This window comes from Peromyscus eremicus, chromosome 3, assembly GCF_949786415.1.
Source record: "Peromyscus eremicus chromosome 3, PerEre_H2_v1, whole genome shotgun sequence".
Lineage (NCBI taxonomy): Eukaryota > Metazoa > Chordata > Mammalia > Rodentia > Cricetidae > Peromyscus > Peromyscus eremicus.
In genome coordinates, this window is record NC_081418.1 from 11,904,002 (window position 1) to 12,035,018 (window position 131,017).

Here is a 131,017-nt window from a genome sequence, read left to right on the forward strand (position 1 = left end):
TTGTCCTATAACTGATGTTCTGTGTAAAGACAAAGGATCTCTAACCCTCAGAGCACTTGATATTTACCAGACACTGCTCACAATGCATTGACTAAGCAAGAGCAATGGACACTGGCCAACTTTCCTAGTATTTGCAGTTTGGCTTAATGTCATAGCAAGTGATTTAATTCATATATTGTCATTATTTTTCATTGCTAATCATGAGAAAGTTCATGGACAGTAGTTAGTCACATAGTAAAGTGACACCTTAACCACAAGATTTCGCATGGTGTGAGCTAGATGTGCCACAATGTGAGCTGCTTCCCTAGAATACAGATTTGATGAAGGCAGAAATATTCTCTCTCTTGAGTGGAACCACGTTCTCTGTGTCTAAAATAGTGTTCACCACAAAGTAGGTTCTCAGGAATATCTTCTGAATAAAATGAGTAAACGTATCACAAATGTGCCAACTCCTGAAAGTGGGGAAGCATTTGTTTCTTCTCTTCTGCTGCACATTCAGCGAAGAAAACTGGATGCACACTGACTGAAAGAAATGAGCATTAATCCACAATACATCTTTAAATGCTAGAAAGCTTTGCCATAGCTGAATTCAAAGCATAATCCCTACTCCTGGGGTTTTATTATTAAGTTTGGACCTGAGTTCTTGCCTTCGATCTGCTATATCATATCATTAGCAACTCAAGCTCAAATTTCCATCTACTGGTAAAGCTGCTGCTCTAGAAAGAAAATCTCGCTGAACGATAGAGACACCTGCTGGTTAAATAATATGCTTTAAAATGTTGCATCTATATCAAAAAGAATTGAGCAGCAGACTTAGAATAACACTAAATGTGACAGTGTTAAAACTGACCTCCTTCCCCTGAAGAATAATAAATGCCAGCAGCTCTTTTCTTTCTTAATTGCTCATGAAGTGATACTCTGAAAAAAGACTGCATGCTCCTGCAGACAGAAGCCACTGCAAAAGAATGTTTGGCCTCTAATTCTTTTGGTTGAAGTAAATTGATGATTTTTTGGTATCAGTGAACATTTAAAAATCTGCAAAGCTGAGATATTGTGCCATATGCTGGCAAATTAAAGCTCTGACACGGTAGAGGTGGGCGATGGATCATCTTGGCTTTGTCTGGGCATGTGTTCAGCTCTAGTCTTAGGCGGGAATACTGTTCAAAGTCTTTAAAAAGAAGGAAGGTCTGCAACATCTAATAACATGAATAAACTTTCCAGATGTGATGCAAAATGAAATGTCAGTCACAGAAACAAACACATTATTCTACTTAAATGAGTTATCTAAAATAGCCAAATTTGTAGAATCAAAGATTCATGAAATCAAAGAGAAGAATGGTGGTGAGCAGGGAATGAGGGGAGCAGGAAATGGGAATTATTTATTAATGGGTATAAAATCCCAAGAGAGATGACTAAGCTCCAGAGACTTTCTGTACAAGGTTTGTACACACATCATATATACATAAGCTTCACACACTTAGAATTTAGTAAGGGAAATAACTATTGAAAAGTCAATTAGCAGAGCTGGAGAGATGGCTCAGAGATGGCTCAGCAGTTAAGAGAACTGGCTGCTCTTCCAGAGGACCCAGGTTCAGTTCCCAGCAACCCAACAACCATCTCTAGTGGGATCTGATGCCTTCTTCTGACATAAAGCTGTACATGCAGATAGAGCACTCATACATAAAATCAATAAATAAATCTTAAAAGTTAGTTAACATCTGAACATGACTTAGTCTACCACTTGTCTGAGCTGTGTTCTTGCTATTTTATGCTATATAGGTCAGTCACTTCCTACAAATATGTTCTTTATTGCATTCATCTGGACAAACACCTTCACCTCCCAAACCCTGCTATGACATTTGTGCTCGCTTTTCTAGGCTCTGCTTAAATACTTTCTCAGCAAGGCCTGCTGTGAGTTCTCTGTGTAAAGTCCACTTTCATAGCATCCCTGCTCTGATCCTCACTGGACAGAAGTGTGTGAAATCTCAGACCTCCATTCCCCTGACAACAACTAGAATTTTCTTTTGCTGATATTCCAATCAGTCTTAGCAATGGCCTACTGTAAAAGAAAAGGAACCGACAAGGGTACAGAAAGGTGATGTCCGGGTTGAAGGATTAAGTTGTGTAGAAATGAGACACAGACAGGAAGTGGACTTTGAGAAAAGGAGTTCTGAGCTGAAATTACAGCCTTCAGGGAGAATATAAGATACGGTTGGAACAGGAGTGAGGTGTGAACTGAATAGAACAGATCCCTCACTCCTCCACTAGCATTAGGGTCCCTATCGGCTCTCCCAAAGTTTTAGAAAGCCAAGGCTATATTAACAGGATTCATACACTGCATGGAGAGAAAAATTACATAGTATTTTTCTTTTACTTTGAAAAAATGTCTTTTTTCTGAAGCATACCAACTACTTCCATGTTTGGGCACAGAATCAACACCTTAGTATTTTAAATACTTTTATGTGAATACATTAACTTTTCAAAAAAGGAAATTAATTTTAGCTGAGCATGAGGATGCATGCCTGTAATACTACCAATCAGAGGACTGGGGCAAAAGGATTATGAGTTTAAGTGCAGCCGAGGGTCCGCAGCAAGATCCTGACTCAAAATAATAAAGGGTGGTGGGAGATAATGAAGGGAAAGGGAAATAAAGAGGGAGGGAAGAAATTTCACTACTACTGAATCTATGATGAAGTTTGTGAGTCTGATAAAAACATAGAGCCTAACACAGGAAACCACAGCTAGCAATACAGCAAATACCATTAATGTAATGTAGATGTTTTTAGGCCATAACTTCTCTTAGAGAAGATATTTCTCAAGTGTATTTTTCTACAAGATATTTAAATCCCAATTACTTAAATTCAAGTGTATTTAAATGTTCGTGCACAATCTAAGTACACACTGACTAAGATGAGAAGTAGGTGTAACTACAGACAGATATTCCGGGATTCAAATCACATTCCAGACAATCTTTATAATAATTATTCAGGTTAAGGGTGTAGAGGTGTCACTGCGATATTAGATTTACATTTTAAATATCAATATTATGACTTCTTTGTTTTTGTCATGCTTCCTTAGTCAAAACTTCCAATTCAAGGCGCTTGGTAAAAAGTAGAATTTGCCTTCCCAACAGCAGGTGATAGAAATACCAATCTTCCCTCAGCTTTCTGTCTTCCATATTCTTTATCTACTTTATCTAATGGTAATGAATAAGACCCCTATCAGAAGGATCCTATTCATAGGCCCGTAAGAAAATAATACCACACAAAGAAACAAAAATAAGCTAAAACCTACAAGCTTTGCTAGATTTTCTCACTCAGTGTTTTAGTGTTAGATAATGTCCTTTTGTATGATCACACCTACACAAGATGTCTATGCTTCAACCACACATTTGCAGCATGGCCTCCATAAAGTCACAGAGCTTCTGTATAGCTGAACATGTGTACAGCCTTGGAATGTGGCACATCTAAGGATGGCATGGAAGCTCTGCACCCCCTCCTCCATAATTCTCCCTCCGTATCTTATGTGTCAACAGAGTGCAAGCTAAGATTCTGTGGAGGAGAATGAGCTGCAAGTCTGCAATGTAAATGTTGACTACTTTATGGCTTAATGAAGAGAATCATACACACACACATTTTTGAAAACTGTTGTTAGGAACCACATTCTCATAAATGTGTCAATTATTCTTTAGATGTAATTATTATTTCATGAGAATTGCTTTGGGTCATTTTATTGTTTTTCTAGTTCAGGGATTTCTTAGTTTCTATTTTTAAAGCTTACTAATCATGTCAGGCTTCCTAAGTAAGGTATGCTATCTACATTGTTCTAGACAGAAGATTTTATCTCCAAAATTCCAAAGTAAATGAAACCTAGAGATTAATATTATTAAACAATACAGACAGTATTTACTCTCAAGTCTGACTCAATAATCACTATGATATAAAAATTACTTATATACTCATAAAAGTTGAAAATGAAAGAATTCCGGTATGACAACCACAGACCAGTGATAAAAATATTAACATATTAATGTACTGCTTCAAACTGATTTCTGAAAACAACCCCACACATCAACCTTCCAGTTAACTAAAGAATCTGAAAATTGGATGTGTGTGTGTGTGTATGTGTGTAAATCATGATGAAACTCCTGCCAAAGTATATTTTGGAGCTACAGCAGGGTGATTCAAAGCACAGGCTCCAGACCTAAGGCTACAATTTTGATTCCACCACTTGCTTGTGTGACTTGGACACATTCTATAACTTCACTTTGGTCCCTGGGTAAAATGTGATTCACTTGTAGTAACTACAATGAAGTATTTGGCATCTGTGAACATTAAATGAGTTTAATGCATAGAAATGACACACAGAGAATGACTTATATTATTCAAATCCAGGGGGTTATTTAGCCCTTTCTTACCTTTTTTTTTTTTTTTTTTTTTTCTTTTTGTTAACAAAGACTCTTTTTTACATTCACCACAAAATTGAGCAGGAAGTACAGAGAATTCCTACATACCTCATGGCTTCTCTCTCTCTCTCTCTCTCTCTCTCTCTCACACACACACACACACACACACACACACACACGAGTGAGCATTTGCTATAATGGATGGGCCTACATTGACACACCATTAACACAGAAAGTACATGGTTTATGTTAGAATTAATTGGGACTATTATATTTATCGACCTGTGGGTTTTGCTACAACTATAAAGGCACATTTCTTTCAGTCCCACAAAAAGTCTTTGATGCTATTGGAACCCCCCTGCACGATAGTCTTTCCCCCACCCCCACCCCTGGTAACACTAATCTTACTGTCTCCAACGTTTTGCCCTTTACAGAATATCACTGTGGTGGATGAATGAGAGTGGGCCCTATAGGCTCACATATTTGAATGCCTGGTCCCCAGTTGGTGAATTATTTGGAAAGGGTTAGGTGTGGCCTTATTAGAGATGGTGTGTCACTGGGGGCAGGCTTTAAGTTTCAAAAGCCCATGACATAACTAATTGGCCCTCTGCCTTCAACTTGCAGTTAGGATGTAAGTTCTGAGCTATTGCTCCAAGTGCCATGCCTGCCTGCCTGCTGCCATGTTCCCCTCCATGATATGGATTCATCCTTTAAAACTGTAAGCAAGCCTCCAATTAAACACTTTTTTTTTTTATAAAAGTTGTCTTGGCCATGGTGTCTCTTCATAGCAATAGAAAAGTAAAACAATCACAATGGCATAGTTTTATCATGCATAGTTTTTTGGATGGTTTTCTTCATGAATTAATATATATTTTGATTCTTTCCTACTTTAGCACCAAACATAATTCCATTCATTATGAGGCTGGGCAGTAGTGGTGCATGCCTTAATCTCAGCACTTGTGAGGTAGAGGCAGGTGGCTATCTGTGGGTTCGAGGCCAGCCTGGTCTACAAAGCAAGTTCCAGGACAGCCAGAGCTACACAAAGAAACTGTGTCTCAAAAAATGAAAAAAACAACAAAAATTCCATTGTATGAACACGCCTCGTTATTTAGCCACTCACCTCAGCATTCCTCCACCTTTGAGGCGTGACCCTATTTTGGGGAGGTCACATATCAGATTTCCTGCATATTAGATTATTCATAATTACAGTTATGAAGTAGCAAAGAAATTATTTTATGATTGGGGGTCACCACGACATGAGGAACTGTATTAAAGGGTCGCAGCATCAGGAAGGTTGAGAACTACTGATTTAGTTGCTGAAACACATCTTGGTTGAATTCTAGGTTTTTTTTGTTTTTTTTGTTTTTGTTTTTTTTCGAGATAGGGTTTCTCTGTGTAGCTTTGCGCCTTTCCTGGATCTCGCTCTGTAGACCAGGCTGGCCTTGAACTCACAGATATCCGCCTGCCTCTGCCTCCCGAGTGCTGGGATTAAAGGCATGCGCCACCACCACCCGGCGAATTCTAGGTTTTGTCAACTGTGAATAAAGCTGCTGTAAATATAGAATACATGTTTTGTGTGTACTTAAGTTTACAATTCATTTGGGCAGAGAACAGGAAAGGTTGCTTTTATCATATGAGAAGAATGTTATTTTGTTTAAAAAAAAAAAAAGTGCTAACCTGTCTCCAAAGAGGCTATACCACTTTGTATTACCAACAGCAGTGAGTGAGCTTCTGTTTTTCCACAGCCTTGATGGTAGTTGCTGTTGTGTTTTTGCTTTGGGCCTTGCTAATAGGTGTGTAGTGGTTATCCCACTACTTTTTTTATTCTCTTTAATTTTGTGAAATGTGCGAGAAAATAATGCTTCCTAATGGTAAAAACTACATACATTTAACTAAAAACCTAAGGATATACTGTATTTCCTAATCAAATGACAATTTTTCAGTGTGGTTTATTAGAGGAAATCACTAAATTTTAGTAATCTCATCAGTAACTTCCAACTCATTGTTACAAGTTTCCCCAAAGTCCTTCAATGTGAGAATATTGGTGAAAGCCAATGGTTTTTCCTACTTATGAGAATTTCATGTATTTTTATATATCTTGTCATTTTTCTTGTCCCCCAACTCCTCCCAGATCCTTTACTTTCCTTACCCACCAATCTCATGTTCTTTCTTTCCCTTAAAAAGAAAAAACCCACTAAAAAACATAGAGCCCAAATTGTGCTGGCCATCTACTCTTGTGAACCAGGCCTGCCGTAGAGTATGGCTGATACAGCCAATTTCATGTCCCTAAAGGAACTGATTTTCCCTTTCCCAAGAGATATCACTTGCAAACAGCTTCTCGATTAGAGGTGGGACTTTGTGTCCACTTACCCTCCTTCTTGCTTCGACTTTTAAAAGACCAACTTTAAATTTTCTATCACCAATAGTGAAAAGAAGGCTGAGCATAATATATCTTCATTTTATAAATAAGTTAAATGCTATTGAAATCATAAAAGAACACCAATAGGAACCCTATTGCTTAGAACCTTATTTTTGTTTGTTTTGAGATGGGTTCTATGTAGCCCATGCTGCCTTGAAATTACAGGTGTAGGCCGGGTGGTGGTGGCGCACGCCTTTAATCCCAGCACTCGGGAGGCAGAGCCAGGCGGATCTCTGTGAGTTCGAGGCCAGCCTGGACTACCAAGTGAGTCCCAGGAAAGGCGCAAAGCTACACAGAGAAACCCTGTCTCGAAAAACCAAAAAAAAAAAAAAAAAGAAAAAAAAAAAAAGAAATTACAGGTGTAGGCCACTGTGCCCAGTTTGGGGTGCTTTAAATACAGCAAAAAGCAGCATCTTTGATGTTCTCATCAGAGTCTGCACTTTTTGCAGCAGAGAGAGGTTATGACAGGGAACCAAGACTGATCAGTGTGCAGTTATGTGACTGTGGAGTCCCAGCACCAAATGGGACATTTATAACGAAATCCCTACACCAAGGCTAATGAAGATGGCAGCAGAAAAACAGGAGCCAGGGGAAAGGGAAGATGGATGTCAAATACCCATCACTCAGCAGCACACCACTGCTCCAGTCATTCCAGCATGGTTCCACCTCCAGTTATGGAGTAACAGGCAGTCAAGGCTGCTGAGGGAGAGTCCGTTTCCTTCCTGAAGTGACTGGCTTGGTTTCCCATGTTCAAGAGCTCAGCCTTACACTCAAGGGCATTTGGGTCCCATACGTACTCAGTAGCACACACAATAGAAGAGCAGGGCATGAATTTGATTTGAGCGGGGGATGTCAGGGAGAACGGAGGTGTTGGAGAGGGTAGGGAAGAGTGAATACGATCAAAAATGCATTTACTCATGTATGAAATTCTCGAAACCAAACAAGCAACTCCCTTAAAGCATCTGATTCTTAGACTGGCATGGGGAGAGGGCTTATAGTTTGTTCATCTCTAAGGCTCCAGCTATTAGAGCCGCAGTCGGCATAGAACACCAGCACTGCACTTGAAATGCATCAAGAACCGTGGTTTCCTAGAAGCGAGATCACACTCACGGAGGTCACCTTCCACCAACCATTACACCACACGCCCAGACATCAAGAAGCAGGGAGACAACCCTGCTTTCTTCCGTATTCTAAGGCCCCTTCAAGCCGGTGCACACCGCTCCCTCCTCTCCACTTCGGATCCTCTGGGAACTATGGGATCCCGCCGTTGGGGCCGGAGACAGACGGTGCTGAGACCTGCCGAGGAAAGGCCTTCCTGGACAGCACCAGCACCAGCTGGGTGGCGAGCGTCAGACTCTACGGCTCGCCAAGAGAATGGCGTCTGACCCCGCAGCAACCCACCCTCCAGGGGAACCTACCAGCGCGCCGACGCGGGCGGAAGTGACGTCGCGTGCGGCGCGCAGGGCCGCCCCCCGGGAGAGGCGGGCCGGAGTGGGGGGAGTTGCTGGGAGGCCGGGGGCGGGGCGCGGCCGCGGCTCCGTTTCCGGTGGCTGGTTGCGCTCGCTCACCCCAGCTGCAGCCACTCTCTCTCCCGTGGCTGCTTCCTCCATCCTGGTATTTTTTGGAGCCTCCATCCTGGTTCTTCCAAAGTGCCCGGACCCAAAACAGGAAGTAAGTGCGATGGAACCTTCAGGTCCGGGCCTCTGCCGCAGCCGCTCCGCCCAGTGCGGCCCGGCCGGCCCCTCCGCAGGCCTCGGCTGCCGCCGGCCGGGTGCTGCGGGCGCGGTCGGAGCTCGGCCTTCGCCCAGCCGCCGCGGCGGGCCCCGGACGCTGCTTCCGCGACCTCCGTGGCCGGCCCGTGCGGGCGCCGGCGGCTGGAACGGCCGAGCGGGCGCCGAGGCGCAGCGGCGAGCCGGCGGGGGCGGAAAATGGCGGCGGGCTGGAGGAACTAAATGGCGCCGGGACCCCTGGGGGTGGGCCCGAGCCGCGGAGGACGGCGCCGGGGGCCCGCGGGGGTCTGCGTGCAGGGCGGCGGAGCTTGCAGCCTTGCTCTGCTGGGTCCGCCGTCGCGTAGGCCCCCTGGGCGTGGGTGGGGTTGGCCGTGGGGCCGGGGGTCGCCCAAGCCCACCCATTTCCCTTTTGCTTGATTAGCCTGCGTGCACCTCGCCGGTGGTAGGGTTCGGTTGTCCACAGCCAGGCAGTGGTGGCTGTTGGCCGGACCTTCTCTTGAAAGACCGCGGGGACGTGGCCTGGGGTCCGGGGAGAATCCTAGCCCTGCCAGGTAGTAATTGACCAGATCGTGCCGAGCAAACGTTAGTTGTAAACCCTGTTTGGTCCTCTAGCAAGAACTTTTTTTTTTCCTTGAGACTCTCCTTAGCGTTTCACTCCGAGAGAAGTGGTCAAGTGCCGTCCTGTGCTGTTGAATGATACAGCATATGTTTTCATAGTAAAAAACGCGGTGTAGCCAAGGAAAGGGTGATACCCGTGAAAAGTACACTTCTCCCTTTCCCAGGCTGAATTTTCGTGATTGCTTTTCTCAGATCTTCTGACAGCAAGACTTCCTATTGGGACATCCTAGAAAGAAAAAAGCATTTCATTTCAGTACTGTTTCTAATATTTCATGTATTAAGCTAGATATAATGCAATTTGAGACTTTTATTAATTAGACCTAATTTTTATTTTGTAAATAACTTGTGGCTTTTAGGCTGAAAATCGAGAAAGAAAAGATTTGTTTTTGTTTTTGTTTTTGGAGACAGGGTTTCTCTGTGTCTCTCTGGCTGTCCTGGAACTCACTCTGTAGACCAGGCTGGCCTCGAACTCACAGAGATCCACCTACCTCTGCCTCCCCAGTGCAGGGATTAAAGTCGTGCGCCACCACCACCCAGCAAAAGAACCTTTGATTATGTTGAAAGTTTTACAAATATAAAGGCAATTTTCCTTAAGAATTTTCTTTTTCTTGTACTTCACATTTCTTTAAGCTAGTTTCAAATGACTACTTATTTTAACCTTTAAAACTACAACTGTAATAACAAACCAAAGTCTTATTAGCCTTTTATTGTGATGAAGTAGTGATAAAATTGTATATTTGGCTAAAGTTAGAAAAATTTTTAATTACATTTCAAAAATTGTTATGCTGAGTGTGCCAAGCTGGTCAGAGGCTAACGGTTGTCTCCCCACCCCAGTCAGAAAATACAAATAATGGCTTGATCCCATATGGAAAAAATTATTTGTTACTGTTAAGAGGGTATTTATTTTATGATGATTTTACCCATCACTTTATCTCTTTTCTACCACCAAACAAGCTAATGTTTCTTCCTTATTTTATTTTTATTTATTATGTATAAGCAAGTATGACTGCAGGCCAGAAGAAGGCACCAGATCTCATTACAGATGGTTGTGAGCCTCCATGTGGTTGCTGAGAATTGAACTCAGGACCTCGGGAAGAGCAGTCAGTGTTCTTAACCTCTGAGCCATCTCTCCGGCCCCTTCTTCCTTATTTTAGTTGATAGTCTTATCCCAGACTATTGGGGTAGAAACCTACCCGCTCGGAATGTTCTGTTGGCTGCCCCATTGAGCTAAACAGTGATCCACCTGCCGCTGTTGTCTTCAGCGTTTATCCAGAAAGTTCTGGGCATCGCATGCTTCTTAAGAATTTAAGTCTTTAGCATTTTGACCTTTTTCTCTGAGTATTCAGGTTTTAGTATTTTGAGGGACAAAATCAAAGTTTTGGACTTAATAGTTTCAGCTTGCACATAGAATGTATCCAGGAAATAGTTACCAGTGTCCTGTGACCTTTCCTTTTTTTAAAGTTGTGCTTGTTTGTGCCATCTGTGTCTTTCCCTAGCAAAGGGCTTTGCTTTGTGTTTATTAAAGTGTAGCTGAAGTTTTCTCCAGTCCTGCCTGGCCCACGGTCAGGACAAATCTCTCTCACCCGCCAGTCCTGCAGCCACTCAGACCCAACCAAGTAAACACAGAGACTTATACTACTTACAAACTGTATGGCCGCAGCAGGCTTCTTGTTATCTAGTTCTTATATCTTAAATTAACCCATTTCTATTAGTCTATAAGTTGGCTCATGGCTTATGGGTACCTTACATCTCGCTTTTCATGGCGGAGGCCTCTCTGACTCAGCCTTCCACTTCCCAGAATTCTCCTCTCTTCCTTATCCCACCTATACTTCCTGCCTGGCTACTGGCCAATCAGTGTTTTACTTATACAGAGCGATATCCACAGCATTAAAGAGCACAGAAAACGTGGAATAGGAGAAAAATGAAGGATATCGTTTTATAGGAATGTGTTATCAAACTCTACATTTAGCATTAACATCTGTGGTGAATATGTTCTATTTAGGGTTGCTTTCAAACTGTTGATTGCTTTCAAAAGATTCTTATCACAACATACACACAGATTATTCTGGGTCAGGAGCATGGACAAGTATATAATTTAAGATTAAAATTAGGCAATTAGGTTATAAACTCTCATAAAGGCAGATTAAACAGGTCATGTGAGCACACAGTAGGACAGCAGACTAAGTGCATAGTCTTAAATGATCTCAAGGCATATTACTATCTTGGCTGCAAGGTCCTGCAAAAGTTTAGTCTCTTCAGAGATTGGATATTTTCGGAGAGCTCCACAGGTTTTGTCATAGTCTGTCAGTGCAGTGGCTTAAATTAACAGCTCTGAGGATACGTGCCTAATGAGAAACAGGCATCCCTGAGTATGGACAACCTCTCTGGAGATGTTAGACTAAGGAGAGAGCCTGGTGGTTTTGAAAGTATTGAAGAACTGGGAGACTTACTTTAAACTTTCATCTATCTGTAGCAAACACATCGAAACTTTAGATAAGCATCGAGGTTAGGGAGGGTTCAGTGGTGACCACCTCAGCCATCCACCCAACAGATCAACATCTACTCTATGCAACTGGACTTTACATAGAGCTTTGTAGCGGCTGTCTGCTTAATACTGCCTTCTTAAGCCAGAGTCTCAGTTTATTGATAGATTACATTCTCTTTCTGCCATGAATTTTAGAACTTTCTCTGCTTGAAAAGATTAAGAATTTACACACTTAAATGCTATCGGTTTCAACAAAGATTGTATGTAAACTAAGAGCCAAATGTTTGCTGAACGAAGTATGAGGCATGTAGAGTTGGTTGGCTTTTGTGTCATTTCTCCATTTATCTTAATGGTTTTGTGAAGAGAATTCTTGTAATAAAAATGAATAAAAATCACAGTTTGTTTGCTTTGATACCATGAAGGTAAATTGGTTCAATTTCAATAAAAGAAGGAATCTATTTATTGCATTTGTGTTTTCAAGTTTGTGGGAAGATAGCCTACTCCATGATTAAATTCCAGAAAGAAGTTGTCAAGAACAAGTATATTGGATGGGTCCTATATGAACTTTTTACGTCCTGTCTTCTAAAGGATCATTTTGGCTCTATATACAGTCAGGTCATTCCTTCCAGCCCTGGTGTTTAGCGTTGACCCTTCCCTAACTGTAAGGTGTTTCATGCAAAAGAAATTGTGTTAGATTTATTTACTGCCTGGTATGTTTTAGTATTTGGTAAGGAAATGTGATTTTTCAATAAACCAGCATAAAGAACATGGTGATAATTTGTATTTAAAAAATCAGATGATGTTTTACAAAAAATGCTGTTTTGAAATGATGGTATCTTATAGTGTAACCAAACACATAAGCTCTTACAAACATCATTTAATTAGATAGGCAATACAATTTTATTGCCAGGCCAGGTATGAAATCTTGTACCTCCAAATGACCCATATTACCATATAATTCACTTTAATCAATTACAGCATCATTGATAATTGAAGCAACATTTAAAGCAATTGAAGCATTACATTAAACTCCATTGACAAATTTATTGACACTTTATGTTGTATAGTATTTGTTTACCATCTTTTTTGTTGTCGTTTTGTTTTTCGAAAACAGGGTTCCTCTGTGTAACCATCCTGGCTGTCCTGGAACTCCCTCTGTTGACCAGGCTGGCTTCAAATTCTCAGAGGTCCTTCTGCTTCTGCCTCAAGTGCTGGCATTAAAGGCATACACCACCACCATCTGGCTGTTTACCATTTTCTAGTGAAGCCATTAATCATGTACATTAATTCAGTATCCTTTATCTTAACCTACTTCTCAAACTTTCCCATAAGGTATACAAGAGGATTCCCATGGGTCCAGAGATAATAGATCTTTTGCTCTGCCTGGATATGAGTCCTGGGTAGGCAAAGAGACTCTTCCAGTGCCAGCAGTGCTGGGTCCTGGAGTACCCATGACCTAGGATCTGGGCTGACAGACCACCTGTATAACAGTTAAGAACCCTGAGCAAAATAGGTCTATTGCCCCAGGTTTTCATTTTAATGGAAGACTAATAGCTCTACTAGGCCCTCAGGTTAGAGGTTAACTGCTACTGGCATTGACTGTCAGTGACTGTCAGTGGTCCCAGAACTTGGCAGCTTTTGTAATCTGTGGGTTTGGGCAATCTTGAACAGCAGTTGTAGGTATTGCTCTTAATCTTGGAGGTTTCTTACAAGGATGCTGAGACCCTTAACTCTACAGCAGCAAAGATGAATGGGATTTTCATCCTGTTGACAGTGACTAGTGTTAACAGTTCTCAATGCCCAGAGAATTTGAGACCCTTGGTAGCTTCCTGGGACTCTCTTCACCTCTTCATGGCCCTTGGTGGCTTTCATCTCTGCTCCCTGTCATTTCTTCCCTTCAGGTCCCCTTACTACTGCCACTGTCACTGCTTCCACTTCTTGAACTATTCCTTTTTTTGTGTAACCAACTAAGCTTGTTCTAATTAACATAAAAGGTAAGAAGATGATACTGGAGAAGCCTTTTTGGGACCTAATGATGCATGCAGGTGATAGCAAAGGAATATGTCTCCCAGCTGGCTCACAAATGTGGTGGGAGTGTCTCCTTCACAGCAGTCCATACAAATGAGGAAATGTTTATGCTAGTCAGGGCAGAGCCCCTTATGCAAATGAGGAGCTTTGCTTATAACAATCACAGACCTTAAGCTGGACCACCAGGGGAGGTGTTCCCCTTTTGACCTAGATAGGAGCAGCTGTGGGGTCATGAGGAGTTCATCAAAGCTTGTTTTGGCAAAAAGTCTGGAGGTTGTACTTCAAGCAGGTTGGATTCTGTAAAGCTTTCTCAAAGCACCTGTCAGTAGACTGTTCAAAGCAGTTGGTGGCATAACTCGCTCAGCTGGCTATGTTGTTGGTAGTCCTTTGCTCAGAGTAGTGGGGCACTAGGGGAAGGGTCTAACATTTGTCTAATTAGAGTCAAATTGTTCCAACTCCCTACATCTTAGATTAGTTGAAGGAAAAACACGGTAAAAAATGCTCACAGCATAGACTTACCCTTAAAATTAATGGTGTTTCACGATGCTTAACTCTTAACCCAGTGCTCCAAGAAGAGGTGGGGCTGTCTGATCTGCCTGAGAACCATTTGCAAAGCATTCTCCATCAAGTGCAAAGTATTTGCATCTGAAAGTCAGTATTCCTGAAGATGTTGCTCTGTAGGCTTGTATGTTTTCTGACATTCCTGTGTGTGCCCATGTATAGAATTTAGGAATTTATTATCTGCCAAGACTTTGCTGCTTGGCAGAGTTTCATTATTTTTGAAAAATAGCATATTAAATATGTTTTTAAGTTGTACATTAGTAGGAAATTTCCTTTTAAATATTGCCTAAGATTTTGTGTGTGTGCTTGTGTGTATGTTAGGATAAAGGAGGTTTGTGAATAATAATAACCTCAGACCCTCCCCCCCCCAACACTTCTGGTTAGACAGGTATTATATACTTATTAAAATGGTAGGAAGTAATTAGTATTATTGGGGGAGGGAAGATGTGTACATTTGGGCATGGTGGCACATGCTGTTGATCCTAGCACTTTTAAGTTGGGAGAATCGTAAGGTCAGGGCCAGCCTGGACTATACAGTGAGACTTTATCTCACAAAGAAATCCTAATATAAAAACAAAAAAGTATGCTGATACAGTGCCAAAGGGAGTGGTACTGTAAGGAGGTGTGGCCTTGTTGGAGGAAATGTGTCACTTTGGGGACTGGCTTTGAGTTCTCTTTTGCTCAAGCTTCTCTCAGTGTGACTGTCAGTCAACTTCCTGTTGCCTGTAAGACTCTGTTATTCCTCCAGCGCTACATCTGCCAGCATGCCACCATGCTCCCCGCCATGATGATAATGGACTGAATCTCTGAAACTCTAAGCAAGCCACCTCAATTAAATATTTTTCTTATAGGAGTTGCTGTGGTTGTGGTGTCTTTTCACAGCAATAGAAACCAAAGTAAGACACTGATTGTGTGTGTGTGTGTGTGTGTGTGTGTGTGTGTGTGTGTGTGTGTACACACATATATATAAAACTAAAAATGTGGAAGATAATCATTAAAATGTTAAAGAGAAATGGATGATTGTTAGTACTATATTAAGTCAGGAAATCTCAAAAATTAAATATGTCCTTGCTGCTTTAAGTTTTATCTCTCTGTAGTATACTCTATTTTAAGAGTATCCTCACTATTGAGTTTTCCTAAGCCTTATAACTGCATCCTATCTTCCAGTTTCGAGCCTATGTTGCCTCCAACTTCTCATGATTACCACCAGTAGTGTCTGTGCTTAGGCAGAGTTGACCTCTAAATTAGGAAGAAATGAAATTTTTTTTTAAGATTCTTGGCATTTAACTGTCCCAAAATTCAGGGTAATAACAAGACCAATGGACATGTGAACCTAAGACCTTTACATCAATACTGAAATGAAGAGGAACATAAAAGACTTATTTCTTTATTGAATTCTGTGTTAAGTAACAAATATTACTTGGTTGTACTTATCTTTTTGTTCCACCAGGTTATTGTATTCTAATAAGTAGGGTCACCTTGGGTCAGCATGGTGACACAAACATGTTGTGCCGGTACTAGGACGGCAGAGTCAGGAGGGCAATGAATATAATGGAGCCTGGGCTTCCTTATGAGACCCTGTTACATGTCTCCCTCCCCTGATCATCTCTATTAGGAACTATAAGTGAAAAGTTTATCTTTCAAATGTGAGCATATGTAAGAATGATTATAAACGCTTTATACCATTTACAGGTTCTTTTTCTTGAATTCATTAAGGTATTTGTTGTTTCAAGGTAATTCATCAAATCATGTGACTATACTTGAATACCAGTTCGCCGGTTAAAATGTTATTATCTTTCCTTCATTGTGTTTTCTCATTTGTAATTAGTGTAAAAGTGATACCACCAATGATTTGGGGGAGAGGGAGTCAAAACAGATTGATGATGGTGTATATGTGCTCTAAAAAGTTCCAGGTAGCATTGGAGTGTAAAAGGGTTCCAGTGTTAAGCATGATTTTTGTGTCTAATGAATTCAAATAAAAGCACTAAATTATTACTTGGTTTGATTTATTCATCAACATTTCTCTGTGTAAAGTCAGAAATACTCTCCTAACACTGTCATGAAGCACCCTTCTTTCTTCCATTCTCTTTACCCTCAAAGTGTGTCTGTCTTCTGTATTTTGGATTCTGTTTGCCACCTGCTCCCAGTCCACTGAAATTGCTTCTCTTGAGGTCATGAGTGTTCTCCATATTGCCAGATCAAATAAGTACTTCTCTGTCATCTTACTGACAGATAATCATTTTAATGCCCATCGAATACTTCTTAGTTTTCCTTCTGCGTCACCAACTAGTCTTCAGTCTCCTCTGCTTGTCTTCTTCTTTGCTTTCTTTTAAAGATTGATTTTTATTTTACTTTATGAGTGTTTTTCCCGGCGTGTATGTCTGTATACCACTAGGCCAGAACAGTGCTGGACCCTGGAACTGATTACAGATGGTTGTAAGCTTCCTTGTGATTGGTGGGAACTGAACCCGGGTCCTCTGGAAGAGCATCAGATGCTCTTCACCTGAGCCAGCCTCTTGTCTTCCTCTTGACTTCCATAGTAAGAGTGTTCTTGAACTAGGATCTAAGCTGTCTTCTCCAATTTCTAGGTGTCTTTAAAAACAACTTACATACCATACTAACTCAGAATTTTTACAGGTAGTATTTATGCTTGTTGAGCACAATATATTCAACTCTCCACTTGGTACCTTCATTTAAATATCCTATATCTTACATTTAGATATCATTAGTACTAATTAATAAAAATGGTCTGTGATAAAATACCCCTTCTTAAATTGAAGCCAGAAGCCCAGGAATCTTATCATGGGGTCTGCTTTCTTAGTCTCATTCTCTTTAGTCATAAAGCCTAGTTGGCTCTGCTCCCAAAGCATAGGTATTCTCTGGCCATCGTCTCTCCTTGAGTGTTGTGATTTTTTCCAAACCACAGTCACCTCCTAAACCCGTCTTTCTAACTTACACCCTTCTCTGTTCTCCATACTGAGTGATCTGTTAAAAGTGTAATTATCCCCAGAAATGTTGCTGACCTGGTAATAGAAAGGTTGGTTGGTTGGTTCCACAGATTCCTAGATAGAGTTGTTGACCCTTCCTCTTAATGTGGTTTCTGATTGCATAGATAATGTAAGTAATTTTTAATGTTTTAAGATAAAATAGGGTATTTTAGAGGTGCTAATAAATCATTAGAAAAGAACATGTTAACTGGAAATGTTAATTTTTCATGTGAGGTGAGTGCACAGTGGTCCCAAGGTCTACCATAATGACTTGTATATACCTACGTCTGTTTTCGGAGGACATATGACTGCTTGAGGAGTGACAGCTTAGGCTGAGAAACTTCGTGTGAGCTCTAAGTAGATGAAGAGTAGGTGTTTCTGTCTTTTGCATATTGTACTTAACTATACTAGTTTTGAGGCTGACTTCCATAAAATGCACTCAGAAGAAAGTTGTGCTTCTTCTTGTTCTTTTGGGTGAAACATCAGAGATGTGAGGCCAGAGTGCAACAGCATTATTTCCAGGACTCAAGTACTACTTACTAAGTCTTATGTAATGCTGTTAACTGTTTTAGAGTGCTGCAGATGCGCAGGCATGGAGGAGAAACAGTCTGGATAACATGAGAGTGATGCTGCTGGCCAGAGCACAGAGACGTGATTCTCTGGGAAGGGCTGTAGCTAATCCATCCGTGGTCTAGGTAAGCCTGCCTTTACTTCAAAAACCTACCTACTGGTTAGTCATACTACATCATGATTTCCGTTCATCTTTATCTTGAAAATGACGTTCTTTTGTATAGGAAACCTATACTACTCATTGGATCTTTACCATGTAAATATTAATATAGTTGTCTCTTTTGCCAAATACTTGTGTAAATTGTAAACAGTGTGTAATGAACTAATACCTATGTCAAATACTGAGTAATTAATTAAATATTCATCAAGACTTTTGTCTGTATTAATTGGTAAAAGGTATGTGGAAAAAAAACTGTTGAGACAAGAACTATAAGATTCTAAAGATGTCAACCAGGCCATGTAGTCCAGTATATTTATCCAGCCCCAAGATATAGACTGTTTTCTAAGACTCCAATCCTTCAGTCTGAGAACTAATATGATGTTACATATAAAACAGCAAGTTAGGGTACTCCAAACACACACACACACACACACACACACACACACACACACACACACACACACACATGCTGGGGGCAGGGGTGGCTCCTTCGATTCCAGCACTTGGCAGGCAGAGTCAGGCAGATCTCTGTGAGCCTGATCTATAGAGCAAATTCCAGGACAGCCAGGGCTGTTAAACAGAGAAACCCTGTCTCAAAAAACAGAACAAAAATAAAATTAAAAAAGTAGGCTCCAATCCCAATACTACTGCAGAAGTTTGGTTGGTGTTCTCATTTTTCAGGTAACAGAGCTTAAATACTCATAATAAGTGCTTTAGAATAATAATTGTTAGATCCAGATGGAAGTTTTGCTTAATTAGCTAAAGATACCAGCCTTGGAGTCTACTTCAGTGGCAGACCATTGGCTGAGTATAAATAGCTACCTTTGAAAATACTGAAACAGCCGGGCGGTGGTGGTGCACGCCTTTAATTCCCGCACTGGGGAGGCAGGGCCAGGCAGATCTCTGTGAGTTCAAGGCCAGCCTGGTCTGGTCTACAGAGTGAGTTCCAGGAAAGGAGCAAAGCTACACAGAAAAACCCTGTCTTGAAAAACCAAAAAAAAAAAAAAAAAGAAGAAGAAGAAGAAGAAGAAGAAAATATTAAAACATAACTAAAAATTGCTAAGAGTTTTGCTGATAAACAACTTAAACATTTTTTTTTTTTTGGCTGTAACTGTAAAAACAAAGAAAGGGTATTGCTATAACAAAATACCTTACAAAACCAATTTAAAGAGTTATTTGCCTCAAGTTTGAGGGTGCAGTCCATCACAGCAAAGAAGACCTGGGAGCAGGAGTATGGACAGCTGGTCACATGCATCCACACTATGTCCGCAGTCGAAGAAGCAGAGAAACATGAGTACTGCTCTTCAGCACCCTTTCTCTCTTTATTTAGTCTAATGGGATTATGTCATTCACATTTAAAGTTGAGTTTCCTCAGCTCAACCTAATCTAGAAAATTCCTTACAGTCATGCCTAGAGGTTTTTTCCCATGGTGATTCTAAACCTCAAGTTGACAATTAAGATTAATCATCACAAAAAAAAAAAAAAAATTAATCATCACAGAAAGTTACTATTGTAAGAAAGTTGTTTGAGTTAATCAGGGTTGGTCAGATTCTTACCGGTTATTGAATCTAATTCTAAATAGTGGGCAGAAACTATGAAAGATGGTTTCTGAGATCTGAACTCCCTTTACAGTTTCATGTAAAGATTGTAAGCAGATACCTAGGTCAATTTCATGTACTGTCTGGAAAGAATTTTTTAAGTCCTTAAGTCGTCTCTTCTCACACAGATTTGAGTATGAGCACAGTTGAAGAGGATTCTGACACAGTAACAGTAGAAACTGTGAACTCTGTGACGTTTACTCAGGACACAGACGGGAACCTCATTCTTCATTGCCCTCAGAATGGTAGGACAGTTGCTGACTATAATTGAAACTGGGGATGTCTCAATTCCATTTTGTCTGTCACCCACATGCATAGTTCAAGCTAGTGTAGTCGAAAAAGTAATAATACCTTTGGATTATAGATTAATTTTAATTTATATGTTATGTTTTAAAATACCTTAGTATTTTTAAGTTAACTGAATTTTAGTCTAGTAACCATTTTATGTGGGATGTAAGTCTGAAGATGGTGAAATGGCTATAATACATTTTTATATTATTTGTCCCCAGAGGTGTATTTGACACAATCGAACATTTAGAAGTAGTTCTGCCCGTGATTGATGCTGATATAGGAAACAGGATTTTATGTAACTGATTAAGATTTAATATAATCCATCTGGTAAATTAAAATCCAAAAGTCTGTGAAGCTTGTGATTTCGTGTGTGTGTGTGTGTGTGTGTGTGTGTGTGTGTGTGTGTGTATTCATTCTTTCCTAACTACTTTCTGTCTTATTACTCTGTATTCCCTGGATTATGTCAATCAGTCGTTTTAGCTGGTGTCTACCTATTACAATGGCTCATATTTCTGTCTTTATTACTAATTTTACATGCTCCAAACAGGTCTTTCCACATACTTCCCAAACTGCACTTTACTTTTTACTTATAGTCTGTGGTCATAGTTAAGAATAAATTCCTGTTAGGTATAAATCATGACTTCACACTAGTGGTATGCTGTTTTAAAACTCCATTTACCCCTGTGTCGGGTCCCACTTTGTCAGATCACATTGTCTTTCTCATCTGGGTAACTCCGGCTTCTTATCCAGTTTTCCCATTTCTTCATGCCGTTTTGAAAGCTCACCATGATTTTTTGAGAACATATTTTGGGCACTTTTGGTACTTTATTTCCTTCTTCCTAGCCTTTTCTCCTGCCACAGTTGTTACAGTTCATGTGTTTAGGTTCTAATAGTTGACAGTTGTTTTCTTTTCATAATAGTTTTTTTTCTCCCTTCATTTCTACTCCACATGTTGCTGTTACTGCCAGGAGAAACAAACATGTTTCCCTGCTTTCCTTATGTTTTGTTTTTCAGGTTCACGACCCCTTCTCGGGAAACCACCTTCACCTTCACTTTACTCTTGAGTGTCTCCTCTGTGCTCTCATACAGCCTCTCCCTTCCACTCCACAGCTCTGAGTGCACCGTTCTGAAATTGTTCATTTACTTGTTACTACACCGTAACTTCTTGAGCGGGTGTCCTTCCTTCATGGGGGTGTCCTTCCTTCATGGGGGTGTCCTTCATGGGGTGTCCTTCCTTCATGGAGTGTCCTTCCTTCATAGGGTATCCTTCCTTTGTGGGGTGTCCTTCCTTCATAGGGTATTCTTCCTTCGTGGGGTGTCCTTCCTTCATGGGGATGTCCTTCCTTCATGGGGTGTCCTTCCTTCATGGGTATGTCCTTCCTTCATGGGGGTGTCCTTCCTTCATAGGGTATCCTTCCTTTGTGGGGTGTCCTTCCTTCATAGGGCATTCTTCCTTCATGGGGTATCCTTCATTGTCCTGTTCCAAGCACTTAGAACAGACTATAGACATTTAGTAAATATTTGAATGAATCCAATAACCAGCCCTTCTCTTTGTGAAATCTTTGGAAAACCAAGTTAGTTAGAAGGTGGCATTTATCTATCATAGTTCCTTTTATAAGAACAGGGTCTGGGTACTACTGTCAGCAAGGAGAAAGCAGTGATCTTTGAGTCCTTGTGTAGCTCGGTGAATTTAAGTGAGCAAGTGGGTGGAAGGATGGTTTTAATAGATAAGAAAATTGCTGCAGAGATTGCTATACTAGATAGAGATTTTGTATTTTCGTTATTGATTTGAGGTTTTTGAGCATTGTGTTTGGTTTATTTTTCCCTTCCACTAGACCCTGATGAAATAGACTCAGAAGACAGTACTGAACCTCCGCATAAGAGGCTCTGTTTGTCCTCGGAGGATGACCAGAGCATTGGCGACTCTGCTCCTTGCATATCAGTTGTCGCACTCCCACGTAAGTCTGTTCAGAACTGAGTTCCCTTCTGAATCGGATTTTATGTTGTACGAGTCAGTTGGCATTTCTAGGGAGAGTTGAACTCTACTTAGTTAAAATCTGTTTTTAAACAAATGCATAATGAGTGTTTATTGTATGCCAAGCATAACAGTAAATTGTCAGGTTTATAATGAGCTTTTTCAAGGAATATTTTACTGATTATTCTGTCTTATATATACTGAGGGTCTCCTTGTTTTTTAAATTAATGTGAATATGTGTGTATGCCTGCTTTGTTCAAGAGTATAAGGTTTTTAAACTACATTCTTCCCCAGCCCAGCATGCTGTGCAGTAGGTACTATTACCATTCATAAATGGAAATGATGAAAATGAAGCTCACAGAGACAGTACATTCAGATATTTGCAGATAGTCTAGTTCCTCCAGCACCTGCTTTAGCCCTCATACTGATCTGCATGGAAGTTAGGTAGGTACCTAGTTTACGTGATCCTACTATGGTTTAGATTCTAACAACCTTTAGAGTAGGCCAGATTCCAGAGAAGATAGAGTATTTCAGACAGAATGCCATTGGCAGAGGCATACCAGCACAGCAGTAGATCATGTTTCTGATTTGCTTAGTAAAGAATATGCAATCTTGTTCCTATAAAGCCAGAGTATCTGTGGTAGTAGAAGTGAGCCACATGGCTGTTGATGGTGCTTTCAACACAAATTGCTATTTTTGAGAATTCTGATTTTACACTTAAGCATCAAGTAAAATCATATCTTTATCTAGTCAGTAAAATTAAGACTAGGTTTTTAGCATGGAAAATTGTTTCTTAGCAAGTAATGTGCCCAAAGCTAATTGCTTCTCAAATTGAACAGAAAAGAAACCATTTTATTTCAGTTTACTATACATTTAAAAAACTGTTAAGGCTAGTATTGTTTTCAAGTATAACATATTTGTGCCTAAAATTTTGAACTAAATGAAGTTTCTTCCTGTTGATTCACATTTTTAAATATCTCCTACTATGTCTTGTTGTTGGTTATTTTTTACTTTATTTTTTTATTCTTTGGCTCTTTTGGGGGCCCACCACCCAGCTCCCAAATAAATCACACATGGAGGTGTATTCTTAATTATAAATGCCCAGCCTTAGCTTGACTTGTTTCTTGCCAGCTTTCCTTAACTTAAATTATCCAATCTGTCTTTTGCCTCTGGGCTTTTTCTTTTTCTTACTTCTGTATATCTTACTTTCACTCTTACTCTGTGGCTGGCTGTGTTGCTGGGTGGCTGACCCTATTGTCCTCTTCCTGTTCTCTTGCTCTTTCTTTTTTTTCTCCCAGAGTTCTTCTATTTATTCTCTCTGCCTGTCAGCCCCACCTTGCTTTTGGCCATTCAGCCCCTTATTAGACCAATCAGGTGGTTTAGACAGGTAAGGTAACACAGCTTCATGTAGTTAAACAAATGCAACATAAAAAAAATGCAACACAATGGTCGAGAGACAGCCCGAACTGACCTACTCTGGTGATGGGATGGCCAAACACCCTAATTGTTGTGCTAGAAACACCATCCAACGACTGAGGGATCTGGATGCAGAGATCCATGGCTAGGCCCCGGGTGGAGCTCTGGGAGTCCAATTAGCGAGAAAGAGGAGGGTTTATATGAGCGAGAATTGTTGAGACCAAGGTTGGATAAAGCACAGGGACAAATAGCCAAACGAATGGAAACATGAACTATGAACCAGTGGCTGAGGGGTGCCCAACTGGATCAGGCCCTCTGAATGGGTGAGACAGTTGATTGGCTTGATCTGTTTGGGAGGCATCCAGGCAGTGGGACCGGGTCCTGTGCTCATTGCATGAGTTGGCTGTTTGAAACCTGGGGCCTATGCAGGATCGCTTGGCTCGGCCTGGGAGGAGGGGACTGGACCTGCCTGGACTGAGTCTACCAGGTTGATCTCAGTCCACGGGAGAGGCTTTGCCCTGGAGGAGGTGGGAATGGGGGGTGGGCGGGAGCAGGGAGAACAAGGGAATCCGTGGCTGGTATGTAGAACTGAATTGTATTGCAAAATAAAAAAAAAAAAAGCAACACATCCTTGTATCATTAAACAAATGTTCCACAGCATAAACAAATGTAACACACCTTAAAATAATATTCTACAACAGTGTTTTTGTCACTCAGTTTTAAAACTTAGTTGGCCTATCTATACATATATAATCCTATGTGGATATTTTATAAGCCAGAGTTTTTGAACAATCTTTTGTGTTAAATTATACTAGTCAGTTCATTATTTAAAATGCTTTGTTAATAATCATAGGTTTACTCTGTACTTGGCACTTTGTTCCATTTTTGTGACATTAAGTCCTTGTTCATCACCAAATAAACATGAGATGTTGACACTAGCGTGCATGTAATACTCAATTTGCTCATTACATACAGAACATAATTGGTATTCTAATAGAAGGCTGAATTTAATAAGCTAGGCTCTGAGTATATGTTCCCCGCATGTGTCAAAATTATTCATAAAATCAATTTAGTAAGGTTTTTCTTTAAAAGAAAAATAATAAAAGCTAAAGTAAAGGCACAAAGTGCCTTTGGCCCTTCATCCCCTCAGCCCTTGGCTCCAAAGAGTAGATAAGCTACCTGTCCTAAGAAGCTGAGGCACAAAAGCAGCCAGCTGGTCCTAGCCACTTCCCAGGAAGCAAGCAGGTCACCCTGCAGCTTTGTGAACGTAACTGTGTAGTTTGTACACACTGATGGGCAATCTCTTCCTTGAGCCCTCCAGGACAGCCTCATCTCCAATTGTCTTCTGACATCAAGGAGCACTCTGCCATGGTAACCAAGTGTATGTTGGGCCTAGGGGAGTAGACATGTTTCTACGTGGCCTTTACAAGTTAGCGGGTGCTTTCCCTCCATAACCACTCTGGCTATATCTTGCCTAGAAGAAACCATAGTGGCTTCATCCTAGTTGACTGCATCAACTCACAAAAACTGACAGTGAGCATGTGGTTCCTAAATCCACTGGCAAACTACTACCAAATAACAGTGCTACATCTTAGCATCTAGGTTAATCCCACTCATACCCTGTGGTCTAGGCCACCAAGTCACCCATAGGTATTACAAATATTGGTTACAGCTGAAGAAGTTAAATAAACATTTAACTACTGCATCTCCTTGGAACCAAAGCCCAAGTAGTCTACCCAACCAGTGCCTTAAGGCACATCTCCAGGAAAAAAATTCTTCTATTGCCTATAAAACTGGTAGAAGCAACTTAATGTACAGGTTTACATATTTAATGTATATAGGGACAAAGACACGAAAAATAAGGTAACATGTTACTGCCAAAAGAACATAGCTAAAAACAGCAAGTTCAAAGGAAAAAAATAAACAAATTGCCTTTTTAATAGTTTAAATAATTGTAATTCAGTAAAGCATAAGAGACTAAAATTAAGGAAATATCTTTTGTTCTAAATAAAAAAATTCAGCAAGGATATATTATAAAAATATGCAAACTTTGGAGCTAAAGAATGTAGTAAGTGAAATTTTAAAATATAATGAAGCTTTAACCTACTAAATCAAGCAGAGGAAGAACCTTCTGAGTCCAAATTTCTGAGCTTGAAGTTATAGTAGCTGTTTAGAAATATCTTAGATTAAAAGAAGAAAACATCTGCAAGACTTGTGGTTAAGCAAATGATTCCATTGTTAGTATTTGTAATAGAGGGGAAGTGAGCATGTAAAATGAATTTGGCAGAATAGCAGTTGAACATTTTTCAAGTCTTCAATTAATATATACATCCAGGTCCAAGAACCTCAGAGACCCCTGATAGATTCAGTCAAGAAAGGTCCTCTGAGAGGCATATTATAGTCACACTAACAAAGGCTCAAGACAAGAGTGCCAACATACTTGAAATCTTCTCTGAACTAACTGCAAACTTCTCAGCAGAACTCTTACAAAGACTGGAAAAAGAATGAGACATATTCAAATTAATACAAATAAATAAACAAATAAATAAATAAATGCAGGTGCTCAGTAACAATATAAATATGTTATTCAACAAAGTACTAGCATTCAAAAATGAAAAATGCCTTTCCAAGACAAGCTAAACCAGACAATCTACTTCTGTCAGGCCACACCAGCTTTACTGAGCGACTCCTTTACTATAATCAAAAGGACATTTCTCAAAAAAAAAAAAAGTTTAAAACTTGGACATGTAAGATACACAAAAAAGAGACTAATTAAATCTTTTTGGTGTTTCAAGACAGGGTTTCTCTGTGTAGCTTTGTGCCTTTCCTGGAACCTCACTCTGTAGCCCAGGATCTCGAACACACAGAGATCCACCTGGCTCTGCCTCCCGAGTGCTGGGATTAAAGGGGTGCACCATCACCACCCGGCTAAATCTTACCAGTACAGAAAAACAGCTATCCAAGAGGAAAAAGGAGAACTGGTATATACTAAGCAAACTCCAAATTTAACAAAATGAAAAGAATATAAATTATCAATACTAATACTAACTATAAATGGATTTAAAGGCAAAAATCTTAAGATGTTAGCTTACTTGTTGGGACACAGAGCAGACCAAAAATCAAGGAATGAAAATTATCAGGAAGTTATTATTTAAAGGTAAAATGGATCATTTATTTATTTGTAGATAAAAGAAACAAAGGTCACCATAATGATAAAAGGATCACTTGAACAAGGTGAAATAGTAGTAGAGCATTTGTTACATGAACCAAATGTTGGTGTAAATAAGAAACATTTACTGCATAAACTAATGGTTGACAGTTTCCATTTCTCAGTTTCCCATTTTGATCTCTGGACAAATCAGACAGAAAATCAACAAAAAAAAACATTGGCATTAAACTTTACTATAAACCAAATGGCTGTAATAGACTTTCACATATCATTTCATCCAGTAGTGAACTGCATACTCTCTTCAGTACAAGGAACATTCTTCAGGATAGACCATGCATGCATCAGGCCATAAAATACATTCCAACATATTTTAAAATAAGTCATCAGACCACCGTGTGAATGGAGTTAGAAATCAACAGGGGGACTTTAGAAATCAAACAGCATGCCATTGAGTGAATAATGGGTCAACAAATCCAAAGGAACAATCTAAAACATTTCTAGAAAACACATGAAGATAGGAACCTGGCATATCCAGGCCCAAGGGATAAGCAATGTTAAGAGAGAAGTTAATAGCAGTAAGTGCCTACACTTAAGGGAAGAAAACAAGTACCAAATCAGATAGAAACAAACTAGATCCTAAAAAGCCAATTATAAAAGCTCACTTGAATTGTGTGTGTGTGTGTGTGTGTGTATTGAATTGATAAATCATTAGATTAATATAAGAAGAGGCTCAAAATCAAAGACCAAAATGAGAAATTTAATTGATACAACAGAAATACACAGAACTAGAGATACCTATATTTTTTAACAACTCTATACCAATAAATGGGAAAACCTCCAAGTGAATAAGTTTTATGAACATATACCAAAGTTGAAACATGAAGACAGAAAATTTGAGCAGATCAATAATGGGTAATGAGTTAGATCATCTCAGGCCAAGTAAAATGGCTGTACTGAAAGTGTTAACCAAAGTACAGAAAAAGAAAGATGCTCTCACACTTGGTGGAACCTGAAGTACAGCCATCCTGGAAAGCAGCATGAAGGTGGCTCCTGGAGTAGAGTTGATGGGGAGTCGGTCAGGAGATGCCTTCATTCCACATGCCCATGACGATAGCACTGCTCACAGTAGCCAGGATGTGGAGTCAACCTGGGTGTCCACCCACAGATGAAGAAAATGTGCTACATGGGCATTGTGGAATATTAGTTTGGACTAAAAGTATAAAGTGCTGCATTTAAAACAAAAGCATGTCTTAGGTGAAGTCAACCAGTCACAGGAAGCTGAAGAGATTGATTTCTTGGAGGGAGGGAGTCAGACAGTGGTTGCTGGAGTTGGGAAGGGTGGGAGTAGAGGAGGAGGCTGAGTAAAAGGTACCAGGATGCAATTAACGTGGGAGGGGGTAGACTGTAGTGTTCTGATAAAGTAGAAGACTGCTGTTCCCTGTGCAGGGAAGTGGATACTTAGAGACAAGTAGACTAGGGTTAGAACATGGAATGCTACATCTCAAACTAAACAGCATTATCTGTTAGACTTCATGCAAGTTGATTGGTATTAAGATTTGTATTTAACGAGAAATGCAGGTTTTACATACTTTTTGAAGCAGATGCTGAAATCATCTCATTTTAGTCATTCTGGCTCACTGCTTTCTTTGCAGTCGCCTGCCAGTGCATTTATGCCATTTCTCACTCCTGGTCATGGTTGTTACCTGTGGTTTGGTGATTCTTTTGAGACCCCAGTCACTCACTCTTTGTTTTTCATTTGCTGCCCTTTACCACTCTCGAGTCACTTGTTGCTGGTGTGCATTTGTGACGTCTCAAACCTGTCCCCTCCTTAGTCCTCTGTGGTGCTCCAGTGATCCTTTCCAGCTCTGGACCCACTGACGGAGCCACTTTCTCATTGTTCTCCTGCGCTGTCCTTCCTCTTCTCCTCACCCAGTGGTCGTTTTGTGATTAATCATTATATTCACTGTCTAGCAGTTACCTTCAGGTGCCTTTCCCTTCTTTTCTCTCATTGTTCTTTGGTTAAACTCTAACCCTATCTAAACTGGGTTTTTGCCTGTTTATGTTTAACACAGCTATGGAATGGTCTTAGAGAAAGGCAGGATGAACAAGCTGACTTGGCTTTAGCCCTCACAAGTGAGATATATGTGATCAGGACATGTCACACCAATCTTACTCATACTCTTTCATCCACTCTGAGATCAGTGTTTCATGTCCCGAAATCTGAGACCTCTACCTTTCTTATTCAGAGGACAGCCTTCTCTGTTTCAGAGAAAATTGAATGAGGAAATATACTGTACACTCCATTACCACATCTGTCTTCACCTGTGTCTGTGTCTTCACCCTGGCTAGCTAAGGCTTTTCCATATACCAACTCTGTCTTTGCACACTCAAAGATTCAGTTCTTGGGTCTGTTTTCTGAATCACTAGTGACTCATTCTCTACCTGGATGACTCCTGTTAGTGTTAAACACACGTTTAGGTCTCCAGAGATCTTTTGTTAAATCTAGAATCCCTTCTTTCTCTCCCTCGCTCTGACTTTGTCTTATCTGTCAAAAGCCTTTGTCTCTGGCTTCTAGAAACACCTTTCTCTGGTGTTCTTTTTCCATGTCCATTTTTTTGTTTGACTTGTGCACATCACACCAACCTCTAAATATGGAATGTGCCAAAACTCAGCCTTGGGTCTTCGACTGCTTCTTCGTTCTTCCTTATTACCTAGGTGATCTTAAGTTGTGCTTTTTCTCTCTGCTGATGGTGGCCCCCACTTACTGTAGCCAGACTTATCTTAGACGTGCCTATTACAGTAAAGTCACCTTCAGGGTTTTCCTGAATTTGATGTTTGGTAAATATCTCAGTCATGTATTTAAAACTGACTTCCTGAAAATTCATGAATGCTTAATAGTAGTCTGTTCTTATTGCTTAGACTTAAAAAAGAAGGGGGAAAAAGCACCTCATCTAGTTTGTCTTCAAATCATATTGGCTCCATCAACAACATTTATTCAGAATTTGAACTACTTATACTTCTGCTTAGTCCAAGCCTCTCTTACATTACAGCGTTAGCCTCTTACTGATTTCACTCTAGCCCTTCAGATTGTTTTCCTCACAGCAACTACAGCAGTCCTGTTAAAATGATAGTGTTTGTATCATCTCTCTGCATAGAATCATTCTGTGGTTTCTGGTCTCAGAGTTGAAGTTGTCATCTTTGCTGTTGCCTACAAGGTCTCATACATTCTCCTCCTGTACTTACTTTATCTGCTGTAGCAACAATGGATTTGATTATACTTGTGCCATTATAAGCATGCCATATTGCAAAGCCTTTGTGCTTTTCATTCCTTAAAATGTCTCCTGCAAGACACCTCCAAGACTAGCTTTCTTACTTTTCCCAGGTCTTATCACTCCAGCTCTTACCTAAAATTTCAGACATACTACTTCACTCCACCTCATTCCCTTTCCTGCTTTATTTTGTTCTTGGCTTATAAGTATCACCCAATATAGTATCTTGTTCATTATTAGAATATAAGCCCCCATGAAAGGACCTTCCTACCTGGCATTCATGTCTCTTGAGCAAATTAATGTGCAGTATATTGTTAAGAAGCATGTTAGGAAATTAGATGATCACATTTTCCCCATGAATTTTGTTAGGGTAATTATTATTGTGAAGGTAAATCATTGTTTTCTTGAAGTTTCAGAAAATGATCAGAGCTTTGAGGTGACCATGACGGCAACCACAGAAGTGGCAGATGATGAACTTTCTGAGGGAACTGTGACACAAATTCAGGTATAGTACATCTTTTAAACTGGCTTTAGTGAGGAACATGGTTATTACATGCAGCTTAAGTAAAAAATGATATTTTGGGCTGGAGAGATGGCTCAGTGGTTAAGAGCACCAACTGTTCCTCCAGAGGTCCTGAGTTCAATTCCCAGCAACCACATGGTGGCTAAACCACTTGTAATGTGATCTGGTGCCCTCTTCTGGCCTGTAGGGACACATGCAGGAAGAATACTGTATACATAATAAATAAATAAATCTTAAAAAAAAATGATATTTTACTTAAAAGACCCTATTGAGTACATTGTATTTAACCAAAGCAGTGAAAGACTTCTACAACGAAAGACTTCAGATGTGGGAAAAGGAAATCACAAAAGAAACTAGACAGTAGAAATAGTCCATGTTCCTGGATTGGCAAAATTAATACTGTGAAAGTGGCTATACTACCAGAATCAATTCATAGAATTAATGCAATACTTATTCAACTTCTGATGTCATATTTCACAGGGTTATTAAAAAAAACAGCAATACAAGAATTCATATGGAACTCCAGATGTCATGAATAGACTGACAATCCTAAGGAGTGAGAACATTACTCGAGTCATTACAATAGCAGACCTCAAATTACTCTATGCAGCCATAATCATAAAGACAGCCTGGTGCTGACATGAGAATAGACAGGTAGACCAGTGGAATAGAATAGAGGACCTAGAAAAATAGCAAAGCTATGCCCACTTAATTTTTAACAAGGATGCGAAAAGCATACTTTGGAAAAAAGATAACCTACTCAACAATGATGCTGGTAAACCTCTGCCTGCAAAAGAATGAAATTCTATTCTTATCTTTCACCTTGTACAAAAATATATTCAAAAAAGACCTGAGACATCTAGAAAAAGAAAACATAAGGGATGGAGAAATGGCTCAGAGGTTAAGGGCACTGGCTGCTCTTCCAGAAGACCCGGGTTCAATTCCCAGCACCCACATGGCAGCTCATAACTGTCTGTAACTCCAGTTCCAGGGCATCTGACACCCTCACACCAATGCACATAAAATAAAGTTAAATAAATAATTTTTTAAAAAAGAAAGAAAAAGAAAACATAGTAGATACTCTTGAAGATACTGTGGTAATCAGGAATTTTTGACTAGAACACCATTAGCACAGGAACTAGCCCAAAGCATCAACAGAAAATAAACAGAGACTACATGAACTACAATCATCGGAGCAAACAGCCCACAGAATGGTAGGAAGTTGGCGTATACCCAGAGAACTCCATTCCAAACCATAGAGACACTTGCACCCCATATTTATTGCTGCTTTACTCACTATAACAAAGAATTAGAAAATGCCGGGCGGTGGTGGCGCACGCCTTTAATCCCAGCACTCGGGAGGCAGAGCCAGGCGGATCTCTGTGAGTTCGAGGCCAGCCTGGACTACCAAGTGAGTTCCAGGAGAGGCGCAAAGCTACACAGAGAAACCCTGTCTCGAAAAAAAAAAAAAAAAAAAAAAAAAAAAAAACCAAAGAATTAGAATCAACCTAGTTGTCTGTAGCTAGAGTTTTCCTGCCTGGCCCACAGTCAGGACAAATCTCTCACCTGCCTGTCCCACAGCCACTCAGACCCAACCAAGTAAACACAGAGACTTATATTGCTTACAAACTGTATGGCCGTGGCAGGCTTCTTGCTAACTGTTCTTATAGCTTAAATTAGTCCATTTCTATAAATCTATACCTTGCCACGTGGCTCGTGGCTTACCGGCATCTTCACATGCTGTTTCTCATCATGGCAGCTGGCAGTGTCTCTCTCTCTCAGCCTTCCACTTCCCAGCTTTATTCTCCTCCTTGTCCCGCCTATACTTCCTGCCTGGCCACTGGCCAATCAGTGATTTATTTATTAACCAATCAGCAACACTTTTTTGCCATACAGAACATCCCACAGCAGTTGTCCATAAACATTCCAAATTTAAAGACTACATAATCTCACTTTCTGTTCATTCAACACAATAAAAATAACTTTTTATGCAATTGGATTTGCATATTGGAAAGGTTTTTGATTTTTGGTTGGTTGGTTGGTTTTTGGTTTTTTTGTTTTGTTTGGGGTTTTTTTTTTTTTTTGGTTTTGGTTTTTTGGTTTTGGTATTTATTTATTTATTTTTGAGCCAGGTTTTCTTTGTGTGACCATGGCTGTCCTGGAACTAGCTTTGTAGACCAAGCTAGCCTCAAACTCACAAAGAATTTATTAAAAAAGAAATAGCACACTGAGTAAATCCTGGGTTGTTTTAAAATTTCTGTATAAAATAGTGTAAACAGGGCAAAATGTAATAGAGCTTACTGTACACACATTGAGTATATGTTAGTAACCTTCAGTCTCTTCCTGTACTTAATAAATGTTGTTATTGACAGTATTGAAATTTATTGTTACCACTTATTTATTCATTTGATAGTCATTTAGAATGACTTAATAATTTTAACTCTTTATTAAGAAAGTTTGAGCCATACTGTATTAACTGCCCAAGAAAGCAGTTAATCCATATAGCAGACATTTTTCTGAAATGCATAGACTGGGTTCTGCTGTACAGTTAAGTTTTTAGAGGGGGGCGATTTAACTGTTTTGTGGAAACAATGAATTTAAATGATTAAATGTAAGAGTTTTAGTTTTGTGTTCTTTTCTGAGATAGGGTAACACTCCATAGCCTAGGCTGACCTCAAACTAGGAGAAGCTCTCTTCCCTCAGTCTTTCACATACTGGAATAACAGGCATAACCAATTATTAAAACTGGGCACTATATGTGTTTGGGTCTTTTGGTAGGTCTTTCATTAATGTATGATATGTATGTCAAATCCTAATGAATTGTGATTGCCTTAGATGACATCTCATCTGTCTCAGTTCTTGGCTTTATGAAAATTTCGCTTGTTTTTAAAAAGTCTAAATGTATGACACACGTTTGAGCTGTTAAGACTTTTTATACTTGTTCCAGTAGTTTCTCAAGTGTGTGTATGTTTACATATTTATTTGTATGTGTATCCATGTGTGCACATGTACATGAAGCATTACTGTAATTATCCTTTATCAATAAAAATTCAGGAGTCAGATATTGGGGTAAGAGCATACATGAAAGATGAGAGAAGCCAAGTCTTCCCTACCTGCTCCATTCCTTCTTCCTAACAGAAAGCCAAATCCCTTTCTGCCCTGCCTTACTACTTCCTGTCCTATCTGTCCTCAGTCTTCCAAAACCTACGCGGTCAATTTTGGTTAGCTAGTGGCTAACTCCGCCTTCTCACTCCAAGCAAGCTTTATTAGAACATGATCAAAATACCACACAACATTTCCCCCTTTTTGTCTGAAAAAAAAGAATAAAAAGAATGGAAGATTTTAAATAACATAGTAAACCCATATACAATACATACAATAACTATATACAGATATATACAGGTAAGGATTATATTTAATATGTCCAGTCCATTTGCACTTCACAAATTCAGAGAAAATACTCCATTATCTATCCTATCTTGGTGAGTTCATAGTGTTGTACCAAATTCACTTTTCATCCTAACTTGTATTACCAACCCAAAACTATCTTTTTATGTCTCTCAACCTTACATACTTTATACCTCTTTTGTGAGTTTCTTTTCTGAGTCTAGTAACAAGGAAAGCTATAACTATCTGGTATCCAATTCCATCGCACACCTGAGAATGATATAATATTACCTGAGTAAAAAAGAAGTGCAGAGTAAACAACTTCAAAACTAAGAAATAACAGAGACAGTTAGCTACCTGGACAGTCACCCAAGGTTCCTCTGCAACATTGTGGCATCCATCTTTGGTCTGTGAGTTAGAATATCTGACAGACTTTTCTGTGAAGCAGGAATTTTGAACGACTGTCCTGCCTTGTTTTGGCAAAATTCTGCAGACACTTTTGTGTCCTGTTTGTCCAATTTGGACAGCATACTGTCAGCAGTCAAGGCAAGGTCACTTTCTTGCCCAGTGGCTATTTTTTGCAACAAAGAAAGTAAACTTTGTATGGAGTTTCTTTGATGCCCATCAATCTTCTCTGAAGTAAGATTGGTGCTGCCAGGAGCAGTATGTTTCATTGTCATAAAAAAAAAAAAAAAACCCTTATGTTACTAAAACATCTTAAATGCTATATTCTTTAGATCTCTGAAGTGTTTGAAGACCACCTGTCTATCTAAAATATATCTGTGTTTGATGTGGAAAACATATCTAACATGACGACCAGTTTGATTGTAGTAAGTGACTAACTACTAACCTTCATTTTTTTATTATCCTAAATAGTTTGTAATAATAATTTTCAAGGACTAGAAATTTACGTTACATTGTTAAATAAGCTATATAGGTCAATACCTTAAACGAGTAGAAACATAGGTACAGTAGATTCTAACAAAAATAACCTTAAATTTGGATCAGTATACAAAGATATCTTAAACAAGAGTAGAAACATATATCCAGTATAACAAAAATAATCTCAAATTTGTATCAATATATAAAAATTCATACCAGTGTAAAATATTTAAGAGTAGTAGTTGCTTTTTTGGTTTAAAAGTAGATTCAGTAATCTACCCTTTAATCCTGTTTGTATATCCCCCCTTTTTCTTTTTAAAGCAAGATCCCTGAATCTAATCTCCTCTGTTCAGCTTTTTCCCTCACCATTATCAATAATAACTTGTAACCAACACCCCCCCCCCAAATGATAGCAAATATCCATAACCCACAAAATGACCAAATCCGCCCACCCCACCTCTTAGGAATGTGGGCATCATGTTCTTAAAATTACTTCCTGGTGTCTGGGGCTGATGGCATCTTTAGTGGACCCTGAAAAAAAAAAAACATGGGATAATTGTCAAGTCCTGGGAAAGCTGGCTATATCATTTGTTGTCCAGTCTTTGTGTAATGGGAAAGTGCAGGGCTTATTTCATCTGGGCTAGAATACTCTGTGAGGCTAGACCACCTCAGTTAGCTGCCTTGAAATTGTTCTCAGCAGTTTGTAGTTCAAAGCTGATCTTTGGGTGGTGTTTGTCATCTTAGTGGTATTACCACAATCCAGGTGGAATCATCGTTGTAGGGTCCCATTTGGAGACTTCAAAGGTTACTGTTAGGCATGGTCATGTTTCACGGCAGAAAATTTAAACATTTTAAAAGTCATGTGCAGCAGATCTCAATGAGACCACAATTTGTTATGTACATCCCGAGTACAAAACTTAATTCCTAGACTCAAACCTGAAACCATGTACATGAAGCTAGATGAAGCCTTTTTCATAGAATTAGTTAGTACTCTATATAATCATTAATATCATGACAAAAAGTTTGAATATATTAATCTTATAAATTTTGAGATTTTTATACCTTAAGAAACGTTTTGAAGAGTCAGAATAAAACCAAAGAATTATGATATTAGTGACAATAGAATAGTGCCTTAATTTTGGATTTTCTTTTAACAAGCATGCTTGGGTTTAGAGAAGGAGAGAGCCGCTCTCTAACTCCAAAGCCAGATTTAATTTTTAATTGAACTGGGACTACAAAAAGACCATTGCTTTATGTGTCTGTAGAGAACTGCAAAAACAAGCATTTGGGAAGATTTATGAAATTTTATCCTGTTGGAAATGTGATCTACTAGTAGGCCAATTTACTCTTTCTCCTGGGATGTTTTCTCTGGATGATTCGTTCCTTTTTTTCAGATGTCTCATTTGTCCAGTGGTCTTCAGATTCCTTAGTTGGATGCCTTCATTCTCTTGGAAAAACAAGCCCCATCCCTAACTTTTGGGAGCTTCCCTTTTTGCAATTCTAGCTGATCAGATGAAAAGCATTTGTTAGTCTTATAAATTAGTTTAGATTGAACAGTCATACTGTTCGATAAACTATTGCCTCTTCTAATCCAGAGCTCTCTCCTGTTCAAATCTAATCTTTATCCGTTTTGATGGTATCCATAGTGTTTCTTCTGTGGAAACAAAAGCGAAACTTCTTCCCCAGTGTAACACATACCCTGGCTTCCATTCTGAGGTCAACACATCTTTAAAGCATACAGGCTGATTTAATTCAGTAGTAGTTTTTGGTTTTTTTTTTTTTTTTTCTATTATCCAGTGTCTCTCCACAGCTGTTGTTCCTTTCTCATTAGCATCTAAAAACTTTCGTTAATAAAACATTGTGCAACCTATTTCTGGGGGTCTTGGTTATATGTTTATGAAGCATAACTTTTAGAGTACGATTAGATCTTTTTGTGACTGCTTGCCCTGTAGGATTGTGCAGTATACCTATAATATGCTTTATGTTGTGACATGTAAAACCTGATTCATTTTACAAGAGACATGTTGGAGCATTGTCAGTTATAATTTTTATAGGTATACCCATGGTGATCATAACTTCTAATAAATGTGTAATTATAGAATCATCCTTTTTAGAACTCAAAGCATTTGTCCATTGAAATCCTGAATATGTATCTATAGTATGGTGTACATATTTTAATTTTCCAAACTCTAAAATGGAATACATCCATTTGTCAAATTTTATTTCTTTGAGTACCCTTTGGGTTACTTTCTGCAGGTAGTGGAGTTTGGTTATGCAGAGAAAAAGTAGGACTTTTTTTTGTTTGTTTGTTTGGTGGTTTTTTGTTTTGTTTTGTTTCATATATATATATATATATATATAAAAATTTTTTTTTTTTTTTTTGGTTTTTCGAGACAAGGTTTCTCTGTGTAGCTTTGCGCCTCTCCTGGAACTCACTTAGTAGCCCAGGCTGGCCTCGAACTCACAGAGATTCGCCTGGCTCTGCCTCCCGAGTGCTGGGATTAAAGGCGTGCGCCACCACTGCCCGGCTATAACAATTTTTTTAACTTGTTGCCAAGTGATGGAAAAATCTTTTTTCAGACCCTGGTTATTAGCATGGTGCTTCTTATGAAATTCTGAGGCTTTTTGCACATTTTCTAATAGCTGATCAATTTCATCATTATCTTGTGTTAGAGGGCCTGGTAGACATGTATGGGATATAATATGTGTTTTATACAAGAAATGATTTCTATTTTTGATTGCTTTTTGTAATTGAATAAATAACAAAGTTAATTCTGAATCATCTGGAATAAGGTCAGCAGTCCAATATGTAAAAACAACTCTTTCTGCATATTGAGAGTCAGTAACTATATTAAAAGGTTCTGGAAAATCTAACAATACCATGAGAACAGCATATAATTCAAACTTTTGAACAGAAAGATAAGGGCTTTGAGTCACTTTACTTAAATTTCCTGAATTATAACCTGCCTTTTCTGATTTGTTTGTATTAGTATAGAATGTAAGGGCTCCAGAAATTGATGTTCCCTGTATAGTGTGAGAAAGGAACCAATTATTTCTCTTTATAAACTGAAGTCTCTGGCTTTTGAGATGTTTGTTGTTAGTCTCTCCCAAAAATTACTGTAAGCTCTTTGCCAATGTTCATTTTCTGTCCATAATGAGGAAATTTCAGCATTAGTAAAAGGTACCACAAGTTCTGCTGGTTCTATTCCTGCTAATTGACAAAGTCTTAGTTTTCCTTTTAGAATCAATTCAGAAACCTTTTCTACATAGTTCTTCAATTTTTTACTCTCTGTGGTCAGAATATCCATTCTAAAATATTATCTTCTCTCTGCATAAGAATTCCTATGAAAGAATGAGTAGAATGTAAAATAATCAGAATGCAGTCAAGCTGTGGATCCAAATGAGCTATGCATCCTGAAATTTCTTTTCTAACAAAGCCAATTCTCTCTCAGCCTCATTTGATAATTTTCTTGGACTTTTAAGTCCTTATCACTTTGTAAGGTTTAAAATAAATTACTTAGTTCTTGAGTAGTTAATCTAATGGTGGGCCATAGATAGTATCTCCCAGCAATTTTTGAAAATCATTAAGAGTATATAATTGATCTTTCCTGATTTATACTTTCTGTGGTTGAATTTTTTGTAAACCTATCTTACATCCTAAATAATTAATAGAGTCTCCTCTGTATTTTTTCAGGAATCTGTGTCTGTTCTTTATAATACCTTTTAATATTTCTCTCAGAAGCATTGTTTTGTCATTTGTTTTTGAGATTGGCGGAGTATTTTCCATTACAGGAACAAATTACATCCCCATAAATTCATTGCGGTATTAGCCATATGTGGTTTTAATTAATTAAAATTTAACTTTTTTTCTGTCCTTTTGGCCCTATACACTTTACCCATTTTGCACTTTGTATTACCTTTGTAGTTGGAAGATTTCCTATGTCCCACCTGGTTCGCAGCTGCTCAGACCCAAGTAAAAACACAGAGGTTTATATTAATTAAAACTGCTCAGTCGTTAGCTCAAGCTTATGACTGACTAGCTCTTATACTTAAACGCGGCCCATTTCTGTTAATCTGTATGTTGCCATGTGTTCTGTGACTTTATCTGTGTGCAATTACATGCTGCTCTCTGGACGGCAGGCTGGCATCTCCTGACTCAGCTGGTGTCTCCTCCGCCTTCTTCCTGTCTCTTTCTTGAATTTCCCGCCTGCCTCTAGGCTGCCTTGCCATAGGCCAAACGGCTTTATTTATCAACCAATCAGAGCAACACATTCATAGCGTCAGAAAGACATTCCCCCATCAATTCCCCTTTTCTGTCTAAACAAAAGGAAGGTTTTAACTTTAACCTACTAAAATTACATATAACAAAACAGTTATCAAAGAAGAATTACAGTTATAATATCTACTCTTTTTGTATTTTGTAAAGTTAAAGAAAAAATTTTCTAACCTGTATTTGTGAGTATAAGGTTTCATATCTAATTTATCTTTTATCATAACCAAGGAAAATTTATAACTAGTCTTTAACTATATCAAAAACCTCAGAAGGATATAATATTACCTAAGTAAACAGAGCATTGTAAGCAACTTCCAAAAATCTAGAATGACAGAGACAGCTGCCTGCCTGGACAGTCATCCAAAGTTCCTCTGTAACATTGGAGCATCCATCTTCAGCCCACAGGCCTAGAGTCTCTCAGTCGTTTCTACCTGTGTCCTGTAGAATGTCTGGCAGTTTCTTCTGTGAAGCAGGAACCTAAAGGACCATCTTGCCTTGCAAATTTCAGTGGTCATCTTCCAGTGGGTCCTGTATGTCCAGTTTATGCAACATATTATCAAGCAGACCAGGCAAGAACAGTTTCTTGCCCAAATGGCTATTTTTGCCAAGAAGATAAACTCCATATGGAGTGTCTTCAACGCCCATCTTTCTCTCTGAAGTAAATCAGCAGACATGTCTCACTGTCTAGAAAGTCGTCTTAAGATTTTAAAACATTTAAATGCCTAATTCTGTAGGTCTTTGAAGTGTTTGAAGATTACCTACCTAGTTGAATTATGTCTATGTATACCTAGAAAAATCATGAAGACTAATTATTAATCTGTATTTCTTATTCATTACAATTTAAATGAGTTACATAAACATAATACCTTAAACGAGAGTAGAAATATATATATAGTATAACAAAATCAACTCTAAATTTGTATCAATAAACTAAAATATATACCAATGTAAAACATTTTAAACAAGTTGCTCTTTAAAAGGTTCAACAATCCACCCTTTTATCCTATCATATCTATATCCTATATTTCCATATCATATTGCCCTTTCTTCTTTTAGAAAGATATTGACTATGACCAATAACAGTTTGTAACCAACAACCTATACAAAGACAAATATCCATAATCCATTTTTGGGGAATATGGGTGTAGTGTTCTAGGCTACTTCCTGCTGATAAAGGGCGCTGTATTCTCATGGGGATCCTGAGAAAATTAAGAACTATGGTCAAGTCCTGACTGGAAGAGTCTGTGATGTATTTTTTGAGCCAGTTGCCTTGAAGCTGTTTGGATGTTGGATCATCTGAGTCTCTCAGGGAGTCTTCCTTGTTCAAACCATATTAGCCTGGAAGCAATCCCTAGGTTCTCATCTTCTGTGGAAACAAAAGCAGAACCTCTTTTCTAAAGCAACGTATCCTTAGACATTAATTTAGAAATCAAGATACTTTTAAAATACACATATTCATTTAACTCAGCAGCTTTTATCATCAAATGTCTCTCTGCAGTTAAAAATCCCAAAGACAATATAATCCAGACTCTCTGTGTGATATCCATCATTATGTGGCTTATTCTTTATATTACTTTTACTGTCTCTTTAAAGACTTTATTTTTTAAAACTACTTCTTTATATAATTGTTTATATTTATTTTCTTCTCTCTTCCAAGCCTGTGTACATTTTTACACACTCTATAAACCACCTAAAGTCTTATTCCATCTGAATCTGCCTTATTGTGAATCTGTTGCTTTAAACTGCAGTGGTTAGTACTGAAGTGGCAGCTTTGGCTGCTGACTCCACCCATCTCAGCTTTTCAACATGGTGGAGATAATTCATCGCCAGCTCTGGGAGCCATGCTGTCTGCTGACTCTGGGAGGCAGTGGGTCTATGCTGCTGTCAAAGCAGTGTGTAGCCCAGAAACTTTTTTTTTTTTTTGGTGTGTACTCGCAAAGGCTAAATCCACCATGCAGCGTAATGTGTGGCTTGGAGACACCCCTGTGTACTATGGCAGGGATCCACCATGCTGCAGGTTAAGCCTGCACGCCATGAACCCGCCATAGAGTGGCTTAAGCCCACAGGCTGCTACTGGCCTGAGAGAGACAACTAGGAAGCTGCTTTTAACTCTGTTTTAGAATTTTTTTTTTTTCTAAAGCTTTCTCAGGTTTTAGGTAGAAACTCTTGCCCCACATTTTGGCACCATTTGTAGTCGGAAGATTTCCTGTGACCCCCGCCCTGGTCTGCAGCCACTCAGACCCAAGTAAACACACAGAGGTTTATATTAATTAAAACTGCTCAGCCATTAGCTCAGGCTTATGACTGACTAGCTCTTACACTTAAACTCAGCCCATTTCTGTTAATCTATATGTTGCCATGTGTTCTGTGGCTTTACCTGTGTGCCGTTACATGCTGCTCCCTGGATGACAGGCTGGAGTCTCCTCCGCCTTCTTCCTGTCTCTTTCTTGAATTTCCCACCTGCCTCTAGGCTGCCTTGCCATAGGCCAAACGGCTTTATTTATCAACCAATCAGAGCAACACATATTCGCAGCATACAGAAAAACATTTCCCCATCATACCTTAGATAAAGTTCCAATTCCAAGAAGCTGAACTTTTTCCTCCTGAAGAGGCCAGTCTGGATGCCAAGATTTTGATGAAATTATTACATGTGCACCTGTGTCTACCAAACCCTCAATTCTAATGCCATTTATATGTATTTTTAGCTTTAGTCTCTGATCACATATAGCGGTTTGCCCTAATACTTTTTTTCTGGTCTCTCCTGAACTTTTTGTTGTATCTATAGAAGTTGTTCTGTCTTTGGTCACATCCAGAGCAGTGTGGTTTTCAACAACAGGAACTAAGTCATTTTCACACCACATAGAAATCTCTAAGACATATACCAGGAACTGCACATTATTTAATTCATCATAATTACAGATCATAATGCACTTCAGGTGTTGTTTTTCAGTAATTATAACATTTTTATTTACTAAAGCAATTAAACAATTAAAGTTCATGTTGCTATTTTTATGTATGGTACCATGTGAAACATTTTCCTCTATGAGGAGGGACCAAACAAAATTTACATTAGTATCTAGATTCACTCCTCTTCCCGTGGGCGGCACAAACTCTGCAGGCTCTCAGGAAATGTTTTCTTTCCACACACTGGAATAACATGGGTTCATGCTGCTTCATATCCCCTGATAACCCTTTGGGTGGTTCTTTATGAGGTGCTCTCCTTGCAGCCCCAGGGGAAGGGCTGGATGGATTTGTCTCTGGTTCTGGAGACCCTTCATTATTGTCCTCTGTTACTCAGTCTCTCACAGCCGGTAGCAGAAACTGTTCTTTTTTCATTTTTGCTTGTGAACTGAAGACGTGCACTGTAAATCAACTGAAAAGCTGTGGGGCGTTTACCCACCACCCTCACAGTTCCTCAGAGTTTTCTTGAGTGTGAGCAGCAGGAAATATTACATAGAAGGATTTATTTCGGAGAATCTTGCAGAGATAAACAGATAGAAAATAAAGGATAGCCTCGAGAGGGCCTGGAACCTTTTCCAACGGCCCCGACTGTCTCTGCCTCAGGGTTTTTATAGAGATGCCAAGGGGTGGAGCAAAAGACCTCCTCCCCCAGCACAGCCAAGTGCAGACCATCTCAGACACCTGCACTCAGGCCCGTGGTCCTAATCATCCTCTATGCGGACCTGCTGGGTAAAGCCACGAGGAACCCGAGAACAGGCTCCCACAAAAAGCCCACGGTTTATAAGGGACAGCACCACGTTTTTTGTCCATTTCATTGTTTTCCTTAGAATGGAACAACACGACAGGAACTGATCCGCACTGTCAATGCCTTTCATGTGGGCGTTGTGTTCCTTGATGCGGGTAGGGTTACAATATTCTCTCCTGTTTTTTTGTTTGTTTGTTTGTTTGTTTTGTTTTGTTTTGTTTTTCCTGTTGTCAAGACAGAAGTGTCATGCATTGTTGATATCATTGGGACAACCATTTGACTTTCCATGCTAGGAGAAGACTATATTTTCCTTCCTTCATTCTTGATGTTTTCATTTTCAAATTTAGCAGTTAACCTCTAATCTTCCCTAACAATCCCACAGACTCTAGTTTTGTTCTGTATCAGCAATTTAGCAGTAGATGGAACATTGTAATAATTATCCTGGTAAACACGGTGCTGTGTGACAAGATAGGGTTCAAGGACTAAAAGAACAGTCTCTTGCAGTTTTTTTCCGTCAGCAGTGTATATTTCCATGTTACAGATATAGTCAGTGTCATTCTCACACACCATCTGAACAAGTAAACTGTATTTTGTTATTTTTGCTGGGTTGTACATGCAAAATTTTAAACATCCTGCCCATGCTATCAGAATGATATCCCTTGTTCAAAGACAGCTGTTGCTTTGGTTTGTATATTGTTCAAAATTTATGCTGGAAATAACTCAACATAGATTGGATCTCAAAGTCTCCCCAAGTGACTATCCATTTTGGCATTATCATTGAAATGCCAGAATGTCATTGTGCAAATCTGTGGTAATTCATTGTAGAAATATAGGGGTACATATCAAAGGATCTGTTGATCAATAAGTTATCTTTTCTTATTTGACCCTTCAGAATAATTAGGCCAAGGGATTTCTTGATGTCCTTCTTTGTAACCAGAGACCACTTTAGTGTTCTAGACGGTGTTTTGTGTTTCATTGAGTTTGATCATGATGGTTGGACAGCTCTTTGCACATCTCAAACAATTCATCACCAAAAGAGAGATAAGTCACAGAAGGTAGAGAGTCACACAGAGACAGAAATGTAATGACCCCCCGCTTGTAAGCAAGGTAGTGTGTCAATTTCAGACCAACAGTTATCAGTGGCGTCCTCAGTGTCGGAACCACTTGAAAGGTCCACTACCTTGCACTTCCTTATAGGCCTAATAATGTTACTGTTAGTAGAATTGTCTCAAGAATCATAAAAACAGTCATCCACATCTTAGATCTCACTAGGAATATCTGATAAATTATCATTAAATACTTCTGAGAGTGTATCAGTTTCATTGGTTTCCCTCCTTTTTCTGAGCAAGGGCATTTCTAAAAGCACCAGTTTGTTGACACTTTCAGGGAACAGATCAAACAGATGTCCCACAATTCAGTTCCTCTTCAGATTAGAAGTACAGTTTCTGTTTATAAAACAGTCTACTCATTCTTGGAACTTACCTCCAGGCAGTGACTTAGCATAGTAGTTTATTCAGGCCAGAGACTAAACTGAATAGCATTTAATCACATGACTCTCCTTATGCTGATGTGCCTATGACAGCCTTATCCATGATGTGGTAGCACTATTACCAAGTCTGTCTCTTTACAGTTTCGTTCCCTTTATGCCCAGGGACAAGTCTGTTGTGGGTAGCTTTGTTCCTGCCTACTTAGTTTGAATATACTAAAGCTGTAGCCAGTGATGAGTGCATAAAGACCTCTGTAGGTGCAGTGATAACTGTTAAAATTCTGCCCTTACTCTAGCTACACATGCACACACAGTTCAGGGTCTTGCGTCTTACATCATCTTACATCATCAGTGTGCGCTGGCGACTTTGTGCGTGTGGCATGGTCACACATTCAGCACATTTGTGGTGTAGCTCCATACCAGGAGCCCTTAAAAACCGGATGCAGACCCCATGCTCACTGTGTTCTCTCCACTCTGCTCTCCCTCCCCGCCCCCACCAGGCCTGGTCCCCTCCCGCCCCCCAAATAAAGTTCTGAATACTGATGCTGGGTTCTGTCGTGACCATGACCTTTCCACGCAGTAACCAGCGCTGCAACCAGTGCCGTTTATCTTTCAATAACTAATACTATCTTAGTTCTTGGAGAGGAGCATACACTATTAAAGCTATGAATCATCTTCACAGGCTAATACAAAATTACCAGTTAAGTAAAGCAGACAGGGTTTTGCAGTAATTTAGTCTAATAATCTTTTATAAAGAAACTATTAGGTAAGAGGAAATCACCCCTGAGGACATTAGCCAGACATAACACCCAAGGACGGGAGACTGCTTTTTTCTATCTGAAGCTGATATCAGCTGGATGGAAAAGTTCATTTTACATACAAAATACACAAATGATTTTGGAATATAATTTTTTGTTTGTTAGGTTGATTGTTTTTCTTTTGAGACAGGGTCTCATTGTGCAACTCTTCTCTGTAGATAAGGCTGGCCTTGAGCTCACAGAGATGTGCCTTGCCTATGCCTCCTGAGTGCTGGGATTAAAGGTGTGTGCAACTGCACCCATCTTGGAATATCCTATTTCCATTTTCTGAAACAGAATCTCACTATAGAACCCAGGCTGGCAAACTCAAAATCCTCCTGCTTCAGCCTCCCAAATGCCAGGATTATAGGTATGTGCCACAACACCCAACTTCCTATAATGATTTAAGTAATGCAGTATTGGCCCAAATTATAAAAAGCTGAAGCCAGTATACAGAGTGAATTATTATGTTAGAATTTTATGATTTCTAGCATCAACAAATGTGAATGAGCTTGGGCATTAAATCAAACTGTTACCTTCTCCCCCACCCCCTTTTCTCTCTATCTTTTTTTTTTCTTTTCTTTTTAAAGATTTTACAGAATGATCAACTAGATGAAATATCTCCATTGGGTACTGAGGAAGTTTCAGCAGTTAGCCAAGCATGGTTTACAACTAAAGAAGATAAGGATTCTCTCACTAACAAAGGTAAAATAAGCTGAATTTTGGGTCCCAATACCAGAAGCCATGGGGCTAGAAAGGCTTGTCATCAAGATTCTGAATTGAGACTTCCTTGGTGGAACTAAGTAATGTATTTGAACTTGCTAATGGACTTAAATTTCACCATGAATGAATCCATAATGCCATCTATTTTACAATAACTATTACCTTTCTATTTCTCATAGGGACTAAGTTTTGTCCTGTTATTTTTGAGCAGATACACTGTGGTGGCATTTAAGAGGCCGTTCAGTTATTGCCTGTAAGAGGAGAAAATGAGTCTCACTGTGTTTGAGATTCTCTTAGAAGCACAGTGGGATGCACTGGCAGTGCTGTGCTACTCAGCAGCATAGCTGAGGAAGCTCTTATCAAACACCAGAGAACTGGGGGTGCATCCATACTACAGCAGGGAAAAGAAGCTGCCATACAGTGAATACTCTTATTCGCTTGGTATCTGGTTTATTATGTTTACTTAGCCATAGAATCTCTAGTACTTATTCTTTTGCCTATAAAATTAATTTTTTTCATGAAAGAAACTTCCAAAATCTTTTGAGTATGCTTTAACTCTCCTTACTTTTGTCTCAGCAATTTTATAATTCCAAAAGAAAAGTAGTACTTTAAAAATTGCTTTCATAATCTTTATTGAGTAAGGTCACAATAGTTACTGCACTCGAACATTTCAGAGGAATGAAAAACGCGATTAGCCCAATTCTATTCTCAGCGACAACTTTATCACAAAGGAAATCTGTTGTACTTTATTCCTCTCAAATGGTAGTATTTTATGTAGTAGTTCTTGTATTTATATTACACTCATATTTCTTTTAAAGGCCATAAATGGAAGCAGGGGATGTGGTCCAAGGAAGAAATCGATATTTTGATGAACAACATTGAGCGCTATCTGAAGGTACCCCATGATACAGTTTTCACGATTCAGTGATTTGTTTACTGATGAGTGCAGGAATATACAGGTAGTAGTCTGGGTAGTTACTATGAGTGTTTCACTAATTTTTATAACAGAAGATTGGTGCCTTAATAATTTCAAGATCTGTGATTATAGTATTATATTTTTAAAACAGATTGTGAATTTTAACCAAGTTGCTTTAGTTACTAGCTGAAGTTAGGACAAAAATCTTCCTTGTTTCTTGACTTCCTAAGCCTGTCCTTACCTTTTCAGGTAGCCTGTGAGTTTAGCTTGTCCATGCCCTGAGGTTTTCATCTTCCTTCAACTTAAATCATACTAGTTCGCGTAACAACAACAACAACAACTTTAAGTTCATTTGCTTAGGCTGTCATCTTGCAATCTTTGTCATCTTTACTAAATGCCCATTGAGTGTAGGTTTTTTGAGGAGTCACTGGAGACAAGAGTCCTCTCAATAGATACTGTCTGGGAAAAAAGAAAGCAGTGAGGATTATGCAAAGTTTCTGTCGTGCAAATGGTGTGCATAAGTTACACCTTAAGAATTCAGGGAAGAATTGTTTATTCTCAGGATTGGAACGATTAAGCAAAAAAAAAGAATTTGATTTGTGTTTTGAGGCAGGATCTTCCTTTGTAGCCTTGGTTGGCCTGAAACTGACTGTGTAGACCTAGCTGGCTTTGAACTTGGGCAGTCCTCCTCCTCTAGCCTTTATGGTACTGTGACTACAGGCAGTTTTTTATGAACCAAGGTATGAGCTGAGTCTTGAAAGGGTATGAACTATTGGGCCAAATATAGTATGCGTTGTGCATAAATGCTGAGTGGCAATACCCAACATGGTGCATTAACCCTTTAACTGGAAACGAGATAACTAGCGTTGGGACAACTGGGATAAAGTCCAGGTGAAATAAGTAGAACTTTATTGTACAGAAAATAGGAAATAATAACACTTTGATAGTTCAGTTAGATGGTAAGTTGGTAGTGAAGACCTATACTCTTCTCACAGAATCCTCTCCAGAGCCTTGCTGCCTACCTTTGAGGTGAAGTAAAATTCAAATGTTTGAAGTGTAGATTGTTAGCGTTGCTTGGATAGCAGGGTATGCACTCTTTGTTTAGCTATTAGCATTGTTTGACATATATAAATACATTGTCTCCTACCACATTTATAGTCCTAAGCTGAATTTTAACTGCAGTCTTCCGAAAGTAAGCTTTGTAAACTGTAAGCTTAAAAAAAAGACCTTCCATTCTTTATTATAAGTTCTCTACAGATGATGAAAGAAAATGCTGTTACCAAGTCTATTTTGAAGAAACAACAAGTCCATAAATGTTGAGAGTGAAGTTGTCTGCTGGTCACATACACTGAGAAGCTGAGGGTGTTGTACACAGTGATTAAATGCTTACCTGGTGGGAGGTGGCACGGGCGGTCAGAAAATACTAAAAGTTTAGATACAGCTGTAAAAGATGGTAAGAAACACCAGATTCAGGAAATTAAGAAGATGGCATCTTGCCTAGCAGATTTGAGCAGATGATCTCCTGGATCCTTCCATTTTAGTGGTCCTGACTAAGATTTGAGAACTGCAAAAGGGCACAGCAGACTAGGTGGGAATGGCAGGAACTCAAACTGGCAGGGGAAAAAAGCAAAGGAAACAGGCAAGCTCTGAGTCCTGCTTAAGGAAAAGTTGGAATTACTTAAAGTTTTGGTTTTAGGGCATTTGGAGACTAATGGTAGGATTGACAGGAATAGGCAGTGTGGAAAGATACGTCAGTCTTGGGAAGGGAAAAAGATAATTTATTGTTTTTAACCCTTGATCTTACTGTGTAATACTCTTAGAAAAATGCTGAGAAGCCCTTTTAAACAGCATTCTCATTGGTGAAGTGTCAGATACTTCATATATTGGGCAAAATGACAACAACTGCCACAAGCAAAAATGAGAAGGGCAAACATTCATGATCCATGTTGTCCCACAGTGCCAAGCATCGAAGTGCTTGGCATTTAGCTTGGATTTACCTAGGTTTAATTGCCTGCAGTTCTGAAACTCTATGAATGAATGTTAGAAAAGAGTCTCAACTTTTTGGAAGATACATACCACTGTAATTTTACTTGGTTTTGACACTTATATAAAAAGATGGTATTTCATAAATTGTTTCTCTTGGTCAGTGTTGTGATTTTTGCTATTGACTTGTTTTGCTGTATTTTACTGTATAAATGTATTTCAGGTTGCTCATTACACAGGAATTGCTTACTTTCATTCTTTTTAGGTTTATGCTGTTGATTTTCAAGTAAAATAATTTTCGATGCTTATTGACCATTGTATTTCTTTTTAAATTCCTCTTTGTATTTTCTACACACTTTGATATAGGTTTTGCTTTTGTTTTCTGCTAGATGTTCATAATATTTGTTGTATATAAAGCGTTTATAGGTCATTCATTACAAAAACCTTGTCAAGATTTAGGGCCTGCCTTTTTCTTTTCTTTGAATAACATTTAATGAACAAGCATTCTTAATTTCAATATCTTTTTTTTTTCATTTTTTAACTTGATTTTGCATCTCATAGGTATGAACCTATTCTTATTTATTGTCCTGTTTACATTTTATGATTTTGCATTTAATATCCGCCCCCCAACTAATATGAAGTAGGGCTTCGGTTCTTTTTATGTATGGATGACAATTGTCCCAGCATTTTGTACGATGTGAAATTCTTTTTCCCAAGTTCCTTCTAGCTTATCTTTTTATTACCTTACCTGTGCCAGTTTAACACTAGCTTGAACAGTCTAATACCTGGCAGGAAAAGACCCTTTGTGAATATCTTGGCTGTTTTTAGCCCTCTTCTCTTAAAAATTAGTTTGTAGAGAATGAAATCCTGATAGATTTTTTTTTTTTTTTTTGAATTACACTGACTCTCTTTGTATAAGAGTTACAATATTTTTTTAAAATTCTGTATTTTCCATAGATGACTTTCATAAGCTTTGTATAGAAATGCAAATGTCTATTTATTGATTGGGTATTTAGCAACTTGATACAATAGTTGCTTGCTTGTTTGTTTTTCTCAAAAACCTTTTGGCTATCTATATACATGACATTCTCTACAAATAATTCTATTCAAGTATGTGTTTCTGATACGTTCTTTTATCAGGTCTGCAGCTAACCCTCTTTCAGTACGAGTTTTATCATTTAGGAGTATTTTCTCCCTACTTTGAAATGTGACATGTTTTTGTAAATGTGCTGGTATCAGTCCTCAGTGATGATGGTTCTGAAACTCACAGCAGCCTCTGCCAGGTGGGATGGCAGCAGTCAGTATACAAACTTTCCTGTACATCTCTGGGCTCTGCACTAAAATAGTGGGGTTCAGGGCCTCTCCTAATGAGTAAGCTTTAAGCCCTGCCCCAGTTGAAATATTCCTTGTTGAGTTTTGTTATTGAGGTTATGTTAGCCTCAGAAATTATCACCAGTTATTTTCTCTTAACTATTTGGAAGTGTTTATTCATAATATCACTTGGATCTGGCACTTTCATTATGGTAAGATTAATAGTAACAGATTTTTTTTTAAATTTTCTGGTTTATGTCTCTTTGATTTTCTATCTTTTACAGAATCCATTTTGGTAAGTTGACTATTTTTAGGAGTTTGGTCGTTCTGTGTAAATTCAGACTTATAAATGGCTCATAATGCTCATTGGTTGTTCACTCTCTACTTAGGCCACATTTCCATCATCTCTAGTATTTGTGCCGCTTATTTTTGCCAGAAATGTATCATTTCAAAATTTATTCTTAAGTCATCTTTTTAAAGAACCAGTTTTTAAACTTAACCTTTCAGTTTGATTGCTGGTGATTAATTTTGCTCTTTTGATTTTCTTGTACTTGTTTCAAGTTTATTTTTAATTTTTTTATAAATTTTAAATGAAATGTAAACAGAAATTTATGAATTTAAGCCAAAATTGGAGTTGTTTGAATTAGATAGTTTATTTTTGGTGCCCTTAAGAATCACTTGAATAACTATTGCAACATTTTTAAGTTTACTTAAAGTTTAGACTTACTGGCAGTAGAGTCTTTCTGAATGTCATTGCTGACCTTTAACATTAAAACTAGTTTAAGAGCATAGTATATCCACATGCATTGTATCAGAAATCCCTAAATCAAAGAAATGTAACCCATTTAGGCACGCGGAATAAAAGATGCTACAGAAATCATCTTTGAGATGTCAAAAGACGAAAGAAAAGATTTCTACAGGACTATAGCGTGGGGGCTGAACCGACCTTTGTTTGCAGTTTATAGAAGAGTGCTGCGCATGTATGATGACAGGAACCATGTGGGGAAGTATGGAAACTTGTGATGCTGCATGTTTTCATGTAACTGGGGAAAGAGTCGAGGAACTGCCATGTTTTACAGTTAATTCCTAAAGCAGAGGCAGCTGTGAATCATTGATAATTTTATCCTGAAAGTGTTAGTATATGGTGGAACCTCATAATAAGGACTTTTTTAGAAGTTAGAAATCTGAACTATCTTATTTAGACTAACTTGATTGAATTTACCATGTCAGCGTTTGCTTTGTAGAAATTAAAAATTAGGGTGGTTAAAGATGTAGGGAGTATTAAAAGAACGCCAGATTCAATGATAGTATTTGTTTCCTGTTTGTTTTGGGAATATAGTATACAAGGTTAGTGACTTCATGTATTTTTAAATAAAACTGGAATTGAGAATAGCTTAGGTAGCAATGATGAATGGATTTCTGCTAAAGGTAGCATTTATGGAAAGTCATCAAAATTGTTCAGTGGAATGATTCTGTGGTATTGCTGATGCTTTTGTCACTGGGATTTTTAGGTAGCATTAGTATGACCTGATAGACACTATTGAGCTTCTGATGCTGGTTTTCCTGTCAGCAGACTACCAGTGAGAACACATTTGAAACCTGAAAGGAGTCCACTTCACATTTTATGAAGCTGGACAAAAAGAGTGCTTTCAGAAACCTTCCATGCGGTAGAATTGGTTACAGAGTATACAACCTCATAGAGTTCTCAGATAAATGTATAAAAAGAACATTGCATGGGCTGTGGAAATAAAGAAAAAGATTGTTAGAATTTCTATGCCTAGCTAGAGAAAAATAAGAATTTTTTCTCTTTGCTATGTACTTGTTGTCCATAAGTCTATTGGAGCAGTTATAATTTGAGAATCCCTAGACCTAACTTTGAAATAAAGGAACACGTAGATAAGATGAGGCAGGTAGATATTTTAAATGTTGGATTTCCATAGGGAAAATGATACAGTATATATGTGTGTTACAGCAAAAAGTAATTACTGGGTTTTTTTTTTTTTTTTAAAGAACGTAGCAGCATTTATTTTAACTTTTAAGAACTCACTTTAAAACATTTTACAAATACTATCCATATGCTATGTAGCTTAATGTTCAGGTCTCTAAGTAAAACTGGTTTTTGGTAATGTTTTTAGTGTTCTGTATTTAATTGATTTCTTTTCCATTGTTCTGAATTTCTAGATACACTCCCGAAGAAATTGAGAAGCTCAAGGAGTAAGTTTTCAGTTTTGATTTCATTGATTGTAATTATTGGCTTTTTAACTCTTTAAATCTGAAATTTTGAGCTTTTTTTCCAACTGGTATTATTTCATCTAGCTGTCAAAGCCGTGAATTTTTGTTAGAAGTTACATATTAGCTATGCCCACAGTAGACAAATGACTCTCCTGTTGTTGGTCACCAGGTGCTTCCTGAGACCACTAATAGGGATTCCAAAAGAAATTAAATGATGTTTTCAGTGGCCTGGACGATAAATTTTGGCACTTTATTGCCAGGGTCAAAGGCTTGATATCAAACTGACCTGGTGACTGTTGCCTTCACTGTCCAGGCTGCCTCTGCCTGGTGGTAAGGGTTTTTGGATCTGCAGAGGCATGTGTTGCTTCATTGCCCTGAGGCTGTAGAGGGCAGTGTGATGGACTCTTTATAAAGATCTGTTGGACAGTTTAGATGTCAGAAAAAGAGCTTGTCAGGAATACGCTCGGAAGGAAAAGCTCTGGGGCTTGCCTGGGAATTGTGTCAATGACCTGAGGGGAAATTGGGTCTTTTTTTGAACACATATCCAAGTTATCTATTTCTTCTCTGACCCAGGAAAAGGGCCATTGCTGCCTGTTTTTTTTTCACCCACAGACAACTGTGGACCCCAATAAAAGGCCACACTTTCAAACTTTGGCTCTCAAAAGTATTGCTGCCCACAACTTCCAAACCAGTCAAAAGGGAAGAAGAAGAATGAAGAATAAATGATGAAATTAAGAGGGAGAAAACAGTTGAACCAAATGCTGATGGGCAGACTCTTGTTCTAGGCTCCGGATAAAGCATGGCAATGACTGGGCAACGATAGGGGCGGCCCTAGGAAGAAGTGCCTCTTCTGTCAAAGACCGCTGCCGGCTGATGAAGGACACCTGCAACACAGGTACTGGAGTGCTGGGCTGCGTGGGCCGGCCTGCTCGGTAGTGACACTTCGTTTTCAGACAGTTTCAGTCTAGCATGCTGCAGATTTATATCAGTTCCAAGCTGCTCCACTTGGAAAAAGCATTGCCTTTTAAGACACACAGAAGTAATTTTGATGTAAGCCCATCTAACTGAACTTAGAACAACAGCCTATGTTTGTGACAACTTCAGGTGCAGGGACTTCCCAAAGCAGGAAGAACCTGTGCATGTTTCAGAGGTTGGGATATATTTTTGTGGATCTCCAACTTGAATTACATTTTTCTATAAATAAATTTATGATTATTAGTATTTCGGTGCCTTGGCCAGACTGTATATACTTTTTTTTTTTTTTTTTTTGGTTTTTCGAGACAGGGTTTCTCTGTGTAGCTTTGCGCCTTTCCTGGGACTCACTTGGTAGCCCAGGCTGGCCTCGAACTCACAGAGATCCGCCTGGCTCTGCCTCCCGAGTGCTGGGATTAAAGGCGTGCGCCACCACTGCCCGGCCAGACTGTATATACTTTTAATATATACAAATGTACTGATGATAAGTATCAGGCCGGTTTGTGATAAACAGTAGTACAAAGAAATTCCTTGCTGTCGTCTCAACTTTCTGAGCCTTAATTTCTCTGTAAAACAGGTTAAAGCAGACACTCTTCATAGGTCTCCTTTGGGCTTAATGTTCCTGAAGAATCCATAATCCAGTTTCAGTCTTTTAATTACAAAAAAAAAAATTCTCATGTTAGCTTCAGATTCTAAACAGTCTTTTTCTTTACCCCTTTACCTAAATAAAGTGACATCAAGAATATGTCCTCTACCTCCCGGATGTCGTTGTCACCAGTAAGACAGCAAGAACATGAATTTCACCAACTGTCATTCATTCTTTGGTGTGACTAGCTTAAGGAATGAAGCAGAAGCTCCAGAGACTGTGCACCTCTGTGGGCACAGAACTCGTTTGTTAGCACAGTTGGGGACACACCATTCTCTGCGAGTGGGCCTGCCAGCTTCCCTCTGGTTTTACAGCATGGTCCCTTCCTCCCTCCACGCTGTGCTGGAAGAGCAGAAGTTCCTCCTAGTTCATTAGTGTTATCTAGACAAACACTCAGGAAATACTTGTTCATGAATGAGGTCCTGGAACAACAATTTTTTTTTTAATTTTTCTAGAAAATTTTAGTAATAGCTAAAAAGTAAAGAATTTTTTTTAAGTTCCTTTCTTTCTGTTTTTCTGCTCAAACTTCATTACATAAAAAGACAAGAGAAACTTTAGATGTTAAGCTTAGGGATTTGGAAAGGATGGAATTAAAATGTATGAATTCAGTGTTATGACTAATGCATCGTCAGTGGCTTGGGGTGGGCTGTACAAACGATGGTATGAACCCATGGTCACTGAAGTAGTTCAGCGCACAGATGGTATTGCACATATTCTTTATCATTTACTAAGAACAGCCTCACATTCACCCCATTGTTACTGGCGAGTGGTGAAAAGCATTCATTTTTCTCTCCTTGGAGCTATCAGTGAAGCTCTTCCTGCTTTATTATTTCTATATAAAGAACTTGATATAATTTGAGGACTCATAATTCTTCGTTGTTTGAGGTACTATTTCTGTCCTTTCAAAGCCAGTAAAATACAATTCTAGTGAGTACATGCGGGTTCCAGACTGAGTGCTGTTGCAAAATAAACTGATAACCAAATGACTCAGACTTTGCCTTTGCACTTGAACATAGAGGGCTCTGTCCTGTAGTGGTTGAGAAGGTAACAGTGTAGTCTGGGTGATTTCCTTCTCAGGGAAATGGACAGAGGAAGAGGAAAAGAGACTTGCAGAGGTGGTCCATGAATTAACGAGCACGGAGCCAGGGGACATCGTCACACAGGGCGTGTCTTGGGCAGCTGTCGCTGAAAGAGTGGGTACCCGCTCGGAAAAGCAGTGCCGTTCTAAATGGCTCAACTACCTGAACTGGAAACAGAGTGGGGGTACTGAATGGACCAAGGAAGATGAAATCAATCTCATCTTAAGGTTTGTGTCCCAAATCTTTTAACAACAAAAGCCTGCTCCTTTCTGTAGATGTCTTGATAGGCTTTCTTCTTGATTTCCTTGAAAGCCTAATGGAAAATGGAGAGCCATGTTCAAGACCCTGAGTACTTTGTACTGAGCTTTTTTGTTCGTTCCTTTATGGTTGATTTAGTGCCCGAACAAAATGCCAGAATGAAGATGCAGAGGAGACTCAGGCAGTGGCGGTGGGACTTCTCGATTGTCCCCCAGTGTGCCTCAGCCCTCCCTGGGGGAGCACAGTAGAGAGGGCTCTGCAGTTCCTCTGAGCTTCAGTGCTTGGCCTGGGCTAGCAGTCACACACACTGTCAAGTTAGATCAAAGGAGGGCCTTCTGCCTCGCACAGATTGAGAAGACAGCTTTAAGATACATGGAGTCGGGGGAATTTGGTCTTCTCTTTGTTTTAACCGTGAAAACTAATGAACAAAACAAAATTACAGTAGTTATAACTACTCCATGCTAAACATCAAAAGTCATTGTGACAGTTAAAGCTAGGAAATACAGACTTTCTCTCTTTTTTTGGTTTTTTTGAGACAGGGTTTCTTTGTGTAGTTTTGGTGTCTGTCCTGGATCTCGCTATGTAGACCAGGCTAGCCTCGAACTCACAGAGATCCACCTGGCTCTGCCTCCCGAGTGCTGGGATTAAAGCCACACACCACCACCGCCCAGCTTGAAATACAGACTTTTAAAACCTCAGATTTAGTTGCACTGTTATTGATTTTTGTTGTTTTCATTTTGTTTTGTAAGTTTTTTGTCAACTAAATCATTTTTACATATGGGGAATTTCTAAGCATGTTTAGTTTCTTTATAAATGGAAAAGTTCAGAGCCAAGAAATAACTTACTAAAAATACAAACTACAGCTGGGAGGTGGTGGCGTATACTTTTGAGCCCAATCCCAGCACTCTGGAGGCAGAGGCAGGTAGATCTCTGTAAATTCAAGACAGCCTGGTCTACATACAGAGTAAGTTCCAGGACAGCCAGGGCTACACAGAGAAACAAACTATAAAACATTGCAGTACTGTACAACTGAACCTGTTCTTCATCCAGTTGTAATTTCTAGCCTGCTCCCTTTCCTTCACGGTGCTACATCTGCTTTCCCCCATTTACAGTTCCGAACTGTGGTTGCACTTGAGCATTTCTTAGCTCCTACTTATTTGTACTGCTTAAGTCCTTTTTCTTTGACAGTGGCACCTCAGTGTCCTAACCTACCATTCCCTTTAATGCTGGTCCTATCCCCTGTAGTCAGAAGAGGACTTACAAACCAATTTAGGATCTAATAGATTTATTTTGTGATCTGTAGGATAGCAGAGCTTGATGTAGCCGATGAAAATGACATAAACTGGGATCTGTTAGCTGAGGGATGGAGCAGTGTTCGCTCACCACAGTGGCTTCGAAGTAAATGGTGGACCATCAAAAGGCAAATTGCAAACCATAAGGATGTTTCGTTTCCTGGTAACGTACTACTTGCTTACAGTATTACTCCTAAAAAGTTAGTGGTTAGAGGTTCTTTGCCTCAAGTAAAGGCAGTTATGGCAGATTTTCATTTAAACTGCCCTGTTTCTTTCGGTAGTTGTCTTTTCTGCCCTACAGAAGAGTCCATGTGATTTGTACACTTACACATGTTCTTATTCTTCCACATAACTCTAAAGAAGAAATACATTTTACATGGTTTCATTTAGTACAAACCTTCTTCAAAAATCAGTTGTGTAATTTTAAATACCTTAGCTAAGTTTGTTATTTGAAGAAAAGTCTGGTGCCCTATTCTGTGGAAAATAGGCTCCCTAGGTTTCCAGGGATCGTAAAGTGGATTTACGTAAAGATCTGTCATTCCATTGTCTTTTCGGGTGCTAGGCCTAAGTTACAGAGTCTCTCTGCTTTAGGTTACCACACTCATTTCTCCTCTCTTGGCACTCCAACTTGCAGTTTTCAAAGCAGAATTCAGTGCTGAGGGACTTGACTTGAATTCCCAGTTACAGAAAATCAGTATCGATTATCATGGAAGAGCAAAAGCTGGACATCGTGGTTCACACCTGTAATTCCAGTACTTAGAAAAGCAAAGGCAGGCAGATCACTACAGACTGAGACACTGTCCCCCCCCCCCCTCGCACCCACCAAAAAGAGCAAAATCTAGAGTAAGCAGCCCCATGAAAGACCTTGAGTACATATTAGCATTTGGCAGTCAAGTGCAGCCCTTGGGTCATTGGTGGAAGAATGTGTGTGCATTGTTCATTAAAAAAAACAAAAACAATGTGTTAACATCACCAGTAGTCTTCCTAAATAGTTCTGCCAGAAGCCCTAGGACACAGGAGATGTTTTCTTTCCATGTCCTTAACAGTGTCCGCCTGTTTCCATTTTGTTATAATTCTGATGGCAAGAACAATATTTTTTTAGTAAGTTTGAACGTCTGGGCAGGCATGGTGGCACGTGTCTCCAAGTCCAGGCTGCTTGAGGGCGAAGTTACAGGATCACTAGGACCAACAATTGGAGACCAACCTGGGCAACATAGCAAGACCACTCCCATCTCCAAAAAAATTTTTTTAATCCTTTTTTAATCTCTCATGATGGATGTTTCCAAAGATTTAAAGACAGGTTATAATTTGAATTTTTTATTATTTTGACAGTTCTCACGTGCAGTATACAACTATTTACTCCAAATACTTTCCCTCCTTGCCCTCCTCCCACCCTGCTCCCTTGTTGCTTAGATGGTGGTCTGTCGGAGAGTCAATGTTCTTTTTGTCTACCCATCTCCCTTCAGTCTTAATAAAAGGTCTTAAACAGTTACATGAGAACCAAAAAAACAACCCAGTGCTTTTGGAGACTAAATCAGGATCTGGAGTTCCAAACAGTAATTGCAATTCCAGTGTCCAGCATGTTCAGATCAGAGTCGCCCGCTTGGAAGATAATACAGCCATCTCTCCAAGCCCCATGGCAGCGATGCAGATTCCAGTCCAGATCACCCATGTCTGTAAGTGTTGGCACCTCGAGACTCCTTGCCATTGGGCCTTAGGATCAAATTAAGGCTCCAGTGCCTTTAGTCTTCTAGAGTGTTGATGGAAATTGATGAATTGGGAGATCTAAGGAATTTTATGTTTGACTCAGTTAACATTTGCACAAGAATGAATGTAACAGGAGGAACTTCAACCACCTAACAGTTTAAGTACTTCTAAATCATCTTTCTAGATTTTATAATTAAGGATAAGGATTTTTATAGAATTAATCAAATAGACATCTAAATCACTGATTAGTAGGAAATTTCCTAAAAAATTACTTGCCAAGCAGAGAAATAGTGTTCAGTGTGACAGGTCATTTATAATTTCTCCAGAATGCAGACAACATAGGGTTGGATCTGAGGTAGTAGATTTTAAAAATGGGATCTTTATAAAGATTGAAAAAAATGTAAGATAGGAAAGGGCCAGTTTGCTACAGGGAAGTATTTTTAGTCTCTCAATTATCTTTGCCTGTCACAGTTTTATGCTTAGAAGAGTTCAGTGACCCAGCAATATAGAGAGAAAAGATTTTTCATTTCAGCTCCATGTTTGCCTTCCTCCCCCCTTTCTGACATTTCTTTGATTATGGTGACAGAAAAGAAATGAGTTCCAATCCTTGGAACCATCTTTATTTACCATTAACCCCTCCCCCCCCCCTTTTTTTTGGTGGTGGTGGTGGTCCTACATGATGCTGTTTGCCTATGAAAAGATTATTGCCCACAAGTATACACTTTGTTGTTCACACCCAGGCATTTGTTATTTATTGTATTTTGAATAAGTCTTTGCAGTATACCCTCCTATTACAGTATGCTCCGTGTTTCTTGACCTCATCTACAAGATGCTAATAGTGCTTTCTGTCATTAGGACAAACACGCACGCGCGCACACACGCACACACACGATGCCCTTGTTGAGAAACACTGGGCACCTGTTGATACTGTGAGCACCATGTATCTGTATATGCAATGACTATCAAAGGTAACTTTGAGGGGGGTTGCACTTGCCTTGCATGGGTGAAGCCCTGGGTTTGATTACCTGCAGCACAAAACAAAGTTGCTCTGGAAACATTTAAACTAATGACCTGCCTTAGGTCAAAATACTCCTTTATTTGGCCCTCCATGTTTTTTATTTTATAGTTTAAGAATTACAAAGTAGCAGAAGTTCCTAATCCAAATAGACGAGCTATTATTGAGTATAAATTGTGCATGGAGAGTGTTAGCCACCATTAGGAGGACATTACCCATTAGGAAGACAGCAGATATTTTATAAATGAAACCTTAATACTCATTCATACCATCTCTTTTTAATAGCTTTTTAAGAGTATTTTATTACTTCCAGCAAGATAAGTGAGTATAGTTAAGAGTTCTGTATCCCATCCATTATTGTTAGCATTATGACCTTGATTTTGCTTGTTAGACCCCATCAAATATGGTCTTCTGAAAAAAATTACTATCATATCTTTTTTTTGGTTTTAAAGTTGCTTTTGCTCCTCATAACAACTCTATATAGGAAGGACAGATAAAATCTCTGAATGTTGATTTGGGTTAAATCACTTTCCAGTGGCCGTGGAAGAGGCAGTGTTACTAGAACTAAAGCTAATGTTAGAGACTGCCAGTCCACATTTATAGTGCTTACTAAAATGTCCAGAAATTTTTGTTATTCTAAGTTCCTTTCTTTTTCTCTTTCCATATTAGCCTTGGTGTATTCTTCTTGCTTCCTAACACTTGAAACACTTTCAGATACACACCAAGAGTTATTAGCAAACCTCTTATGTGATTCTGATAGTATCTTTGGCTTTATGAGCCTTGTGATGTCACTATTGCTTTCTATGAAGTGTGAAAGCAACCATATTTAAAAAGAAAAAAACGTGGGTGGGCATGACTGTGTAGTAAAACTGGCAGTAGGCTGAAGTTAGCTGTTGTATATGTCTGATCTTTGTGCCATCCTAGATAAGTCCATTTTATAAATTATCAATATGAGATTTCCTTCCTGACAGCTGATTCCATTGGAGAAACTTGACAAAGCATTTTATTATTGTCCTTGTTCTTACTACAGCTTCAACAGACTCCCCTGCTGCTTCTGTTGACTCAGAAACAATAACACTAAACAGTGGAACACTACAGACATTTGAGATTCTTCCAGTGAGTAATACTTCAGATAATAGTTATTGGCTGTTTTTATGCAAAAGAAAGAGAAGGTATCTTTCATAGATGTATTATGTAAGTAGGTGAAATTAGAATTCTGAGGCCAACGTGATAGACTGGACATAAATTGGACTTCACTTTGATGTTGTCCTTCTGCTCTTATGTCCATGTGTACATCGACGAATGCACTTTTACATCTGAAAACGACAGTGATGATGAGTCACTTCATGAGCTGTTGGTAATATTTATTGAATATGTTGAGTAAGCTGTTATGCTACTCACTGGATAAAATGTTTAGTTCCAGTCCTTAATGGTTACAGTTTGGCAAAATCTTTTATCTCTAAAAATGTTAAACAGTTATCAGGAGCCAGGGAGATGGCTCGTAGGAAAAGTGTTTATTTTGTAAACACAAGACCTTGGATTCCCAGTACCATTGTAAAAAAAAAAAAAAAAAAAAAAAAAAAAAATCTGGCTATGGCAGCATACAGGTACTTGTAATTCCACCATTGGGGGTTTAATGGCCAGCCAGTCTAGTGAGCTCTGTTTCAGTGAGAGACTAGTTGAAGAGATATTGAGGAAGACACCTATGTCGACCTCTAGCCTATGCATGCACTTGCACACAGGTGCACCCACCACACATTAACAATGACCAAATTCTAACTGCACATTTATCTTAAAAAAAGAAAATATTAGTTGACACAGAATTCACACCTGAATGCTCAATTTTGGATTTTCGGCTAGCAATGTGATTACTGTGCTGGGTGGTATACAATTGCTAGGTAAACAAGCACTCATCCACAGTGTACCAACTTGCTCTTCAGTGAGTCAGAGATACTAAAAATACATTTTTGGCTTAACAGTGGACTTAACCTACATGTAGTTCCGTAAGTGAAAGAAAATCTCTTGTGGTTCTCACTTACTTGAAATTCCCCCAAATAAATATCTGGATATGATCCAAGTAAATTTTGGTTGCCTCTAGCTGGGGGAAAATGGGTCATGACTTAAATGTAGAGAGTTTCTTTTAGAGGCAATGAAAATTCAAGAAGTCAAGGTCCCAGTTTGTGTCCTCCTTCCTAAAACAAGCCCAGAGTTAGTTCCTATTTTATTAAGAAAATATAAACACTATTCGTGTTACTTCAGGGTTTATTTATTTTGAAGAATTACATATTAGTACAATAATTTAGTCAACACCCTTTAGCTAAATCCCTTGAAGATCACCAGAGGACCTAAAGATTCTGTTTCTGTTTCTATCTTTGGACTTGAGAGACTATAGTAATCTCACAGTAGGAATGCACAGTGTATTTAACCCTGGTCATAACAGAACTTTATTTTATGCTTGTTTATTTTTATTTGAGAAAGGCGTATTGGGGTAGTGTTAAGGCTTTTTCCTTAGGAGGTCACAACAAAATGTTTGAAGAGCCTGAGACTGGAGACAGTGCTCAGCACTATGAGCACTGCCTGCTCTTCCAAGGACCCACGTTCAGTTCCCAGCACCCACATGCTAGCTCACCACCATCTGTAACTTCAGTACCAGGGGATTTAGCACCCTTCTGACCTCTGTGGGCACCAGGCTCATATTGAGTGCACCAACAGCAGGCAAATCACTCAAATACATAATTTTCTTAAATATATAGAGACTTAAGTTTATTAAAACACTTGAAATGCATGTTTGTATACAGTATTGGCACTGATTCCTAGCTATCTGTGATAAGTACTTGTAACCCTTAGAAAAATGATTGCTTTTCACTTTTGGGGAAAGCAGAGAAAAACTGAGTTCCCAGTGGTGGTAGGCACTTCAGTAATCATTTCTAATTCTACCAGCCCTTTCTGTGAAACATAAGTATTATCTCCTTGTTAGCAATAAGAAAAAACGTGTATTCAGGGCTCCAGGACACAGGAAAGGAACTTTGGCCAAGATAATTATACTGAAAAACAGACTCTCCAGCTTACCTAGCCCTCCCTAAAGTACAAAATACTTACTCTACAGCTTGTTAGGATAACCCTGACTGATGAACACTATCACTATAAAACCTCAAAAGATAAATGTATTGCTAGTTAACACCCTTTTCAAATGGCATCTTCATTTTCCTTAATGCAGGAGTATTCCTAAATCACTTCATTAGAAATGTTTCAAGTAAATAAACACTGCCAATGTGACTTCTCGAAAACTTGTTGTTGTTATTAATGCATCTTGTTATGGGGTATGTGGTACACGCCTTAATGCTGACGGAGGTCAAAGGGTAACTTGTAGGAGTTTGTTCTCTTGCACTTAGTGAGTCCTGGGATCAAACTCAGGTTCGGTAGCAAGTGCTTTAACCCACTGAGACATCTTGCTGGTTTATTTACCACAGAGAAAAGTTTGAAGAGGTGATTGAGAATTGGGTTCCCGCATTGCCCGTGGTGGCTCATGAACCTACCGTGTTGATGCTTAGTTGAGACCAGAACTAGAAATGTATGGAGCAAAAGATATAATAAATGCTGTATTCATTACATCTCAGATATTGAAACAGTATACATAATGAAGAGTATTCCCTTTGCCATTTGTACCTTCATGATTGGCAAGTACATCGCTAGCTACTAAATTCTAATCAGTTTCCTTAAATGCAGATGTAGACGTCATCCATAGGCTTTTGTACCTGTGTTGAGCCTCTTTTTCTTCTTTAGTCTTTCCATTTACAGCCCACTGGTACTCCAGGCACCTACCTTCTTCAAACAAGCTCAAGTCAAGGCCTTCCCCTAACTCTGACCACAAGTCCCACAGTAACCCTGGCAGCTGCTGCTCCTGCTTCTCCTGAACAGATCATTGTTCATGCTTTATCCGTATGTTGTATAATTATACTTCATTTTTGAGTGTCTGTTATGGGTCAGGATTAATTGATAGAAATGTAAAGTAGTTTGGGTTGGGTATCAGAGTACTACTTGTATCATTTGTCCCCAGTGTGGTATTCTGCACTTAATTCTTCATTGGGTATAGCTCTAATCTCCACTACTGCCTTTTTATTAGATGGATATCCATTCAAATAGGGAATTTACAAGAGGAAGGGACTCCCTGGGAAGTAACGCAGATTCTACAAAAGTGATGATAAAAGTGGTTGGAGAGGTGAAAGATACGGGAAGGGAAACTGCTAGTTCTTTGTCATTGATAGTTCCTTACTATTTTATAGCCAGAACATCTGTTGAACACAGGTGACAATGTCACAGTGCAGTGTCACACACCAAGAGTCATTATTCAGACTGTTGCTACAGAAGACATCGCTTCTTCAGTATCCCAAGCAGAACTCACAGTTGATAGTGATCTTCATTCATCTGATTTTCCTGAGCCTCCAGATGCACTAGAAGCCGACACTTTCCCAGATGAAATTCCTCAGCCTAAGATGACTATACAACCATCATTTAATACTCATGTGTCTAAATTCAGCGACCAAAATAGCACAGAACTGATGAATAGTGTTATGGTCAGAACAGAGGAAGAAATCACTGACACCGACCTTAAGCAGGAAGAACCACCATCTGACTTAGCCAGTGCTTATGTTACTGAGGTAAGCTGTGTAGGAGACTGCAGCCTATGGGTTTTACCTTGGGCTTCACAGGTACTTTAAGGAGAGAGACTTTCTAGAGCAGTGGTTCTCAACCTTCCAAATGCTGTGCCCCTTTAATAGTTCCCCCCCCCCATGTTGTGGTGACCCTAACCATACAGTTCTTTCATTGCTACTTCATAACTGTAATTTTGCTACTGTTATGATTGAAATGTAGTATCTGATATGTGACCCCACAGGGTTCGCAACCACCCAGTTTGAGAACCACTGCTCTAGTACCCTTTTTTCTTTAGACTGACAAAGTTGTAAGTGGGGCCTGGAGAGATGGCTCAGTGGTTAAGAGCACTGCCTGCTCTTCCAGAGGACCTAGGTTCAATTCCCAGTGCCCACATGGCAGCTCACAACTGTAACTCCAGTTTCGGGGGATCCAGCACACAGACATGCACACAGGGAAAACTAGTGTACCTAAAATACAAATAAATTATTTAAAAAGTTAGTGGACCAGCTCTTGTTGCTGGATATACCTGAGCATAGTTCCTCACTGAAGTATCCCCTCTCCACAGGCAACAGATTGAGAGGCATTTGTTAGCATCCACTTCCTGGAGCACCTTTGGGTGGTGTGGGTAATCATAGATTCCAGATATATCCCACAGTGCAACATAATTGTTTTTTCTATATACAAATGACATAGGACAATTTGTTGGGTTTAAGTTCCTTTTTATCAATATTCATTATATTACATTATGAGATAATTGAGGTTCATAGACGCCCATCTTTTTAAGGTCTTAGCCTTTATGTTCTAATTTTAAAATGGAGGATATTTAAGAGCTAAGTGCTAACAGACCTGGACGTACTTGAGGAATGTAAGTCTATCTTTTTTTTGTTTCCTTTTTTAAATATTATTTAGGACTTAGAGTCTCCCACCATAGTACACCAAGTTCATCAAACAATTGATGATGAAACAATACTTATCGTTCCTTCACCACATGGCTTTATCCAAGCAGCTGATGTTATAGACACTGACTCTGTCTTGCCTTTGACAACACTAACAGGTACTGTACTGAGACTGAATCATGAGCCTGGTAAACTGTAAGGGGTAAAATCAGGCAGTTTTATCATGTTGATCTTCTCTTGATCTATTGGTTCTCTTGTTGGCTAACTCCTACATGTTGGTAAAATACTTGGACTGGATAATAAGTAAAATACATTTGATACTAACTTTATTTAAACTTAACTCATTACAGATCCCATATTCCAACATCATCAGGAAGAATCAAATATAATTGGATCATCTTTAGGCAGTCCTGTTTCTGAAGACTCAAAGGATGTGGAGGACTTGGTAAACTGTCACTAGATTGTTAGAAACAGGTACTTCAAGTAAAGAAGCCACATTGTTAATTACTTTATCTCCAAAGAAAGGAGCAATCCCAAGCGTTTTGGTTTGCCATTCCTCTGGCTTGTACGTAGCTACTGTGCAGAAGCCATGCACATTGTTGCTGCTGTTCCTTTTTCCTCCTTTTAACTATATCATCTGAGGTCCAATTTATGACAGTGTGTTATGGAGTATAGACGTGTTCATTGCCCAGACCTGTTAAGTTTTATGTCAAGAGGGAGTTGCATTCACTGCAGCTACTTAAGTCACCAAAGCTTAACTGCCCTGGTTTTCAGCAAGCATTAACACTCACCTCTGCAGTTAGACAGTGTACTCTGTCCTGACTCGAGTTGGCCTGAGTATAGCTCAGGTTATATTAGCAACATAGTCCAACTTAGCAGTGACCTTCAGAAAGACTGACATGGCCAGCATTGAGATCCAAGAACATGGGGGGTGGTTGTGAGGGTTACTCTGGTTACCCCATTGCTGGCAGTGGGGGCTGACTGAGGCGGAGTAGAGGAAAAGAAGAGAAGAAGAGGAGAAGAAGAAGAGTCAAGAAATTCACTACAGGTCTTTAGTCTTTAATTCTTAAAGGGAATGTGGGTAAAATAACAAAACCCACCATAGCAAAGCAGTTATGACCCCTTATCAGAGACAGCCAGGACTTTACAGTTAGCACTTTGAAGTAATTCAGTGAGGGCAAGTGACACTGCCTGTGTCTGATAACCATGACTTTTTATTACATGTTTTACTATATACATTGCCCAGAAAATAATTGAGGGGTATTAGAGTATGCTGTTCACTTAGTGCATTACCTGTTGGGGGTACAGTATAGCTTCTCCCTCAGGCACTTTTAAAAAACAAAATTTGCTTCTGTATCAAAAGAAAACAAATCAAGAATCATTCCTAAGGGTAAAGCCAAAACAAGCCTATAGGGCTTTAATGATATGATCCTTATAGAAAAGTCAGAAGAAAAAAAAAAGAAACTTGTATAAATTATTTTATTTATTATTGTAATTAGATCTTCACAATCAAAGTTGTCTTTTCACCATCTGTGTTTTATTAATGTGAAACTGTAGTAATAAGCAAAAGTTGGTTGCCTAGGGAACAATAATTGTATATCCAGTTTAACAGAAATAAAAGAGTATTTGTCTTAAAATGCAAGATTTGAGCCATGCAATTAAATTGTAAAAAACGAAATTAATTTCAAAAGTGAAAATACTTTGCCATTTGAGGCTGGAATGTTTCAGCTTCTTAAAGGAAAGCAGAGATCTATGATATAGCTCCCTTGCAAGAGGGAATTCAGAGTTACAATTAACATGAAAATCATGTACCAGACTTCTGTAGAGGATTCTTCAGCACACTTTTTTCCAGCACTTAAGTCACATAATGTCCTGGTAAGTGTTTCTTCTTGGCAGCTTCACCTTCCCACATCATGGAAGTACAAGTTTGCACATATACATAACATGATGATAGAAAATAAGATATAGTAAATTAGATTTCTAAATTTCGGTTCTAAGTCTCCTTGTCGATACCAGTAGATCTAAAAGAAGAATCAAATAAAATTTAAGTAATGACCAACTGTTACAATGTAAAATACAACTAATTCTTTTTATGTGGATATCATAGTATTTATTGTTCTAAGATAGTCTTCAGTTAATCATCATTCCTTAGGCCAATGCAGCCATAATTCTTTATGATTCAAGTAGTACTACATGTGTTTCCATGGTCCAAGATCATATATATATTCCTGTTTTTGTGATGTATTTGGTTCTGTGATCATAGTAGTATACCAATCAAGCTAGATAAGAACATATATCTCAATATATCTTTAATATATTTTAATTAGTAGAAAGGAGGGCACTTAGATTTATGTGACTGATTCAGATATAAGAGAGCTTACTACTTGTAAATAATTTAATATCTCAACCTTGGTGACTCAGGGCTGCAGAACATAGGAGACAAGAAAACTTTCAAGTAGATTCAACTTAGGACTAGTTCTAACTAAGTGTTATGGCTTAAAACCTATATGGGTTTAGAACAATTTAAAGATTTACTTTTAAAAAAAAAAAACCTTAATGCTTTTTTAAAAATGGTGTTGGAGGTCAGACCCAGGGCTCCTTGCATGTTAAGAGAATCTTTCCCACAGAAACACAACCTCTCCCCAAGGCTTTACTACTGTTTGAATTGAAGGGCAAAACCAAGAGATAACTTCTAAATAACTGAGAGCCAGGCATCTTTTAGGGGTGGGTGTTTTAGCACATAAAAGGGTCTGTATTTATAGCCATCTTGTGACAGGCAGAACTATGACTTGATAGCCATGTTTCCTGTAATTGTCTCTCTGAGACAACACAGATCCAAGTGGACCCATACTAATTACAAGTAATCCAGGGTGCTCCTGGAAGACTGTTGAGCTCTGTGTATAGTCACTGTGTGCTTTTTCATCATTTGAAGTATTGTGGCAATTCTTAACTTTCATGTCTACCCATCAAGGAAGTAGGTTTTCTTCAGGCTTTTGAACTTTGGGATTGAGGAAAAAGGGGAATTTTGATTATCCTTGGATGAGGGATAAAAAGGAACTAGAAATTTAAGCACTACCATATTCAGCCCTTACAAAGATTCAGGTTCTATAGTACTCACAAGTATGCAGGCAGTAATACTACTCAAAGAGATGCAGACAGCAAAAAACACATTCAGTGGTTTGGGAGGTAGATGAGGGAAAACAAAAGCACTGATGAGTGTCACCTGTGTGGAGAGACATGGAAGGAAGGCCTTAAGAGTAATTCCAAGGTGTAGTTAGACTGCAGCTGAGCAAGGTAATACGTTTTGCATCATAAAATCACGTTGAGTTATTTAATACTTCTTTCTGACTTTTCCAGCAAGTACAAAAGAAGGCAAAACCAGTCTCAAAAAGAAACCTCTTCATTAACAAAGGTTAGCAATCATTTAAATCCCATTCCTAAGATTAGTACCTACTAGAAAAAGACCTGATTATCTTGGTATTGCAAATATTCCTACCAAAAGTGAATAGTGCTCACTTTGGTAGAACAGACACTAAAATTAGAGCAGTACACAGATTAGATTGGCCCCTGCACAAGGGTGAGGTGAAATTCCCGAAGCATTCCATTTTTGTGAAAGCTCTCCCACAATGGTGTGGCGCACACTCATGCACAGACCCTTACTGTCTCTGTCTTTGTTTGCACACTCATGCACAGACCCTTACTGTCTTTGTCTTGTTTTCAACACTGTCAAGATGCTACGGGGAATTAAATTACAAAGTTAGAAGAAAAAACTGAATATACACAAATCTGGTTTGGCCTAGTTTATAAAAAATACTAAAAGATAGGTTTCTAATCCTCATTTTGTTTCTACCTTGTATAAAAAGCTATGGAAAAGCTAAGGTTTGTTCTCTTAGCAAATTTAGTCTTGGTTATCAGACTTTACAAACTACAGCTTTTTACTTTGACAGACATATACAGAATGTATATCACACATATTCTGATGCACTATACAGAATTAAAAAATATACCATATACTGTCTGAATCTTTTAAAACCTGGCCAGAGTAAATTCAAGACATTAAAAGAAATGGGAGAGGTGACAGTCAATGATTAGTGCCACCATCATTTGTACAGATTGACCAGGCAGGTAATCATGGCCAACTCAGTTGACTGATTTACTCTTTTGAACTTGGCCATGACTGGAATATCTATATGTTCACGCCCTCTTTAAAAGTCTTTTGTTTTAGGAGGATTGATAGTAAAGTTCTCAACTGGCCAAGAGTATAAATGCAAAAAAAAATAAAATAAATACTTACTAGAATCAACAAGGTGGTTAAGCCGCCAACAACTAAATTGATGATTCGGTCCTGAAAGAGATAAGAGTTTGTAAGGCGGATGACTTGGATTCAGGGCTGCCAGAGCAGAAGCTGGAATCTTACAGACTGAAGAGACCTGGCCCTTTGACACCTTCCAAAGAAAGCTGCTATAAAAATGTAAACGAGGGGAATTCTGGGAAATGAGGCCATCTGAGGAGTGCCTGGGCACCAGACTGATGGAGACGGATACAGGTGACCAAAGAGGTGGCTGTCTCCCGGAAATACTCGGTACTGTTAGAGAGGACCAGAGTGTTACGTTGGAAACAAAGGCTATCTATCTAGTCCAGTTGATTGTTTTTCTCCAACTTAGTAAGACTTGAGTAATTTAAACAAAGAATTCTTTGAAGAGCCAAGGCCCTATCCATTATGTTTTCTTGTGGTTTTCAGCCTAACCTAAATCTAAAGCAGAGGGAATCTACATTTTACAGGTTAAGGTAAACTTGGGCCCAGTGTGTTTTAAACTACTTGCCAAAAATTGGAGCTAGCTCCAAAACCAAGTGTAACTATGTTATGAAGTAATGAGGTTGGTAAGTTCTTTATAGAATTATAGAACAAGGGTTAGAGTCGTCACTCAGTAGTACAGCACTTGCCTGGCATGCACAGGCCCAGGCTTGACTCCCCAACACTCCCATCCCAAGAGAAAAGGAACTATGTACAACAAGGTTGGGTTTAAAACAGTACTGTAGGGCCACTGAGAACAACTTATTTGTGAGAAACCAAAGCCGAGTCATGAATTTGCATTTGTGGAGCAGGTGCTACTGGGATTGAACCTTGCACGTGATGCTGGGCAGGCTCCATACCACTTAGGCCCTTGAAAGATTGTTTTAGTATCAACAGAAAGGGGGAAACAGCAACAAACTAAAACCTCTTCCAAATTCTCTACTTTTGAAAACTACAAATTAAAGTGGTAGGCAAAGCCAGGAGTGTAGAAAGGCCAGGTTTGGTGTGTGCCTGACTTATGCCAGGATAAACAACAACTCTTCCAGCTGAAGGCAGTGATCAAAGGTTAGAAGGGAAAACTAAACTAAACCACAACCACACCCTAACTGCATCAAGAACTCATGAGATCTTAGCACTACAGCCCACCAGAGTCCACCAGAAATTAAGACCGTTTCTTAGGAAAGAGACCTGGGTGCAATTCATCAATCACTTAACTTCTTCCGCATATGGCCAGTGTATGTGTGTTTTAGCAAAGTGCACGGGATAACATCTGTACAAGTACGAAAGTTTCAGCTGTCTGTCTGCTCTTAGAGATTTGCAGACATCTACTGTGGGTCTCCATACCCTAACAGCTGTCACCAACAGAAGTGTATAATAACCAAGGCGAGTCACAGTTTCTAAATGTCACAGCAGCTTGTCTGCCAAAATCAGGAGTAACAGGGGCGGGGGGAGGGGGGGAGGGCACAAAACAATGGAGAGCAACTGACCAGACTTTAACATAGCTTCTAAAACTAGGTCTGAGGGGTCTGGGGAGGTGGCTTAGTAAAGTGCCTGCCACACAAGCCAAAGGACCGGGATTTGGCTCAAACCCCAGCAGCATTCACATAAAAAGCTGGACATGGGGCCTGGAGAGATGAGTGCACAAGTCCCTGTACTCCAGCTCCAGGGGACTTGACACCCTCTTCTGGCCTCTGGTCACTCACATGCACAGCATACACTTTTTTTTTTTTTTAAGAATGAAAGCTGGACACAGCAGCAGCATACATCTGTAAGTCAGTGGATGGAGTGTAGAGACAAAGTGGGTCTGTAGAGCTCAATGGCCAGCTAGAGTAGCTGAATTAAGAGACCTTATCTCAAAAAATGTATAGAATGATAAAGGAAAAAAATCAAACATCAACCTCTGGTGGCCTCCAATGTGTGCATACCTATGTATACCACACATACATCTAGGGATGAAACTGCAGTATGATTTGCACATGGGAAAAAAAGGCTCAAGAAAATCAAAACATCCAAGGTGTCCTATAATTCTACCGTAAAGAAACAAGACTATCAGAAGAAACTGTCAGGCTTATTTTCCTCCCCAAAAAAATGTTTAACGTTCCATGCTGGACAGCATATCCTAAGAGCCACTACTGCTGTCAACAAGGCTGTCAAGTGACAGATGGCACCTCACAAAGCCTATTAGTAGCATGCCCCGTCAGCCTATTAAGAACAGCGTAACTGCTATGATCATTATAATGAAAATAGACCTAAGTAAATTTTCCCTGCCTGGCTTCTAGATAGTCACTCAATTTCAGGTATCTTCCTGAATTAACAGTAGTTCTCTCAGTTGTTCCTAAGATGAGATGAACTATTGGGGATGTGGCAGAAATGCCTAACAGTGTTTTCTTTCTCCCAGTCAGTGCCTTGCCTTCGGGTCTCCTGCTATAGACAACTGTAAATCCTGGTGAGAACCACCACTGAGTTAATTTGTAACTTCACTTAAAATGCTGTAACCAAAGCCTAGCTACTCCAATATGGACTATGGGCCAGTTGCCTTAGCCTCACCTAAGAGCCCGTTTAAATGCAAGATCAAATCTTGCTTTGGATATGCTGAGTTAAAAAATATTTTTAACAAGATCTGGTATGAGCCTTGAGCAAACCATTTTGAGAGTTCAAAGCTTAGGACGAATCCTTTGCTTGGGACAAAAGATTGTATTTCAGGGTTTGGCGGGTTCTTCTAGGTCCAATCTCCAAAGAACAGAATGATTCAATCACTAGTTAAGGCATCAAAGGGCATTTAAAGGAAGAATGTGCTCCACAACTGAGCTAAATTGTATATGGAGATGATGTGGCATTTTAACTTTGTCATTTATAAGAGAAACTGGAACTCAAGTTTTTCTGTGTCTGCAGCTGGTGTTTATTTTTCCCAGAAATTACCATTCTCCATACCCCCGTTTTATTTTTATCCTAGTTTTTAGCTTACTCTGCCACTGTCTAGCTATGTAACCCCAAATGGAGATCCCTTAAACCCTATTTTGTTTGATAGACTAAAATAAGCAAAGTAATAGTTTCAATAATTTACAGTTCTGAATCCACTTCAGACTACACTGGGTCAAAGTAGGCCTTGTCACCTTCTAACTAAAAAGTCCCCACCCAATCTTGCCTGGTCAGTCATCATCCAGTGCACTGATGGAAAGGGTACAGGCCCTCAGACTGGCCCTCGGGTAGTGATGGCTTTCGTAGGATATTGGCAGTAACATCCCAAGTGACCGGCAGCCAGCAGCTGTCGACTACTCTTGGGAAATACCCTGTTGCCGTAGAGTTTAGAATACTAACCAGCACTGTGTTCAGTCTTCCATTTCCATGGCAAATTACGTGTAAATTTACCTCCTCCTAAAGCAGGCTTTGTGCTAAACAAAACCCAAGTAACAATAAAAAGATGAAGACATGAATTCTAAAGGGGCTTGGAGAACGTTAAGTAGGAAGAGGCATGAGAATTTAGGGGGAAATTGCCTATGAAATGGTTTCTGATTTAAATTATAAGTCTAGTACAATAATCTTCCTCAATGGGACTTTGCTTTCCATGGCTTCAGTTACCTGTGGTTAACAATCCAAAAATACCAAAAGGGAAATTGCAAAAATTAACAATTTATGTTTTAAACTGTATATTCTGAGCAGCATGATAAAATCATGTTGTGTAGTCCCATCCTACCATACACACACACACACACACACACCATCATCATCATCGTTTGCACAGTACTGAGACTACATAATATCCATGCCATCTGTCTCACATAACCAACTCAAGCTGTCAGACTTCACCTTCATTTGCGTTATGCTTTTACTTAATAGAGGCTGGCAATTTAGATATGCCAAAGAAAAGTCAGAATATGACCTTTAAGTGAGATGGTAGAACTGGGGGGAAGGGTTGCTGTAATTAACATACAGTACAAACATTGTCTGTATGAAGTTCTGCAAAAGGGAAAGATTGTGTTCACTTTACTGTTGCACTTCAAAAGCTAAGTTATAGCCACAGTATATGGTTAGTACTTAGCTAAGAGAAAGGCTCTTAAGTTATACTGCCCATGATTCCAGGCATCTTGAAGACAAGGGACACTTTTATGAGGTTCATGGCAGCTCAGGGTTTTAATTTTCACTAGTCAAAGTATCCATCATGCTGGATCATCAAGTGAGGCAAACTTCTGGCCCTAGGCAAAATTTGTTGCATGATATAAACACATGAATATAGGAAGTGCTGTATTTCATAAACAATCAGTTCTTATTTGGTCCATAAAATAAGCTAAAGACATGACAGGTACTTTCCCAAATGAGTGAACTGTAACTTGGGAGGTGAAATGGTTGAGATGCCGCTCCCAATTTGGCTACCCTCCCTCAGAGCTAAACTCCAAACATTTCCACTATAAACCTTTCTCGATATCATCCCTCAGGAGAGAGATTCCTACTTCAAGACCCCAAAGACAACCCAGATTTTACACTTACTACATTGTAAGATACAATACCTGTGTGCTTCCCGGAGACTGTCAGTTAACAGTGGGAAAAGTGGCCTCTCCTTCAGCATTTTCCTTAATGCCTTGCACCAGTAGAGGGTACTCATCTCTCACCTGGGGCCTGACCTGTCAGAACCTAATGTAGCCTTGTGGGATGGACATGTGGCAGACCAGCAGAAGACGTGGCTTGGTCTTGTACCTCAGGCTCAACATCCTCTCAAGTGCTTCCTGGGATATGCTATTGTTGATTTCAAGGAAACAACAATAATAAACTTTGGGAATTACCAGGGTCCACATCTTCCTAGCTTTATTACAAGGTCAGCTTCTGCTAGAGCAGGAAAAGGCAGTGATTACCACTCCCAGGGAGGAAACAACAGGAAAGGAGAAAAGAAAAACCCAAGAATGCTGCACATTCTCCTCCACACTCCTGGAGAAGGTGGGGGCAGGGCTGGAGGTTGCCCTGAAGAGTTACACCCCTCCCCGGGTGTGTCTCCACACTGCACACTTAAATGTTTCTTTTTCTACTCCAAAACCATGACATAAGAACAAACGTCACTGTCAACTACTTAAAGCTCTCCAGAGATGCTGCTCATCTCCAAACCTTGGCGGGACAGCTCACACCCCTGTGTACTAATCCTAGACTCCTAAGCCAAGACTTCACCAGGCTGGACATTGGTTTTCTGGGCCAGCATACGACAACTTTCAGTCATAGCAACTTCTTCCCTTCATTTTAACTACTTGCTATGCCAAAGCCTCCTTCCACCAGTCTCTCCCCCACCTTCTGCCCCCAAAACTGAACCACATTCACTAGCCAGAACATAACCAATCTACTACACCAAAGCTGTGACTTGAGGACCTCTCTTGCAGATAACTGGGCTTAGCAATTTCAAAAATGCACAGAACACTCCCTGGAGGATAAATCTTTGGGAAGCCTGGGCCATGTGATCCAAACCCCCAAAACCCCCAACAACTACTGGGCACTGCCACTAAGCCTTGCTCTGGATCTGTCTAAACTATCTTAGAACTTGAGTCATCTCTTCCTCCACATGTCAAAGTTGGGGATGGTAAAGCCAAAGCTTTTTTACTCTCATTGAGCCACTTCATATAATGGAAGTCCAGCCCAATGGTACACTTTCTAAGTTTGTACCATGGCACACATGCCCTCACCTTCCCAGAAGAGCACCTTTTTCTAAATCAAGGCAAAACCAAGCCATGTGCCTCTGGGGGCTGCCAATGCTCAGAGTGACTTCATTGTACCTCATCATATTCCTCTGCCAACCACAATACCCAGAATGTATAAAGACGATTACATGGTAAAGGCAGAAACTAGGTTTACTAGTTCCGTGTTGTCTATCCTCGGCTAGTCCTACACTGTGCTTCCCAGTCTTTTGAGTTACCTGCTTCTGACCTCTCCAGAAAGAGGCTGGAAGCTCTCTCCCACCTCAGGTTCTCAGTCCTATTCTTGAACCCATTGTATCAGTCATCCCCACAAAACAAAATGCTAGGAGAAAAAGGAGTGCCCATTCCCCCAATCTGGGCGGGGGGAGGAACAAGAGGAAGAGAGGAGAGCTATCGTCTTTTGGAAGGTATGGGTGCCCTCCTGCATGGGATCAGCACCCCTCAAAGCCTCTTGCAGGCCCAGTCATTCCACTATGTTGAGAACACAGCATTACTCCCCTCTAGGGGGCAGCAACAAGTCACCACCTTGAAAGCAGCCCCTGCCTGACACCAATATTGGGGACGTTTTTGTCTTGGAACATTGAGAAGATAAATTCTGTCCTTTGCAAATTACACACCAAGTGGCATTTTGTTCTAGGGGTGTACTTAAGAACAAAAAGACCAGGTAGAGCCTAATAAGCCATGGTAAGAGAAGAAAAAGAACATTCTATCTTCCCTCCAGCACTTACCATCTATGAGAAAGACCTATGACCTAGCACATTTCCTGGGATGTAGCTGTGAACTTCACTGATTTGCACTGGACTCCTCTTCTTGAGATCTGCTCTCACCATGCCCAGTTACAATTCTACTCATGCTTCTAGGTCAAGACTCAGAAGTCTGACCTGACATCTTTGAGAACTCCAGCTATGAAAGGAAACATTCTGACATCTATCCATGCTTAGCTTCCTAACCCACACTTTCATCAAGATCTCTGAATACTGGGTATACTTTCCAGTAAGGAAGCAAAGCAGTGTGTGAGTATGCAAAGCCCTCTAGCAGAACTTCCCACCGTTTACCTAGAGTGAGGGAGTCAGGCCTGAGCCACATCCTTCTTTCACATTTCCCAAACAATGATTTTAAGGCTAAGTTAGAGATGGACTTTCAGAAATTACTTGTTCTTCTTCCAATCGCAGAGGTAAACTTCATGTCATTCAAGCTCTAGAAATGGCTTGGGTAAGATAGCCCTAAAGGGAAAAAAATCCCTAAGAAGATAGGAAATGTGGGGAGGTTTCTGTTGTAAGAAACCTCGTGCCCTGTCCGTGTTTCTTCTGAGTTGGACGGCCCTGCCTAAATGGGGTCTTCCCCTTATATGGTCACCAGAGACAACTAGAGGGGCAAATGACATCCACAGGAGTGGGAAATGAGACTTCTTGCCTCACTGGCTAACTAGAGAAGAGTGAACTCTGCCCATTGGTATAACCTTTCTGAGACTTCCCAAAGAAACCATGAACTCTGAACAGAACCATTACCAGGGGAGATGTAGGCAAGGGGTTTCAAGAATGCAGGTGGCCACTCCTTCAATCCCAGCACTCAGGAGGCAGAGGCAGGCTGATTTCTCTGAGTTTGAGGCCAGCCTGGGCTACATAGTTCAACCACAACCAAGGCTATGTAGACCCTGTCTCAAAAGAATAAAATAAAAAATAAAAATACATCCACACTGACAGCTTTACACATTTTGCACTGCTATACATGAATATGAATACAAAATTCCCTCTTCATTTTGATCAAGAAAAAGTTAATTCAAAGACATTTGTTAATGTCCTCTTATTTCATCATATTCACATTTTGAAGCATCTTCAAGTTATAAATATTTTTGTACATTCATCCTACCAGATTCTCCTCACAGATACCTGGAATAGATTATGTTCATTGAAGTACCATTTATGGAAATCAAAGTAAAAATAGAGCACAAACACCGTCTTTATGTTTAAGGGGAGAAAAACAGCTAGAGTTGGTACCTACAGAAGCACACTAATGATGTGCACCCAAGCTTCAGAATGGCAGACTACAAAAATACTGACTTACAGACCTTCTCTTCAGCCACGTACCAACCAGTAGGCTTGGGTAAGTCACTTAACATTTAAGATGTAGTCTTCCAATTGTGTACAACTTGTTAGGTTACTATAAGGATTAGGAAATAAAAGTCCTTACAACAGAACAGTTGTCATTCAATGGTAAATGGTGGCCTATTCAGGTGGCCATGTCCAATGCAAAGTCTTTAATGGTTGACTAGACCCCTCAGAGCTTAGTGGGAGCCGAAATGACTCCTCCATGCTTAGCCCCAATTTTTAAAGCAGCCAGTAACTTTAAATTCATTTCACTTCCCATAAGGACACTCAAGTTTATCAAATATCTGAGCTCAGAAAATATTGTTACCATATCTATGCATGACCTGCATCTGACCATAAGAAAAGTAATTATTCAGTTCATGAGAAGCAAGCAATTACCACACCTGAGCAAAAGTCCAGTCTTCCCAGAGAATAGTAAATCATTAAAGCCTCTAGGAGGCCAAACTTGGTTTCTTTCTTACACAACACTGTATTATTCACCCATTTACTACCGGCCTCTGCTATATATATACCTCAACAGGAAGAAAAACAGTAATTGAACTGCCCGAGAGTTTAAAACACCACTTCCTGTTTGGGCAGCCAGTGAATCTAAGTTTCTGAACAGAAGCCTTTGCATTTTGTTGTTTTAGAACCTCCCAAGACTACAGGTTATTTTAGGGTGATGCTAGTCCCTCACATCACTTAAAACTTAATATACTTAAAGTCCATACACAGCCCCTTCACTTAGGGACCATACTCTATAAGAAGCCACGTCTACCCCAGTTCCTCACAGTACACAGACCAGTGCCAGAGTGCCCCTCTAACAGCCAGTTGTTGGAGAGAGACAAGGACAGAAGCAGGGCTGTCAGCTTCCAACGCAGAAAATAAGACAGACTGAACAGGATTCATGTCTGGGGGCAGAGGCAGCACTACAGTAAGATCACAAAAACTGAGAGGCAGTTAGATGCAAGGCCAAAAACAGCACTTGCCGCTCAAGCCTGACATCCTGAGTTCAATCCCCAGAAGAGGGAGAAAAAGGAGGCAGTTCGAAAGATCAGAGGAGAAATGTGACCTTGGATGGAGCTGGCACAGAGCAAGGTACAACCAGTGCATCCCAAGCCTCTCTGGATGTCTTCTGCAGAGCTTTCCAAAGATGTGATGCCTGGCGGAGGCCCAACCCCAGAGACCCCAAGTCCACTGATCTTGAGACAGGAGGGAGAAACATACAGAGAAGAAAGGGAAAAGTCAACTGCATCCATTTGTCCAGAACTGCGACTTTGGCACAAGGAACTGGAAGTGATTTGGCAGGCTAGGTGAGAAAAGACAACTGTTTGCAGTCCCTTGGCAACTTGCTCTCCTTCGAGGGAGAAAGAGCTGTGCTCACAGCATCACAGAAAGATGAGAAACTAGAAGCTTACACTCCTTCGAGGGCAGCCTTGTGGGACCCTGAGCCAGAGAGGCAGCGATGACCTTAATCGGAAAGAAACATTTTTGAAGGGGCTGAAATAGCATAAATAGCATTCTCCTCTTACATTTGAATGCTCCCAGTTCAAACAGTTAGGACTACAAGTAATGAAAAAAAATCTTGGTTTTGCTACTTGTTTGCTTACTTGTTTACTGGGGGATATGGGAAGAGGATTTTGCTCTTAGAACCAAGTATCTAAGCCTCAGAGTCCACTAACCTGTACAGGGGGCTTCCTTTCCCCTTGCTATCTGCTAGAGTCCACTGCAGCAACTCCTCACCCTCAGTTTCCAACAGGAAGAGTAACTACATACTTTGTTCTCCGTTATCATCACAGGAACACGTTCATCTGGAAACCATCTTGTGTTATATTCCACCAAGTGAAGCATTTGTCCTTTGCCCATCTGCATTAGCTGTGGGGAAATGCTTTGCTCTCTCCCATGAAAGAATCACTGTTCTCTACCCAACCAGGTCCACCCAGCTGAAACTGATTTCGGATACCTAGCAACCAACTACAAAGTCAAGAAATGATGACACTCAACCTTGGACAACAATTTACTGTAGAGACAGGTCTTTTTCTTTTTTCTTTTTGGTTTTTGGTTTTTCAAGACAGGGTTCCTCTGTGTAATAGCTCTGGCTGTCCTGGAACTCACTTTGTAGACCAGGCTGGCCTCAAACTCACAGAGATCCGCCTGCCTCTGCCTCCCAAGTACTGGAATTAAAGGCATGCGCCACCACTGCCTGGTGAGACAGGTGTTTTTCTAAAACCAAGGACAGCAGAGGAACTATCTCCAGGTTTTAGTTCACACTACAGCAGGGAAGGAGATGGGAGAAGAAAGAAAGAGTCCTAGGTCTACCACAAAGCATTCTACAGAGCCATGTCTTGGAATGCTCCCACAGTAGGGGTAGAACTAGGTTGTACTGTTGGGGCTAAAGGCCACACTACCAAAGCAGAAGTACTCCTCCCACCCTCATCAACCAGCATCAGAGAAAAAAATCAGCATGTCCAGCTTCTGAAGCTCTCACAGCAAAGGAAGGCATTCATAAACTGGGCTGCAAACTCATAACCGTAATCCACTAGCTTTGGAACACGCTGTCCAAATGACAGGATTGGTGGTGTGTGGTTAGTACCTGAAATGTGGCCAATCTGAACTGAAATGGACTCCAAGCATAAAACATACACTGGACATCAAAGACTTAGTACAAAAACATTTTAAAATCTTAATTTATATTGATTATATAACAGAAACGATGGATTTATGGGTTTAAATATTTTGGTAGGTCTACAAAGAAATTCTAAATTACATATAAGGCCCAAATATTTCTTTGTAGAGTGAGAGAGAGAGAGAGAGAGAGTGAGTGTGTATGTGTGTGTATGTGTGTGTGTGTGTGTGTGTGTGTGTGTGTGTGTGTGTATGTGTGTGTGTTGCTGGGGATCAAACACACAGGACCGTGTATTTATTAGGCAAGTGCCCTACCACTGAGCTTAAGTCTTTTCTGGGTGTTTTGGTTAGTTGGGTGGGTGAGTGGGCAGGGTTTGGGGGTGGGGTGGGGTAGGGAATTAAACCTGGAGCCTTGTGCCTGCTAGGCAAGCATATATTCCCTGCTCTTGTGGTCCACATATGAGCCGTGTTCTTTTAAGTACAAAAACTACAACATGGGCATAGAAACATCAGATATTATTTTGCTCTCTGCCATACTTGGTTTTCATCTGACAGAAATGTGCTATGGAACAGAACTTAATGTTTTTGGTTTTTAGTTTTGTTTGAAATGGAGTCTCACACTATACCTCAGATTGGCCTGGAACTACATAGCCTAAGCTGGCCTCAGGCTCACAGCAATCTTACTGTCTCCTTGCTGGGAAGAAATGGTTTAAAACCATGAAAATAACATTCTGATAACCTGACCAGGATTGATAACATTTCCAAAAGTATCAATGAGGTGTAGTTTCTTATAAAAGATGACCACCGTTCCCTGTCAGTATCCCTCAGATGTAACAAGAAGTTTTAATGGCTCCATCTGTGAAGCTTTTCCTAAATATCACACTGAAGACTGAACAAATTTGTAATTCCAGTCCTTAAAATCACTGTCATCATTCAGTACAGAAGGCACACGGTCCTTCGGGGCTGCCCACTCGGGTGCTGCTCAAGGTCCACCAGGTTAGGTTTCTTCTTCTATAGTAGATTCCAGCGTCGTGAGTGCAAACTAGCCATCTGACCTGAGGCAACCACTTCACCCCAACCTCCTGGGAAATGGCGACAAGTATGTGACTGTCTACAGTGTGCCGAGAGTATTCCACACAAGCACAAGTTACTATTCACCTCACTGTTCAACTCACAAAAGGGAACTGGCAAAATACTGCGAGAGAAGTAACGTGTCACTGCACAAGTAACGCTGTGAAGTTCACTTCCTTGGCTGTACACTAGAAATAAAGCCTCCATCTTAGAAAGGACCCTGATGGTCAAACAAGGGAAAGCTGAGTGCCCGGCCTGTTGCCTAGCACTGAGGAAACACAAGCTCTCCAGACTCTCCTGTCTGGGCTTCAGTCCTCTTTACCTTAAAAATTAGGGATCACACCTATAGCTGCAAACCTCCACACTGTTGGTTGTTCTAAAGAAAGAAGATCACGAAAAGCCCCGAGAACTGGTCATAAGAAAGTGGGCTTTCTCCTCTCTAGATTTTTTTCTGGTAAACAGCAGTTCACTATTACCAAGTTTCCACTTAAGTGGCTGCTGTGTCTTAGTTTCCTGGCCTCTGCAAGGGAGTAAGCCAGACACCCACATACAAGGGAGAGAGTGAGATTTCTTTAATCCCAAGACTCCTCCAGTGCCAGCAGTTCCTACTGTCCAAAGGAATGGCCGTACTGCAATGTGTCCATCATTATTGGGATCGCATTCTGGTCCCTTGGCCCCCGCCAGCCTACAAATAAAGTCTCTACTGTAAACAAAGACAGATGCCTCACCTTCAGATTAGGCATCTCAATTTATTGGAAACACATTTTGCCTCACGCCAAATCATGGATTTCTTTCCTTTCTCCATTTATACGCAATGGTCCTGTCCACCTCACAGGCAGGCTGAGCGATGCAGTTGTAAGAGTTGTAATTACATATTATTCTTAACTTTTTCCTGAGTCCCCGAAGCTATAACGTTCTAAAGCTGCCTAAGTACTGCAGGGCATGCTACTCATTGGACTCAGGTGTGCCATGAACAGATATATTTGGATACTGATGTCATTGGATAGGTTTCAAATGGATGAGGGACGGTAGGAAACTTTCAAGCATTAGGCAGTGGGCTGGTCAATAACATCAATTATTTCTCAATGTCTACACAGTTGTTAGGAGGTTTAGCTGTTTGCTTTTTAAGCTTCTGATTTTGTTTTGGGGTCAGGGTTGCACTGTGTACCTTGAACGGCTGAGATCAAGTGTTCCTTCCACCCCAGCCTCCCAAGTGCTGAAACTGACATAGTGAATTGCCCCAGCTTCTGTGTGTCTGCTCAAGTCCACAAGTCCAGCAGGAAGTTCAGTATCGCTGCATTACAGGGTCTGTGGAGTTCAAAGTGGTCCCAATTGCTCAGACTCCCAATCAGTGCTCAACAAGATATGTGCAGGAGATAATGATTTGGGGACAGTTGGTTGAATTTTCTCTATTAATACAACCAGTTTCTCTTTGTACCCAAAACACATCTCCCCTGTTTTGTGACACAGGACACAACCACCTAGATCTCTATATATCTATATACAGATCTTCTATTCCTGACCACTTTCCTTCAGTATCCAGGACCCTATTCATAACGAATGCTTAGTAATGTCTGCACTGTTAGGAACATTACTAACCTAGAGTTCATGAACACAGTGAGCTGAGATTAGGTAAAGCCACAAGAATCTAGACATCAAGCTTAAAATGTTTTATTAAAACACTCCAAGATAAAGCAAAGTCTATGTGGAATTTAGGCAGACTGGCAGCATCCAAATTCAGGGTGGTGCCCCTGAAGGCCAGGTGGAGAAGTTCCCTATGTGCCCTACAGGCTCTTCCCCAAACGTAAGAGATCCAAGCTCTGCACTAAGTGCGGTAACTTTCGAAAGGCTGACAGCCCTCCATCAGGGGTCAATGGTCGCCAATGCCATTTACAAATGAAGGGGAAAACAGCAGATGAATATTGCCCAGACCTCTCAGAAAGTTAATGCTGTGTACAGCGAAGGGTCCTCTTCAGTTGTTGGCCAGGAGCATTACCTAATCAAGCTTCTTGAGAAGTGTTACACTCTTTTCAAGGACTTGTCTTATTTGAGCCTTTGCTTATTTGAGCGCTGGGACCCTCTGATCACCTCCTGGAATAGTGGCCAACATCCACCCTCACATAACTGCTTCACAGCCTCGGCACAGACCCCTTAAGGGCCCTAGGTACACAATAATGAGAAGCAAGCCTGGGCTCTGGGCGGAAGCTCCAGACGCACACCTGAAGCACAGCTCCAGAGTGCGGTTGTGCAACCGTCCCAGGAATCGCCCTCCACCGTGGGGTTTCCGCACTCTCGTGAAGGGCTTCCCACGAACTGCCCAGAACTTTCTGAACTTTCTCCACCACTCCAACCTGCTCTTGGAGACAGACGAGTGCAGGGCAAACATCCCGAGAGGCAGGCGGGACTGCAGGGCCAGCTCTCTCCACTTCCAAGTCCACTCCAGGCCCGCTGCAGGAGCCAGCGGGACGGAGGGAGGCGGGCCAGGCGCACCCTGGCCCGGGGCCCACTCCCGCACTCACCTTGGCAGACGTCTCCCCGAACAGAGGTCTGTTGTCCTGGCCGCTGGTCCCGTAGGTCCGGGCGGTAAAATCCTCCATCTTGGGGCTGCTTCGCTCGACCCTAGCCGCTCAAAAGCGAGTCCGCATCAGCTCGCCGAGTCGGGACGCCCGCCCCTCACGGCGCACGCATGGCCCGGGCCCTGCGGGGGAGGGGGACGGGAAATCCCGACGGGGCGACTGTCACTCCCGGGGGCCGCTCCGCCTCAGCCCCGCCGTCCTCATCGCCGGCGACTGCCGCAGGAAGTGAAAAGAAACAAACAGCGCTTGGCCGTCGCCCCGCCGGCCGCCCCCGCCCGCTCCCGCCGCCCCCAATCTCGGCTCGGCTCGGCGGGGACAAAGTTTTCCCGGCCCGAGTCCCCCGCGCGGCGGGCGGCGGGCGGCGGGCGGCGGGAGTGAAGTTGCGGGGCGAGCGCCCCCGCGCACCGCCCCGGCTCCTCCGCCGAGCGCTCGGCATCCGCCCGCTCCGCGTCCCGTCCCCGCGTCCGGTCCCCCGAGCTCCCCGCAGCCCCGGCTGCGCCCGCCAGCCCGCAGGCCAGACCTCGGTGTCCCGGGCCACGGCTCCCCAGACGCCCGCGGGACCCCGGCACCGCGCGGCGAGTCCCCTGGGCTCTCCGATCCCGGACCCGCGGCCACTGTCGCAAACCGGTCGGGCCCGCCCAGACCGCGTCACGGCGCAGGCAGCCAATCCCACGGGCAGAGGCGCCGCCCCGGCTGCGGAGCCTTTTTTTTTTTTTTTTTTTTGCAGAGGTGCGGAGTCTCCTCCGCCCCGCGCGGGTCCCCGCGGCCACACGTGTCCCCGCCTCCCGGCAGTGAGCGGCTGCCCGGTGCACGTGGCCAAAGCACGGTTCCGAAGACACCTCGAGTCTGTCGTCTTCAAAAAGTGGCCTGCTTTGACCACTCCAGGATTTGGATTTGAACACTGTACGGTACTACGGGAAGCGCTGGAATGTTGTGTGCTTGTTTTATTCTCTATTACATACAGAGTTAGAGGTCCTGGAGTACATAATCAGGTAGAAAGGTGCTAGCTATTTCTTTGACTGGTCCAGTGGAGGTGCTGACTAAACACGTTTGCAGCCACGGGCCAGAGCTTCGCGTCCCAGGCCTCTTTGGAGTCTTGGGCCTTAGAGAGCTGGATGGAAGGACACAGGCCGCACAAGCACCATGGCTCTACGTTTGGAGTCCTTTATAAACACTGAAAACCAACCTACACGGGATTGTCCCGACACTATAATGCCTAGATTCAAGAGAGCTCTGAAAGTGTCTGTATGCAGAAACTGAGTAGAGGCAAAGCTCGCAGCCACGCAACGCTCGGAATCCAGACGCGGGTTCCAGTGACCACGCAACAGTTTAGAACAGGGATGGGATAACAACCACAAAGGATCTCCAGCGCTGAGAACACTTACGAATTATACGTATCCCGACCTGCCAATCACTATACGTATTTTACAAATTCGCTATTAATCCACGGCTTTCCCTTAACAACAGCAATACTACATAATCCGGCACCTAATTCTATTAAAAGTTTCGTCGGTCCTACAAATAACTTCATCCACTTACATTCAGCTACATTCAACATATTTTTGAGGCTCTCACCTGTAATCCCTGAAAGGCCGGAGCAACATGAGTTCCAGGTCAGTCTAGGCTACATAACAAGACCCTGTCTCAAAAAATAAATAAATAAATAAATAAAAAATAAATAAATAAATAAATAAATAGATAGATAAATAGATAAATAAATAAATAAATAAATAAATAAATAAATAAACAATACTTTGAGAATCTGCTGTGTGCCGAGCAATTATCTGCCAGAATAATACAATTATGGGCTTGGGCAACAATCCCAAAGGCCAATCTTTGATGCTATAACACTAAAATTAAAATACAGGATAATCAAAATCCCTAAAGTCTAAAATTCTGAAGGATCAAAATTGTGAAAATAAAATTCTGGAAAAATTAAAGGCATATATACATGCATATATACATATATATTTATAAACTTTTTATTGATTCTTTGTGGATTTCACATTATGCACCCCAATCCCATTCATCTCCCCATCCCTTCATATCTATCCTCTACCCTTTCAACCTCCCCCCGAAAATAAAATTTAAAAAAAAAATCTCATCCTGGAAGCTGTGTGACACAGAGCCACACGGTACACCCTTTAGTCCGTACATCTTTACTTGTAAGTGTTCATTGCAATGAGTCATTGATTGGTCTGGCTCAAGGCCTCTGGCTTCTGCTACACTATCGATTTGGGCCCCTACTGAAACTTCTCTTGGACATCCGGCTGTTGCCCTATGTCATGGAGATTCTGTAACAGCAGATCCGCAGGACTAACCCCTTCACGTGCTCCAGCAGTTCATTGATGGGGTGGATGCTGGAGTGGGTCAACTCATGGCCCTGATTCTGGGCCATGAGTTTCTAACCAGCTTTTTCTAAGTTATTGTGATATTTTATTTGTGCTGAAATGTGGTGATATTTTATTTGTGCTTTGGTCTTTTGTATTTTTTTTTTTTTCAGAGCTAAGGACCAAACCCAGGGCCTTGCGCTTGCTAGGTATTTGTGCTTTAATAAATAAAGCTTGCCTGGAGATCAGAGGAATGGGAACAGCCATTATAAGTAAAAAAAGAAGTCAGGCAAGGGTAGCACACACCCTTAAACCTATCACTTGGCAGGTAGAATCTCTGCGTGTTCAAAGCCACACTGGAAACAGAGCCAGGTGTGGTGGCACACGCCTTAAATTCCAACACTAGTTAACCATGGAGGTCTAGCGGTCAGTAGAGACAGACAGGAATTGACAGAGCTGGGAAGGAAGAAGAAGTGATGTAGCTGGACAGAGAGAGCAAATCAGATGGCAGAACAGCAAGGCATATAGATGTGGGTAAACAGGAAGCTTTCACCCCTATGCTTGGCTCCATGTTGTTTATTTAATAAGACCATTTAGAAATTCATCTACAAGTTATCCCATCTACCTTTTGCCTCTGGGCTTTTATCTTTCTCTATTCTACATTCATTTCTTTACTTCTTACTCTATGGCTTGCTGTGTAGCTGGGTGGCTGGTTCCTGATGTCCTCCTCTCCTCCTTTTCTTACTCTTCAATCTTCTCTTCCCAGATTTCTCCTCCTATTTACTCTCTCTCTGCCTGCCAGCCCTGCCTATCCTTTCTCCTGCCTTGCTATTGACCATTCAGTTCTTTATTAGACCATCAGGTGTTTTAGACAGGCACAGTTAACACAGCCTCACAGAGTTAAACAAATGCAACATAAAAGAATGCAACACATCTTTGCATCATTAAACAAATATTCCACAGCATAAACAAATGTAACACATCTTTAACTAATATTCTACAATAGACCCCCAGCAGAACTCTTGAAAACTGTTAATTTGGCTAGGACGACAGCCCTATACTACATCTGGACAGTGTGTATATGATGGTATATGTGAGGGATGCCCACTGGCTTCAAGTGACAGGGAAAAGCCTCGTGATAGAAGACTTCTAAATCAAATCCCCAAAGGGGAGAATGAAGCAGGATGAGGAGAGCAAAGAGGCAGGCTGGCAAGGCCAGATCCTTTTGTAGAATGTGATCGAGAGGAAAGGTTGACCCAGAGGCAAAGACCTAACTCTACCAATGCTTCTCTGGTCACCAACTCTCTCAATACTGCTTCATTTTCCCCATAAATTTCAGCTTTCTCATGATGCCTACTCCTGACACTTCCCCACATGGATTTCGTTGATTTGGGTGCTAAATTTGGGGAAAATGGACCTATAGTATAGCTCCATGGCTTCTCACTGTTTGGCAGACTCAATGTGATTTTCTACTTTGATTCACAGTGTCTTGGTCACTGTTCCATTACTGTGAAGAGACACCATGACCAAGGCAATGCTTATAAAAGAAAGCATTTAACTGGGGGCTTGCTTACAGTTTCAGAGGGTTAGTCCATGACCGTCACGGTGTGGAGAATAGTGGCATGCAAGCAGGCACAGTGCTGGAGAAGCAGCTGAAAGCTATATCCTGATCCACAGGCAGCAGGCAGAGGGAGCAACACTGGGCCTGGCCTGGGCTCTTCAAACCCCAAAGCCCACTCCCAGCACCATACCTTATCCCACAAAGACACACCTACGCCAAAATGGCCAGGCCTCCTAATTCTTCAAAACAGTTCATCAACGGAGAACCAAACATTCAAATATATGAGCCTATGGGGGCTATTCTTATTCAAAGCAACACACACACACACACACACACACACACACACACACACACACGAAGAATTTTTGTCACTATCTTGTTTATGGTGCTGAGGATCATACTCAGGGCCTCAGACTTGGCATGCAAGTGCTCTACCATGGAGCTTCACCCCTCTCCCTTCTCATAAAGAATTTTGATTAGCTCAGTACAGATTTTGGATTGATGCTTAGGTGTGCTGGCTTCTCCACCCTCTGCCAGACAATGTCGGGGAACAGGTGAACATAGCATTTACGATCTACTCCTTTCAACACAAATACAGCAGAGTGTTTGAAGGAGAGAAAGCACATGAATGTTAATGACAGGGTAAGCAGTGCTCTGGCACTCGATGTGGGGTCTCCAGACGAGCAAGTGTAGTGTGATAGCTTGTGAGAAATGCAGGATTTTTTTTTTTACTTTCTTTTTATATATTCTTTGTGTTTTTCACATCATGCATCTGGATCCCATTCATTTTGCCATCCCTTCATATCTGCCCTCTGGCATTGCAACCTTCCGCAAAGATAGAAAAAAAATTTGAGAAAAAAAAAAAAACGGAAAAAGGAAAATCTCATCATGGAAGCTGCAGTGTGACACAGTGAGTCACACATTAAACCCTTTTATCCAGATATCTTTAATTGCAAAGTGTTCACTGCAGAGAGTCATTGATCTGGTTTGAAGCCTCTGGTTCTGCTACACTATCGATGCTGGATCCTCACTGGGACTCCTCTTGTATATCCTGTGGTTGCCCTGTGTTGTGGAGATCCTGCAGCTTTGGATCTGCAGGACCAGCCCCTTCACATGCTTCCACAGATCACAGATGGCATGGATGTTGGGATGGGCCAACATATAACCCTGGTTCTGGGCCTGGGTAATTGCAGGATTGGTCGGTCCACCAGCTCTCCCCTGTCCTCACCACCAGGGTGAGCTCTCCAGCATTGCCCCAGCTAGTTCACCCCTTGCAGAAATGAGCAAGGGGCAGGGCCAGTTATCTTTCTTTCATGCCCTCAGGGTTGGCTCTCCCACACATCAGGGCTGGCTCACCCATACCCCTATGCTGTGGGATGGTCTGTATGTCAAGTGTGTTGCTGATTGGTCAGTAAATAAATCACTGATTGGCCATTGGCTAGGCAGGAAGTATAGGCGGGACAAGGAGAAGAATTCTGGGAAGTGGAAGGCTGAGAGAGAGACACTGCCAGCCGCCACCATGACAAGCCGCATGGGAAGATCCCGGTAAGCCACGAGCCATGTGGCAAGGTATAGATTAATGGAAATGGATTAATTTAAGATATAAGAACAGTTAGCAAGAAGCCTGCCACGGCCATACAGTTTGTAACTAATATAAGTCTCTGTGTTTACTTGATCGGGTCTGAGTGGCTGTGGGACTGGCGGGTGAGAGAGATTTGCCCTGACCGTGGGCCAGGCAGGAAAACTCTAGCTACAAATGGCGCCCAACATGTTGGCAAGAGTTTCCACCTAAAACCTGAGTAAAAAGATTCTAAAATAGAGCTAAAAACAGCTCCTAGTTGTCTCTTTCAAGCTAGCGGCAGCCTGCATGTTTGAGCTACTATGGCGGGTTCCTGGCGTGCATGCTCGACCTGCAGTATGGCGGGAATGAGGCCTCTGCAAGTGGCACATTGAGCTGTGTGGCGGATTTAGCCTTTGCTAGTACAAAACAAAAAAAGAGGTTTCTGGGCTACACGCTGCTTGGATAAAAGCGTAGAGACCCACGATAGTTCCCAGAGCCAGTGGTAAAGTACCACAGCCATGTTGGGAAGCTGAGGTGGGCGGAGCCAGCAGCCACAGCTGCTGCAGTTTAAAGCAATAGATTCACAATAAGACAGATTCAGATGTAATAGTTTACAATGTGTGTAAAAATGTACGTAGGCTTGAAAGAGAAAGAAAAAGAAATATATACAGTTATATAAATAAATAAATAGTTTTTAAAAATAAAGTCTTTAAAGAGACAGTAAAGGTAGTATAAAAATAAGCCACGTAAAGATGGCTACCACACAGAGAATCTGGATTATGTTGTCTTTGGGATTTTTAACTGCAGAAAAACATTTGATTGTAAAAGCTGTTGAGTTATGCCAAAATGTATATTTTAAAGGTACCTTGACTTCAAAATTTAGATATAAGGATATGTTGCTTTGGAAAGGAGACTCTGTTTTTGTTTCCACAGAAAGCCAAAGGCTATGGATTTGTTCCAGATTAAGATACATCAGGTTTGACCAGCCAAGACCACCTGAAAGGTCTCCGATGACACCATGGCCCAGATGATCCAACATCCAGAACCATTTCAAGGCAACTGGCTCAGACGATACACCCTCATGGACTACTCCATAATCCTAAAATATTCTTTGTGTTCCCATAAGATACAGCGCCCCCCTCCAGCAGGAAGTAGTAAGAGAAGCTATGCCCAAATTCCCAAATATACCAAGCTAACTTTGGAGATGTGTAAAGGTTAAAACCTTCCTTTTTAAGAAAAGAAAAGGGGAAGTGCTGTGGGATGGTCTGTATGTCAAGTGTGTTGCTGATTGGTCAGTAAATAAATCACTGATTGGCCATTGGCTAGGCAGGAAGTATAGGCGGGACAAGGAGAAGAATTCTGGGAAGTGGAAGGCTGAGAGAGAGACACTGCCAGCCACCGCCATGACAAGCCGCATGGGAAGATCCCGGTAAGCCACGAGCCATGTGGCAAGGTATAGATTAATGGAAATGGATTAATTTAAGATATAAGAACAGTTAGCAAGAAGCCTGCCACGGCCATACAGTTTGTAACTAATATAAGTCTCTGTGTTTACTTGATCGGGTCTGAGTGGCTGTGGGACTGGTGGGTGAGAGAGATTTGTCCTGACTGTGGGCTAGGCAGGAAAACTCTAGCTACACCCCTATCTTCAGGATCAACTCTACTGTGCTGCCCAGGTGAGGTTCAGGGCCTGTTCTCCCAAGTGCTGCAGCTGGTGAGGGATTGGGTCAGCTCCCCCACCTGCAGCAGGTGCAAGAGGGGAGGGGGAGGGCATCTTCCCTCACCCACGCCACCACATGGCAGACTAGAGGGGCATGACCTGCTCTCCCATTCTCACGCCATCAGGGCCAGCTCACCCATGCAACAATGTCAGCTCTATTGTGCTGCCCAGGTGAGGTGTAGGACCTTTTCTCCTGAGTGCTTAAGCCAGTGAGGGACAAAACCAGTTCTGGCTAGTGTTGCAGCCAGTGAGGGGCAGGGCCAATTCTGTACAGCCTTATCCTCTCGGCCTTTGGTAGTATTAGGAGCCTTGGACATCAACACAGAAATGTGACTGCATCAGGGACATGAACCCAGACATGGACCCTGACAGCAACCCAGGAGCAGACATTACAATGGCCCTGGGTGGCAATGAAGCCACCCACCTCAGCCCGCTCCTCATGGCTTTCACCTCTTCAGATATGTATGCCTCTATCCACTGTAACTGGAAGTTTTCCCGTGCCTGCCCGGCTCCCATAGCCTTTCGGTCCCACAGCCACTCAGACCCAAATGAACACCCAGAGGCTTATATTAATTGCAATTGCATGGCCATTAGCTCAGGCCTACCACTGACTAGCTCTTACATTTAAATGCAGTCCATTTCTGTTCATCTATATGTCACCATGTGTTCTGTGGCTTTACCTGTGTGCCATTACATGCTGCTCCCTGGATGGCGGGATGGCGTCTCCTTGTCTCGCCTATACTTCCTGCCTGGCTACAGGCCAATCAGCATTTTATTTATCAACCAATCAGAGCAACATATATTCACAGTATACAAAACATCCCACAGCAGTCCACAAGACATGAACCTTTCTGTCTCTCTCTCTCTTCCATCTCAAACCATACATTTGCTCATCATAATAGTGCCCATCTGCCTGGTGCCACAAGGTGCCGGATGGGCCTGTGTTTTCTCTTCAGAATGCCCCAGGCTTGCATGTGGGTCTCCTTGTCCTGCTCAGTCCTTCATGGCACTAGGCAGGCCCATGTTTCCTTATCATAAAAAGATCATAATAGTGCCCAACTGCCCATTGCCTGGGCGGACTCCTGATTGGTGCAGAGGTGTTGCTGGAGTCCTCCAGTAGGTCAAGGCTAGAGAGCCCAGGCTGCGTTTCCAGAATTTTCTTACACATCAGTGTTTACTGTACCACTATTCACAGTAGCTGTTATGGAGCCAAAAGAATGGTCCATCAACAGGGAACAGATAAAGAAAGTGTAGCATATACACAAGGACTTGTTTTCATCCATAATGAAGAATAAAGTTTGCTATTTCAAGGCAAATGACTGCAACTGAAGGTAATTAAATTAACTAAGACAGTTTCAGGAAGTACAGCATGCTTCCTCTCCATTGTTGGCCCTAGATTTTATACAGACACATAAAATCATGTATGTACAGATGACATAAAAGTAGAACAAATTATCTAGGGGAATAAGGGGACTGAGAGGAGAAAAGGGGAAAAGAAAGAAACAGAGTGGGGAATGGGATTATGCTCAAAGTATATTGCATGAAACTAGGCTTTTATAACTCCATTTAACACAAAAATATTTAGAACTGCAAATCTCATCTCAGAGCTAATGAATTACATTTGCCTTTTTACTAATTCTTCTGAGGATTCAGATATACAACAAAGCTTGAAAATCATTTACTTCATCAATACAAAACTGGTTAAGGCCACATAATGAACCCCACCCTCTCAGAACACACACACACACACACACACACACACACACACACACACACACACACACAGAGGCTTCTCAATTCCTGATCTTGATTCTGTCTCAGCTGTATATTTTGCACATTTTGAACTTGGTCCACACCCAGAGTTGCAGTGTGCCTGCGTAAGTTAAGGCGGACCACTGGTAAGCCTCACCAGCTCTCCCCCTCACATCTGCCTATTTCTGACCCGTTTGGTCTCTGCCGATTTCCTGATGGGGCAGCACTGTTTCCACCTTCCTCTGACTGAGGTTCCATGTTCTGTCACTGCACTTTCTCTTCTTACATATCTTCGGTTCCCTTTTCCAGTTCCTTTGTTACACATGTGCAAAAAGTCTCCTGAGACATTAACGTCTCCTCAGTGTTTGTGGCCAGACAGCTAATGAAGATGTAGAGTATAGGATTCCCTGATTGGACAGCCAGCTTCAACTGTATGCTTAAAGACACATGGAAACCCTCTGTTACCTAGGCAACTTTCTTACGTTTATCATAATGGAAAAAACACAACCCTCACTTCAAAGGGATTAAGATATAGTTTATTCTAGAGACATAGTTGAGTGACCACAACTTGGGAAACAGATTTAAGTTACCCCTGAATTCCATGTTCCAATGTAGAAGCAGTTTCAGGAAGTTTTGTAGTTTTTACAGAACAAAGAAAACCATAAGTTAAGGTAAGTTTAAAACACATCGGTGGGTACATCAGAGAGGCGGGTACAGAAATACGGGGAAATCTCTCCTATAGGCCTGAGATGGCATCTGATGGCATTCTTAGTTTCTGGGTTGGTAGAGCTAATGGTCTGCTAAGTTAATAGATTCTAAAAGAGTTTTGTCTATTCCTTACCAGATGTTAGTTCTGACACACAGCTGGACAAGGAATGGCTATTTAGAGGGCTATAGCCTGAGGCAGGGTAATTATCTGCCACAGCATCCCCACCTATGCATATCACTGCAGTTCTAGTCAGACAACCAGTCTTTGCACAGGAAGCTTCTTTCCAGGAATCTCCTTGACACACCATCTACGTTCTTCACAGCCTCTGGGCCCTTTCCACTCAGCAGATGACTCAGCCACTTCATGACCAAAACAAGAGAGAAGCCAGCATATGGGAATTTCCTCAGTTCCCAGCAACCTCTTCCATCTCTCCATCTATCTATTTAGAATTTAAGACATGCCTACCCATCTCATATTTTTAGACTCCATGGCATCTCCCTATCATAGAAGTCTCACCCTGTAAATAGTTTCTAGGAAAACACATTTAAAAGTGTTGTTCCAATCACAAAGAAACAAACAAGTACCCTGCAATGAGTCCATGTTCCCTGTAGCGGCCATATGCTCTCAGCACCCTCTGTGGAACTCTCGATTATCTACGCATTCATCTGTCCCTTCCCTACTTCCTTGAAAACAGAATCATAATTAGACTTCAACCTTTCCTTGAAGCTCTGGGAGGAGCTGAGTGTTTAGGCCAAGGAATCCCCGGTAAGTCTGTTTAATCCCCTTAGGAGGTGTATTAGGTTCACAGTTAGCTTCAGCTGTCAAATCGACAACAACCTGGGGCCACTCTAGGGACCAGGGAACCTCAGCTGAAGAACCGCCCAGATTAGACTGGCCTTTGGCCAAGTCAACAAGGCACTTTCTTAACTGCCAGTTGATGTAGGAGAGTCTAACACACTGAATGAGATGCCTAGGCAGGCACCTCATTCATCCCTAGGCAGGTAGGTCTGAGCTCTGTAAAAAAAGAAAACAAAAAAAAAAGTCGCTGACAAAAAAAAAAAAAAAAAAAGTAGCCTGAGGGAGCAAGTCACTAATCAGTCTTCCTCCACGCTCTCTGTTTCAGTTCCTGCTTCTAAGTTTCTGTTTGAGTTCCTGCTGTGACTTCCCTCTGTGATGAACCTGGAACTACAAACCAAACAAATCTTTTCCTTCCCCATGCTGCTGTTGGTCAGAAGGTTTTATCACAGCCAAAGAGAAGCAAACTAGAGCAGTCAGGAAATAAGTGATGAAATAAAAAGACTATCTGAGGAGAACTGGCCCCGACGCTTTCATGTGAGGAAACGATATCTGGACATGATTTCAAAATCTTAAGAGAACATCAAGACTATCCCAGAGAAGTCAAACAGTCTAAAACTGTGACCTGCATTCCTCTGGCTTCTAGTTTTGTGGTGTGTGTGTGTGTGCCTGTGTGTGTTGGAGTGTGGGGGGGGAAGTGTTCTGTAGAAGGGTCTCTATTAGGTAAGTCATCTTTATTTCAATATTCCTATGAATACAGCTACAAACATCGATACTAACTTTAAAGTCAAAATTTCTGTGAAAGGATCTGTACAGTAATACAGACTACATCTACTTCCTTATCTTCCATACTTGCCTCAGTTCACCAGAATCAGGTGTGTGTGAATGGTGCATGGTCCCATAAGTACTGTCCCATGGGGACTGCAGTGAAAATGCCAACCCCAGGACTCTTGGCAGCAGTTTGCAGTAACTTTTATTGTGGATCATTCACTCTTCTCTGTACATCTCTTTAATGTCATCCCTCAGGGTTCCAGTCTGCACCTTTTTACTCTTTTTACTACATACTTGGCAAGGTTAGCCATACAGACTCCAAGCACTCATGCCTGGACCCAAAGAGCTTGGCAGGAGACACGCAATTTGTAAAACATTTTAGAAATTAGTATAAATAACTACTCATTTCAGATGAGACTTACCTGTGTTTCTGTTTTCATTGTACAGTAGAGCTAGCTATCTTGGTAGAGAGCAATGGCTCTTGATTCTGAACATGAAAATATGTGACAAGCTATTTAATAGCCTAAGGCCACACATCTGAGCTATGAATTCAGAATTGCTGGAGATAACACTCAAACATCAGTATTTTTGAAAGCTCCTTAAACACTTCTGATTTGTGGCCAAAACAGAGAGCTAGTGGCTAAAGCTGGACTTCTACTGTGCATCCCAGTTCATCCTCTGGCAAGATAGCATAGACTTTTAAGTTAATAGACCAAATCATGGTGAACCCTCCTTGTCCTAAGTCATTTCTACATCTACTTGACAGATACTGGAGTCTTCTAAGAGGAGGAGCCTCAGTTGAAAACCTTGCCTCCTGTTGGAGAGGATGTGGAGCAAGGGGAACACTCCTACACTGTTGATGGGAGTGCAAACTTGTACAGCCACTTTGGAAATCAGTATGGCAGTTTCTCAGAAAATTGATAATCAATTTACCTCAAAACCCAATGTAGATGAAATTCTTAACGGTCTTATTAAATAAGAAACACAGAGCCAAATACAGAGTTAAAAGCCCAAGAGGTCAGAGCACTAGCCAAGAGCTAAGACCACCTTATCTTACCACTCGCTGCCGTTGCTTCCCTAGAGAGAGTTCTTCTTCCTGTGTGACTATCTTTTTTTTTTTTGCCTTTCTATTCTGCCTTCTCATTGGCTCTAAACCCAACCACATGGTTTCCTCGTCACGGCCTGTCTATACAGACCTCCAGGTCTCTATGGTTGGTACTGGGATTAAAGGTTTGGTCACCATGCTTGGCTGTGTCCTTGACCACACAGAGACTCTGCCTGCCATGTGATCAGATTAAGGGCATGTGCCACCACTGCCAGACTTCTGTTAAATGGCCCACTTTTAGCTCTGATCCCCAGGCAACTTTATTTATTAACATACAAATAAAATCACATTTCAGCACAAATAAAATATCACCATAACCAAATGATACCACTCTTGGGCATATATCCAAGGAATGTTCAACCATACCATAAGGACACCTGCTCAACTATGTTCATAGCAGCATTATTCATAATAGCCAAAACCTGGAAACAACCTAGATGCCCCTCAACTGAAAAATGAATAAAGAAAATGTACATATACACAATGGAGTACTACTCAGCAGAGAAAAACAATAACATCATGAAATTTGCAGGCAAATGAATGGAACTAGAAAATATCATTCTGAGTGAGGTAACCCAGACTCAGAAGGACAAACATGGTATGTACTCACTCATAAGTGGATACTAGATGTAAAACAAAGGATAACCCAACTACGACCCACAGCTCCAGAGAAGCTAGCTAACAAGGAGGACCCTAAAAGGGATGTATGGATTGTCCTGGGAACGAGAAATAGATGAGATCTCCATGAGTAAACTGGGGGTAGGGGGGCAATAGAGGGTAGGGGATGGGGGATGAGAACATGAGGGAATGGGATGGTTGAGCTGGAACAGGGACAGAGTAGGAGAACAATGAAAGAGATACCTTGATAGAGGGAGACATCATGGGGATAGAGAGAAACCTGGAGCTAGGGAAGTTCCCAGAAATCCACAAGGATGACCCCAGCTTAGACTACTAGCAATAGTGGAGAGGGTGCCTGAGTTGGCCTACCCCAGTAATCAAATCAGTAGGAGGCTGTGGGAGTCCACCTCCTACTTTTTCCAACCTTTTCTAGGGTTCTTGGGAGGAGAGAGGGATAAGAAAATATTAGAAAGAGAGACCTAGTTGACGAGGAGGAAGACAGAAACACAGGATAGTTTCAGGAGGGCCTGGATCACTACCCAATGGCCCCTTCCATTTATTCAAAAGGGCTTTATATAACAATGCCAAGGGGTGGGGCAAAAAACTTGCCTATTACAGGATCAAAGCATACCACACAGCTAAGTGTAGACCCTTTCAAATACCTGGTAACCACACCCGTGGTCAAATCATCCCCTTATGCAGACCTGCTGGGTAAAGCAAGCTCAGAGTCTCTGACCCTGAGTAATTTCTCACTAGGAAACCTCTGTGGGCCCCCACAATCCAGTAACTCATAGAAGCAGATGCAGAAATCCACAGCCAAGCACTAGGCTGAGCTCCAGGAGTCCAGTTGAAAAGAGGGAAGAGGGATTCTATGAGCAAGGGGCATCAAGATCATGGTGGGGAAACCTACAGAGACTACCAAATCAAACTAGTGGGAACTTATGAACTTTAGATGAACAGCTGTGGAGCCTCCATGGGACTGGACTAGGCCCTCTGCATAAGCAAAAACAGTTGTATAGCTTGATCTGTGTAAGGAGCCCCCTGGCAGTAGGATGAGGATCCATCCCTAGTGCATGAACTGGCTTTTTGGAGCCCATTACCTATGGTGAGACATCCTGCACAGCCTTGATGCAGGAGGAGGGGCTTGGACCTGCCTCAACTGAATGTACCAGGCTCTGCTGACTCCCCATGGGAGGCCTTACCTTTTGGGAGGAGGAAATGAGGGGTGGGTTGAGGGGAGAAGGCTGGGGGGAGAGGGGGGATCTGTGATTGGTATGTAAAATGAATAAAAAAATTCTTTAAAAAAAAGAAAAGAAAACCTTGCTTCCATAAGCTCTGGCTGTAGGCAAGCCTGTTGGACATTTACTTAGTTAGTGATTGATGTGGGAGGGCCAAGCCCATTATGGATGTGGCCATCTCTGGGCTGGTAGTCCTTGGTTCTATTAGAAATCATGATGAGCAAGCCAGTAAGCAGCACTCCTCCATGCCCTCTGCATCAGCTCCAGCCTCTAGGTTCCTGTGCTGCTTCGTTTTCTGCCTTGACTTCTTTTGATAATAAATTGTGATGTGGAGTCTAGGAAAAATAGACCTTTTCCACATCACGCTGCTTTTGATCATGGTGTTTTCACAGCAACAGAAATCCTAAGACACTGACCACCCTTCTATTACTTAACTGACAGGAGTTTCTTTTGTTTGCAGTGCTGATGTTAGGTAAGTGCTCTAACTTTTCTGTAGCTCTAGTAATATAATTTTTATTTTTGTGAAACAATCAAATAATAACTACCTTGTAGAATTTTGTGAAAATTAAAAAAGTAAACTACCTGCATATAGTTAACACTGTAAATTATGCAAATGATGTATACAGCTAGTAAAATGAACCTATTGACCATTGTAAAAAAATGGAAAAAACTCCATTTAATGTTATAGGAGGGAAGTAAACACAGTGTAAAATTTATTGAGTAAGTTGTTAGATGTCAGGCAGTCCAAATATCCAAAACTGAGCTCAAGCTGGACTGTAGAAGGATTTCTGGTGGTTAGACAAAAGTCAGCATTCCTTGGGAATTTGTGAAATCAGTTCCCATCTGTCCAAAGGAGTCATTTCCCTTACCTCTTGTGGAAAGGGCACATGACAACTTGTGGTACCTATCAGCATCTCAAAGTCTATGCTGGCCTCCAGGCTCCCTCAGTATCACACAAGTGCCTGTTAAACTTTTCAAAGTCTGCACTAACATCCTGGTCCTTTCCTCCCCAAGCTACTCATCCTCCTTATAATTCTGTCCACCCCCATCTCTCTCTCTATCTCCACTCTTGCTATCCTCTCTTTCTCTCTATCTCTTGCTATCTCCTTTGCTCTCTCAATATGTTCCGTTCTCTATTAACTGCCATCTCAATATCTCCACTTATTCTCTCAACTCTCCCGATTCCCTACCTGGCCATGCCCACTCTGCTTTCTTTTCTCTCTGTTCTAGACTCTTCCAGATGCCTCTGGATATTTTCTCTCATTTATTCAAAAAAAAAAACTTCCCCTAATAATGGAATAGTCATGTCTGTAGTTTCTTTACTGCACCTTCTCACATACATAAATTATATATGCATATTCTGATGTAACAAAAATATGTCTAGTCTCTGCTATTAGTTCATGACATAGAGCTTCTAAATGCCTCTGAGTTTCCTGAGCCATATAGGACCTTTTGTTCTAAGCAGTCGTCTCTTGGTGGGCACATAGGAAGCATCAGGATGGGTGCTGGTCACCAGAAAAAACAAGTCATGGCTAGAGTATGCAGTTTTCGGGGTGAATTAATACATGACCACACTTGCATGATGAAGCCTCCATAAACATCCTAAGAAAAGTTCTGCAACAAACCTATCTCGTGCCTATCACAGCTGCTCGCCCAGCTCCACAGGGACATAAGTATCTGTGTTCTAGACCCTTCCAGACTTCACACTAAGTACCTCTTCTTCATAACGTCATTCATCTGTATGCTTAATCGTCCTTCACAGTAAACCAGCAGGTGTATTTCCTGAATTCTATGTGCCAGCACAGCAAATCATTGAGCCAGAGAAAGAGAATGTAGCCACCAGAATAGGTAGTCAAGTCAGACAGCGGAGTGGTGCCCATGCCTAGCTGCTGGCATCTGAAGCAAGAGAAAGCACGTGAGACTGAGCAGGTAGTCTGCAGGGCTTGCCATGACTTCAGTGGTAGAGACAGAGTGCTGCCTGAAGGAAAGAATTTACTTTTCCTTTTCCTATCAGACACTGAGAATAGACTGGAAGAAAACTCTTTCTTTATATATGAACCCAAACAGGAAAAGATGAAACATGCAAAGTTTTTATGTGATTCATCTTTATCTTGACTCCTGGGTGGTCTAAGGCTGCACACCCGTTTGATAGAATAGTTTGGCAGTGATGCAATTGGGCCACTTTATCCCTTTTCTTTTCGCCTTCACATGTGTTCAGCAGCTGTGGTAACATCATATGCCCATCAACAGCCAAGGGCAACAGTATTTAGAAACTGAAACTGAAGTGAAGGGAGGGCACGGGAGACTCTGCTCTCAAAGTCAGTCCAGGAAGGGAACAAACAGAGAGAAAGGAAAAAATCAGAGCGCAACGCCTGTCAGTGAGGAAGGTTACACAGGGGTTGGGGAGGAACAACGAACCTCATCAAATCTGTCCCCTTCCTTCTTTTTTTCTTTTTTCTTTTATATTTGTATTTTTGTTGTTGATGGTGGTGTGTAATTTTTGATTATTTTCAGACAGATTTTTATAAGACCCAGGCTGGCTTTGAACTCACTATGTAGCAGAAGATGACCTTGAGCTTCTGACCCTCCTGCCTCCACCTCCCTAGTGCTAGAATTACAGGCATGTACTTTCACCCCCATTTTTATGTGGTAGTGCTGGGGACCACGCCCAGGACTTCATGCATGCTAGGCAAGGACTCAACCAAATGAGCTACAACTCCAGCCGACCACAGGCCATCTTGACTGGTGACCGAGCTATGTCAAGGGTATTGGCAGGATCACACTCAGAGCCATTGTGTAGAAGTGAATGCTCTCCCCTGCTCTGCTCCTAGTGTTCAAGGATGCAAGGAGTGCACACCTGGAAGAGAGCCTGAGGTTTGCTGACCTGCCCTGTCTCCCAACAAAACAGCATTGTCTCAAGCACCTCTGCATTCACTCAGTAGACTCCATGAAATAAAAGGTAAAGAGGAAAGGAGTCAGGAATCTGCTGGAAGCTGCTGCACAGGATGCAGTCTGGGAGAACTGATAGACAGATGCAGTAAATACAGGCATTGCAATAACCTGCACATGTCACTCTTCACCTGAAGTGGAGGCGGGGCCTGTGAGCCTTCTGCACAGCCTTGTAAAGTAAGGCAGCTGCTCTAGGAAAGGCAGCTCAGTCATTTGTGTTTGTTTTCAATGCTGGTAGTCAAGCCAGGGCCTCCCTCACACGTGCTAAGCAAGCGCTCTACCGCCAGCGGCTTGTAACTCGAGGCTCCAGTCTGACTTGACCTGGGAGAGTCTACTCGGGTGGTTAGTTTCCTTATCTCTAGGAAGAAAGGTCATGACTACCTGGGCAGATCTAAAGTGCTAACACCCGATGAGAACCGAGGGCCTCTCTTTTAGATAAGGTCTACAGTGCAGAGGGTATTTCACATCTTTTCTCCAGCATCTCCAAACATGGGCATCTTAGAAAAGAGCAGGACGTTTAACAAAGCTAAGGCTCGGTGGTATCCTGCTAACTATACTGCAGGCTCGACTGGAGCTCCTGTTTCTCTCTGACGCAGATGAACAGTAAGTAACCTTGAACAGCTCTCAGAGCGATTCTCTCACAACCGCCGCCGAGAGTAAGGAAAGTCCCTTCTCTCCCGGGCTGCTGTGCGAGTGAAAGGAAACACAGCAGGCGAGCTGCGGTTTTATACTCTGAATGGCTTCTCACTAGAACAGCTGTATTGGATGAAAGGTAATTTTTAGGTTTTCTTTTTAAGTGACAGAATTAGTCAACATTGCTTCTGACACGGCACATAAAAGCCATACACACTAATCAATTATGGCGTCAAAACACTGAAGTTTGCACAGTGGTATTAGATTTTAAAAACGTATTCACTTAAGCTAGTCCTCTTGTCAGCCTTATTGGGAAGATGTTGCCCTGTGCCATGCCGGCAGTGTAGCAGCTAACAACCCCTGAGGGACGCCACTTGGGGTAAGCTAAGGCCTGGACTATGCTACAGAAAAAAATTTCAAGGTTAGTCAGAGTCATTAAGGTTATTAGGTTAAGTGATAGCACAGACTTTAGATTTAAGCATGGACATTGAGAGAGAGACACATGCAAAAGACAGTACACATCCAAGACCTGGGTGCAGGCTTCTTGCTCAGAAAGTGGAATTTTCAAAACGTTGAAAAATTAAGCAAGCTGAAACAGTGAGTTTTGTAAATGCAATTGTAAGGTGGTTTTTTGAGGCATGTTGTTTAGATTTGGGGATGAGAGAAGAATGTTTATACATTAAACTCAAGGCCACAAATAATCTGGGTCTAAGTAAGCATAGTTCATTTGTTGTTTTGAAATGTCTTTGGGAAAGAGGGCATTATCTCTGTAGGCAATCTTGGCTTTATCAGTTCTCTTCAGAGTTTTCTGAATCTCAGCCAGTAGGAAGAACAAACTATCTCAGGCAAGGGACTTCCTTCCCTTCCCAGGTCTCCTTAGTCTCCTCCCTTTTCTACCCGGCCTCACTCTCAGACAATGATCAAATACTCTTGAGCAAACCACTTAGAGAATTCCTATCTCCCCCCGACCCCGTGCGTGCGTGCGTGCGTGCGTGCGTGCGTGCGTGTGTGTGTGTGTGTGTGTGTGTGTAAAGTCTCAACAGCAATCTCTCCATGATAATCTGCTGTTTTTGTACTGAAGCACAGCACAGCACAGCTTTGCTATAGGCAACCTTCCCTTCCCACATAGTCATTCTCTAAACAGGCACAACAATGTAGCAGTCTAAGTCTTTTCTTAGAATAAGGCCACCTGTTTATTTTTAAGATGACATGGCATACAACCTTCTTGCTTAAAAACCAATGTTCATAGTGAAATATAAGTGAATATAAAGAAGTAAATGGTCCTGCTTACTATACTGTGATGTTCAGCTGGGTCACAGGGCAGAGAATAATTATGTATGGAGTGCTCAGCTATAAATGGGACATCTATATCACATCTCCTGTCCCTAGGGCTCAGGAAAGGGATGGAAAGACTAAGGAGGATGGCCACAAGACAGTCTTCTATGTAGGATAGGCTGGTGCACTCAAACTCACAGCATCTGTGGTTGTCTGCACATGACCTGATGGGCAATGTAGTTCATTGACCTTGTAAGTGTAGAGATACAGAAAAATAGAACCTGGGAAGTCGGCTTTGTTGGTAAAGTGCCCACTACTCAAACATGAAGACCTGAATTCTGACCCTTATCAACTATGTAAAAAGTGAGTGTGGTGGTACATGTTTATAATCTCATATAGGAGGCAGGGACAGGAGTTTCCTTGGGCTCACTGGCCAAACCATCCAGTCTGGTTAGTGAGGGAATTCCAGGTTCCTGCTCCAAAACTTAAGGTGGAGAGCAATACAGGAAGACACCTGCCATCAACCTCTGGCCTCCATGCTTGCACATACAGATGAACCCCACCCCCACCCCACACAAATAAATACAGAAAAATAAAAGAAACAAACCTACCATCAATATTTTGCCGTCTTTACTAATGACTAAAACATTACAAGATGGGCTCAAAGCCAATCTGTTTCTCGATCCTAAGAAGAACTTTTGAGAAGCTTTTAATTTTTTTTTTCTTTTTCTTTTTTCGAGACAGGGTTTCTCTGTGTAGTTTTGGTACCTGTCCTGGATCTTGCTCTGTAGACCAGGCTGGCCTCGAACTCACAGAGATCCGCCTGAGTGCTGGGATTAAAGGGGTGTGCCACCACTGCCTGGCGAGAAGCTTTTAATTTTTAAGAACAATATGAAGATTAGAAAGAAAAACAAAAATTAAGACAAATTCTCTTGGGGCTGGAGAGATGGCCCAATGGCTAATGTATGCGGCATGTGTGTCCTTGTGCTCCGGAAAAGCACTAGGGAAACCAGGAATGTTAAATATGCAATGTTGTCTGCAGTTTTCTACCCAGAAGGCTGGGAGAAGTGGTTAATAGCCTAGTGACCGTGTGGCCAGGACACATCAGATATGCTTCTAGACGTTTATCTCTTTGAGTTTGTTGATCTCAGCCAGTCTATAGGGCTAGCCTCCTGGAGACTCTTATTATGAGCATTGTTTACCTTGAGCCTGCTTTCTCAGTTAATATAGAGAACCTGTCTCTACGGAAGACACCACCTGTATTTCACAAGAGTTTTGATGTAGTCGTGTCTTAAGCTCTGCTGCAAACAGAGTTCATTATCACCAGGAAACCTTTTTTTTTTTTTTTTAAACAAATGGAACTATACTTAAACTTGTCAATAAACTATCCAATGTTATACTCTTGAAGTTCGAACCAACACCAGCAACTGAATTGTGTTGAACCAGACTTCCTTCTTGCTTCATGGGGATCGATACTTTGCTGGCCCTGGTGTTTGTAGAGACCCCACAGGTTAAGAGCATGGACTACTCTCACAGAGGAACAGAGTTTAGCTCTCAGCACCCATACCAGGTGATTCACAACTGCCTGTAACTCCAATTCCTATGGGTCTGATGTCTTCTTCTGACCTCTGCAGGAACCTGCACATACATGTGCACATGCACACACATACATAAACACATGCACACACACACACACACACACACAAATTAAATCTTAAAAGAAGAAATTACCGTGTAATCTATCTAGCAGCATGCATGCATATTTTTTTTCTTAAGTTATTTGTCTTCTTAGAAATGAAAATATTAGCACCACCCCCCTTGGCTGGGCTCCTTAGTAATCCCTGCAGTGAGAGCAAGAGTCTGTTCCCAAGCTTTACTTAGGGAAAACTTATTAACTCTGAGAACACAGGAAGGTAGAAACCTCACCTATGCCACCCAGCATGCTGTTTTCTCATCCTACTCCCAAGACCAACATGAGCACAATCTCTAAATCTCTAATTCAAATGACTTCTTCTGCCAACAGGTTTTCTGATGCTGTGACCTCCCAAAAGACCTGCCACCCCAAACCTATGATTGTGGTGTGTGAACGATCTCAGAGCTGAAGAGATGTAGCTCAGAGGCAGAGTGCTTGCCCACCCTGTATGTGACCCTGAGTTCAGTCTCCAGCCCCGCTAGCGGGGCCCTGCCCCCAATCACTTGGGGAAAGCACACTGAGGAAAAGTTTATTCAGGACCAAGAAAACCAATAGAAGGGTTCTACAGCAAGAAAGACTGGCCTCTGTTGTGGAATATTAGTTGAAGATGTGTTACATTCATTTATGCTGTGGAATATTTGTTTAATGATGCAAAGATGTGTTGCATTCTTCTATGTTGCATTTGTTTAACTCTGTGAAGCTGTGTTACTTTGCCTGCCTAAAACACCTGATTGTCTAATAAAGAGCTGAACAGCCAACACCTGATTGTCTAATAAAGAGCTGAACGGCCAATAGCTAGGCAGGAGAGAGAAGTAGGTGGGGCTGCCAGGCATAGGGAATAAATAGGAGAAATCTAGGCTTGAAAAAAGACCTAGGATTGAGAAGAGGAGGAGAGGAGGACACCAGGGGCCAGTCACACAGCCAAACATCCAGCCACAATAAGAAGGCAAGAATAAACAAATGTTAAAAGCCCAGAGGCAAAACATAGTTAAAGCAAAATGGGATAATTTAAGATAGAAGAGCTGGCTAGAAACAAGCCAAACTAAGGTTGGGCATTCATAAGTAAGATTTAGGCCAGGCGGTGGTGGCGCACGCCTTTAATCCCAGCACTCGGGAGGCAGAGCCAGGCGGATCTCTGTGAGTTCGAGGCCAGCCTGGGCTACCAAGTGAGTTCCAGGAAAGGCGCAAAGCTACACAGAGAAACCCTGTCTCAAAAAAAAAAAAACAAAAAAACAAAAAAAAAACAAAAAAAAAACAAAAACAAAAAAAAGATTTAGGAGCTAGGTGGCAGGCCCCCAAAGAGTAAAAAAACAAAAACAAAAACAAAACAAAACAAAACAAAAAAAAAACAACTACAGGCCTTAGATCTGAATGTATTGTGAAGGAGATTTATAGCTAAGGAACAGAAGGAGCTCAGAGAATAAAAATTCCCCAAGTGGTATTATCAGGAGTAAATATAAAACAGCTATAAACTGGGATAGATTCTTGCTGAGGACAGAACAAGGTGGCCAGACCCAGAGCTAGCTGAGGATGAGGAACCCAGTTGACAGGGCCTTTAGATATCTAACTTAGAGGGTTCTGGTTAAACTAGTTAGAGTTTTTAATTAAAATTCAGTTTTACAAGGATGTATACAGATGGGTGGGGGAGAAGGTTCAGGAGCCTGTAGCATGAATCTTAACAGTTCTTATTCATAAAAACAAACCTGGAGCCAGGTATTGGGGTGAATGCTGGAAGATTAGAGAAGCAGAACAATGCTGTGGGATGTTCTGTATGGCAAATGTGTTGCTGATTTGTCAATAAATAAAACTGATTGACCATTGGCTAGGCAGGAAGTATAGGCGGGACAAGGAGGAGAATAAAGCTGGGAAGTGGAAGGCTGAGTCAGAGAGACACTGCCAGCCGCCATGATGACAAACAGCATATGAAGATGCCGGTAAGCCACGAGCCATGTGGCAAGGTATAGATTAATGGAAATGGATTAATTTAAGCTGTAAGAACAGTTAGCAAGAAGCCTGCCACGGCCATACAGTTTGTAACCAATATAAGTCTCTGTGTTTACTTGGTTGGGTCTGAGCGGCTGTGGGACTGGCAGGTGAGAGAGATTTGTCCTGACTGTGGGCCAGGCAGGAAAACTCAAGCTACAGAACAAGCCACAGCTTCTTCACCTCGCCAATTCCTCAGCTGATCCTGTTTCCTCAGACTGGATGCCTTTCAGCTGAACTGTGCTGCTCAAAAGCCTAAAAGCTTAACCAGCTCTAGTTCCTGGTCCTCCCGCCTTAAATACCTTTCTGCTTTCTGCCATCACTTCCTGGGATTAAAGGTGTGTGTCACCATGCCTGGCTGTTTCCAGTGTGGCCTTGAACTCACAGAGATCCAAATGGATCTCTGCCTCCCAGGTGATAGGATTAAAGGCGTGTGTGCCATCATCTGTTCTCTGACCCCAGATAAGTTTATTAGGGTACACAATATTTTGGGGAACACAATACCACCACAGGAGCCTGAGTCAAGTTTTGTGAAGCATCACAACTTTGTTAACTGCCATAGATGGAATATTTATGTCCTTCAATATTCATATGGCAAAGATGAAATCTCCACTGTGACATTGGAAAATGTGGCCTCTAGGTCAGTTGAATCATGAGGTGGAAGCTTCATGAACGACATTAGTGTCCTTAAGAGATAATCTTAGGATCTCTCTACCATTCAGGATACAGCAAAGTAGCCATTGAATGAGCGAGGAAGGGCCCTCGCTAGAATGTAATCATGCTGCCACCCTGATCAATTGCAAGTTTATAGCTTCCAGAACTGTGAGGAAACACACTCACGTGGCTGAATACACAATGAAAAAGAATGAACCAGCCACACATATCAGTATGCCAACAAAGATGAGTCTCACAACCATAATGGGCACAACATTTACAACCCTATGAGGTGTAAATTTGATGGATCTGGACATGGACACTTCAGTGCCCCACACCAGTCCAACCTCTCATGCTTTCCTGTTGCTAATCCCTGCTGCCACTGCTCAGGGGAAGGCCAGAGGTGAGGGGACTCCTGATGATGAGGCTGACCCTGTGGCAGCTTCTCTGCTTGGGCTGCATGACTCTAAGGCAGAGGCTACACTTTGACCCTCAGAACTACTTGATGTGACGTAGCTGCCCGCTGTGGCACCTTCTTTGATATCTACCCTGTGTTCTCTTCCCGTCCCTTCCCAACTCAGTTCCCCACTTTCCTCCAAGACTACTGTGACACGTTAACCCAAATAAACTACTTGCAATAGAACTCCCTCTAAAGGCATGCTTCTTCATAAACAAAACTCAGAGTGCATACTTCTATTTGTGTCGGATTCAAAAGCAAGCAGGCTGGCAACATACTGAGAAGGGGAGATGGTCAGCTTCATGGTCAAGGCTGCAGAGGTGAGAGCTAGACTGTCTGGGTTTATGTCTAAGAGCTGTGGGGACTGGAGCCGGTCACCTAACCTCTCTGGGCCTCCTTTCCTCACCTGCTGATAGGGATTATAATAATAGTATTTGCCTTATACAGGCACCTGAGGACTGGAGTTAACACATGTGAAGGATTTAGATTACTCATGGACAAAAGGACTGCTCCCTGCTGTGGCTGGGAGACCACTATTAAAGAGGATTCATACACATGCAGTCAAACCATAAGTGAAACATGAACAGAATGCACTTCTGGAAGTGGAGGGGCATGACAGGTCCAGGGAGAGACATATGAGAATCTCAAAGGCATTACTCATGTTCTAGTTTTTTAAGCTTAGGTATGGATATACTTATGTTTTGTTGCCATGCTTCATAATCAACACAAATTGTATCTTTTTATACACCAAACATTTCATAGTTTTTTTATAAGTCTGAAAAAAAGCAAAAAACAAAAAAACAAAAGCAGTCTCCATTGAGTCCTTTCAAATGTGTGAGCCTTTTGATATGTGTGCTCTCTGCTCTCTCTGCTTCAGCAGCAGTCAGCTTCCCAAGAGTTTCCCAACCCCAGGAGGCCCTGGCCTCTCTCTTCTGCTGGGGTAGATCCTTACAGAAAGCTTTCTTCAGGACACTAGTCTGGAAATTTCCTTATAGCCAAAGTTCCTTGGAGCCCAAATCTCGTGACATTTCTGAGGTTGTTTGCAACCTTGGGCTGTTGGCTTTAACAATCTCATTTCATAAAATTCTCATGGCACTTAAATCATTTGTATTCTTTCATTTCCAGGAGAAAGAGATGACTCGTGGAAAACATATACTCTCACTGCCGTTCTGCCATGGCCATGGCTAGCTTGGTGCATTTTCTCCCATTCCATATCCCCTTACTTGAAGGGTTCCCATCTTCACCTACTCCAACAACTACCTAAGGCTTTCAGCACTTTCTTTTTTTGTTTTGTTTTTGGTTTTCTAGACAGGGTTTCTCGGTGTAGCTTTGCGCCTTTCCTGGGACTCACTTGGTAGCCCAGGCTGGCCTCGAACTCACAGAGATCCGCCTGGCTCTGCCTCCTGAGTGCTGGGATTAAAGGCGTGCGCCACCACTGCATTTTTGTTTGTTTTTTCTGGAGCTGAGGACCGAACCCAGGGCCTCGCGCTTGCTAGGCAAGCACTCTACCACTGAGCTAAATCCCCAACTCCACTTTCTACTCCTTATTCAGGGCACTGAGACTGAGGAGCCCACTGTTCTTTATGAGGGCAGGGATTTTTGATGACAAGATTAAGACTAGCTATTCTGGGCTGGTGGCCCATTCCTGGTCCATTTGACCATGCCTACCAAAGGCTTCAATAGCCCTTCTCTCGCTGGGCCCTCAGGATCCTATGCTCTAGCTAGAGCTGTGGTGCCCTCTCTTGGATACTTTACACATTACAAGAACCTTCCTTTTCTTTCAGGATTGTCTTAAGTGTGCGCTAATTTGGGATGATGAAATCAACGAAAAGCTGATGACCAGAATATTAAGGATGGAATAGAATATAAGAAAATACAATAGAGCATGACATTTACCAACATTGAGTATTGTTCTACGACGTTTTTGTTTTAGATGTGTTTATGTACTACAGTGTACGTGATATTTATCAACTGATATGACATTGAAATTCATGCCCACCTGCACAGCTGTACTGGTGGGAGCCAGCTGACCTTTGACCTCTTATGGATGGGCAAGGTTGTGATGCAACATTTTTAGTTTTTAAATATAGTCATGTCAAAAGTTTCAAAGACTGAGGGCCAGTGAAATGACTCAGTGGGTAATGGTGCATGCTGCCAGGCCTGACGACTGAGTTCAGTCCCTGGGACCTGGCTGGTGTGGGGCCTGCCTGGTGGAAGAAGAGGACTGATTTCTCTGACTTCTACATGGGCACCTTGTGTGTGCCCACATTCATATTTATACACAAACACACAATAATAAATACAAATGTAAAAATCTCAAAAATACCATGACTACACCTCAATATGGTTATTCACCATAGTTTGTCATTTACAGCATTTTAAATAAGCATGCACAGCACTGAGTTTTATTGTGGTGTTTTCTTTGAAATATGTGTACAAGTTTGTGTGTGTGTGTGTGGGGGGGGGTGTGGGTGTGTGTGTGTGCATATGTGTGGAAGTTAGAAAATAACTTTACCGGCTGAGCCATTTCCTCTGCCCCCATTATGACATTTTGTAACAAAATATGTTTTTGTTGCTTCTCCTTCCTCCCATTTCTCCCCCATTTTCCTCAGTTTCCCTCAAACCTGCCACCCACCACAGCCTTTCCTCTTTCATGTGGTTGTTATGTCCTAATACCCTCCTCACCTCCCACCCCCCACTGTGGTCTCCTTTCATAGCCTACACCCACACTCACCTCCATTTATATACAGACATATAAAAACTGTAAGCACTAATTTGTGTGGGGGAGAGAACATGTACTTTTTTTTTTTAGACTGTTACGCTGCTTAATATATCTTACAGACCCGTCCGTTTTCATGCAAATTTTATCATTTTATTTTTCTTTACAGCTGAATAAAATTCAACTGTGTATGTATGGCACATTTTCATTATCTGTTCATCTGCTGATAGACACCTGATCTGGTTCCATTTTCTTGCTATAATGTAATAAAAAACATGAATACAAGCCTTGTGGGTATATGTCCAAGAGATATATCTGGGTCATATGGTAATCCTGATTTTAAATGTTTTTAGAACACTCCATACTGATTTCCATGGATGTACAAGGTTACACTTCTGTTAGCCATGAATAAGGGCTCCTCTTTACCCACAGCCTCACCAGAATTTGTCTCTTTTCTCAATGATAGCATTTTGACTGGGGTGAGACTCTCAACATTAGTTTTATTTTCCACTTTTTCTGGTGGCTAAGTGTGTTAAACACCTTTAAAGTACGTCATTGACTATTGTGTTTCTTCTTTTGAGAGCTGTCTGTTCAGCATTATAGTATTTAATGATTGCAGTTGTATAAATATTTGTATAAATATGCTAGGAGTCATACAACACAGTGGTTCTCTTGCTTTTCTTTTCCATTACTGCTAAGGAATATAGTCCATGCCTGTGCGCTCTCTCATTTCTGTGCACTGATGACATATTTCCTCCCATCTGACACACACATTCACATCCACACACTTTTCATCATTGGCTGTTTAGATCAGAGGATTAGAGATGGCGTGGAGAGAATGGCTGGGAGCAGAGGCTGTGCTAGACTGCTGGGTGAAATGCTGACTTACCCCACACACTGCGTTTATGACTAGTAGCTCTGCACTTCAGCATCTTGTCTGTAAGACCATGAAAAGAATAGTGCCTCTCTTGTAGGATTGCTTATGAAATTTAAATGAATTAATTTATATACACTATTAGACAAGTGCTTGGGATGTAGTAAATGCTCAATGAAATGTAAACTATTATTATTTAGGTTGTGTCTAGCTTTGATGAAAGGGACATCTTTGTAGTAAAATCTTTGGAAAACTGAATTTATTAAATCCACTTGTAGAAATGGATCACTTTTCACTCTCCTTATGGCTGTGATAAAATGCCTGACCAGAGCAATTAAGGAGGGTTGACTGAACTCACAGTTCAGAGCTAAGTCCCTCCTGGTAAGGAAAGCATTGTGACAAAAGTTTCAGGTCACGTTCATCCACACTCAGGAAGCAAAGGACAATGACAGCTCATTCTGAGCTTGCCCTCCTCTCTGTTCAGTCTGGAACTCCAGCTCACAGAACATACCACCCACATTTACAGTGGGTCTCCCCCTCAGTTAACCTAATCCAGATGATCGTTCACAGACATGCTCACAGGCTTGTCTCTTCAGAGAGTCTAGATCCTGTCAAGTTGGCAATCATTATTAAGCATCAGGATAGGTTAATAATGCACCTTTTTATGATTTAAAAGAACTCTGTTACATTACCTACTTGGCAGAATCTTCTACCGTTGGTGTTTGAGTGACCAATGCTTCAAACTTTAGTTAACATTAGATGTTATGATATAAAACAAAAAGTTGCTGTGGTGGTTTGAATAGAAATGGACCCGTATATTTGAATGCTTGGTCATTAGGGAATGGCACTACTTACTACTTGACAGGGATTAGCAGGTGTGGCTTTGTTAGATGAAGTGTGTCACTTGGGGTGGGCTTTGGGGTTTCAAATGCTCTGGCCCAGTGACCTCTGTTCCTGATGCCTGTGGATCCTAATGTAGAACTCTTGGTTCCTTCTCCAGCACCATGTCTGCCTGGGTGTAACCATGCTCCCACCGTGAGGATAATGGACTAAACCTCTGAACATGTACACCAGCCCCAATTTAAAAATTTCCTTTCTAAGAGTTGCCGTGGTCATGGTGTCTCTTCACAGCAATAGAGCACTGAGTAAGAGGCTGCCTATCCAGTCTGGGCATAATGATGCCGTATAATTTATTTTGCTTTGATTATTGGTGAAGTAGAACAGGTTTTCAAGACCTTATTGGTATTTGTATTCCAACCTCCAGCAGATCACCTTGAGAAGTAAAATTACTTTCATACGTGACTATTTCCCAGTTAGTCTTTGTGGATATTTAGTCTCCTACTCCGCCAAACACAAGCCCTATATAGCTAGTGCCAATACACAGTTGAATAAGATTCAGAATCACCACATCTAAGCTCTGCAATGACTTCTGAAGCATCATTATCTAGCAGCCACAAGAGAGAAGCCTCAGAATGATCTACTCCCTCTGCTTCAAAATGGCCTTGCAGCATCCTTCCTTTATGCTTCCAAGAACTTGATAATTACATAAGAACATTTAAATGCATTTCTTTGTTACTATTGCTTCTCTCTCTGGTGCTTCTAAAATGTTCCTCTTCTCAAAGAAAAGAAACATCTTCATACTTCAGACTCCATAGTTCAAAAGGGACTTGATTTTTCCTACTCAGGGAGTATTCATAAGATACTGTGTGCCAGGCATGGGGTAGGTGTGTGTGGGAGGGGAAATTTATATACTTAAAGAGTAAAGCATCTTCTCTTGCTGCCATGAAGTTAGCAGTCAAAAGAGAGGAACATAGTGAGGAGGGATGCTTCAGGGCAGGACCTGAATCCCAGAATCCAGGTAGAAGGGAGTATAATAAGATTCCCATCTTCTACACTTAAGTTGGTACCCTGCAGGGCTACAACTCCACTGTAAATGTAAACTAGAAATAGCCAGCTTCACCACGGTCAGACAATGAAAATTGATTGTTGGCTAAAGAAAAGGAAAAACAAAAACAGTAAGAATGTATAGTCTTAAAATGCCTTCACAATAGGATGTTAGCCTCAAAAATGTTGTTGTCAGTATTTGACAGGTATGAGTCTAGTTCCAGGGGTGCACCCTCTGATATTCCCTGGTTCTTGTGTCTCCAGAACAAAGAACTGGACCAGGAACACATGTGTAATTATAGAAATAGAGACTGCTTATTAATAAAAAGAACGGTATTCTCAAAAATAGGAATGGATTAGAGAGGTAGGACGTGTCCAAGGCTCAGAATCCCTGGACTCCCAGCCTCATAACCTTTCATACGTCATTTACATAGCACTTGCCTTTTCCCACATTTGTGTACCACATCTTTTCTTGGGCAGGCTCTGCTCCTTCCATGTAACCCTGGAGGGTAGAGTTTACCAGTATTTCTGCCAACTGGCCTTTAAAATATTTGTAAATATGGATGCCTCATTTCCTATGCCCTACTTTTCTACCACAAAGGTAATCTGATACACGCAAAGCTCTCAGACCCAGAATTCAATGTTGCTCTGGTTGGCAGTACCCTCAGGCTTCTGGTAGACAGACATACATCCTCCTGGAAGGAATACATCTAAAATTCAGGCATACATGAAGCCTCAAATATAAAGTTTCAAGAAATTTGAACTCCCTGTCAAAAATCCAAACACTTAATAATCAGCTGTGAATGAGAAGTAACAGGAGAAAACAGGCACCGTTTCCCTGCCCAGGGATATCCCCAAGCCAGTGCCTGCAGACAGAGAATCTAGCTACTCTGGCACTTGGTGGAGAGCCAGTGAGATAGACTGAAGTTTTGGATCGTATCACCAGCCAGAATGGTGTGGGTGAAATATCACCTGAGACTGTGCAGGTCTTTGTAGAGATTCATGTGTAACTCAATTGAGCATCAGCCCTAGTAGCCAAGGGACTGCTTTCACCAACACTACCCCAACCTCTGTCAACACAGTGTGAAGACAGATGCCGTTTTCTGGGGATAGGGAAGGGCAGTAAGCACATGACTTTACCTTGGACCTAACACTGGGCCGCCCCCGGCACTGGTCCTACCTGTAGACGAAGTCTCCGGAAGAGCCCTCATGTCAAATGAAGATGTGAGGTTTGCATCAGTTTTCTACTTGAGACAGCATCACCTGTGGGCATTTATAGCAGCACAGGGCACAAACCCATCTCACCAGCACGAAGATCAGGCTGAACTGGTAGGCTATAATGCTAGAGGGTGACACAGCACCGGGAGCCACTCTTGTGACATAGGAGCCTGGGCTGCTCCCTCTATTATGATGCTGCCAAGAGCTAGGCATTCTCCAACAGTGCTTACAACAGGCTGGTGACTGAGAGTGTGGCATGTGAGCTTACCTAGCCCTAGGAAGAACCTTCTAGTACCTCCTTGCAGGGAAGGGCTGCCTTTCTTAGGTTCTCTGCCAGCTCATGCTGAGTAATACACTCATTGATTATCTGTGACAACTCTGAGCTTGGATCATCCTCTAGTGCTAACAGTGACAGCACCCTGACAGACAGATCCCATATGGAGCTCCCTGAATATGAAAAGGCAAGCCCCTTTGGAGCCAGGATTTAGGGTAACACCTACAGGTGAAATAGTGAAAGACATGCAGATCAGAGCACAGACACTTAAGAACCAGGAAATACAAAACATATTGTTTGTGTTCATGTAAATTCATATAGATATTATAGAAAATGAAGATGCTCCGAAAGGGGAAAAACAGGGGCTAGAGAGAGCAATGGATGATCTTCCAGAGGACCCGGTTTAATTCTCAACACCCACGTGATGGTTAACATCCATCTGTAACTGTAGTTCCAGCAAATCTGATGCTCTCTTCTGCCCTCCAAGGGTACCAAGTATGCAAATAGCACACAGGCATAGACACACACACAATATATCCATACATGTGAAAATAATTTTAAAGGGGAAAATAGAACTACTGTATGATCCAGCAATCACACCATTGGGTAATACAGCCAAAGGAGATCAATGTGTTGAAGAGACATCTGCACTTCCATGTTTGTGGCACTATTCAGGGAACTGGGGTTCAGGGACATAAGTAGCCTTCAAATGATGAAAAGATAAAAAATTGGTACATCTATATAAAAATACTATTAAACCATAAAAATAAAATTCTGTCATTTAAGACATGGATATAATCAGAAGATATTACACTAAGTGAGGTAAGCCAGGCAGAGAAAGACAAATGCTTCACTCAAGGACAACATAAAAAGTTGGCACTGTAGACATGGGAAATAGAACCGTGGTTACCAGAGCCTTTGGTGATGTACTACTCAATCATTGCTGTGACCAAAAGCATGATAATATGTAACTTAGGAAGGAAGGATGGGTTGATTTGTTTGTTTTTGTTTGGCTCATAGTTTGAGGCCATCGTGGTGGGGAAGGCATGACAGAGGGAGCAGAGGACAGCTGGTCACATTATCTCCAGTCAAGACGCAGAGACCAGTGACCCAGAGACCAGAAAAGACGCCTTCTTTTCTGTTTTTATTAAGTCTGAGTCCCAGGCTCTGTAATGGAGCCACTCACATTTGGGGTGAGTCATCCTTCCTAGCTAGACAACTCTGGGCGCACTCTTACATATATACCCAGTGGTGTGTCTTTTAGAGTATTCTATAAGCAGCTCTGGGGGCACTCTTACAGATATACCCAGTGGAGTGTCTTTTAGAATAATCTATAAACAGCTCTGGGGACACTCTTACAGATGTACCCAGTGGTGTGTCTTTTAGAGTATTCTAAATTCAATCAGTGTGGCAGTGAAGACAAACATCACAGGAGAACAGACAGAATCAGTAGGAAGACAGATTCCTGGGGACTGTGTTATAGTCAGACAGGAGCAAGACATTCTGGTGTCTTATTGCATAATAAGGTAATTACAGATAGCAATAATGTATAACACAATTCAAAAAGCCAGAAGAAAGGGTTTTGAAAGTTCTCATCATAAAGCATGAATATTTAAGGACATAGGTATATCTAGCCTGATGTAAAATTAGTCCACGTGCACATCTACAAAAACATCATGTAGCATCTCACAAATACATACAACTTTTATATGCTGTGTTTTAGCTAGGAATAAAATTAATTTAGAAACAATGTCAGACAAATATCAAATAAAGTCATAAAACTGAGAGAGGTTGAGAAATTTGCCTAAAGTAAGAATGTGATATGTGTCAGAACCAACACATTCTGAAATTGAGTCTGTAAGATACTAACAACTTTTAGTTTCTTTTAAATGTCATTTTGTTTGTTTGTTTGTTTTGTTTGCTTGTTTTTTGAGACAGGGTTTCTCTGTGTAGCTCTGGCTGTCCTGGAACTCACTCTGTAGACCAGGCTGGCCTTGAACTCACAGAGATCCACCTGCCTCTGCCTCCTGAGTACTAGGCTTAAAGGAATGCACCATCACCACATGGCCTTAATTGTCATTCTTAATACATTATATATATATATATATATATATATATATATATAATATGCCTTATAATATAATATATATATGCCTTCCCAGCTTTGCCAATGCTATCATCTTTGCTTCATATTTTATAAGGCTATACAATAAATTTGACAACATTGAAGCATCATTCACAGCTTTCCCATATACCTTTCCCATCCTACCAAACCTCAGAGGTATGTGATGCCTCTGGCATGACTTATAATTCTTCTGCCATTTGCTTCCCCCTATGTATTCACAGAGTACATCTATTTTGCTTATTTTAACTACTGTATAGCACTCTATTATTTGAAAATAATACTGTAATTCACTTATTTGCTTTTCTGCTCATGGAAATTTAGGTCATCTTAAACACTGAACACTTGTCAGGGTCTCTTTGCTATGTACCAAGGACAGGAGGGAATGAGCCTCTTAAACCTCACAGATATGTTCAAGTGGCTTTCTAAAGCAGTCATTCATCAGAGTTAATTTAGCTCCATGTTTTTAACAATGCTTAGTACTTCTTTTTTCTTTTTTGGTATAGGTAGGATAAGTCCAATGAGGCTTATCAGAAAGAATACTTGTACATTTCTGCCATTCACTGAAATGTCACATTTAGACATTTTCCTTTTGTCAAAATTACCGATTTAAAACTGTCTTGTATTCAACTGTGTGGTAGCCATTGGGCTTTCTCTTTAGTGACTTGTTTGTGCAAACCTTTGCCTGTTTTGTTCTTGATCTCTTCATCCCTTTCCTTATTGATCTGCAGTTCTCCCGTACTCTCTTCAGGACGCCAGCTCTTGTGGGTAATAATTGCTGTGAACAGCGTCCCCACTCCTTGATAAGACTTTTCCACTCTGTTTCACTACAGTGGTTTTGGTTTCTTAGCTCTCATATAGAACAGACCATTCTAAACTTGGGCTGAAAGGGAACAAAGGTGTTGTGGAAACACCCCAGAAGTCCAAAACAACACTTGAAAATGAGCTCATGCTGCTTAACATTAGAAGAACCAAGGGAGCAGAAAATGAGAAGTAAATATCTCAGACAGCTGGTTGATTGCATTATTTAGGTTCTGAGAGACATTGCAATCAGGTGTTGGTTGTCACATCAAAAAACGTCACCTCTTCCGTAATCAACATTTTAAAAAACAAAACGGTATAGTTGCCATGTAGAAATATTTTGCCCCACATTTAATTTCTAGAAATGTGTACAAATGTTCTTTGTGACAAGCCTGAACATTGGAATTATCCTGACTATACAAAAAGAAAAGCAATGCAAAAAGGAAGTCTGTCACCTGAAGTTACAAAACTGTGTGTGTATGCAATCAGAATCCCCATATTCACACAGTATCTGCCTTTCTTACATTCTCCTCTCATACAAAGGGCACCTTGATTCTGTCACTCGAGCAAAGCCTCTGTCCCTTTCTCCATGTCTATCTCTAGACAACACCCTGCTGAATCTCTCTGGAGGTGGCCTTTTCTTCATTAGAATTCCACTTTTGCCGAAGTCTGAGGATGGACTTTCATTGCTCTGTCACACCTCCCTTTCCTTCTGTGAGATCTGACAGCCCAGGTTATCTGCTTTTGTCTCAGGACAACATCTGTCTTAGTTAGGGCTTCTATTGATGTGAAGAGACACCATGACCACCACAACTCTTATAAAGGAAAGCATTTAATTGGGGCTGGCTTACAGATCAGAGGTTTAGTCCATTATCATCACAACAGGAAGCATGGTGACACACAGGCAGACATGGTGCTGGAGAAGGAGCTGAGAGTTCAACATCCAGATCAGCAGGCAGCAGGAAGAGAGAGACACTGGGCCTGGCTTGAGCTTCATGATAGATAGATAGATAGATAGATAGATAGATAGATAGATAGATAGATAGATAGACAGACAGACAGATAGATAGGCAGAAGTTGATAGAAAGCTAGATATTGAGACATTGCTGACAATTCCTTTAAAACAGTAACTAGATTTTTTTCCAATTGCTGAATCAAGATGATTAGTGCTGGTTTCATGTTCCAACCTGTGCTGAATGTCACCCACTCAGGAAGGTTTCAGAGTATCAGTTCCCATTTACTGACCTCCATCTATCTCCACGCTGAATAATTTTTTTCATTTTCAGTTTTTTTAACTTTTTATTGATTCTTTGTGAATTTCACATCATGCACCCCAATCCCACTCATGTCCCTGTCTCTCCATTCCCACCCTCTGCCCTGCAACCTCCCCCTAAAAGAAAACAAACAAACCACAAACTCTTGCCATGAAAGCTGCAATGTGTCAGTGTGTTGCATAGTCTACCCCTTTGCCCAGACAGCTTTACTTGCAAATGTTCATTGAAATGAGTCCTTGGACTGGTTTGAGGCCTCTTGTTTCTGCTATACAATCAATGCTGGGTCCACGCTGGGACTCTTCTCAAATATCCTGTTGTTGCCCTGTGTCATGGAGATCGTGCAGCTTTGGATCTGCAGGACTGGCCCCTTCATGAGCTCCAGAAGTTCATAGACGTGGTAGATGTTGAGGTGGGCCAACTCAAAGCCCCGGATCTGGGCCTGGGTGGTAGCTGAACTGGTCAGTCTGCCCGTTCTCCGGCACCCATGCCACCATGGCCAGCTCTCCCACCTGCTATGGGTGACAAGGGGAGCATCTCTCTATCAGGTTGGGACCAGCTCTCCCATGCTGCCCAGCAGAGGGGTGAGGCCTGCTTAGCATGGCACTGAGACATCAATGTGGCTTCAGGAGGCAGCCCAGACCACAGACATCCACTTGGTCTTTGGAGGTAACATGGGCAATGGACATCCACACAGACCCTGGCTGCAGTAGGACCATGAACTCACTCAGACATGGCCCTCAGTGACAGCCTGGGCCCAGACATCCCCATGGCCTCAGGTGGCAGCCCAGACCACAGACATGGACACCCAAATGGCCCTCAGTGGCAACATGGGCGATGGTCATCAACACAGACCCCAGCCACAGTAGGGCCACAGAGCCAGACAGGGCCCTCAGTGGCAGCAGCATGGGCTTGGATGTCACCGTGGTCTCAGGTGGCAGCACAGGCCACTCAGACCAGCATGGCCCCTGCAGCAGCCCAGCCCCCAGGACATCCCCAGGCTTCAGGTGGCAGCAGGTTCCTCACATCAGCCTGTTCTTCACTGCCATAACGTCTCCAGTTCTGCCTCTCTCCACAGCACACGACTGCTCCACCTCTCCCTTTTTCCCACTCTCCATGACGTCCTCAGTCTTCCCCATCTCTCCATCAGATATCTGTCCATTGTAATGGCACCCGCTGCTGTGGCCCGTGGGGTCCAGGGTGGGCACTTGTGTCCATTTTCAGTTTTTATGGGTATCTTTTGATGTACAGGATTTTTTATTTTGACACAATTCATTAACCTTTTCCTTAGGGTTTGCTCTTGATGTGCTTTATTTTAAAAAGCATTTTTTGGTTCAAGATCCCAAGATGCCCTCTCACACTTGGCTCTGACTGTTTCAGTTTCGCTTCCCACATTCAGTCTAGAATACGTGTTTGGGTTTGATGTGAAATATGGATCTCATTTTATGTTATTCCACAGAAGTAGCCAACGGCCCATTCTTTCTCCATTGATTCATAAGGAAAAAGGAATGACTCAGCCTCAGCAGCAGCCAGGACAATGATCAGAATCTGGGAGAAGTGATTACTAAGCTCCCCGAAGCTGCAGCGAAGGCTCAGCCAGAGGATAGCTTCCTCCATATAGAACGGGGAACCGAGCTAAGCACCCAGATTTAAATGGAGAAGTTTTTAATTTTCCGTACTCTTGCTCACCTTGTCAAAAGCTCGAGGGCTATTGGCCCTTCACAGGCGCTGCCTTTAACGGGCTGCTGCACTCTTCCCATTGCCTGTTTTACCACCTCCAAGGCTTCACATTAACTGAGATCACTAACCGCAATGTGCCGGTCCAGTAACTATTTCTTGCATGCATGTGTTAAATACATCAGTTCCTTTGTACTGTATCTGCCTGGGAACTGCAGTGCTCAGAAAACAGATAGGAGCTGTATCAGTTTTCTTGTTACTGCATCAAAATCCCCAACGAATGGAACTTAAAGAAGGAAGGGCTTATTCTGGCCTGGAGTTTGGGGTGTGGTCCATTGGGATGGGAGAGCACGGTGGCGGAGGATGAGCAGCGGCCGCTCACCTTGTTCTGCAGACAGGAAGCAGAGAGGAATGGCAGGGTTGTTCAGTAAGGCTTCTTCCTTTTATTCAGTCCAGGACCCCAGCCTATGGAATGGTAAATCCTCCCTCCTCTGTAATCAGACGAATTTCTCCTGCCCACCTATTCCCAAATAACCATTCAGAGACTTATATTAATTATAAACTGTTGGGCCTATTGCTCAGGCTTATTGTTAATTAGCTCTTACACCTTAAATTAACCCACTTCTATTAATATATGTTTTGCCACATGTCTCATGGCTTTATCTGTGCTCTAATACACCTTGTTTCTCCGGCAGCTGGCTGGTGTCTTCCCCCAACTCTGTCCTTTCTGTATCTCTGCTTGGATTTCCCACCTGGCTTTAAAGTGCTTTGCCATAGGCCAAAGCAACATTATTTACTAACCAATGGGAGCAACACATATTCACTGCATACAGAAAGACACCCCACATCTCTCCTCAATTAATCTAATCTAGAAAACTCATCACAGACATTCCCAGAGCCGTGCCCATCAAGCGAACAGTCACAATCACATTGGATTTCAAGCCTGCTCCATAGGAGGAAATACATGTCTGGTAATGCATATCTGGACAAGAACCCATGGTTCAGGAGCTCATAGGCCCTAATGCTAAATGAACATAGTATCCATCTGTCCTCTAAATTCATATTTCTGTACCCAAAATTTGAATAGTTCTCAGATCAGACTACATAAAAGAAGTTTCTTTGTCAAGTGGACAGTGGTTAATACAAAAACTCACAATGGTCAAAGTGCAGAGAATAAGTATCTGAGGAGTGTTCAGTCATAAACGGGACATCTGTATCATATCCTCTCCCTGCAAGGCTCAGGGACCATTACAGAAGAGGACATGGAAAGATGGTAAGAGCCAGAGTTTGGGAGGGCCAGAGTGAGACACTGTCTTCTGGAAACGGCAGGACCTTTGCACTCACGAATGCTGTGGTTGCCTGCACAAGATCAAGTCAGTCAACATTCCAGTATGGAGGGGGAGGATATCAGTCATAATCCCCACCCATAGCTGAGGAGCTGTTGACAGTTGATGGCTTCTGGGTGTAGTCCCTGGGAAGTCTACTATGCTTCAGTTGATGGTCCATACCCGTGGGCTCATGGGCATCACAAATTGCCTTGAAGGGTCATGGCGGGGGAGGATATGAAGTTCAGATGGGGTGGAGGGTGGGGGTGTATTAGGGTTCTCTAGATGAACAGAACTTATAGAGGAACACAACAGTGCTTCTCAACCTTCCTAATGCTGCTACCCTATAATACAGTTCCTTATGCTGTGGTGACCCCCAACCATAAAATTATTTTTGTTGCTACTTCATAGCTGTTAATTTTGCTAGTATTATAAATCATGATATAAACATCTGATATGCAGGATGGCCTTAGGTCACCCCTGTGAAAAGGTCACTTGACCTTCAAAGGGGTCGTGACCCATAGGTTGAAAACCGCTGCCCTAAAAGATCTCCTGCACTCCAGACATAATCTCTCTCACATCCATTGTGGGGAAGCAATCCAACTTCCCAAGTAATCTGAATCATCACCCCTCCTAATTCCTTTCTTGGCCTATTTGCTTAAGGGAATTAGAAGCCCAAAGTGGCCAGGGGGAGGTCTGAGCTTCCAGTTCAATGGACTGTTTGTTGTGTCTCCTGGAAGGGGGGCTTGCGCTCTGGAACCAAAATTTCTAAGCCAAGAGAAATTAAGGTTGTGGGAATAGGAAGCAATTTTTTTTCTAGTGGGTCTCTAGGGGTGATACTGTGTGGAACTGTTCCCTTTCCCACCCCTTGATTCCTGGACCCATGCATCCTGGCTATGGGGAAACATATACTGGACACTGGTTCAAAGCATATACCACCTTCTGGAGAAACTTCCCCCAGCCCTCCAGGCTGCTGCTACATAATTGGTGCTGTAATTGTGTCTTCAAAAGGCCATTCTATCTTTCTATAAGTCTATCTGCTTCAGGATGGTGGGGAACATGGTAAGACCAGGGGATTCTTAAAACAATAATGTCTATGTTTTATCACACACCTGACACCTCATCAGGAACTTAAACTCTACTTCACCACTGTAGCTACTGCCATTATTTATTGTTCGTTACCAGGCACTTAGAAAGAAGAGCAGAAAAGATGAAGTTCTTACCTGCTAAGCACATTTAAAGAGGTTGTTGAGCTGCAGTAGTAAGGAGAGCCAGGTTACAGAGAAAGGGGAGGAAAGCTAAGGGAGAGTGCGCCTTCAGGGAGGAATCATGAGATGGGAAACGGGTGAGGGTTTCTTGTAGACAGGGAGAAATGTAAGCATGCCTAGTGTAAGGAGAGAAACTCTGTGAACAGGAAATGACAAAATATAAAAGAACAGGAAAACAATGGAGAGAGTCCCAAACAGTGGTAGCAAATGCAGTAGGCAGTCAGGTGGAGGAGTGACCCCAGAAGGCAGACAGCCACCTCTTAGGACAGGTGATCATGGAAGTAAGGCCAACTAGAGACCTGCTGGGCTGGCCCCACAATGCCTGAAGCCTGAAGACCACAGGCGAGGATATACCCAACCCTGCACAAACAGAGCCAAGTGTTAAATTAAGGTTCTGGAACCTTCATAGAGTTTCTTCCTCTTCACTTCATCAGCTGCAGAATGCAAACAAAAGAAGAGCACAGAGGCAGTGGAATGAATACAGGGTATAGTATCCTGTTCATTACTTCACCCAGGTCATGTCCCCACAAAAGAAGAGCACAGAGGCAGTGGAATGCATACAATGTACAGAATCCTGTTCATCACTTCATCCAGGTCATGCCCCCCACCCTGGGTGGGTCAGGTGATAAATCACATCCTCCCAGCTCTACCGCTGCTTTGTGAGATTACTAATAACTTTTACTGCATTGCATAGTAACAGTCTAGGGTTTCCCTTAACAAGCAGACTAAGATGCAATCTTACGGAAATGGTGGAAGAAACAGCGATGAAATCAGGCGCTAGGGATGGCGCAAGGGATTAATGGCACTAGGGATGCCCTGGGCAGAGTGGAATGAGGCAGACCTGACAGTCTACTGCAGCTAGGACTGGAATCCTAGTTCTGAAACTCGCCCCTTCAGGCTACTTTCTGATTGTTCTCTATTTTTTAAGTATTAGATTAGCAGTGACTCTCTAGCAGAATTAAGTAACACATGGACCCCATAGTGCATAACTGAAATCAAAATGGCCCCAAAATAGCTAGAAACATTAAGTTGTGCAGAGCATTTCTTAATTTTTCCATAAATATTCACTCAAAGAACTCTAACTACTCCATTGGAAGCAGAGATTATTAATGTGAGTAAAGCTACCTTCACTGAGTGCTAACCATGTGAGTTTATAGTTTTATATAAAAACATTTTGAGAGGCAGAGACAGCAGCACAGGAAACAACCTCACATTTGTACCACATGGACTCAGCACACTTGGGTGAGCTGAAGATATTTTAAATGTGATTGTAGGATGGTTGATGCGGCTAGGTGACTGAGCACTTGCTTGGCACACATCAAGTACTGTGTTTCATCCTGAGCATGGCCAGAAAGACAACAGTTGTCTTAGATTTTATAACCCACTACTCCTTTAATTGGAAAGGGAAAAGCTGACATCTCCATTTCTGGCTGTCAGTATCAACTCTTACATCTATTATATAATTCTTGCCTTGGGTTCTTCCACTGGAAGCAAAAGTTGGTTTCATTTAAAGTGAAAATCAGAAATTTGTAGGTATTTCTGAACATAGAGATGATCCATGACTTTTTTTTTTTTTTGAGACAGAGTTTCTCTGTGTAGCCCCGGCTTTCCTGGAACCTGCTTTGCAGATCAAGATGGCTTCAAACTCACAGAGATCCACCTGCCTCTGCCTCCCAAGTGCTGGGATTAAAGGTGTGCACCACCACCACCTAGCTGTGATAACTTGTGTTACAGAATACTTGTTTACACTGTAAAGATGTGTCTCTGTCTAAGAGGAGTTCTGATTGGTTTAATAAAGAGCTAAATGGTTAATAGCTAGGTGGGAGAAAATAGGCAAGACTTCCAGGCAGAGAGAGAGAAACTGGGAGGAGGAATCTAGGCACACAATTTCACCAGCAGACTCGGAGCAAGTTGGTAACCAAGCCACGTGGCAGAATGTAAATTTTAAAAAAATATGGGTTAATTAAGTTATAAGAGCTAGTTGGGGAAAAGCCTAAGCTAAGGCCATGCTTTCATAATTAATAATAAGCCTCCAGGTCATTATTTGTGGTCTGGTGGTCCAAAGACAGTCCAACAAGAAAGCGTGCTACAAACTTGGTTATAGCCTTTTAATTAGTTGTCAGGCTTACATTCTACAACAGCTTAATGGCTTCAATTCAGATGCTTCATTTTCACCATCTACATCAGTCTTAGAAAGAGACCAGAGTAATGCTAGCTCATTTTCCTCAGCTTTTAGTAAACCTGAGAGCCTTTTCTGAAATCTGTTCTTCAACTCCACGATGTTAGGACACACAGCTGCTTCAGACCATCACTTTCACTTCTGGTGACAGTTTTAGGGTGTGAAAGTGGGACATGCTATTTCTTGCCAAATTACTCTCCATGCAACCAGCACTAATGCACCGAGAGAAACATGCTTGGGTTCACACTTGGCTGGGGCACTGATTTAGTAATTTTCCCCAATAGGGAAAGAGAATATGATTTGTTTAATTTTTTTGTTTTTGTTTTTTGAGACAGGATTTCTCTGTGTAGCTCTGGCTGTCCTGGAACTCACTCTGTAGACCAGGCTGGGCACAAACTCAGAGGTCCACCAGTCCCTGTCTTCCAAATACTGGGATTAAAGGCATGCACCACCACCGCCTGGCTAATTTGTTTAATTTTAATCAACACAATTACTTTGCTTCTCCCCATTTTTCATTCTCTAAAATAGTTTAAGTTTTAAACTATATAAAACAGTTGATGCTTCCTCACCAGGGGTGGCTCTCACCAGCAGTTTACACATACTAGAACTCAGTGTTACTGCAAATATTTTCTATTTCATTTTTAATATATTCAGTCTTTGACTCAAAGACATACAACTTTAATCTGCCTAGCAGATTTATCTACAACCTTTGCTCTTTTTTTTTTTTTTTTTTTTTTTTTTTTTTTTTTTGGTTTTTTGAGACAGGGTTTCTCTGTGTAGCTTTGCGCCTTTCCTGGAACTCACTTGGTAGCCCAAGCTGGCCTCGAACTCACAGAGATCCACCTGGCTCTGCCTCCCAGTGCTGGGATTAAAGGTGTGTGCCACCACCGCCCGGCTGCTCTTTTTGATAAGGAAAAAATTGGTGCTTCAATTGATGTATTTTTCAATTCACGTTTTAGTTTCTCCTTGCTTAAACTAACTGAGTATGCATTGCTTTTTATCTCTGACATCCAAACAGCATCAGAGTCCCTTCTTCACTAGCAGACAATGCATTTGGTATGCCTAAGGTTGGGTTTTCTAATGAACCTGGAGATACTGTTATATGCTCATACAATGACTCCCAGAATGTACAAAATGCATTCAGTAAAAGTGCCAAGTGAACCTTGAAATGTCAACTCGGCCTCTGAAGTATTTTCAAACTTCAATCTGTGTTTTTGTTTTTTGTTTTTTGTTTTTTTTTTAAAGTATTTTTTAAGAAAAATTTTCCATTCATTTTACACACCAATCAAAGATCCTCCTCTTTCCTCCTCTTGCCCCCCAGCCTCCCCCTCAACCCACGCCCCACTCCCACTCACAAGAAGGCAAGGCCTCCCATGGGGAGGCACATCCAATAGAGGCAAGTCCAAGCTCTTCCCCCTGCCTCAAGACTGCAGAGGCATCTCATCATAGGTAGTGGGCTCCAAAAAGCCCGCTCATGCACCAGGGATAGATCCTGGTCCTACCACCAGGGACCCTCAAAGCAGATCAAGCTATACAACTGTCTAGCCATGCAGAGGGCCTAGTCCAGTCCCATGCAAGCTCTACAACCTCAACCTGTGTTTTGATAATGACTTATTAAGAATACTTCTTACATCATGTTACAAATGAAGTAAATTTTCCTAAGATATAAAGTAAGATTGATTGTTTTGGCTTAGTTTTCCAGTGAAGAAAGGGAGATTTTGGTGGTTTGCATTTTAGTTTTTGTGTGTATGAGTGCTACAGAATGTCTGTAGACAGCAGAGGATGACGCAAGAGTAGGTTATGTTCCCCCACCATGTGGGGATCCAGGGATCAAACTCTGGTCATCAGGCTTGGTAGCAAATGCCTTTACCCATTGGGCCATCTTGCAAGCACTGGAATTTTGATGATTAATTCTACATAATAAAGGCTGATAAACAAATGGTATTGGCACAGATTTTAAATACATACAGTATATAGTATATAATATAGAAAATATCTATTGGGCAGGAGAAGGATCAGTTGAATTATGAGTGAAGGAAGATAGCACCAATCTGAAAGGGAAGGAGTTATAGAATCTGTCAAATAAAATTAGGAAATAAATGATCAAGAGTAAGATAAAACCTTAATGTGATTGGGACTGGAAGATGCCTGGGTTATATGTGATACCTTGAACTCGGCAGTACACAGCTAAGGTCTCACTGAAATGAAGTTTTGTTGCCCCTCTCCCCCATGCCATCAACTTATTTGGCCATATATGACTACAGAACTCTTACTCTGATCTGATCATCACACATCGCATCCATGTATTGAAATGTCACAAATACCCTACGAACATGTACAATTACAATGTGTCAATTAAAAAGACTAACACAGTAACAAAAGGGTTGAGTGTGTCTGGAAACAAAGCCATTGTGATGCTCTGTTGGATGGTGGAGAAGGCTCGTGAGATTGAAAAGAGAGATAGATAAGTCCTATGGAAGCCTTTCTCAGAGAAAAACAAAATGGCACACTGCTCTAAATTGCACTCAGGAGACAAAGGCAAGAAGGTCACTACAAGTTCGAGGCCAGCCTGGTCTAAAATAGGGAGACCCTGAAAAGAAAGTGTGGGTGGGAAGAAAGGAAAGCATTCAGAGACAAAACTAAGGGAGATTTTATGACAGGGCAAAAGTATATAATCAATATGTGTGCTACAGAGTCACGCTTTGCAAGCTTTCCTTGATGGACTATACACTAAATCCAGGGGGCGTGATGTAAGCTACACAGGTCACTTATGACCACAGTCATTTGATAAGGAATTGTTCTGGTTTGAACTTTGTACTGTGATAAACACCATGACCAGAAGCAACGTGGGGAGGAAAGCGTTCATTTGGCTTACAGGGGAGCGAGGGAAGGAGCTCCAGGCAGCACCTTGGGGTGCAGGTGGGGACCCAGAAACTGAAGCAGAAACCATAGAGGAATGATGCTTGCTGGCTGGCTCTCCATGGCCTGCTTTCTTATACAGCCTTGACTATCTGCCCAGGAATGGTACTGCCCACAGCAGCCTGAGCCCTCCCACATCAACTGTCAATCAAGAAAATCCTTCCATGCCCACAGGCCAACCTGAAGGCCACAAGGCCTCAACTCTGTTCCCTCTTCCCGGCTGACTCTAGTTTGTGTCAACCACGTAGAATTCTTTTATTCTTCGTCCTCCTCTCTCTCTCTCTCTCTCTCTCTCTCTCTCTCTCTCTCTCTCTCTCTCACATCATTTCATGATATAGGTTAGAAGGTTAGATGTGACAGTTGCAGTCTAAATTGTTTTTCTTGAAACACAAATCCCAGTTGGGTGACTACTGATCCTATTTCTAGGTAATGTGTACTTTATATGAATTTCTAATTTTTATATATTTTCTCATTCTTTAACTTTTTCTCTTTGAACCCTTCCTTCTTCCTGGTCAGTCTCTATGTCAACTGCAGATACAGTTCAATAAAATGAAGTCATATGGGAATAGGGTAGGCCTTTAATCCACTGATCAGCATCCTCATTAAAGAATGGTCTGTGAACACACACACACACACACACACACACACACACACACACACACGGAGCAAGCCATCTGAACCTCTGAACCTGAAGGTGGAATTCTGGATGATATTTATAAAGGCCAAGAAACCCTGGGAAGTTATCAGATAGCAAGGGACCAGTTCCCCTGCAAAGTCATCTGAAGGAACCAACCCCAGGGACGCCATGATCTAGGACTTCAAGCCTCCAGGATTTGATGTGCTACATTTCCCTTGTTCAAGCCACCTGTAATACCAGCCCTAGCACACTTGATGCACTTGGACAGCCATTTGCTAATTCTCTCCTCTAAAGTCAGGAACAGCATTAGTGTATTTGCCTCTATCTTCATCCCATCACTTAGGGCCTCACCAGAGCTAAGATGAGCAGCAAAGCCAGCTAACAGCTCTGTTGCCGGTGTCTCTCACAATGGACTCCAATGGATTTTGGTCCCAAGAGATCTCCTTTTGGAAAGGGCATGCAGTGAAGAGAGAATCTGGATAACATGTCCCCCAATGAGAGAGAGAGAGAGAGAGAGAGAGAGAGAGAGAGAGAGAGAGAGAGAGAGAGAGAGAGAGGGAGAGAGGAGTATGTGTGAATGTAATGACTTGTGAAAAAAAGGAATAGAAATTATGAACTTTCTAAGCAACACTGTCATCTACATTCAAACCTGTTTATGGAGCCAAACTTGATCAGAGGAGTTGATTGAGAACTTTAAGACTCATCAAGGCAAGGGCTTCTGGACGGATTCACTGATAATTCTACCAGACATTTAAAGAACTAACCCCATTTCTCTCAAACTATCCCATAAAATAGAAAGGTACATATGCTATCAAACTTCCCAAAAGATGAAACCAGTGTTGCCCTGATTCCAAAGCCAGATAAGAGACACAGAAAAAAGAAACTTACAGCCAGTGTCCTTGATGAACACAGATACACAATTCTCAATAAAATACTTGCAAACAGAATTTAAGAGTATATCTAGCCGGGCGGTGGTGGCGCACGCCTTTAATCCCAGCACTCGGGAGGCAGAGCCAGGCGGATCTCTGTGAGTTCGAGGCCAGCCTGGACTACCAAGTGAGTCCCAGGAAAGGCGCAAAGCTACACAGAGAAACCCTGTCTCGAAAAACCAAACCAAACCAAACCAAACCAAAAAAAAAAAAAAAAAAAAAAAAGAGTATATCTTAGATATCTTAGTTAGGATTTCTATTGCTGTGATAAAACACCATGACCCAAATGAACTGAAGAAAGCCGAGGCAGGGAACTAGAGCAGAAGCCAGACAGGGGTGCTACTTACTGACTTGCTCCTTGTGGCTTGTTTGGCCTGTTTTATTACAGCATCCAGGATCACTGGCTTAGGGATAACACCACCCTTAGTGGGCTGGGCCTTCCCACATCAAACATTAATCAAGAAAATGTCACCCAGGCTTGTCTAAAGGCATTTAGTGAGGGAATTTTCTCTCCTTCCAAATAACCCTAGCTTGAGTCACATTGACACAAAACTAGCCAGCTCTACAGAGTACATCAAAAGATATCATTCACCATGATCAAGTTGTCTTCACTCAGAAATGCATAAATGGTTTAACACACGATAAATAATCAATAAACGTAGTACACTCATAAATGGACTCAAGGACTGAAATCATATGACCGTCTCAATATATAGAGAAAAAGCTTTTGACTAAATCCAACAGGCCTTCATGAAAGAAATCTCAAAGAGACTATGAATGAAAGGACTATTTCAATATGAGGGAGGTGAAGACAGGAGGTGGAGGTTAGAAGTTCAAGGCCACCCTTCCTGGCATAGTGAGTTCAAAGACAATCTGGGCTACATTTTGTCAAAAATAACATAGTTCTGCCACCCACAGGGAAATGGACACAAATGGAGATAACCATATTAAGCAAATGACGTCAATCTCTGAAAGACAAACACTGCTTGTTTTTACCATGTGTCGTGTCAGGATCTTTACACTGTTATATAAAACCACCATTGTGTCTACAAGTGAAACTGTCCAAGGGAACAGAGGACCAACATGATGAGGGAAGGTGGATATGAGGAGAGTATGCTCAAAATACATTATACAACACACATATATGCATGAAAACATCCTGTGTAACCAAGTACCATGCACAGTAAATATACAACAATACAAAAATTACACACACACACAATAGAATTTCATGATTCTCTATAGCTATATAATCACCAACTACAAAATGCAGTAATTATAAGGAACCAATACTAGAAATATCATTGAAAACAACTTTGATTTTCACATTATGATTGCTGATATAATATTAGTAGCACAATTTTGATTTGTCACACTATTATGAATAAAATATGAATTCTGGATATATATATCTGTATGCCAAAATATAAACAGGATTAATGAAAAAAAGAGGGTCTCCTCATACACTTGCTAGCATGCAGTACCCATCTGTACCACAAGGTGTCACTTCATCACAGCCAGCACTCGAAGGAGTCTGCTTTTTTCTTTTTAGTCTTTTGTTCTGTTTTGTTTTTTTCAGACAGGGTTTCTCTGTGTAGCCCTGGCTGTCCTGGAACTCACTCTGTAGACCAGGCTGGCCTTGAACTCAGAGATCTGCCTGCCTCTGCCTCCCGAGTGCTGGGATTAAAGGCGTGTGCCACTCCCGGCTTTTCTTCTTTAATTAAATTTTTTTTTTGAGAATTTCATACATGAGTATTCTAAATATGTTTCTTCTAAACATACAACATAGCACTTACCACACCCAAGTGCATAAGTTCATCCTGTTACTAGCCAGGGTCTGTCTGTCTGTCTGTCTGTCTCTGTCTACATAAACCTGTATAAGGAAAATTTCCAAAAGGAGGCAGGGGACAATGTCTGCTTTGCCTTCTTTCCAGATAAATCCACTGTTGCAGGGGATTCCGTCTCACAGGATGAACCTGCCAAAATTCTTTGAAAACATGAAGTGACCCTCTGATGTCAAAGGGAGTGCTCCAGAAACCAGAGTCACCTTTGCCAGCGGACTGAAGAGGTGAAAGTCATAGTGAATCAAAGTGGCAGCATCAAGCGTAAGGACTCCTTTGACGGTTGACAAATTTTCACCCAGATTATAGTCTTCCTTTAGGAAAATACAGCACAGCCAAAGGCTTTTACTACCACTTGGAAACCATCCACACAGAGAAGAAAACACCTTCTTTAGCCTACAGCCGCCGAGGCGTACTCCAGACAGAGAAAAACAACTCTTTGACCTATTTATCTGCCTCTGAAGATCAGTGCCTGAGAACTGGGTTGTGCAAACCGAAGACAAACTGGCAGTCAGTCCTTTCGTTGGACTTT

General features: G+C 41.3%; 2 protein-coding genes across 6 annotated transcripts; one reads left to right on the top strand and one right to left on the bottom strand.

The window, feature by feature from the left end:
- Nucleotides 1-8,335: 8,335 nt before the first annotated feature.
- On the top strand, nt 8,336-66,118 carry Dmtf1 (cyclin D binding myb like transcription factor 1). 3 transcript variants are annotated; one of them, XM_059257270.1, is made up of 18 exons: nt 8,336-8,495; nt 17,806-17,928; nt 19,690-19,806; nt 21,688-21,810; nt 30,092-30,186; nt 45,326-45,440; nt 46,277-46,353; nt 50,518-50,675; nt 51,850-51,882; nt 52,686-52,795; nt 54,596-54,824; nt 56,159-56,310; nt 57,614-57,823; nt 59,900-59,985; nt 62,653-62,808; nt 63,153-63,527; nt 64,432-64,576; nt 64,769-66,118. In XM_059257270.1, the coding sequence occupies exons 3-18, from the start codon at nt 19,698-19,700 to the stop codon at nt 64,876-64,878; spliced, it is 2,283 nt and encodes a 760-aa protein (XP_059113253.1). In that variant the 5' UTR covers nt 8,336-8,495; nt 17,806-17,928; nt 19,690-19,697; the 3' UTR covers nt 64,879-66,118. The 3 variants fall into 3 exon arrangements, with proteins under 3 accessions (XP_059113253.1, XP_059113254.1, XP_059113256.1); XM_059257271.1 differs by having other exon boundaries at nt 50,518-50,648; XM_059257273.1 differs by lacking the exon at nt 57,614-57,823 and having other exon boundaries at nt 8,339-8,495.
- On the bottom strand, nt 65,934-83,361 carry Tmem243 (transmembrane protein 243). Of its 3 annotated transcripts, none has more exons than XM_059257275.1 (5): nt 83,264-83,361; nt 82,687-82,865; nt 68,713-68,763; nt 67,537-67,641; nt 65,934-66,439 (listed from the first exon to the last, which is right to left on the bottom strand). In XM_059257275.1, the coding sequence occupies exons 2-5, from the start codon at nt 82,762-82,764 to the stop codon at nt 66,317-66,319; spliced, it is 357 nt and encodes a 118-aa protein (XP_059113258.1). In that variant the 5' UTR covers nt 82,765-82,865; nt 83,264-83,361; the 3' UTR covers nt 65,934-66,316. The 3 variants fall into 3 exon arrangements, with proteins under 3 accessions (XP_059113258.1, XP_059113257.1, XP_059113259.1); XM_059257274.1 differs by having other exon boundaries at nt 82,687-82,956; nt 83,264-83,352; XM_059257276.1 differs by lacking the exons at nt 82,687-82,865; nt 83,264-83,361 and adding an exon at nt 71,858-72,019.
- Nucleotides 83,362-131,017: the final 47,656 nt, after the last annotated feature.

What these genes read in the sequence shown, in the direction of transcription:
- Tmem243 (XM_059257275.1), bottom strand. Translation starts at nt 82,764, where the DNA reads ATGGAGGATTTTACCGCCCGGACCTACGGGACCAGCGGCCAGGACAAC. An exon ending in TCGGGGAGACGTCTGCCAAG is followed by an intron (nt 68,764 to 82,686) that starts GTGAGTGCGGGA and finishes TATCTCTTTCAG; the next exon opens with GACCGAATCATCAATTTAGT. An exon ending in GTATTACTGCCTGCATACTT is followed by an intron (nt 66,440 to 67,536) that starts GTGAGTACTATA and finishes TTCTTCTTTTAG; the next exon opens with ATCTACTGGTATCGACAAGG.
- Dmtf1 (XM_059257270.1), top strand. Translation starts at nt 19,698, where the DNA reads ATGAGCACAGTTGAAGAGGATTCTGACACAGTAACAGTAGAAACTGTG. An exon ending in GACAGGAACCATGTGGGGAA is followed by an intron (nt 50,676 to 51,849) that starts GTATGGAAACTT and finishes CTGAATTTCTAG; the next exon opens with ATACACTCCCGAAGAAATTG. An exon ending in GAAGGACACCTGCAACACAG is followed by an intron (nt 52,796 to 54,595) that starts GTACTGGAGTGC and finishes TTTCCTTCTCAG; the next exon opens with GGAAATGGACAGAGGAAGAG.